Source organism: Lissotriton helveticus, chromosome 5_1 (genome assembly GCF_964261635.1).
Source record: "Lissotriton helveticus chromosome 5_1, aLisHel1.1, whole genome shotgun sequence".
NCBI lineage: Eukaryota > Metazoa > Chordata > Amphibia > Caudata > Salamandridae > Lissotriton > Lissotriton helveticus.
Genome location: NC_136065.1, coordinates 1,633,666,947 through 1,633,811,125, shown reverse-complemented (window position 1 = coordinate 1,633,811,125; position 144,179 = coordinate 1,633,666,947). Strand labels below are relative to the sequence as shown.

Below are 144,179 nucleotides of genomic sequence, written 5' to 3'. Positions count from 1 at the left end.
TATTCCACAGTACAGTAGCACTTATGGCAAGACTTCGGATTATTTCACGCTGCTGTAGAGGGCACTTGATTTGCGAGTAAGCTACACTGTGTACTTACAAGGGAGTGACTAGTCCCAATGCTGCTTCTCTCTGCCTCAGTTTGTGTGCACCTAATTGCCTTGGCATGCAAAGATTGTGTTTTGTTTCGTTAAAATACACTTTGCAGTTGCAAATGCACAGGATATTAGATTGGAAAATAGCACCTGTTATAGAGCCTGAAACACACAAATCAGTGCCTCTACGGCCATTAACAAGGTGCAATGTTATGTTTATAGTGAGGGCTATCTCTGTATTTCGTACATAATTGTATTGTTCCCTAGAGAAGGCCAAAGTTAGAACAGATAGACAGCAGCTCTGAAAGTTGATAAATAAGTGTGTGTGGGGGGGGAGGGGTACGTTGTATGCATAAATCATAAGGCAACCAAAAGCCTGCCCCGATTTGTTGCAGCAAAGCAAAACGTTTGTTTGCACTTTACATGCTATTGCGACAGAACTTCCACAAGCAGGAATCCTTCTATTTAGAAGGTCAAATACTGCTCTCCTTTGTGGCCCTAGTGCATTCTGGTTCGAAGTCAATCTTTTTACAGCATCGTTAAGCTCTGTATCAACAGACAAAGGCTTGTAAACAATATATTCTGGTGTGCAGGCTGCAGACGCCTTGAACTTTATTGTTGCAACTTGTTTACTTGATTTTATTTGTACTTTTCCTTACTCCTTTCGTTAACCCGTTGCAAGAGCGGGTATACTGTAATCCCCTCTACCAATACCAATCGCACTCCCCTGCACTCTGCCCTTCCCAGTACTCCTGCCCTTAGTTCTTTCTTTATCTCCCGTGCCTACTCCTTTCTTTATCTCGATGCACCATGGTCAACTGCATTTACATGCTGGTGTGGTTTCCAAACCCGCTGCTATTCAAGGCACACATAGCCACAGCACGTCCTTCAGGCTCCTGCCATTCTCATGGCATCCAGACCCATGTAGTTGGATCTCTCAATTCAGATATGGCCTTAATAACCCTTCTCCTCAATTTGAGTGCATTATTACCTATTTAGCTTAACCAATCATTTGATATTTTGCATTTTTCAAATAGCTGTTTCTTGAATGGAGACACAATGTGGTATATTTACAAAGAAGTGGTGGAGCGTGTCGTTAGACTCCTTGGCTTACCGACACGCTCCACCACTTCTGAAACAAAGTCTGCACCATATTTACAAGAATATGGTGCAGCCCTGCATTTCCCTCTGCGCTGGCGCTTACATTAGCTACCTAGCCCCAACGCAAGCATAGTGCAAGGGTGTCTGCGTGCAGGGGAAGATTGTTTATGTACAGGAAGGTCTCATTTTCTACACATAAACAATCTTTAGATGGCTTAATGCAGCACACGTGGAAGTTACAAAATGTCTTTGTTTTTAAAGATTCCTTATGTGCAGGAAGGGTCACCTTCCTGAACATAAACAATGCAAGGCATTTTGCTTTTTCTATGTGTGCTGCTCAAGACAGCACACATAGAAAAAACAAAAACAAGGAGAAATAAAGCATTTCTCCTTGTTTCGCCAAGTTGAGACCAGATTTTCCCTGGTCTCAATTTTGGGGTGGCCTCCTATTCACGCTTCCTTGTAAATAGGGGGCTGCGTCAAAATGGAACACCCACCGCAAAACCGCTGCCCACCTCTTTCATGCTAAGCATAGAGTGAAAGGCAGCGTTAAGCCATGTTACATGGCTTATCCCTGCCTTGTAAATAAAGCGAAGCCCCTATCGCCACGGGAATGTCGCAAAAAGTGACGGTTATGTGGCAATAAGGGCTTGTATTTATGCCCCAATGTTTCCCTTCTCTGCATCCCGGTGGAACAGCTACTGGCCCTTCGCTGCAGTGTAGCCCAGGGCAAAATACTTATAATGCCCTAAAGGTGAGCCCGATTGCATTGCAAATGCTTATTTTCTATGTGCATCAAAACAACAACAAAATTCTGTATCGTTGGCTATAAAAGAAACTGTCATTTCATGTGCAATGTGCCCCTCTAGTGGTCAAAAGTAGTAACTGCTTTCATAACATGTCAATTGAGATAAAATAAGCACTGGCCAAGCAAATCGGTCTGGTTTAATGCTCTGACATAACAAGCAGCATTTGTTCATGCCTTTGTTTGCAAGCGTTATGTCATTAAAGCCAGACCTAATAGTTCGATAATGTTTGTTTTTCGTTTCAAGCCTAGGCATAATTGTAAGTCGAATATTTTTTGTGTATCATTAATCATGTTGAAAACAAAACAGCTACCATTCTTCTGTCAAAACTACTGCTCACACTTACATAATATATTTCAACTTAAACAATGTTCGCTGTGTGGGTTTTCATCTTCGCTTGTAAACAGCAGGCTTCCAAGATATTTGCTGAATTTGACTGCTGTGTCCCTTACGCTTTAAAAACGACGATCACCTTTGACACAGACATTTGTTTTTTCCATTTGCAGCAAGAAGTCAATATGCGTTTTTAAAATGTATTTTATGGGGTGGAATTGTATTGTACTGTCATCGTAAAACTCGTTTTCAAAACATATCGCTCACTGTGAACCCTCTGAAGAGCACGTAGGTCATAGACACATAAAAAGAAGTAAACCTCAGTCGCTGGGTCTCTACTTTGCTAATGTATCGGCATTGTTAGAAAAAGTAATTTACGTTTATCGTTGGGTTAAGATTGAAAGCCACAGCAGCTGAGGATTGTCACCATCTCCTAGCTTAACATATCTTTTCCGCTGTTAAGTGAAACCACAAGGAAAACAACTTCGACGCTTAACAAAAACATATCTCCTTCAAAAAATAGCATGAGTTATCACAGTTTGTTTGGCAGCCCACTTGGAGTCATTTTCTATTTTTAGCTGAAAATCAGGGGGAACACAGAATCGAACTGAACGTATTCTGTAGAATATATAACTTTCCCGCTGATTCTCTATACATTTGCAACATGGCGACATCGTTCCCTATGGAGAAAACATTTTTGGGATGTCACACAGCAGGGGCGTAGGAGACACTACATTTCTGGGGGGGACAAGGGCAAACTTTTTGGACTTTCCAGTGACCCTATACAAATCACCCATTGTCTGAGAGCCATACGGTCCGTTAAACTAATACAATCGTATAGTTTTGTAGTGAAACATTGATAAAGGAAGGCATGTAGTCACAGTTTGCAAGTATGCTCTAATTGTTATTTACATTTACAAAGTAATTAGACAAAATGTGAAAAACATGTTTTTGAATCTTACATTTTCATGCACCAAGCAAACAAAGATGGGACGAAAAAAAAGAATAATAAACTGAATGCTCTTTGCGACATTCCTAAACCTCAAAATGCAATTGGATTAATATTGAAGTGTATTGGAGACAATGTACAAGCACACACAGCTGTAAGAGCAGAGAAATGTCCCTTTTGTTTGTGAAAGTAAAATAGTAATATGAAATCCAGCATCACCAATTAAGAGGATTTATCATTGCGATTCCAAAGATGTAAACATGGCACAGCTACTCCTTTCTAACCAGGAATTACAGCTTAAAAGAAAGTATTTAGGAATTGCCAGTGTTAATCTATGCGAGGAGTATGCCTCACAGTAGTGAAAAATTAATGTAGGTGTTTTTCACTACACAGGCATGCAAAACCTAACAGTACATGTCCTACCTTTTAGTAACATAGCACACTGCCCTATGGGCTACCAAGGGCCAACTTTAGGTGTGATGTATGTGTAATAAAAGAGAAGTTTAAGGCTTGGCAAGGAATTTTTAATACCAAGTCGACGTGGCAGTAAAACTGCACACACAGGCTCTTCAGTGGGAGACCTGAGACATTTTTAAAGAGCTACTTGTCTGTGTGGCACAATCAGTGCTCCAGGCCCACTAGTAACATTTAATTTACAGGCCCTGGGTTTATGGTATACCACTGTACAAGTAAATACAATTTGCCGGTTGTGTATACACCAATGTTACCATGTTTGGGGGAGAAGAACATGCAATATAGCATTGGTCAGTAGTGATAAATTACTCAGAGTCCTAAGGCCAACAAAAATAATCAGCATAAAAAGGAGGTAAGCAGGCAAAAAGTTTGGGGGAAGACCACCCTAAGGCTGGCAGGTCCAATAGTATTGTATAGGATTCTGTGTGTCTGTTTGAGTATTGAATTCAGTCGGATCCCTTTTGGAAAACTCTAGTTTAGCAGGGCACAAGAAGGAGAGCGAAAATGGTTTCTCAAACAGTGGAAGTTTATCACCTGCATTCCTGAGGCTGGAGAAAACCATAATGCATTGCAAAATATATAACAAAATACCAAAACTTTTGTTGTCTAATCTATGAGAAGCTTTATTGCAGATGTATGATATGAATGTAGAGCGCTCTGAAACCACATTATCTTGCACAACAGTATAAGAAGCCCCATGGGATACATTTGCAATAAGAATTATCCTTGTGTGGGATGCTAAAAAAAATTAGATGTAGTGTGTGTGGGAGATGCTTACCAATGTAAAAAAAAAACGTGCAGTGTGAGACGAGACACATATGTGATGCTCACAGAAGATAGGTATAGTGAGATATGCAGGATGAGGTGTGTGGCATAGCTCAGATATGAGTTGTTAGTTTAGTAATGATCACCAGAAACATAGTGTTTGTGTGTGAAGCTTACAAATGAATACAGTAGGTGGAATGTTACAAATGAGTAGTGCGTGGGATGCATCAAAGCACAAAAACTTTGTTAAATGGGAGGCTCACAAAAACTATAAAAAGGCTCAAAACTAGCAATTATACCTCATGCTAGGTTTATTCGAGCCAAAGAAATAAGCATTTAATTGAAACAATGATTGAAGGTGTGGAGATCTTGCTCAAGAATATGATGATTTATTTACAAATGACATTTGGAGAGTTGCGTATTAACAGTGAAGTAATCTTTAGGAAATAGTTATTTCTACCAAGAAAAAAGGTCAGATGGGCAGGATAACTTGGATAACGGGATATAGGTGGTGATGCTCCAGAAGATGAGTCAAGGGTGTCCAACACGTATGACTCTGCTTCTGAGTATGTCCTGGAGGAGTCTGAAGACCCCTTACTGGAGAACCCTAGTCCCTCAGGGAATAGTTCTATTGACACAGAGGGATGCCTTAGCGGTAGGACCCCTTTATTCCTCCTGGGAGGGTACGAGGAGGTCAGGGGAGGTCCAGGTCCTCCTAACTTAATTCTCCTTCCCCTGCCACTTCAAAATGGATCTCCATCTATAGCAAGAGGGAAGATTCTGTAGAAAGGGAATACTACCTGCTCAGAATCAAGAAGGAACTGTTCACTCAAGATAAGGAAATCCTAGGAGTACAAAGAGAGCTAGGAAAAATGTGGGATTAGAATCCCATGGTGGCAGCACTAGAGAACCTAGAGTTAGGGAACAGTCCTTTGACACTGGGAACTTGAGCAGGATAGTCCCTCCTTACCAGGAGGGTGATGACATCCATAAGTGGATTACTGCTTTAGAGAAGGCCTGTAAAGTTCAGAAGGTTCCTCAAGGGCAGTGGGCAGCTATACTATGGTTCTCCTTTGCTTACAAAGGTAGGGACAAACTCTAGACTGTAAAGGGAGAATATGCAGACAATTACAAAGTCTTGAAGACTGCCTTCATAGATGGGTTTGGATTAACCACTGAGCAATACAGGGTTAAGTTTAGGGACATACAGAAGGTACTCACTCAAGACTGGGTAGATTTTATAGATAGTTCTATTAAGGCTCTGTAAGGCTGCTTCAGGGAAGTAATGTGCATGATTATGAGGGACTGTACAATTTACTTGTCAGTGATCTTATCCGTAATAACTGTCAAAATCAACAACTGCTCACTGTGTTACTGGATTCAAACTAGCCTGGCTGATGAGGGGTAATGCCCTGAAACCGATCCCAGGATGCTTGTTTCCAGTACAGGGAGGACTAGCTCGGCAGTTTGGGCTGGGCTGGTCCCATGAGGCACAGAGACAAGGCTGATTATCATATGGCTGGGTCTAAACTGGGGTGGCATGGTGAGCAAAAGAATGATGGATTTAACCCAAATCTATTGACTGGGGGTGAATGTTTGATTTGCTCTGCATTCCGTCCATCATCTGTGTGTCTTTTAAAATCAGCACCTGCACCAGTACCTGGTGGACTCGGGTCTGACCTCTACCCAAGAAATGGGAAAGATGGCAGACATGTGGATCCGCACCAGGGTGAAACAATAGTCTCATGGTGGTCGTTATCAGAAGAGGCAAGGTGCTTCTAAGGCCCAGGTGAAAGGTGGGGTAAATCTAAAGAAACAAAAGAGTCTTCTGAAGGTTCCCACAAATCTTCCTCGGGGGGGGGGGGTAGTACCCATTCCTCTTACTCCTCTAACACAAAACCTTGGTGCTATTTGTGTAAGGAAAAAGGCCATAGGGCAAAGGATGCCAATTGCTCTAAGTCTAGCACCAATATGGCTACTACTACTCCTAAACCTTCGAGTGCCCCTAGTAATAACACTGGTAGTAGTAGAAGTGCCCCCAGAAGTTTAACTGAGTTAACCTTGGGTACTGAAGTGGGTTCTGGCCTAGTCAGAACACCCACTCTGGCTGTTTTAGTCTGTGATGGTGGCACTGAGCTCGCCATCCTTATTGTAAGTCCCACCAACTTGGGCAAATACAGACAACAGCCTTTCATCAATGGAAAGGACAGATCATTCCATGGCAGTTGTTAATCTCATCTGGGGATGGGTAACTGGCCCAAAGATAGTTGTGGTATCCTCAGACCTACCTGTGGATTGCCTACTGGGAAAAGATTGGGAAACGTTAGCCTGGTCTGACGGGGAGTAATTGACTCATGCAGAATTTATGAGAGTTTCAGTCTGTGTATTTGATGTCACTTGAGCTCAGGCCAAGACATTAGGCACTAGGGGAGCACAAGATCTTGAAAATAATGGACTAGCCTGCTCCCAAGAGAAGGAGCAGGAAGGGTAATTATTTATCCTCCTTTAAGTCTCGCAGTGATAATTAGCCTCATGAGGGGGATGGATCTCAGAACCTTGTCACAGAGGAGCTTAGCCCTGACAAGGCAGAGCTACTGGGGCAAGGGTCCTTCCAGGGAAGCCTTGAGTCTGGAGCAGAAGGCCTACCCCTCTTTTGAACAACTCAGACAGCAAGCTGCTGCTGAGGAAGCAGGGAATGTTAGTGGGTCCCACTCCAAACCATTCATTGTCCAGACAGATGCTTCAGAGATAGGGGTAGGTGCAGTATTGTCATAGCTCAATGCAGAGGGCCATGATCAACCAGTAACGTTTATAACCAGAAGGTTGACTACCCGGGTGAAGCGTTGGTCAGCTGTTGAGCAGGAGGCCTTTGCTGTGGTCTTGACCTTGAAGAAGTTGAGTCCATACCTCTTTGGCACTCACTTCATTGTTCAGACAAACCATAAGCCCCTTTTATGGCTTAAAAAGATGAAGGGTGAAAACCCTAAACTTTTGCGGTGGTCTATTTCTCTACAGGGGATTGACTTTTCAGTGGAACATAGACCTGGGAGTAACCATGCCAATGCAGATGGACTTTCCAGATATTTCTAGTTAAAAAAAGAAGACTCAACTCGGCAAGCTAATCTCATGTCCTTATGTTTGGTGGGGGCTTGTGTAGGTAAGTATGATCTGCTTCCATGGTTAACCCCAATTTTTGCCTGGTGTACGCGTGTTTTGACTGTAGTCTGCTGGGATCCTGCAGGACCACAGCAACTGTGCTCTCTCCCCTACATTGGCTCTGGTAAGTACTTTGGTAAATTCACAATTGACTATGGTGTACCCTGTAGGTTGCTAGTGTATGGTACCAAGGTACCCAGGGCATGGGTTCACCAGGGATCTCCTGTGGGCTGCAGCGTGCGCCACCTATGAGAGGCCACTTAAACTCCAGCTAAATGCCTGCCATTGCAGTCTGTCTGAGATGTTGCCTGCACCTCTCATGTCAGATATACATTTCTCTATATCTGAGGTCACTGCACTTAAGTCACCCCTATGGTAGGCAGGGTGCTTGGTTAAAAGTGTGAGGATGAGGATGAACAGGACACCAATACAAATCCCAGAGATGATTTTCAAGGCTTTGTAAGTGTGGTCAGCCATTTTAAGGTATATAGTGAACTTCAGTTATTACAAGGTATCTAACTATATACTGCTGCACTGAACCTGGTCATATTTGGAATCAAACATCTTGAAATCATACCCCAACACCGATTCTAGTGCTGGAAGTATGATCCCATGTATTGGGGGACTCCGAAGGGGACAGACTCCTGATAATAGCCTTTCAGGGTCTTCCAGCAAGCTTGTGCTGCTGTCGACCACAGACCTGATTCTGCCCTCCTGCTGCTGAGCTGAGCTTGAGCAGGTGAAGGTAGAACAATAGGTTTCCTGTCACAGAGCGGTGTGACCACCTCCTAGAAAGAACTTAGGGGCATATTAGCATGAACCTCGTTAAAATTATCGCAGTTTTAGCTGCAGGAAACTGCCGCTAAAATGGCAATAATGGGCTTGCTAATATGCATTATAGAATTCCAATAGAAGCCTAGGTTAGATGTCCTGCACATCTAACCTGGGCTTCTATCGGAATTCTATAACATATATTAGCAAGCCCATTATCGTCGTTTTAGCGGCAGTATCCTGCCGCTAAAACGGCGATAATTTTAACAAGGTTCTTGCTAATATGCCCCTTAGTGTATTGGGCTGGGATGGGGGTGCTCTCCAGCGCCACCAGACTACTTTGAAGGGCAGATTTGTGTCTTCGTTGCATACTCCGGCTTGAGCCAGTTCAGGAACCTTTGGTTCCCGCACTGGTGCGAAACTGTACAAAGGACAGGGGAGTATCCTCCTCTCTGTCCAGCCCCCCTTCTGGGAGGGACCACAAAGTTGTACCAACTCTTTCCCTAGGTGGGTCCTCAAATTCATCATGGATCAAGACTCACCTCTGAAACCAAAACACTCTTCAACGTCTGGACACTTGGACTTGTGCATCAAGGAAGACACTTGCTGCACCTGGTCTCCCTGTTCTTCAAGTCTTCTGCGTCTTCTGTGTCTGTGCTTCATCCAGGTTCTCCTGAAGACCTGTGGGCTTCAAGGACATCCAAAGTGATCTCTCTTGGATTGAAGACGTCACTTTCCTACATCTGCAGGCACCGCAATGAAGCTGACCGGTGGTACTACGGGCTACCCAAGGCCCAGAAACACAGGTGGTGGTTCTGCAGCTCCCTAGAGGCCTGACCTGTCTTCTCTGAAATTGTGAGGACAGTATCCCTTGTTAAAGCTGCTGGGACCAGACCCCTGTGCACCATGTTGACTTTCCGTTGCCAAGGCTTGTTGGCTCTGCACTCCAGAAATCTTCAGGTTTTAAGAGGCACCAGCTTCTAGCACCTCATCCCTCAAAAATCAGCATCCTCACTGCATCCTCTGCACTGTGGGTCTCCTTCTTTGGTGAGCTGCCTGAGGTCCTCTTGCGACTCCTGTGCCTTTGGCCTGTTGGTCCTCTTGAGGATCTTCCTTTGCTTCAGTGGGCTCTCCTGCTTGCACTGGCCTGCTCAGACTCTCCTACATTTGTTGAGTCCCTTGGACCTTGCTGGTCCCAATGTTTGCATCTTTTCGCTCACCAGCGCTAGTTGCGGCTACCAGGCTTTTTCCTGCTTCCACTGGACATCGACCACCTGAACAGTAAACATCTATTTGTACGCAGTCATTACACCGCGTACCAATACTACGCAAACGTTACAACGCATGCACTGTAACACCGCGTAGCCATTTCTATGCATGTATTACTTCGCATGTGCTGTAACAACGCTGTAACAACGCAAGCGTTATAATGCAAACTACATCGTTGTGAGGAAACTGAGACGTTTCCTCTTAACGACGTGCAGCGATCATCGCCCCTTTGACGACGCAGGATGGAGAACAGAGGACACAAGGAGAGAGAGGTAAGAGGGGCTGTTTTAAAGGGTTTAGAGTAGGGTGAAGGTTGTGCAGAGAGTAGTCTTTTAGGAATAATAGTAGTGTTATGTTTGAGGAGTAGTGTTTTAGGGTTTAGGGTAGTGTTTAGGGTAGAGTAGTGTTTTGGAGATGGGTAGTGTTTTAGGGTTTAGTGTAGTGTTGTGGTGTTTGTGTAGTGTAGGGTAGTGTTTTAGGGTTTAGGGTAGTGTTGGGGTGTCGTGCAGGGTAGTGTTGTAGTGTAGGGAGCGGACTGGGGGAAGGGTGAGGGTCGTGTCGTGCAGGGGACAGTGTTTTAGGGTTTAGGGTAGTGGTGTGGTGTTTGTGTAGTGTAGGGTAGTGTTTTAAGGTTTAGGGTAGTGTTGGGGGTCGTGCAAGGGAGTGTTTGGGTGGAGGGACAGGACTGTGGGGTTGGGGAGGGTTGTGCAGGGGGTAGTGTTTTAGGGTTAAGGGTAGTGTAGTGGTGTTTGAGTAATGTAGGGTAGTCCCTTAGGGATTAGGGTAGTGCCAAGTGGGTAGTGCAGGGAAGTGTTTGTGTGTAGGGGCAGGACTTGGGCACAGGGTAGGGTCATGCTGGGGGTAGTGTTTGAGGGATTAGAGTAGTGTTGTGAAGTTTGTGTTGTGTAGGGTAGGGTATTTGCATGAAGTATTTAGCCTAGTGTTGGGGTGTTTATTTTTATTTTCATTTAAACATTTTATTAAGTTTCTAAGTGTTTGGGTGTTTATAAAAAGAAAAAATGCGATGTTAAACCATGCGGTGTATTTCAATCCGATGTAATGGCACTTTTAATGCATTTGCACAGAAATGCAAAATAATGGTACCCGCAATTATAAATTGCGTAGTAACTGTACATGCAAACTAAAAACAACGTTGTTAAAGTATACTTTGTTTTGGTTCGCGTTGTATCGACATACATTCACCTGAACACCAAAACCTGATATGGGACAGCTCATGCTTGGCTCTTGGCCTTCCTCAGCGCTGCCTGGTCCTCACAGCTGCAGCAACAATGTCACCGTCTTCACTCTTCAACCTCCTGTCATCGGTGGGCCTTGTGCTTCCGTGCCTCCTGGTCACTTCTGAGTGGCATAGACTCTGTTGCCTCTAATTGCAGGTTCTCTTCTTCAAAAAATCAACTCTTGGATTCCACTGGACTCCTTCACAGGCCTCCCCAAAGGTATCATCTTCTGAGTCTTCCATTTTTGTCTAAGGCAGGTTCCAACGTCACATCACCCCCTATGCTTCCCTGGTGCAAGTAACCTGGTTCCCGGGGCATCTCCAACCTCCAGTCTTACAAAGGGTCTCTCCGGAGTCCTCTGGAAAGGGTCCTTCTACTTCAAAATTGCAACTGCAACTTCTCAGTTGACTTCCATTGGGCACGCAGCTGTGTTTCAACTTTGCGCTGCCACCGGGGGTTCCTGGGCACTTACCTTGGGTGGTTCCTTGTGTCCCTAGCAACTCTGAGACTTCTGATCCAAGTTCTGTTATGCTTTGTAGTTTGCATTCCACTTTCTTAGTTCATGGTTTGGTCTCCCCATGGAGACCAGTGTATATTTGTGCTACTTACCTGATTATTTTGAAGGATTCCTGTGTGTCATTGTAAGTGACATCACAGTGTGTGACATCGCACGTGACCTCGCAGGAAGTGATATCACACAAAATTACATCAGATTCTATGACCTCACATATGTTAAGCAGGTCTATCATGAGTACATGTGAGCGCATTACAGTATTTAAAAAATAAGATTTTGCGTCGGAGCTGAGTCAAAAAAAGTGATGCAACACTGGCGCAAGATCTAGGCCTCCACTTAGACATTTATTTATTCATACTCTGCCAGAAAGAAATCGACAACAAGGAGAAATGTGGCAGTAAATATGTTATGCTTAATTGGTTGCAAAAACTGCATTTTAAAATATCTTATGGGGCTAAGTGACCTGCTGCAGAGATTTTTATGTATCCAGTAAATCAGAGGAAATAATGGTAAAATAATTGTGGAGGTTAATGCACTTGCTGGAGAGACATGGATTTTGTCTAGTCCCAGTTTTGAATCAGAGTAGCATAAAGGGTTAATATGTCTCCCACAAAGCACATCATGTGAGACACAGATGACAGATTTTTATTTTATGTAGCTGGGTAAGGGGGTTACTGCATTTAACAAAGAGATCCTTTAAGTGCTTGCGTTTCATACATTGTAATCTTTCGAATATAGCACTGTAACCTATGAAGTAAAGCACACGTGACTCCTACACCTTGTAACCCTCACTATCATATGTAACACATCTTGTAAAATGACTTACACACACGTTTTATTGTCAAAGTATAATGTGTATGAGTGATGTAAAGCGCTCTGACACCCAGGATGGGGCTGAGTAGCGCTATAAAATAAATAAGACAATATAGTGGTATTTCAATTATTTGTGTAAGTATTAGGACAGACTAACACATCTATCACAACGTAACCCAAGATGTGTGCTTAGAGTACGACTAATGCCAATTTGTTCTCATGTTCCAGGGTGAGTTTCAACTGCTTAAAATAAACATTTAAGCAAAACAGTAGCCTTTGAGTGACTGAATTGCACAGGTACGGTCAGGTCGGGGCTTGGGAAGGGCAGGATGCAGACAGCAATAAACAAACTAATTCTCTCCCTTTGTCCTGAAGTGCAGACTGAAGGCAGCCAGTGTGGCGGGAACGAGGTGTGAAATTATTCCTGAAGCTTTGCAGCACACAAAAGGGAAAGTCACAGGTCAAGTACAGGGCCATTGGCACGTCAAAGCACTAGTGATTTTACGTGCCCAAGGCCCTGCAACTAATAGAAAGGAGAGGGGCAGTTCTTTCGTCCCCTCGTCCCCCCCCCCCACCCCTGTCCCCCGTGTCCCCCCCACTAGAAAATCTGGGGGGGATATGTCCCCCGCGTCCCCCACACTTCCTACGCCCATGTCACACCGGGCCGGACAAGCCGTACAGGGCATCGGGAGGCTGGAAGTGTAATGTAGGGAGAGAATATAGGTGAAGGGTAACAAGTTTACTGGGGCCCATATTATAGTACCTATATGGAATATAACAGAGCTCTTTCTTGCCGTCTATGGTCAGGTCCCTGACACACTGATAGTTACAATGGTCCAAATTCTAAATGTGTTTATCAGTGGCGGCCATCATGGCTCGTGAGTAGGGGGGCGGTCATGGCGGGAGTTGTGCGGGAGTTTGCACGATTATAGGAGAGAGCATAACAAAAGCGGTGGCCCGATGGGGGGGGGGATTTCGACAGACGATGATGAGGAAAATGTATTATTTATTTCATTTTTCCTTAACATCGTCTGTTGAACCCCCTTCCCCCCCCCTCCCCCACACCAGGCCCCACGGCTCTTACCTTCACGGACCGCGGCTGCCTGAGAGGCTGACCAAATAGTCACTGTGCACTTAGGAGTTGGCTAACCACTCCTCCCCTGCCCTGCTGTGAGTGCAGAGCAGCTCCGCCCACCCGCAAAGCAGCACAAAAAAAGTTATTATATTTTCATGTTTTTGTTTCTTGCACTGCTTGAAAGCAGGCGGGCGACGCTCCTTTATATTGTAAACAATATGTTACTGTTTTATGACAAAGTTTAAACAGGTTTTCACATGGAACTCATGTATGCAGATTACAGTAAAAAAGCTAAATGACTGTCAAGGCTAAATCAAGAGAAATCCAGCATGTCATTATTTCTTTCAAACAATGAAGTCCAATTTATTGTGTATAAAAATGCAGTTAAATAAACAGAATTAAAGCATCAGTGTAAACTGTGCATTACCCCAAGTGACATACCATAACCAAGAAAAAGTTGTGAAAACAGTGCATGTGGTACAGGTATATTGGTTTTCTCAGACAGCCACACACCTTCTTGGTCTTTGAAAGTACAGAAACACTAAGGAACGTTCACATAGTGTTCTAGAAAACAAATGGTCTTTCTGTAGAAGTGTCTACGGCGTTTCGACCCTATTTGTAGCATAAGGGGGTCTCTTCAGGACTGGGGATGACCTGGCGAACTGATATTGAAATGACAGGATTAGCGCTGAGATTAAATCTCAAGAGGCTGAATTGGGTCAGAAAGGAAAAAGGACTTTTAAGGAATGCCTCAAGGAAAGATGGCATAGTGATGGAAGATCTTGCAGGGTGGGGAGAAATGGTAGCTAAATGAATATATCTCCTGACCACCGTGGATGACGTTTGTGTGCGGGAAAATGCTCTATTGGGATCATTGCTAATGCACATTTCCTGTTTCCCGTTTGTCTTCATACTAATTACATACTAATTGCATGGTGTGGAAACTGAGTAGGGCAAAGTTGCTGGCATTATAAATATCAGGACGCTCTGTAAACGATGTACAGCAAACAATATCATAACTGTACAATTGAATGTTATTGATGGTTCCAAAAAAAAGAAGTTTAAAGACGTTTAGATAAAACACAAGACTGCCTCGCTTTTATGGTTTAAATCTTTTTTATTAATCAATTTGATTTTCGTAGCAAAATGACAAAGCACATGAGCTGATATAGCTCGTTTATAATGTGCATTACAAAATAAACTAATAACAATCTTCTGCCTTACTTTTAAAGGTAGTTGAAACTGGTTTTGTTAAAATAATAGACAAACACACATTTGGAATCCCATATGTAAGGTGTGGTGTACTTTGCACTTTAGCTTTATGGCCTGTGTGAACATATCTAGCACGACCCTGAGCTGCTCTTATACACCCATGGCTTATTTTTACATACAGGCTGTATTTTACAAGTCGTACAACCGCTGTCTTCGCCCTTTGCACATTTATGGCATGGGCCGGTGGTATCCCAGACGGTACTATCCCCTAAATGAAAGCGAGTCTCCATACTCGCCACACATTACTACCTTTCAATGATTGTTTAAAGATATGGTATGCTATACAGAACAGCAAGATTGCTTGCACTTTTATAAGTTTTGTATAATTTTACCGTGCTTGCAAAATGTGTTCCCACACAGGAAATTTGTTTGTTTTTTAAAGCATTTTTATCACTGTGTTTGTCTTTACTGTGATATTTTTATTTGTATCTCACTTATACTGATTTTAGGTAATTTCACAATAAACGTATCATTGTCATTGTCAAATAAGGTTCAATAGCCATTTAATCTATCAATCAATCAATCAATCAATCAATCAATCAATCAATTTCTTTATTTCGGCCAAAGAAATGTCCATCTAGGCACATACAAAACAATCACAGGGCATAATACATTTAAAACAGCATTCATATTCAAAGCAGAATAATTTAAAACCACCATTGATAAAATAAGACCCAATTCATATTAAAATGTATAAAGAGGGAAATTGCATAAGATTAAATAAAATTATATTAAAACATCATTGAATTACGAAGTTTAACAGCCGATTTTAAAAACGGGCCATCCTAACACATTATTTCCTGTGTATGTAAAGACTGTAAATAAATGCAGGCAGCTCTACAGTTTTTTTTATCTGTGCCTTCTGGATCGCTGGAATGAGTAGGCCCTTGGACAATTATTTATAAAATTTGCAGAAGACAACAAAGTGTAACAGGGTTTGATCAGTTTCATCACAAGGACAGCAGCTGATATTAGTGACGCCATAGCAACCAAGTGGGAAACACCGTTTCCATTGGCCGAGCCCAGACGAACTCTGGTAAGGAGTGATCTCTCCAAATACAAGTCAATCATGTTTGCATTTTTGCATAGCTTCTAATGCTAACCAAGATAGACATAGCCGGCTCCCTATCCCTGTCCTGCTTTGTCAGAAAGTTGTCTTTTAGCCGCAGCGTATCCTCCTTCTCAATGGAGATAGGGTTAGTGAAGAGGCCAGGACTTCCTAAGCTACAGAGATTTGCCTGGATATACTTAAGACATGGTATTGAAGATCGCATGGAGCATGCCAAGCAATCTTCAATTACATCTCTGCTGAAGGGGGTCTGAACATTACACCAGATGGAACACCAGAGTAAAAGAGGCGCCTATTTTATACGATCTTCCACCGGTGCTTAATTTGTAAAATATGAAGTGCAGGTGCTCAATATTTATTTAGTAGGCCACACTCACTTCCACGGCTCTGCCCACAACCTCGAGTGGCTCCACCCACTTCCTTCATTGGCTCCAGCCACATCCACAAGCCTAAACACATTGGAGCTACCTCCTCACTTCTTGAGGTCCGCAAGAAGCTGAAGACCTAGTTCTCCACATAAGCACCTCGAGGACCTGACACCTACACACCTGCCCAAGAACCTGGATACCCTCTAACATGACACACATGGCCAAAATCAGGAGCGCCCTGACACATGCTACTGGGTTTGATGGAAGAGGCAGCACTTGGAGAGAAAAATGCAAAGTATTCCGAGAGGTAACCGAGTAGGCTCCGCACCAGTCACGCGACCTCAAGAGAAGCAGGTTTGCATCCATTTCGTCATAAAATCACAAATCTGAGAGCACTTCTTCTGTGACTTAAAAATGTGAGAAATAACAGTGCTATGATCAGAAAACATATTTGCATAAGTGCACTTTGAATTCTCATTTGCATGCATGTGGCTTGTTAATTAAAAGCTCAATCAAGCTGAAAATAATCAGCTTTGAGTTCAGACAGAGCAGGTTTAGGAAAACAAGCCTTGGCATTTTGAAGACATCGGTTCGACTCTAAAGTTCAGGGAAGAAATGTTTGCTGGATGCTTCAAAGTTAAAAGGTCAATGCACAGGTTTGTAACAAACACTGACAAACCCCATAATAGGCCAAGCGCGTGCACTCATTTATGACCTACAGATAGTTAAATCCAAACCCATCAATTCTGAGAGTATATCGTTTTTATTGTAATATTCATTCTATTTGTATCACTCGGGTTTTCTTCGCCAGTGCCACTTAACAGCCAGCTTTCGGAACCACGGAGGTAGGGTCCACAGACTGAAACAAGATTCTAAACTGTGTAAATCATTGTTGTTCTTCTCTGCGCTGCATCTGATTATTGATATACAATCAGAACAATATAAAACAATCCAAACGTTAAATGAACAAATGAACAAAGGAAATCACGTCACCATTGTTCAATAAAAAAAAAGTGCTAAGTAAAAGAAGCAGCTGAACTGCAAAGAGGTTTTCTGGCTCCTTTGTGGGAAGGTCCGGCCCCATAAAAGAACCAGACAAAGTACAAGAGGCGTCAGAGGCACAGCCCTAGTCCAGGGTCCCTGGTTCTACGTTAGTGTCAGAGGGGCCAGACGCCAGTGTTGTGATGGCACCAATGCACGCCACTTGTGGCTGTTCATATTTTACAAATTAAGTTCTGCCGCCCACTGGGTCGGAAACACTGAACTAAGTGCTGCCAGTGCCACTGCATCAACATATCAAGAGAATAATTCAGACAGACTGACACATGACTCGGTACTAGGTTCGGGAGACGGACGACGTCAACGAGCTGCAGAAGACAGTACTGCAGAGTCTGTAGACGAGAAATTGTTGAACACAAGTTCAACAGTAACACTCTGTGCCACTGCCAAGTCCTGTAGCGAAGTAAATTGCTATCAAATCAATTACATGCAGCAATGCGTATAGACCCAGACCTGATAATTAGGTGCCGGCGCTAAGCACCAGAAAGCACCAACACAAATTAACCACTGTCATCCACATAGTCTAAACCAAACTCCTTGTGCAGCATAAAGTCATGACAACTAGGAGCAACCCCAATAATCTGAGGAGCAACCTATATTCATCACTCCGTAAGTTGACCGTTTGCAGCAAGCCCAGATCTCAACCCCATATGTTAAAACAGGAACACACCTGCACTTGTAAATTTCAACAAGCAGGTGAATGGGCTTATTCTCCAAATAAGCCAATAAATTAAAGATGGACCTAGAGGCATGTGAAAAACTGGTACTGCTATTAGCCACATGTGTAGACAAACTGAGATTTTTATCAAAGGTAACTCCTAGATAGGGAAAAGCGCATGCTCTTTCGATAAGTTTTACCTTAATGCTAAGGACCTATTTACAATGAGATTCAGAAAGCCTCCATACACAGGTCGGAGGCTTTCCGAGTCACACTGTGGGTTTTCACTTTCAACCACCGCATTACAATGCAGGCGGTCAAACCTGGCCGTGATGAACAGATTCTCCCATTTCTCCATGGGAGTTTGTGCTACGGCCGGTGTGAGAAGTTGGCCTGGCATATGCTGTCCACTATTCTAGAAGGCACCTTGCACCAGTCCAAACGACCCTTATTGATGGTAGGTTTAAAGACAACCTATATAGAAAGCTATCCTAGTGGTAGCTGTGGAGAGCAGCCTTCAGGCTAAGTCTTGAAGGAATGAAAAGCAGCTTGTTTTACCAGTCTATAATCTCATGAATGACCAAATGAAAGGAGGACCACACCAGGTATATATATAAAATACACGTATTCATTCTAAACACATCCCACTAGTCTCTTTATGAGGCTAGAGGCAAATGTACATTCACTAAACGTATTTAGCACACAGTAAATTCGCATAATATACGTTGAGCCCTATGGGCGTACCAAACCATATATTAAGAAAGAGGTATAAGAACCATGACTGACATAGATACAAGGCCTAGAGCCTTCAGAACCACTGGGGCCACCAGGAACCACCCGAGGTAGTGACACAGGGGACCCACAGGGGACGCGTGCAGTGTTTAAACACAGCCAAGAATCACCATTAGCTTCTACGGGGAAAGTTGCGGTTGGAAGTTTAAAGATTTAGGACACTTAGAAGAGGACTTGGAGCAAACGCCTTTAGAACTAGACACTTCTAGATTCAATACCCACGGGAGCACCGGAGTATTTGAGTTACCTCACCCATGGAAGCCGGGTGCATAGGTGTCATTTGGCGTCGGGTTTCGTCGTCAATTTCAACGGCGATTGCTGTAAAGTGCTCCTGGTGACCAAGTTGAAAGTGTCCAGGTGGATCCAAGCCTGGATCAAGGATGAGAAGAACCTGAAAGCAGAGGAGACAGAGTCTGGGTCACTAGCCAGAGACCAGGAAGGCGATGAGCAGATGCCCACCGATGTCGGGTGATTTCAGGTGAAGAAGGTGAAGCTTGACACTTCAGCCACGAGGACCAGGAGGTGTTGATGACAACCAGGTGCTGGATTCGAGCTGTCTTATAAAGGATGTTGAGTGCTGCTGTGTCGGTTTCCAGATTGAACCCAACAAGCCTTGGCAAAAGCAACCCACGCCGAAAGCAAAGATTGGCTTCAGTGCAGACTGCCAAGGTCTGAGGGACTCACCTCTTGGTGGGGCATCAGGGCACGTCTGGAGCAACCAGGAAAGCTCAAAGAAAAGATGATTTCCCTTCATGGGGACCCGCCATTTGTCGGACCAGGGATCACAAAGGAGCCTTGAGTGAAAATGCTAGAAGCGGGACCACAGAACACTCGTGGAGTGTAGGCCCACAATCCTCTATGTAGATGGTGCTTGGGGCTTGGACTACAAGTAGCCCAACACATAGCTTCGGGTAAGCTCGGGAAGTTGATACACTTGCAAATGTATACGGTGTCCAGGAGTTCCGGTTTCACGTCACTCGTGAGAGCTGCGGGTCTCAGCTTTGCTGGGATCTCATGTCGGCCTGTGAGAAGTCTGGAATTCTATATCCTGAGTCACAAATCCGTTGGGATCCAGTGGGAGCCTTGGAAACGCATACTGGCAAGATGGTTCTTTGTTGCCTGTTTGAACAGGGGAGTCACTCCTTGACCCCAAGGGAGATTCTTCCGTCTTCTAGTCGTGTAGAATGTCAAAGTTTGATGATATATGTTGCAGAGTTTTGTCCAGGTGTATTCTGAAGTCCTAAGGGCTGGGGTCCCATACTTATACTAAGAAAGGGGGTTTGGACATACCCTGGGGACCCACCTATGGGAGGGTCTGGGAAGAGGGGTGGTTACAGCCATTCCCTTTGTCCAGTTTCGTGCCAGAGCAGGGGCTGAGTGCCCCTGCAACCGGTTTGAACTGGGGTATGCACAGGGACACCAAGTGTGCCCTCAGCACTGTCTGAAAAGCATTCTCTGAATGCATCCACTTAACCCCAATACACTAAAGCCTGTCTGGGAGGTGGTTACACCTCCCTGTGACAGGAAACCTATTGTCCAGGCCTCTCCTGACAGAGTTTCGTCCAGCAGCAGGAGGGCAGACCCGTATCTGTGGCATCAATTTTGTGATGCCAGGGGTCTTTTAAACTATAACCGGTTAGACCAGTGTGTACATGTCTCTCCCTCTAGAAGGGTGGAATTCTACCCCCACCCCCAGGACTGGCGGGGAAGGGGGGGGGGGGGTAGTATTCCAAAATGTTTGACACCAAACACAACATGTTTCCATGCAGCTATTCCAAAGTTAGCATTTACCGTGAGGTTATAATGCACTTAAGAGTATATAGTCTGGCTGCATCACAGAACAGCCTCAGAGAATAGATTCCGAAAGCTGCAGAGGGGTCCTGCTCATGCATGGGCACCCTCTCACACAAAACCAAGCACTCTGCCTTCAGGATTGATAAGGCCTGCCATAGGAGTGACTGATAGGTTTATATGTGTCAGTGATTAAAGGCGGATAGAGGTAACTTATATCTTAGTAAGGGGTGCATGCACCACCTTACCCAGGCTGCAGTATCAGTCCTGGAGTGCCATTTTGTAAGGTTTCCCAGTGGTGGCATAATACATGCTTCAAGCCCCTGGTAGGCCTCTGGGGTACCTATGCCCTTAGTGCCTAAGGTACCATATACTAGGGACTCACAAGGGTAACCCAGTAACCAATCTGGAGTGTACCGAAAGTACATGCAAGCAATTTTGAGAGGAAGCAGTTAGGCTGGGGTCCTGGATAGCAGGGCCCCAGCCCAAACTAAAGTTGAAAAACAGTGAAACACCAGCAAAACGTGGGGGTAACCATAGTAAGCAGATCCTACTCTCCCACAGTGGGTTGATGGGGGCAGCACAGGCTCTCAGAGAGAAATGGGAGTATGCAACTGCACCATGTGCGGTCATATTGTAATATTGCGGTCGGGACTGCCGACCAGAGATCAGTCAGTCCGGATTCTGCAACGGTATCCCAACATCGTAATAAGGCCATAAGTGTTCAAGTCTACACATTCTTAGGGACGCAAATCATAACAAAAGTTTTGGATCTGTTAATTTCCAGGTTAAGGCACTCCATGAAGGCTACAGAGCCATCAGGGAGGGCCGGAAGACCATTAGGGGCTTGGGCTAACAAAAAATGTTGACATAAAGGAGAACAGACACCAGCGTATGCCTAATTATTTGGACATCAGCTCCTATGCCTTGCAGGACAGACTCTAACTTGTTAAAATACAGTAGAAAAAGAATTGATACCAGAACACAACCCTAGTGGACACCACGCTGTTGGGTACAGGGGTCTAAGCATTCACCATTATTCCAACATCTCACTGTGGTAGATAGATTAAAGTTCAGCACCCTCAGGAACTGTACTAGACCCTACTCTACTCTCATTGTGGTCATAAGATCCCATAGCTTGGAACTGTTCATGTGCTAGACAGATCCATAAAGGTCAGAAGAATGGAACCTCGCTTAAGCGGTTTCTGCTTGCTAATTATAAGGAGCAGGTTGAGACATTGTTCAATGGTAACCAGGCAGGGTCAGAAGGCATACTGAACCCCCAAAAGGACATTGTTATCATTAATCCAGAGTTCCAACGTATCCAAAATTATGCGTCCCACAATCTTCACAGAAGAATCTAAGAGGGAGATACGACGGTAGCAGACCAGACCCTTCCTGTTCTCTTTTTTAAAAATGGGTACAATGTTGGCAGAACTCCAAGGTTCTGAAAACCCGAACGCACAAGAAGAGTTAAAAATGTTTGTAAGCAGGGGTTGGGGGGGCAAAAATCAATATTCTTCTTGTACATGTCCCTTGGTACGCCATCAGGACCAGGGACTTTGCTGGCTGGGCTATGCAAGATAGCTGGTATGACTTCTCCAGGAGCAGCCCGTGCAGGTAAGCGTGGTGGGTGGTGGGGCCGGGTTGGGGGAGATTCGACAGATGACCACAAGAAAAAATTAAATAAATAACTAATTTTCCCTCATCGTCAGCTGTTGAAATACCACCCACCCAGCCTCACCGACTCCCTGCCTTTATCTGCATGGGCCGCTGCTGGACTTCTCCCAAGGAGAAGGAGATTTCAATGGGAATATCTGGTTGTTTGGAGTTAGCCCCTCTGTGTTCACTATCCTTACTGTCATATATGTGTCAAAAGCGGTTCACCGACTCCGCTGGAGCGATATTGCAGTTAAGAGCCTGCCTCGTGCATTTGCCATGGAATAGTTAGTGACCAAATATCAGAAGGACCTCTTGTCCTTAAGGGAACAAGCCCGGACCAACCTATCCCAGCGCTCTCTCCTCACCTCAGCTTTCTTCACAGGCAGAGCCTGTGTATATTTCTTCCAGCAATTAGCGAATTTCTCCCTGTCCTTTGGTGATGTCCTCAAAGCAAGATATCATTTCATACGGGTCAGCTTGCAAGCTTTGTCAAACCAAGGGACCACCCCCAGGTCATTGGACTTAGCCTTTTTTTGTGATGATCCTTTTTTATAGCAGATCCCAGGGACACAAAGGAATTGACTCCTACTTGTATGTCAGCTTCTAAGGAGAGGCGGTTTAAGATGCTGATCTGGTTCCCAAGCATAAGCTTGGCAAACAGCTGTGCGACATGAGCATGTCTTCAAGCCAATCTACTCAAATGATCCTTGGCCACTAACGGTGAGTTACACGCAAGAACCAAATTTTGCCTTTGGCAGGATGACTGGTTAAAAGGTAAAGGGGATTATGGTCACTACGTATGGTTGAGATTACCCCGCCATCTACAATTCTTGTGGACACATTTTGTGTAACAAAAACATAGGGGCAAATTCTAAAGTATGTACCGCCAAAGTCGCGATAAATTTATCACCCCATTCACAAGCTGGTGCTAACAGCCCATATCACCAGTTTACCTGCCATAGCAGCCACAAAACCATACCCACTGATGACCCCGGCAACTATCGCTTATGAGATGCAGAGTAGTCGATCCTGTGCAAAATGCCGCAACTAAACCACTCCACAACATTCTCAATGACCAGCCATATTGGCAATGTGAACCCAAAACAGGTGATAAAGCGCGTTAGCAGCAGGAAATTAACACCTGCTCTGACCTGGTGTAAAGTAGGAAGACAGCCTGCACCAGAAAAGGGTGCCCAGGTCAGAGCCACACCTGAAGAGCAACGGATGCCATGGTGCCATTGATCATGCAGCTGGGAGCCCCAACAGGGCCCCAAACCCCACCGCCACCACCCCCAGGACCCCCCTTCCCCAGGCATCCACCCCCCTGGGCAAGACATGTCACATCAACTTCACTAAATCATATACAAAATAATTTACCTGATGTTGCACAATCACAGCAGGTAACATGCATGTGTCGTCACAAAAATGAGCATCACACATTCACCTTTGAATTACCAATCAAAAAATGTATTTAAAAAAAAAATCAAAACAACAATTCTGAAGACTCATGGCGGGTCTCCTCGGGACAATCCGTGGGTCACAGCCTGGTGGACAAAATTCCAGATAAGAAGGTGTGTCATGCGCACATCAACGGACAGAGAGAGAGAGAGAGCGAAAGAGAGAGGGAGAAAGAGAGGGAGGGAGAGAGAGAGGGAGAAAGACAGAAAGAGAGAGAGAGAGAGGGCGAAAGACGGAAGAGAGGGAAAGACAGAGGGCGATAGACGGAAAGAGAGGGAGAGAGAGACAGTGAAAAGAGAGGGATAGGGAGAGAGAGTCCCAACACTGTGCACCAAGGCCTCACTGGGCACCTGCTGACACCGGTGTGTCTCCAACCACGTGCGGGTATGCACTGGAGTTCACCAGTACCCTCATCTGAAACAGAGTCCAGAGTTTTGAATGGCAGAGTACATACAATTGCACACGCCATCATATCTTGCCTGCCCCTCCGCACCCAGGCAGATGCACCCCAGTCCCTCCCGCTGCCCAACATGCATGCCCCCCTGCGCACCCAGGTCTCACTGCTCACCTTCTGCCACTGGTGTGTCTCCACGAGGGCCTACCACATGCTGGTGCAAGCCCCAAGACTGGGTCCCACGAACTTGGCACCCTTCATATCATGCAGCCCCGCTCCACGGGCCACCAGGTCTCACACTTGATTCTGGGTCTTAATTTCACTATGGCAGAGGACATATCATTGCACATGGCATCATCGCAGGCTACACACCCGCTCAGCCCTTTTAGGTGCCACTAACCCAGTGACACCTGAGGCCACGTGGCGGTAGTCCTGCACTGTCAGCTGGCTCAGGCCTACACTGCGTTCTAGCAGGGCTCACAACAATAGTCACCAGTCCGGACCGCCAGGATGGGGCATAATAGTAGGCTGCACACCCGCTCAGCACTTAAGGTGCCCCTTCCTCAGTGCACTGAAAGTCACTGTCTCGTGGGTGTGTGCCTGTGCCGGCCACAGTGTATCCGGTGCCACCAAGTCTGTGCCCCGAAAGTCATGGACCCTATATGATTGAGTATCATAGTGCGGACGCCATCGTGTCACCTCCGGGCCTGGAGAATGTGATGTTGCAGGGCCCTAGGCCCTCATGCTGAAATAATAACCACACGGATACACCCAGAGAGACAGTGGAAATGGTGTAGAGCACATGCGCCCGGCTCTTTTTATTGGCAGGGTCACATGTCCTGTGATGCGGGTGCTGGATGGATTGGTGTCACTACAACGCGGTTTTTTACAACGCATTCCGTTACATCGGAATTTTTACAACGCAGGATCCATTACATCGGATGCCATTACAACGCATGGCATTACATAGCAGATGCTATTACAACGCATGGCATTACATCGTAAGTATAGGTAAGTATACCTTTTTTAAAAAAATGTAATTAAGTTAATTTAATTAATTTAATTTAATTAATTTAATTAAAATACATTTTAAAATAGTAATTAATTTAATTTAATAAATTTAAATCTATTTATTTAATTTAATTTGAATAAAAATTGTAATTAATTTTAATTAATTAATATAATGAAATTAATTTAATTTAAATATTTTTAAAATTGTAATTAAATTAAATTAATTAAAATAATTTATTTAATTTAATTAATTTAATTAAAAAATGTAATTAATATAATATAATTAATTTAATTTAATAAATATATTTTAATTAATTTATAAATGGTAAATATAATTTAATTAGCCCTAAGCACAAACCCAACCTTGAACCCTAAAACACCCCTGTACCCCAAAACCCAAACCCAACCCTAAAACCTAAAAACACCCCTGTACCCCAAAACCCAAACCCTGCCCTGAAACCTAAAAACACCCCTGTACCCCAAAACCCAAACCCTACCCTGAAACCAAAAAACACCCCTGTACCCCAAAACCCAAACCCTACCCTGAAACCAAAAAACACCCCTGTACCCCAAAACCCAAACCCTGCCCTGAAACCTAAAAACACCCCTGTACCCCAAAACCCAAACCCTGCCCTGAAACCTAAAAACACCCCTGTACCCCAAAACCCAAACCCTGCCCTGAAACCTAAAAACACCCCTGTACCCCAAAACCCAAACCCTACCCTGAAACCTAAACACACCCCTGTACCCCAAAACCCAAACCCTACCCTGAAACCTAAAACCACCCCTGTACCCCAAAACCCAAACCCTACCCTGAAACCTAAAAACACCCCTGTACCCCAAAACCCAAACCCTGCCCTGAAACCTAAAAACACCCCTGTACCCCAAAACCCAAACCCTACCCTGAAACCTAAAAACACCCCTGTACCCCAAAACCCAAACCCTACCCTGAAACCTAAAAACACCCCTGTACACCTGTACTTATTTTAAAAATTACTTTAATTAATATAATAAATAATAAATTAATAATATTAAAAAACATAAATAAATATATTTAATTATAATTAATATTAATAAAATTAAAAAAAATTAAATACTTACCTATACTTACGATGTAATGCCATGCGTTGTAATAGCATCTGCTATGTAATGCCATGCGTTGTAATGGCATCCGATGTAATGGATCCTGCGTTGTAAAAGTTCCGTTGTAAAAGACTCCCGTTGTAAAAGTTGCGATGTAACGGTGCATCACCGTGCTGGATGGGTGTGGTGTAGGTGTAAACCAGCTGTGAGGGAGTGGCTGTGACATGCTGAGAACTAGACCTGTGAGCGTAAGCGGAGTTGGCTGGCCTGGTGTATGCCAGTCCAGCGTAAGGGTTTGAACAATGACCCGTGGGCTCTGGGCATGGTTCCTTACTGGGCTGGACAAGAAACTAACTAATGCGTGTGTCCCTGTTGTTGTGCCGGCGCCACCCTGACCACATTTGGCAATCTGTCACCCTGTGACCCAAGTACAATGACATGAGCAACATGGACGTAAGGGGGAATCAATGACCTTACATTCATCCATACTTCCACACCATGGACATGACACATCTGTGTGACTATGAATGCTTTATGCACATTCAGTGGAGTGTTGCAGCAGGAGCAGTACAGGGCCATGCAAACCCCACTTTACATTGTTGGCCCGTGGAGGGCCAGCCAGAGTACTTCAGGGAATGACTAATCCAAAGGAATAGGAACAGTTCAGTCCGCAGTCTGATTGCTACGTAATTGGCGATCAAACGGAATATGGCAGTCCATGTGGAGGTCCAAGGTGAGTGTCGTAGAGGGAACAGTGGAAGGTGATGATGCAAAGGGCAGAACCAAGCAGAAACCAGCCATATGGCGGAGATGAATGCTACTGTGTCCTTCGTACCAATAAGGCAGGTTCTTCCGTATCTTCGTCCAATGCTGTTTCATGTGTCTCAAGAGTGGGTGGTGGTGTTCTGTCTCCTGCATTGTGTGGCACTGACACTTCAGGGGGTAGAGATGTGGATGTAGTGGTAGCAGCAGCATGCATAAGCACCAGTACTTGTGGCAGCAATGCTATGAGGATGGTCTTGAGGTCATTGAGGAACCCAGCTACCTCTCGCTGGTGTGCAGCCATGGCAGCCACTCTTTCCACCTGCGCCTGCTCAATGGTCTCCATTAACCTCCGCATGCGTCCCAACTCACGGGTGACATCCCTGGAGCCACTCTGACTGGACGGTTGTTCTAGTCTCTGAGTCAGGGCTCTAGCGATGTCAGCCATGGATCGTTGGAGAGCATGGAGCGGAGTGTGGGTGTCCATTAGGGACTGTGAGTGGTCCCTTATGGGACTTAGACATCCACATACAGCATCTAGTTTGTCTGCCATGTGGTCGAACCCCACCCGCACCTGTTCAGCCAGATTCTCCTGGCACTCCAACACACAGGAGTTGGAAGGACATGCGTTCTTTGTGGGGGTCCTGGGTGGCAGCCGTGGTGGTGGGTGCTGCCTGCTGTGTGGTCTGTGCAGGGGCTAGGGTCTCCTCGTAGCAGAGTGGGCAGACCTGCTCCTGAAGGTAGACTGTGGAGGCTCTCCACAAACTGTTGGAGGGCATCGGAGTCGAAGGTGTGGTTGTCCTCTTTGTCATCAGAGAAGAGAGGTTAGGGCTGCTCTGCAGGAGGTGTTGGACTTCCCTCTGCAATGTGAAGGGGAGATGCAGTTTAACATTGTGTTCACATGTATGTTGTCGCATTGTACATGTTTACATACAGACTGCATGACATGGTATATTGTGAATGTTTGGGAGGAGCTGACTATTTGATGACGGACAGTGGACATTTCGACAACATCACGGATGTGTTTATACCTGATTTGAATTGAATTGAAGGGGCATTTGTAGAGCGCGTGGCTACCCGGAGGCCTCCCAGCGATAGGCGAAGCTACTCAGTTAGTGTACAGAACAGGAGGGAGTATTACGGGAAGAGGAGGGTTTTCAGCTGTTTCCTGAAGATGCTGTGACTGGGTTTGTTTCGGAGATGAAGGGGAAGGGCATTCCACAGTCTGCCAGCGTTCAGGGAGAACAGTCTGCCGCCACTCCTGGCTCGCTTGATTTTTAGTGTAGCGAGGAGGTGGAGGCCATCCAAGCGCAAATTCCTCTTGGCCTTGTAAGGGTGGATTATGGCTAAGATCAGGGGCTGCGCTTTGCTCTGAAGAGATTTATGAACGATGCAGAGTGACTTGAAGCTGATTCTCTCTTTCACAGGGAGCTCCTGCCATCTTTGATGACCTGGAACGTACGGCCTTCCAGGAAGGAGCGCAACCAACTCAGAGTGGTGCTGGCGATACACAGCTTGCCCAAACGGTGAATCAAAACTTGGTGATTCACCGTATCGAAGGCTGCGCTTAGGTCTAGGAGAATGGTGGCAGCCGCTCCTCCTGCATCTAGAGGTTTCTGGCTTTCCTCCACAACCGCCAGCAAAGCAGTCTCCGTGCTCTGTCCGAGGCGGAAGCCTGTCTGTGAAGGATGTAAAAGGTTGGCGGTTTTCCAGAAATTCGGAGAGAATATGATTCACATATTACATTATCCACTCACATTTGCCTTCAATGCCAAATGTGATTTCACACACATGCAGCACCAGTTGTGTCCTCTGTTCTGTTGTGAATGCATTGCGGTTTGTACCACATCATTGTCAATGTTGATGTACTCCGCATATTATGTGTGTGTGCTGCATTTTGGGGGAGTCGCACCTGCAGCTCTGATTTTGCTGCCCCTTCTCCCTTACATGCGGTGTGCCTTTGACTTCTGTGCTTCTACGGTGCTGGGATTTTGCATACTTGGGTACATTGGTCTCTTGGTGGGAGTTTGGGGTCCCCCAGTCCCCCCAGTCCCTGGTCGTTACTCACCCTGGTGCTGTTGTGTCCGGTCATGTTGAGCAGTGTCCGGCCCCCCAACCCCTGTCACCGTCTCCCCACAGATGACTGTGGACAACATTTCCTCCATATCGTCCAGCTCCTCCAGTGGCACTGGACTCCCACCTCTAATCTGCATTGCTGCCTTCTGGTTGTTTGCGAGTTTCTGCTTGGTTTTGCGTGTCACATCATTCCAGAGCTTCTTGACCTCTTCCATTGTCCTCTGACAACATCACAGTCTAAGGACTCATGGGTATTACACAGGTTATGACTGACAAGCATGGGAAGGATCATGGCACCCCTAACGTCTCGATTTGTACAGGGATGTTGGCATCATGGTGTTTCAAGGAGTTGGAACTCAGAGAGGCATGAGGTATACCTCAGCTTTTCATTAAAATAAATATCCTGCAACCAACACATTAAACTTTTACCTTTACATAGAGGGCTAGAACACAAAGAAGCTATACAGGGAATGAGTGCAGAGTAATTCTTGTTATTCCTGACAGAACAATCATCATTATAAAAATCAAAACGAAGAGCTCATAATTTGATGATCATTTTAGGTGAAATGCCTGAAAAAGTCTGCTTCCTGTGTTGATGCATGTTATAGAGCAGTCAAGGGTGACCCTAAACCTGAACTGGCTCGTCCTGATGCTGACGGCAGGGCATAATGGGCAAAGCCTACAAATCCATCACAAATGTGGCCCATGTCTCATGCAGTAAGACAATATTGAGCTGCTGGACCAGATGGAACCAAACCATCTTGGCATTAAGCGCCTGCAATATTCTAAAGCTGTGGGTGCCAACATCAACTTTGTCTGGAAGATTGGTGCCATTGGAGAAACCCAGTATGGGTGCAGAAATACGCTTATTAATGAGAAAATCTGTCTGGGGACCCTCTAGACCCTGAAGAATACTTATAGGGAGGAGTACATCTAACTTATTCACACTAAGTACAGAATCCTGGATCAATCTACTGTGACTGGAGAGTGGGTCGAAGCAATTAGAAATGGAAATCTCTGAATGTTGTAACACGTTTGTTAGGCCACCCAAATTAGTCCTCCTAGGGGCCAGGTCGGTGTAGAAGAAAGAGAGGACAATGACGCAGTCTGTGTCAAAGCACTTGGGTCGTGATCCCACCCACCCAACTCTACGCACCATTAAGATGTCACCAGAACAACAGACAGAAAATTTGTGCTAGAGTCTAGCCAGTGAATGACCTTATTTTTTTGTTAGATGGTAGATTCAACAGACCCAGGTGCTGCCAATGGAGGTACATTAGCCAAAATTGTTTACATATGGACATGACACAGGTGCAATATGGACCCCCCTCCCAAGCTTCCCGCACCCTAGCCTTCGGTTCCAGTGTCTGGGTCCTGCCTAGTAAAGCAGTATTCCCAACCCTACAAGCGCTGCACTCTCAGGTCACAGGCCAGCAGGGACTACCATTGGTAGGAACACTACCACCTGCCGTGTGGTTGACAGGGCAGCCAGAGCAAGCAGTATTACAGAGCTTTGTTCAGTCTAGCTTCAACAGACGACAATCGTATGAAGATGTAGTCAAGTTTGGCACTTAGAAGGGCATCACGCTAATCCCTAAGTAACTTGACCAGGTCATCCACAGAGTTCAGGCCCTGCCATAGGGCAACCCCAGTTTGTATCTCAGAGCTGTTCCCATAGGGTTTCGCCTTAGATTTGACAGACTTCCTCCTGCGCTTAATCACTGGGCTCGAGCATGGGGACTAGGAGGAATACTGTGCAGAATTAGTTAGTGGGGCAGGCTCAGGCAAGGCACCTGAGAGGAAGTCACAACTGCCATATTGGGATTCACCGGTTCAGCCTGCAAGAGGCACAGTGAAGGGTGGCCTAGAGGTAGGGTAGAGTTTACAAGTTGGCAGGAAAGACTATCCTTAGTCAGGGAGAGGCGGCGCTCCGCAAGTTCAGTCTCCTCAGAAATGACTCCCACCACTTGTGCTTGGAACCCATCAATGGTTGAGGCTCTTGGAGCAGCATTTTGGAGGTGGGAGGGGTTTCTTTGAAGCGGCCTTTCTTTTACCCATGGTACATGCAGGCAAAATGTGGAATGCAGCCAAGCCCCGTAGAGAGGGCAAAGGGGGGTGACCCAGCCCAGCTGCTGTCAGGTGAAGACGGGCGAAGACGGGCCCATTCTTGGCCTGGTTTTGGCCTTGGCATATGCCTGGGCATGTCATGTGCTGCGGGCAGGAAAACAGAATTTGCAGCGCCTGATCGGCTCAAAGCAGCAGCCCCATCTCCTCTGGGGCACTCAAGCACTCCTGCAATGAAAAGCGCCATTCATACAAAATAGGAAACAGTGTTGCTAAACATTATATAAAAAACTGTGCAAAGTAAAAACAAGGGGAATAACCTTAAGTATTTATACTACGATGGAACCAAAAGCCCTTTGGAAGGGACTAAAGACTGTTAATCTGCATTTTAGAAAGAACTTAGAGTGAGAAAATTCATCAGAACACCAATAAGAATGACTAAAAAAGCATGCCGTGCACAACCTTTGAAGTGGTAAAGAATGAGACTATCATAAGGAGGATGGAATAACACTTTGCTTCAGAGCACCTGAGCATAAAAAAGTATGAAGATCCATTTATGTCCCAGGGACGGGCAGATGACAAATAAAAGGCTCAACACACATCAACCACACTCGGGGTGCCAAAATTGGCGGTCAAACCCGCAATAACGATGCGACCGCACATGGTGCGGTCGCACACTCTCATTTCCCTAGGGGAGATAGTGCAGTGGTCAGAAACCGGCCATAGGACAAGCTCCTATTGAGAAATAGGAGCCACTGTAAATCCCTGCACTGTGTGGCAGGCACCTCAGATTTACAGGGGGGCACCATTGGTGCCCCCTCGCTCCCAAACAGAGGCATCAGATAGAGGGGGCCCTGCTAGGGGCCCCCAAAGTTGTTTCCAACAGACTTTCCATGTTAGAAAGCCCAACATGGTAAGCCTGTTGGAAACCAACATCATAATTGCGATGGCTGAAACGCCATCCGTAAAGATTATGTTTGGTTTCCAACTGGCTGACGGGCTCCTTCAGCCCGTCGGAAGCCAGCCGGAATGACCTGCTGGTTTGAATTCCAACCGCTGTAATCATAATATGGCGGGAAACATCCTTTACAACGTAACTTTTACCAAGCAGAGCCTTTACGACGCAACTTTTACAACGCAAACCATTACAACGCATTGCGCTGGGGGGCGCTCTAGGATAGGGAATGTGTTTAATGTACTATCCAACACCTTCCCTACTATCCACAGGGACTGGAGTTGGAATAGTAAATTAAACAATTCACTATCCAGCGCCTAAAAGCACTATGCGTTGTAATGGTATGCGTTGTAAAAACAGCGTTGTAAAAGCATGCGATGTAAAAGCATACGTTGTAATGTCATACATCCTAATATGGCAGTCGGCATTCAAATCAAGGATGTTCGGTTGGAATATATATGTGTGTGTGTCTCTGTATTACTTATAAGTAGGGCTCCCGGTTTTACGGTATTTATTTTTTTGCCATTTCCGTCTGTATTTAGACATATTTATTTTTTGGGCAATTTATCTGTATTTATTCACATTTATTTTTGCCACAAGCAGAAGACGACGCTGCAACTAGTATTTTTCCACATTTATTTAAATTGACAATGCACACATGCACTCGGTCGTTATTAGTCAACTCAATACATTCATCTGAAAACTTTGCCATTTGCAGAATGTCCCAAATACGCTTAAAAGTGCTAGCACAAGCCATTTGTCTCAGAGCCTTTCAGTTTCTGTCATCGGCACAGAATGCTACATCCTCTCCTCCACTGAACATTAAACACCATACTGCCATACTGAGAGAAACTCACACTGCCTTCAGCTACAACCCAATTGTGCCCCGCAATAAACACCTGGAAGCAACTCAATTCAAACTATGCACTAGACAAGAGTAATTTGCTGCCTGAAAAAAGTAACAACATTCTGGAAAAAACAAACACTCATAGGGAATACAACTTAAAGCTTTTACACTCAATATTCAGAAAGCTAATGACATGAAAAGAAAAGTAGCGCTTCACTGACGAACTTTGTAACATGGCGTTAATGTGTTTGGTTGTGAATAAAACCAGTCTGCCCACTTTGCTACTACACTGTCTTGTTTTATTTAGTGATGTATTTACAAGAAAAATGTTTCCTCTTTTTTTGGATCCATTTCACTGGGGAATGAATGACGTAAAGGAGAGGAAAGAACAGTCATGTTTTCTGCAAGTGAGGAGCAGCGTGACAGAAAGAGAGGGAATAAAAGGAAGAAAGAGGGGGGCAGTAGAAGTGGACACTGTCCTTGTCTTGTCCATGCAAGAAGGAAGAGACAGCAATGGTTATGGGCTATGCAGTCAGGTCACAAACTCTGCAAACCCTCCAGTCAGTGGCGTAGCAAGGCTTTGCTGTGTTTGTCGGCGGACTGTTCTTGCAGCCACACATACCCAGTGTACTGCTCTGCAGTCCGCCACAAACTCTACAATCACTACGCTGACATAGCTAAGCTGTGCTGCCCCACGTCAGGGGGGTTGGGGGGAGGGAGCTGGCATCCGATTCCTGCTTTTTCCGCCCCTAAACTGCATATGCCACTAACTCCAGCTCCCTTCCCCCCAGCACTTACCTATGTTTTGAAATGGCTGGCCAGAGCGCCATTGAGGGGCAGAGCGGAGCCCCGGACATAGCTGATGCAGCAAACTAAAGGCAGACAGGAGCTCAAAAAGACCCCTCATTGGAAGAAATGTTGTGTTACTGTAGGCAGCCACAGTCCTAGAATCAGGAAGAGGGCATGGCGAGGCTACTCTGCTGGAGCATGGTAGTGCGACAGAATGTGCTAGTATTTTCCCGTTTTTACATATAAATACAGACAAAGGAAAACTTGTTTTTGGTCTGTATTTATATGTAAAAATCTGTTTAAACGGAAAACCGGGAGCCCTACTTATAAGCAAATGTGAAATACACATTAAATAAATGCACATATTAACTGCTTTGGATTCTGTCATATATATGCACAATAGAGACTGACATATGGAAAACAGTTAAAAATAAAATTTTAAAAACTCAAACAGCACTGCTGATCCTGCACTTCAGATATAATTAGTTGTAGATATATTCCCCTCCTGGAATGTTTTACATTTTAATGCATGCCCCCAATTTCCTGTAGGATCCTTCAGGGCTACACCATAAGTTTCTACAGAACTGGAACGTCTGCTTAGGAGTTTGGCCTTTTGGCATGTAAAACCAGGACTAGAGTAAACTGGAGCAAGACAGGCACCTATGAGCAAAGAACCTGAAAGATCAAACAAGCAAAGTTCAAAAATACTTATATTACGCAAAATAGGAAATACCTGACAGGGTAAGAAAGATACATAACCAATCCTCCCCTGCACACAGACACCCTTACACTCTGGTGAAGGGGTGCCTGCGATCAAAGTTGTTAAACTTAGTGCCATCGCAGGGGGAAACGCAAGGATGCATCACATTCTTGTGTAAATGTGGTCCAGCCTTGCGTTTCCGAAGTGGCGGAGCGTGTGGTAAAGCCCAGGAGGCTGACGACACGCTCCGCCACTTCATTGTACATATACCCCTGGGTCCCTTAAAGGGAGTGTTAGTCACTGAAAATAAGTGATTAATTAAACCGCAAGTCGAAATATGGCCATGGCACCCGTACTAAAATAAGTGTGGGACTAACTAGCAAAAGCAGTGTGTAATGTTGTCACAGGAAGAGAAGTGACAGGAAGGGATGGACTTGTCTGCCCATTGGATTCGTTGAAGTTTGTTGTTTAGGTGTTTTGTGGGTCTGATGTAGAGTCTGTGTGTGTAGTCGGGGTGTCACAGTACAAGAGGTGTTGTGGTGTATACTACATGGGAAAACCCAGGTAAGTAAATATCCTCCAAGGTTGCTTTCAAATTGGAAGCAAAAAGATTCCTCATGAATAAGTTCTTACCTTAACCCGATGGACCCTAACCGCTCTGTAAATACTACAGCATTGGTTAATAATTCTGTTTGTTACAATTGTATTCGACCCCCTTACATCATTATGTATCATCACTCCCTTGATATAATTTTATCATTGACTAGCCCACTCTATGTTAACCCTGAATTAGATAGGATCTCTTATGTTTGCACAATATGATTGTATGCATATTAGTTTCACCATGTTAGTCTTGTTGTGATCTTTTTCCTTCCTCTCCCTCTAACTGTAAAGCGTTCTGATATCCTTCGGGATCAATTTTGCGCTACATAAAACTTAATAAATAAATAAAAATAAATAAATATGGGCAGCCGTGATGAGTGGAATTTGATCCCATCTAGAATATGGTGAACATCCAATGGGTTTTGAAACTACAATGTCCAACCAGAAATTAATTGCCATCTTGAATAATCACCAATACCCTCATTATGAGTGTCCTATTCATTCTGATGCAGCTGGTAGCATGAGTTAGAAGTTTTAAGGGAACACCGCATGGCAGGGCTTTTCACCTGCTACCATTGGACGAAATATCTGTGTAAAATAACGAGGACTATATATGCTGAACTTTGCACGTCAAGTCTGATTCCCACAAGTTATTTCCGAAATGCAGAGATTTCCTAATCCCTAGAATTTCCAAGACCCTCTGTAATGGTAATTCAGGAGTGCATGAGAGTTTCTAATAGCCATTCTTAATGAGGACTATAGTGCTTCCTACAGCTGACAAAGACACCAGGAACTGCAAGTGTGAATTTATAAAATACACTTCTTTGGCCCTGCTGAAAAAACTGTGAGATGAAAGTCAAAGCTGTCCTGTTCGAGTACCTCGACTAAGTAGATGAGTAATTCACCAATCAGGATGGTAAATGTGAAGGTGAATGGGTGTTAGAATCCTCAGTATGCAAAGGATCTGGTGATGGCCCTTTTAGTGCCAATCTGCAAAAACAGGTAATTGACATTTTTAGATATGTAGGCATCAGAAAGAGCAATGCCAGGGTCTGGTACAGTATGAGTCTATGAAGACAACCTCTGGCCACCACCACGAAACTAAACCAAAGGCAGATCCAAACAGAGAAATAAACAAGCCTGTTTTTGATCAGCTTTGAAAGTTCTTTATGAGTCTAAAGCCCTATCACCACCCCAGTAAATCTGCTGGCCTAAGTGCATAGGCACTGAACGTATGGGGTGCCGAGGGTGCTGCAGCGCCCCGAAAAAAACATGCTGGAGTTCAGAAGGTGAAAAGGTGAATATTCAATAAGGATGCCGTTACATTTTGGGGCTTATTTACAAGAAACCGACACAACTTTATTGAAACGTCAGTTTCCCTGCGCCTGCGTGCGAAATGCCTTGCACTACCATGGATGCGCTGTGTTTACAATACGGCGCACCATGGCACACGGATTGACAGATGCGTCAGAAATTCTGACGTATCTAGCAGCACAAACGTCATGCATTGCTGGAGTTGTGTCGCAAGCACGACACAACTCCAGCAATACATGGGAGGCCTATTCCTAATACACTGTATCACTCCATAAGCCTGCTCCAAGCAGGCATAGGGATTTGACGCAGTGGAATCCTAGAATTGGCGAAGTGAAATCTTGTAGATTTCACAGCATCACTTCTAGGAGGCTTTCACGCGTGGGAACTCCCACCCTGTCTACATTATACCCGACACAGGTCTAATGTGACGCAGTGCTTTACAAGGTGACGCATCTCACTAGATGCGTCACGTTGTAAATGGGCCGCAATGTGGTGCATTCTGTACGCCACCTCTGCGTCACAAAATGTGACACAACAGCAGCGCAAAAGTGTCGCAAGGGGCTTGTAAATCTGCCCCTTTGTTTTTATCTTGTCACACTTCTTGTGTGTTCATAGACTGAGGTCAATTGTTGGGCTATGTCTTTTGACAAATTGCTGCTTATTCTTTTAACATATAGATTGGTGTTTACTTTTATTGCTATGACTGCACAGTTAGAGGATTTGTAAAGTGAACTATCTCACAATCTGGCTGAGGCATAGTGTGAAATGAAATGCTGTAGGATGTCAGTTTTTTTCTTACGTGAACTTTGTAAATATTTGAAAACATATCAACCATTAGGAAAGGACAAATGAAGCACATTTTTCTTCTGTAATTCTTAAGTGAGATGGAAACAAAGATTTTAACAGCAGCAAAACAATTCAAGACACTTTACTTGGTGATGTGCAAATGACAAATATTTGCTGAATCCTGGTTTCCACACATTATTGTTTGCATGCTATATAGTTTTATCGGTAAAAGAATGCCAGTACGAATTGTTTTGCCATTCAGTGGCAAATATGCTGTGTGTAAATGGCAAAGTTCTGTCATACGACGCTTTAGTGATATATGGAGCATCGCCTACATACCACACCCATACCACTTTCCTGCTGAATGGGCGTGACTCATTTGCTACACTTGTTCTTTGTGGGATGCTTGGATTTTTCACACACCCTATGACTTCAGTGATTTAACATTGATGGCAACACCCCCACTCTGAAAATTGTTCCACCAGCCCTGTTCAAGTGCTAACCTCATCCTTTAGTCTCATTTTAAGCCCTGACTTATACCGCTGTATACATGGTAGAATATATGATTCAGAGGGATTAAACTTGGATTTCCTATCTATCTGCTCCTGGGCGGTTCATGGTTTACTACTAATGCCTGTTTCAAAGGGCCCATCCCTAGACCTTTTTCTGCCCTTGCCCAGCATGTTCACTATCATTCTCAAAGGTCAGGAAACACATTGATGTCCTTCCTGTAGATGAATTTGCATTTTGAAACTCCTGCCACACACTGCATCCTGTTAGAGGTATCTGCATCTGGTATTACTCTTCAAACTGGGAAGTGATGATTTCCCAATCTCAAGGGAAGATTTCCCTTAGCAATGTCTGTTGAAAGACTGCTTCTGGACTAATGCCTATCATAAGACAATAATGCACGAGTGTAACTAATCCTTTATTGTACTCGGGTGACATTTCACTGCATATACGCATCTCACCTTGTTTTGACATGGCAATGTAAAGTAATTACTGGATCTGTAGAGCGCTGCTTGTCACCTGTGAGGGTTTCCAGCCCTGGCGATATGGAGGTAGAGATAGAACTATAATCCAGTAGAGTAGGAGCAGCGCTTCAAGTCACCAGGGGTCCCACCCTGCCAAAACTGCGGGCTCCCGCCACATTTAGAAGTGGATAAACCACTGACTGCCAATTGAGACCTCCATCGGATCTGCCAGCAGGCAGTCAATGGCCACAAGGCTGCTAATGTTGCATCAGGAAGACCAGCCTTTTGGGTAGTACTTCAATTGCAAATATTCTCTGCATAAGCTCGGTGTGAGGCATAGCGGACCCAAGTAAGTAAAGCAGGCTTTGAGACCCCCCCACCTGGTGGTAGCAAACTTGTTGCCCACTGTATGTCAGGGCCATTGCATTTTTCATTCTCAGATGTAAAGACAGAAAGAAGGCTCAGTGGAAACTATACTGAGTTGAATTTGATCCCACCTAGAAAAGTGCCACACTGCCATGATCAGTACAAGGTAAAGTCGTCTACAAGGGATTTATTTGACCACTATCATTCACATTACTTGTTGAAACCTTAATCAGTGACATTGTCGTACATGAACTATCTCGCAGGTGTCCACAGAACAACACTTATGAATCTCTTAAAGCAAAAGTAACACACGGGAAAGCCTATTTATATGAAAAAATATATATTCTGTATTTAATTACGGGATTACAAATACATTAAAGGGGATACATCAAGTCTTGAATCTAATGCAAAATGTCATGAAAGAGTGTATAAATGAATTCAACAAAACAATTCATAACATAACAACCACTCTATTAATCAGGTGAGAGCAACTAAAAAGCATAGATCATTATTGCTCTTCCAGACATGAATTTCTTAGGAGATGGTGTGCAGGTCGACGTTTGGGTCTTTGTAGCTGTAGTCTCTAAGACCATCATCAGGAAAAATGTTTTATTGCAAAAAGGGTGCCCCAGGGTTATTGGGGTGAGTGGATCTACGGGGTTGTGAAGGAAGAATTGTCACAAAATCTCTTCTTGACTTGGAACTGATCTCAACCAATAAGACCTCAATATCCGGACAGCAGTTCCTGGATAGAGTCCAGAAAAATGAAGGACGTCTCTTCAATGTACGCTTGTTCAAGACGCAACCAACCAACTCGGCCAATAACAGTCCCTGGAATGGAGCACACTGTGGAATGGAGCACACTGCCATGATGGCATGGTGAAAATCCACTGGGCTTTCGGACTACAAAGTCCATCCAGCAATTAATTGCTGTCTTGAATAACTATTAGAACATTGGAATGTTGGGAGCTCCATTGAAAACACTGGAGTGCTCCGGGCTTATAATGGCTGGTATAAGCCTGGAGCTCCAACATTCCAATATTTCTTTGTTCACAGCTCTGGCTGTGAACAAAGGCTTCAGGGAGCCTGAGGGGATTCCAATCCCCTCACGCTTCCAAAAGGTTTGTTTTTTTGTTAGAAAATTCTGTCCTCTAGTGACAGAATGTTCTAATAGCCTTATAGCCCTTCGTAGATGGGCTATACTGCTATTAAAGTCCCTCTCCCTTGTTAAAGGCCCTCGCCTTCGGCTCGGTGCCTTTAACGCTGGAGAGGGCCTTTAATAGCCGGTATAGCCCTCTACGGCGGGCTATAAGGCTATAATAAATGGGCTACAAAATGCAGAGCAGTCCAAAACAAAACGGTGGCCTCCTTGGAATTCAGCTTTAGTATATGTGCTGCCGAAGCTTTACAAAAAGGGCGTCCGCTGCACCAGCGGCGGCACTTTTGTCTAAGAGACTCCTGCTTACACAGGAGGGATCTCTTGAAGGGGACCCACACACCTCTAAATGAGACCCTTTGCCTTCAGCCTAAATACCAAGTCATTGCATTACTCCTAGCAATGACGTAATGTTTCCCTCAAAATGTCTGACTACCGCCCACAACTTGTTCATTTGTGGTGGGAACGTGCTGTGTTACATTTGGGTTGAGACTAAACCACAAGAATGATTTAAACTAGTTGCATATGTGCATATGTGCAAGCCTCAATCTTTGAGTGTTCAGTTTTAATAGTGCATTATGTACAGTTTTTCTCAGGTTTATTGTAAATCCTGCTTTTACAGTTTGCTCACCACAAAAGTGCCTATTCTCTTTATATGTGACAGGTTTTGTCACCAGAGTAACCACTAAACCACTCCACAAGACATATACGTTATACCATCTAAATGGACTCCCTCTCTACCTGATGACCCTCTCCACCAACATCCGAGGTATCTCCTGAGCTCCCAAGAGGCAAACTCAAACAAACACAGAATCACCCCATAGCTGCTGTGAAGGGTTGCACAGGTACAGTTCTGACACCAGTCCTCAGCGTTGGTAACACCTCACTCACACAAGACTCCCACAAGATTCTCCCTCATATCTGTTGTGAACAGTATCACAGGTAAAGTTCTAACTCCACTCCTCAGCATTGGTAACACCTCACTCCCACAAGACCACCCAAGACTCACCCACATATCTGTTGTGAACAGTATCACAGGTACAGTTCTGACACCAGTCCTCAGCATTGGTAACACCTCACTCACACAAGACTCCCACAAGACTCACCCTCATATCTGTTGTGAACAGTATCACAGGTAAAGTTCTAACTCCACTCCTCAGCATTGGTAACACCTCACTCCCACAAGACCACCCAAGACTCACCCCATTTATATGTTGTGAACAGTATCATAGGTAAAGTACTAACTCCACTCCTCAGCATGGGTAACACCTCACTCCTACACGACCACCCAAGACTCCCCCAATACTCACCCCCATATCTGATGTGAACAGTTTCACAGGTAAAGTTCTGACACTATTCCTCAGCATGGGAACTACCTCACTCACACAAGGTATCTTCTGGACTCTCACAAGACCATACAGATTCTGCAACTCTTGAAGAAAACCTACAGCGACTAGATGACCTCTCAGAGAGCTGGATGTCCTTCAAGGAGACTACAATAACCCGGTATTTGTAAAGCGCAAACTAATCACCCCTAAGGGTCCCAAGGTGCCTGGGGCCATCGGGGAGATTAAGCGAGCTACTGCCCAGAGTCACATGGTGCTGGGCTGAGTTGTCGCTGGTTTCGGGGATCAAGTCATGAACCAGTACTCCGGAGTCAGCCGCTATGGCCACTGCGCCACACCTCTCCCTAGAAACAGAAGTAAATTACTACTCTGTTGCAGCATTACTCATCTGGATTAAAGCGAAAATGCAGCCCTGAGACAAATTCATATAAATAGTGGATTATGCCCTACAAATCATTGACAACGTCCTGCTCAACCTCTCTCTGTTCTTGATACCATCAACTATCAAGCTCTGCTTGACGCTCTCCTCCAGAGTGGGTTTTTAAAGACATCCTATCATGGTTCGCACCAGTCTTCTGGCATTCCCCAAAGCTCAAGCCACCTACCAGTGAACCTCAGTTTCTAGATAAAACTCCTTCGAGTCCCACCGGTCCATAGTGGTATCAAAATACGTCAATATGAAAGACCTGCGCACTTAGCTCTACCTGAAGGGTTTCTCTGGACAAGACATTGACTACCTGAAGGATCTGTTTATGATTTATCCTGGATTGTGGCCTAAGACGTTCACCTCTGCCTTTGCTACCGAAGCACAATATGTTTTGTTTTCCATAATTTGTGATAGCTTTTTTGCTTCAAGATGTGTTATATGATTGCATACAAGGTAAGTATATGTGAGTTATTATTACTAATGCCTTTATGTAGGAATAATAGGTGCAGGCCAATATTATGTTTTTGACATGGATTGCGTTGAAAGTAGGAACATTTATTCAATTTTGTTCACTAGTGCACTCGTCTGTAAATCCCCCAGGTTTTACCATTAGGCAGGGTGAACAATCTATCGCGGTGGGACACTCTGACGGACTGACAAGTTATTTAGCCAGTGGACTTGAATTCCTAAAAACAAAAGGGCTTTTACTTCTTCCTTGAGACAGAAAGGACTGCAGAGATCTGAGTACATTTAAATGACTCAGCAGCAAATAGAATGTTAGGTTCTGCTAGTTCCTCGATATGATGTTAGGCATTTTCTTGTTTTCATTTCTAATACTTGCCTGTGGTAATGCATTGCTGATGATTGTCATGAATGGTACAGGCGCATTACACTCTAGAATAATACACATCCCTGAGTAATTCTTGATTTTCCCAGAATTAAATGGGGAGCTGTTAGGATCTCTGGCTTCTCTGGCGCAGGCTAGATACTGAATTGTCCCCATGATTGAGTCCCCACAGCTGGACCAGTGAGGCATGTGTCTGCTGACCCCCACTCTACGGGCTCCTAGGGTATCTGCCCGGGTCTGAGGCCTAGGACGCATCTACCCAGCTCAGCCTCTACCCAGCTCGGCCTCTACCCACTGAGTTAGCACCCATTGTTAAACGTTCAGAAACCAGTGCACACTAAAACAGTGAAACCGCTGCCTAGTGTCCCCAGCCAAAAAGTACCTTAAGAAAGCTTGAACAAGAATTGATAAGTGCATTTCTCTTTGTGTTAGAATCTAGATATTATTCTGTCTGCAGCAATTATTTTATGAGGAATGTAATGTCCAACCGATCTCCCCCTTCCCAATGTAGGAAAGGTATGTTAAGGGTGGGCGGTGGGCGTTTACTGAGCGAGTGCATAATAGTAAAATGAGGTACAAGTACATACCACTTGAAACCTAGCGTTACTAGCTGGACATTTGGGATCACAAATAAATCCCCATCTGGATTCCGGCTGCAAGAAGGATAATCAAAGTGCTCCTCCTGCATTTTCACCATTCTATTGGGTGAAATAGAGTAGTTTTCCCCGTACTTTTGTTCCTCTGTCTTGCCCGCATCTCTGCGGTCAGTGTGTGCACCTCACTGGCTGGATAAAGATCACCACCCCGCCAGCGTAAGAGAAACCGGAGGACACAACACAGAAGAAGGACTGAGAGGCACAGCGAGGGAGGTGAAGTAGAGAGTTTAAGGAAAGTAGAGGTATATGAGGTAGACAAATAGGTAAGGAAGAGGAAAGGTAACGAGAAAAAAGTGAGGTAGACCGAAAGACGCAAATAGAGTAGAAAGAGGAAGGTAGGCAGGGGAAGAGAAGTAGAGACATCTGTTAGGTTGTAGTGTGAGGTATAGTGCTAGAGAGAGCTAGAAATAGGGAGAGGGAGCAGAGAGAGAGGGCGGGGTGAGTGTCCAACAAGTGGTGAGGTAGAGAAAGTGGTAAGACAGAGAGGAGCTTTGCAGACTTTGCAGATAGGTGAGGTAGTAAGAGATGCCAGGTAGGCTCTGGTGAAGTAGAGAGATGGACAAAATGAAAAGATGATCATAATGGCACGTCAGTTAAATAGTAATGAGGAAGGAAGAAAGGGTAAACAGAGCGATGTGCCACAGAGAGAAAAGAAGTGAAGTAAAAAGACAGAGTTGAAACAGAGAAACAAAGTTGATAGGTGGCCAGAAAGGTGCAGAGGAATAGGGGACGTAACCAGAGGCAGAAACAGAGAGGAAAGGTAGAGTGAATTAAACTAAAGAAGGAGGTGCAAAGAAACATGATAGAGAGAAGGTAATGTTAGGTAGAAAAAATAGATTGAAGTAGAGAAAAAGACATTGAGAAAGCAGTAAGGTATTGGTGACCTGGAGAGGAGAGAGGTAGAACGAGGGAGGCTGGAGAGGTGAGACGGTGAATGAGTGGTTAGGTAAACTGGGAGGATCAGAGGTGAGACGGAGGAATGGGGTAGAAAGGGATGAGGTAGTGATGTGAGGTGGAGGCATGAAACAGATAGGTATAATAAAGAGTAGGCTCCGAGAGAGGTTGATAGAGAGATTAGAGAGAGGTAGAGAGGGGTTTCATAGAGAGAGGTAGAGATGGGTGAGGTAAAGAGAAATGGAGAGAGAGAAAAGGGGTGAAGAGATGAGGTTGAAAGGAGGAAATATACAGGATTGGTGGTGGAGCTATACAGGGAGCTCGGACAGAAACAGCAGTGAGGAGCAGAGAGATGGCTGAGATAAAAAGAGAGGGATGAGGTAGAGAGCCTTGGTAGAGGTAGAGAAGTAGAGGTAGACCCAGAGAGTGATAGAGAGAGAGAGAGATAAGGTCTTGGGAGAAAATGGTGGATACTGAAAAGGAGGTAAGGTAGACATAGATGAATTAGAGATATACCAGAGAAAGCAAGAAGAGGTAAATACGTACAGATGAATAGATAAAAAGAGAGGAGGGAAAAGAGAAGTGAGGAAGAATAGTGAGCTGAAGAAAGGAAACAGACACGAGAAATAAATATTATTTTTTAACTTAATGCCACCAACTGCCTGAAATTGTGAGGATTTTTTATGCACGCTTTCTTACAGTGGGGTTTCTCAATCACTTTAGCAGGATGCACCTTGAAAGGTGGAGGACCATGGAAATGAACCAGTGGGTAAAACAGCCCTGTAGTGCTTGAACAAAGACTAGGGAACCCCAAATTAAGTACTGCGTAAGAAGATAACCAAAAAGAGAATGGCCCTAATAATCACACCTCCTTATAAAGTTCAAAAGTGAAAGGAGAGGTAGTGAAAGGGTGGCCCTAGTAACTTTCATTCGCAAAACAGCTCAAGAGTAGGGGTGGGCAGAATGTTTCCTTCCGCCCGCAGAATTTACAGAATTTGGTGACTGTGTTACTCTAGTAACGTGGCGTTCCAGCCGAATTCTTGCCAACTGCCACGTGGTAGAACTTTTTTCCCATGAGACTCCAGAACTGCAAGCGCACGCGAGATTTGGCATCTCCTAGCACCATTTTCTAATACAGGTGGTTGCGCTCAGAGGGCTACTTCTAAAGTAGATTTGCTACCACTCAAGTACATTTTCTACTCGAGTGGCAGCAAAATCAACTCAAATGGTTGGGTGCTCCTGCACACAGTATAGTGCAGTCTGCAGTGATTTTTCAGCCCTACTCGTCCTACTGGCACTAAATTGCAGCGCAACATGTGTATTTCCGCGAGTTGGCGGAACTCTGTGGAATCTCCCAGTTTTTATGTAACACCAAAGAATCCGCAAATTCCGCCCACTCCAGCTCTAGACAAATAAATGAGAGGCAATGAAGGGATGGTCCTAGTAATTAAACATCCTCGCACAGCTAGAGTGTGAATGTACAGGCAAAGACAGGGAGACACCACTATCTCTTGTTGTGCAGGTGGAGAGTGAAAGGTTAGGTCGACGAAGGATACTCCACTAAACCCTCCCCAGTATACAGCTCGAAACTGAAAGGCTGGACACTAGGGAAAGTGATCACTCTATGCAATCTCCCAGATACACAGCTGAGGGGTGAGAACATGGGCAGATCTCCTCTGTGTGCTCTGGGTACACGCCCCAAAGCAGAAGGGCGGGAAGCGGAGCATTTAACGCATTTGGATAATGTTAATGAGCTAACTGACCCACAGTGCACCGCCCAGGGCGTGAAAGGAGGAGGAGGATTGACACAGCACCGGTGTCCTCAGCAGCAGGACAGCTCTGCAGGGAGGAGGCTTCCTTACCAGAACAGAACCGGACGTTGCTGCAGCAGGGAGAGTGTAATCTGTGTTGCACTTGGATTGCATCAGCTTCCTGCAGATTCATGCAGCTCAGGTCCTTCTGTGACCAAGCCTTCTTTTGCAATCCTGCAAACTGTCTTCGTGATTTCGTTTTTTTGGGATGTTCCATTTTGTGCGCAGACGTGATGCAAACGGTGCCTCCAGGCCTGAAGCTTAGAAGGCAGTTTCATGGACGGTCTAGTTGATATGATGCCACAGGCTTTGTCACGTCCACCTCTGCTCCTTTTGGACGAATCCAGACATAATTCCTATTGGAGAGCCAGCGCAAGGCCCTACATACAAACCGGGATGAGGGTCCTCACACGGTTTGGGAATCTGGGCCTCGTGCTTGTTTTCTGGGATGCTTCATATTTTTCCTCAAGTAAACATAACAGGCTGCGAGTTCAATTGAGATCCTCTCCGTTTTTTTGCAGTGCTGTTCCACAGCAGAGCTCTGGAAGGCTCTCTGCATGCCCCCTGCCCAAGGGCCGTTGTCTACTACCCCCTTATCCCAGGAGATGGGGTGGGGGCAAAGGCCGGACACCAGTATCATCCAGGGAAAAAATATTCCAACAAGCCCCACACTGCAGGAGGGTGTTGGGGATTTGTTATCGATTATGTTGGATAAGACATGATGACGAGCTATATCTCTGTTGATAAATGTCTCTGTATTTTGTTTTTTATCATTTAAAAGATTGAGTTGAATAAACACCAAAACAATTATTCTCTAAGGCTCCGCCCAGGCCCGTCTATTCTCCATTCCATCCTATGCTTTTACGCCACAGTGGTATCCCGTGAATGTCTCAACTCCCTCTGGCGTACCACACATCGCCATCCCCCCAGGGGCACGGCGAGAACGCTGCTGCTACCCATGGTGATTCCTAAGTGAAGTCCATGCCTAACTCATTTCTATGCTATTGCGTCTCTCACCCAACCCCATCCAACAGCATTGGCAAAAAGCATTGGCAAAGCCAATAGGTCTTGAACGGTAAAGCCCAAAAGCGGAAACCAATTGGCTTTCCCAATGCTTGTTAACACTAGCCATCGGTTCTAAATGACCCCATATTAAGGACCCAATTTAAGGCCTCTCCAAGCAAAGAAAGGCATCATGTAGAAAAATACAGTACTCAAGGCAGAGCCTCAGGCCATGCCCATGAGAGAGGGAGATTAGTGTTCATGTTAGGTGTGTTTACCCCGGCCTTGAAGATGTGCGGTTTCACATCATTGTGCCTTTAGCGGTGAGAGTGATGGTGAGAGCTCTGAGTCTCACTCCACATACCACCGAGGGAGCGATAGAGAGCTGAATATTAAACAAACCGTGCCTCAATCCCAAAAGATTGAGGTGGGTTGAGGGTTCGTGAGGATGAATGTGTTTGTGATTAAAGATTAATGGAACCAGAAAGACTCACAGAAAGGAGTTTCAAATTTACTCCTGTCTACATCCTCCCACAACAGGAGTACAATTCAGACTACCATGGAATTAGCAAAGGACCCCCCGACTCAGTTTAGGAGACTGCAAGTTGAGTAGAGGCGAAATTAATTATAGACTAATATCTGTTCACATATGTTACCGTTACGCATGTACACGAGTATGTAGTGAAAATTTACAAAAGCCTATCTATAACTCAACAGTGCAACTGCACTTTAAAAACGTTTTCTTTTTTCTCTCTGGGTGAAATATTTCTCGCCATGTTGAACCCACTTCCTGTGCAGTCTCCACAATTTCTGGGGCTATTGCCTTCCAATTCCAACCGTACATAGGCATTTACTGCTCCTCCCGACAGGAGAAAATCTTTGGCCACGTCCATTGTGGGAATCTGCTTTGCCAAAGAGGGAATTTGTGGGCACTCACCATTATTCCCAGTCATCCCAGGAACATCACCTTCCTTCCCCAGTGGGCATGAGAGTGTTGAATCCTGGGTGCAAATTCTTATTTTGTGAACATAAAATGTCTACTTAACACTTACAAAACAAGGCAGTTGGACAGTTATGATAAATTTAGGGGTGTACTAATGGCTCAGTGAGGAATTCATTATTTTTAGGTGTGACAGGGGTTGAATTTTGCAATACCGTGAGAGTGAGGGGCATTGATGTAGTGGTGCTTAACTTCACCTATGGTCACTGTCAGTACAGGTAATGCAATAGTGTGTCTCTTTTGTCGCGCTCCAATAAATACAAAGAAACACCAAACAAACCGCGCAGTATGTCCCACGTGAGAGGAAAATCAGCCCAATTCGGAAAACTTCACACTATGGGGGCGGGGGGTAGAGTGCACCAAAAATGTTCACATAAGTAAAATAGTGGATACTTTTTTAAACATCATCATTAAAAGTGTTCCCCTCCACTATGGATGAAGGCAGGGCAAACATTATAAAATGGACTGCTGCGCCTTTATTGTTGTGCATCTCATTACGGACTGCATTGCTCTTCATGTTAAGAACGCCACATTATATATAGCGCCTTGGTGTGAGGCACTGGAATCTGTGAGCTTATTTTTAAAAGGAAATTATCTGTCTGCAGCGGCTATTACGTCTTACATGGCTGTGACGTGCGGATTCATGCATGGGCATAGGAAGTGTGGGGATCGCAGGGGACATATCACCCCCAGATTTTGGAGGGGGGGGACCCGGGGACAAGGGTGAGGGAATGAGAAGACAAAATCATTTCTTGTCTCCCTTCTTTAATTCACAGAGCCTTTAGCGTGCAAACGTGCTACCTTTAATGGCCCTGCAGGCAGAGCCAGCCATTGCTAAGATTTCGTCCTGGACGAGAGACATTTGGCGCCCTTGCTGATGGTAGTGAATTGAACGAGGTAGCAGAGGGTTCCTTTTGTGTTCAGTGGTCAGTACCTGGATGAGAAGGGACTCGCCCTTAGCACAAACATCCTGGAGCTCACCTAAATCACATTTAGCTTAGCTGCCAATGCAAATGGTTGGTTTGATGGCAGGGTGAAGGTAGGGTAAGGAAGGGGGCTAAAGGAGTGTTAAAAACATCACCCACCATATGATAATGAAGTACTAAAACCACTTTAAATTGGCAAATCAGACAGAAACAAACAGGCAGGGATAAGGACAAGGCTGGAGCAATGTGAGAAGGGCCCTGCTGTTGGCATAACCTTAATGCATATAGCTTCACAGTGGGATCCCCAGGCTGCCCTCCAATGTAGAGAGCCGCGGGGGTCCCGGGTGGGACCGGGACCCCAAAAAGACAAAAGGAGGAGCCAGGGGCCTGGGTAGGACAGGGCCCCTGAAGATCAGCAAGAGCAGCCGGTGGTGTGCTCCCCGAGCCACAGGCTCTTACCTGGGGGTCCGGGTGGGACCGGGTCACCCAACCAGGCTCGAACGTGGCAGAAGACCACCGGCACCACCAGCGAGGCACTCCGTGAAAGCCGCTCATCTAATATGCAGGCCAGAAACACGGAGCGCCCCATAATGCCTTGCAAGGCATGGGGAAGTCTTCGTTTGGACGTTTTAGGGGCCCCCAGAGGAGAGGGGCCACCACCAAGTGCTGGGAAGGTGCAGGGGGAGCTGCAGGAGCAACGCAGTCTCCCACAGCACGAAAAAAGAAAGTCCCCCCCTAAGTTTCTAGGGGACCTAAAAGAATAATCCCCCCAAAGGGCTCAGCACAGGCTTTAACACCTCTGGGGCAGAAACTTTTGTTCTACAGCTGGGGGTGTACTGAGAAGTGTTTCAAGGAGTGAAAAGCTGAGCTGGGGATGTCTAGAAAAGGGCATCACCTGGAAGTGAAGAGGTGTAATTGCACCAGAAATGCATTTACTATGGTTATTTCTTTTAGAGGGATTGAAGGTCACATGTGTAATGTGAAGTACCTTTTGAAGGTGATGTCATAAGCAAAGTGGGGTTATGTTGCCAGACCTTCTTGCTAGGGTGTCTGGCTGTATATGCATAATCCTGTGATTTCATCTGTGCCGCCTTTAGGGGCTATACTTGCAATGCATTGGAGTGATCCAGAAATGTGACGAGTACTGTCATTCTAAAGTGATGCTTTAACATGTATTCTTGCTGCTGCGCTTAGGTGAAGATCCCAGACTGCTAGCCCTTAAGATGTAGTGGTGTATACTTCATGGCCAGTAGGCAATGATCAGTCAGGGTTGTGTGTCACCAAGGCAGTGTTACCTATTTTAAATGCTTGTTGAGATACTGGGGGGGAGGGTCGCCACTGGGATGGTGCCAGTGCGCAGGGTCCTCGCTCCAGGTTATGTTCAACTAACTGCATTGGGGGCAAGATGATGTGTATACATGGGAGTGGTGGTACTAGCCCCCACCCCCCTTCAGGAGGGGTGGAGATGTAATGCCATGTCACAAAGTCATTCCAACTGCTTATGTATATTTGTGCATAGTATTGAGTAGTGTGGGTGTTTAATAAATGTACTCTTACTTTTATAAAGCAAAGTACAGACTGGACAATCAATTATTGAGTGTTATTTCTGCGCACCTGCAAATGGAGAATACTAGCCCACACCACCTCCCTTGAGTAAGCCGTAGAATGCTCTGCAACACTACCCTCTGAGAGTAAGGCGTTGCCCTAGGGTGTTTGGTTCATAGTGAAGGACAAAAGAGACATGTTATTTGTGCTGGCCTCACAGATGCTGCCTCGTTTTACAATACTGTCTGATACTGCCCCTCCTTAGCCCTACCCTACGTGCCGCCTTGAAGACCCAAGCCTGAAGGCAGTAGTAAGATTTGAAGAAGTAAATTAAGGAGATTTGGGAAAATACAGTATTTGCCTAGGTGCTTCACCACTCTTTCGGCGAACATCCTTAAGTCTCACACACATGCATACACACACATAAGAGCTCGCAAGGTTGTCCATGTCCCCCCAGAAATTCTGTGTCTCCTACACCCCTGGATTCATGACCTCTTAAGGAACACTTCTTGAAGGGCAGACTGTGAAAATAAGTCATTTGATTTGCCTCTACTGTCCTGGCTGCACCTAACCTGCTTCTTTCCTTTAAGTCTCAACCCTATCCCCAGGCATGTTTAATGTCACAGGCCTACAGTATTCAAAGTGGCCCAGCCAAAGAACCATGATGCACAAAATACAAATCTTTATGCCTTTACAGTGACATATTTTCTGCTATGGCTTTGGTAGTGTGGCAAAAACACCTCGTGGTTTTCTCTTCTTGTCTATGGCTTGATAGAAGCAGCAACACCGGCTTTGGTTGGTGATCACTTTATGACAAATCTAAACTGTTTCTAGACAAAACTCTGATCTCTCTCTCTAGCAGAAACATTAATCACTAGAGTTATCTTGACATTTTTTTTCTGTTCTAGAGCTGGACACAATTCTAGAGCTCACACCATTTGCGCCCCCTTAACCCATCCTTGACAAACGGGGTCAGGGCTTAATTTGAGCAGCTGATTGTAGGTGGGGTACACTGCCACTCATTTTTGGGGACTGGCACTTTTTTCTCAACAGACTTAGATCCAGAGCAAGAAAAAGCAAAACACAAAGTGGAAAAAGGTCGAGGAACAGTAAAACGTGAAAACAGTAACAAAGCAAGAAATCGAAGATTGGAAAGAACCTACAAGAGAGAGAGCGCAGAGAAGGGGTGTCTGGGAGTGGTTTAAAGAGGCATCAGGAGGAATCAAGACTCCACAACAGTGAGTTTCCACACCCCAACCTTCGAAACCACGGGCCAGGGTAACTTTTCACACTCCCTGTACTCCAGTAAGATTGTAACATAGTTACAAAATGTTCTCACCTTGTAGAGAAAGAAAGTAAACACCTATCTCCATGTTAATAGAATAAGTCCAGTGGCAAAGTGAGCAAGGGACTCACGTCTGAGCATACCCTGCCACAATTATGGCGGCCAAAGCGGTACATTAGGGGGTGGTGATGGACGGAGCATCTGAACCAATCAAACACTCACATGGGCTGGACTGTTCCCATGAGGCACAGGGTCAGACTGATTTGCATATAGCCATGTCTGAACTGGGGTGGCAGAGTGGGCTAAAGAACGGTGATGGATCAAACCCAGATCTTTTGACTGGGTGTGAGTGTTTGATTATTTCTGATGCTCCGTCCATCACCACCCCCTTTTGTACCACTTTGGCTGCCATAAGTGTGGCAGGGAATGCTTAGACGTGAGTCCCTTGCTCACTTTGCCACTGGATTCAAGCAAGCCGGGCTGAAGACGGCTGGAATGCCAGAAACCGGTCCTTGGAAGCTTGTTTCCGGTTCAGGGAAGGCATGGCTTGACAGTTCGGGCTGGACTGTTCCCATGAGGCACAGGGTCAGACTGATTTGCATATAGCCATGTCTGAACTGGGGTGGCAGAGTGGGCTAAAGAACGGTGATGGATCAAACCCAGATCTGGGTGTGAGTGTTTGAATGGTTCTGATGCTCCGTCCATCACCACCCCCTTTTGTACCATACAGATAATACTGGGCATATAACAAGGAATAGATTCCTTATGAAACAAGCCGTACTGGCTTCTGAAGTGAGTGGTACAACAGTGACCTGGGGGCATGCCAGGAATCTGACTGAAGAACCCGGCGCACTGCTACAAACACACTTGTAAGACCCACCAAACAAAGTAGGCAGGAAGCAGCACTACAAAGCGGAATGGCAGGAGAGGTGCTAACGGTGACCCAAGAAATAGAGAGGGCGACAAAGAGTAACTGCGAGGGCTGCCAACCAGATGTAAGATAAACATCCTTTCACCCAGTGGAAAGAATCGCGGACGAGCAGCACACACACTTTGACCCTGATGACATAACAGGGTTGTCTAATTTTCATGTATTTAACCCCTGAATAGGCGCTTATTTGCTGTTGAGGTACTATTAGGGGGGCAAACTTTTAGAAGGGCAGAAGGTAATAAAAGGAATTTTAGAACCTTTATGAGCACTGAGGCCAATGCAAGCAAGGGTGGTGCAGGAGTACAAATAAGGAGTAGCAGCTGCCAGCCTCACTACTCATAAAAGACATCTGTGCCTATCACTAAACAGAACTCTAAATATTTTCTAATCCTTACACAACTACATACCAGAACCGAATGCTAAATCTAGACATTACCCAATCCCTGATCCTAACAGTAACCCTGACCTACACTCTCAGCTTACCTCAAACAAGAACATTAGCCCCAGTGATGTTCCATACCCTACCCCTAATCGTGTCTTTAATACCAAGCCTAATTCTGGGCATCCTCCTCAGCCTGAACCAACCATAACTGACACCTTGTTAATGTTATGTTAATGTTATGGGGAATTTATAAAGCGCACGGCTATTCCAAGGAGTGTCCCGACGCTGAAAAGGTCCCCCTTGAAAGAGAGATGGCATGCATTCTAGTCCTAACAGGTATACATTTACTGACCTAAGACCAGGTCTTAAGTTGGCGTCTGAAACTTAGAAGCTCCTGTTCTTGTCTGAGGGCGAGAGGTAGAGAGTTCCATAGTTTTCCCACTACCACCTGGAAGGATCGGCCCCCCTTCCTAGTCTGAAAGAATTTAGGCACCAGTAGCAAGTGTTGTATTCTTCACTGGAAGCCAGTGTAGAGCTTTTAAATGAATCGTTATATGGGTCCTAGGCCCTACCAGAAAGATAGCTCTGGCGGCCGCATGCTGAACAACCTGTAGGCGGCCCAATAATTAATTAGGGATTCCCAAGTGTAAAGCATTTGCATAATCCAACCTGGACATAATCAGGGCTTGGACCACAGTTTTCCTATGGGACACGGAAAGCAGAGGTAGAAAGTTTCTCATCATTCTTAGGATTCTAAAGCACATGCCAGCCACACATTGCACCTTCGACTTCATGGAGAGATCTGAGTCAAGCATGACTCCCAGATTTTTAACAGTGGTAACTGGGCAGGCAGGAGGCGTTGATTCTGGTGCCACCAATTCCGCCATTCATCACCTGGGGTATGTTCGAAGAAAATAATTTCAGTTTTTGCGGAGTTACATGACAATTGATTTTTTTGAAACCAGTCAAACACTTTAGTCAGGCATAGATGGATTGAGTTTTCATTAAACGGCTCATCCTTCTCATACGTGAACAACAGTTGGGAGTCGTCAGCATAAGTTATACCTTTTGCCCCATATTGTTCTGCAAGGGGTTCCAATGATGCCATATAAATATTAATTGGAGGAATATACGCAGAAAAAGAGGGAGACCACACAGTTTGTTGACGACTTTCCAAAAAAGAAGAGAACCACCTGAGAACCGTGCCCCCGATACCACATTCACTCAGTCTCTATAGGAGTCGTCCATGGGGCACGGTATCAAAAGATGCCTTGCCTCCTCTATCAAAGGTGGCTTTGATAGTTTCAGTAACCTCCAGTAAGGCCATTTCAGTGCTATAATTAGCTCTAAAACCCGATTGAATGGGATGAAGAGCATTGGAGGTCTCAATAAAATCAGTGATGACCACATTCACATACTTTTCCAGTGCCTTGGCAAAAACAGGGAGCAGTGTTATGGGCCTGTAAATGCTTACCACTGTAGGGTCGGCTGAGGGTTTCTTCAGAAGAGGGAGAATTTTGCCCTGTTTCCACCTCACTGGGACCTTGCCTTCTGATGGGGACAGATTCAGGACTTGATTCACAGCAGGATTCAAAACCTCGGCTACAAATGCCACTATTTTCACAGGACATGGATCTGATTGCGACCCGGATTTAAGCGCCTTCATAATGGCAGGTGTAGTATCCAGAGTCACAGGGGGGAAATCCAAAAGTATTTCTTCCCTAGAATGTCCTTTCGGGTCTGACACAACATCCTGACTCATACAGGTAGGTTTGACAAATGAGTCTTAATTGGACTTAATTTTATCGAACAAGAATTTTGCAACCTGATTCGTCCATTCAAGAGTGGGAGGGAAAGGGCTCTGAGTGACATTGGGGGAAGCAAAATCTTTCACAATTTTAAACAATTCTCGACGTCTGTTTCTGGCTTGATCAATTTTACTAGCCAGAAATCTTTTTTTCTTGTCCCGGACTTTTGCGTAATGCTCTTTGAGTGCCTATTTATTTGTGTTTTTACTTATAGGATCAAAACTTTTTCTCCATAAGCATTCAAGGCATTTACACGCCCTTTTACTTTTTCTTAAAGCCTCCGTAAACCAGGGAGCCGAAGTTTTTCCCAGTACGGAGATACGCATTTTAGGTAGGGCAAGATGTAGTGCCCAGTTCTAGAGCCAGCTTTCCGGAGCATGCATCCCCTCTTCTGAGGAGCCCCTCTCAAGAATAGGATGGCGGTTCAGTATTTCCGCCAGAGAGTCGGGCATTATCTGCTTAAAAGATCTATATTCTTTTGCTTGTTGTATACTATGAGACTGCGTCCTACTCAGATCCTTTTTAAGCCTAAAAGTGAGCATAAAGTGGTCTGACCAAACAATAGGGAGGGGGTTATCTAAAACAATGTTACAGGTTGAAAGGATCTGGTCCAGAATGTGGCCCTTTTCATGAGTGGGAGACATCACGTACGGAGCCAAGCTGAAGATATCCAAAGATTCATACAGCTTCTTGGTCTCAGGGTCTTCCTTTTGATCTAGATGTATGTTAAAGTCCCCGAGAACCAGGCATTGACTAAATCTATTTACAATGGGTGCTATGGCATTACCAATGGACTCCAAAAAGCTTTCAGTTGGCCCTGGCGGTCGATATATGATCACCCCTGCTACTGACTGGTTGGCTGAGACCTCTAAATGAAAACCTAAAGTCTCAGCCCCCTCCAGGTCAGTGATAGATATAGATGAGCAGGGGAGAGAGTTCTTATGAATAATCGCTACTCCTCCGCCTCTATTTCCCAGTCTATCTTTCCTGATTATCGTATAATCAGGGGGTCTAGCACTAGCAAGAGTAGGATTAGATCCCTCATGGAGCTAGGTTTCTGTAATAAACAGAACATCCGGCTTAGCTTCAGAGAGGAGATCATAGAGTTGTAATTCATGTTTCTTGATGGATCTGGCGTTAATCAGGGTGGCTGTAAGATATTCCCCAGTCTCATCATTTAGGGAGGTTTGTGAGTGATGTATGAGGTCATATTCCCTAAAAGCACATCCAGTTCTTATTTTAGGGACTGCCTTCTATTTACAGGGGCGACAAAGCAGAGGTACAAAATCAGCCGAGAGCTTATTGTGAATATGGCACTTTGTCTGTCTGCCAATCGTTAAAAGACTGTCCCGACTATATTTTACAGTGCCAGAGCTCATACCTCCTTTTTTTCCAGAGGATCGGGCAGCATTTTCGGCACCGGCCACCTCCGGGCGCAGACGGGCTTGCCTCAGGCGTGCCTTCAGTGCGTCAGTGGCGCACTCGTTGCGTGCTAGCGCAGTGTTACTTGTTGAACTCTCCAGTGAGCCACTAGTCCGCTCACCAGGTGGACAAATGGCGGCTCAGGAGTGTCGGCAATCAGTCACACCACAGTTCGAATTCCGTCTGGCCCCAAGTGCAAGGTCTCAATTCAATTCCCCACAGAATAGAGGTAAAACACTTCTCAACACAACACAATTTTACAGACACAGTATAAAAACGAATTAAATTTAAAAGAATTATGTTAAATAAATGCTAAGAGCAAGGAGCAGAGAAAGCAGCGTCTGCTCTTGTCAAGGGTCGAGCGCGCTAGCGCAACGTCCCTTTTTGAACTCTCCAGTGAGCCACTAGACCGCTCACCAGGTGGAAAAATGGCAGCTCGGGGGTGTCGGCAAACAGTCACACCCCGGTTTGAATCCCGCCTGCCCCCAAGTGCAATGTCTCAATTCAGTTCCCCACAGAATAGAGGTAAAACACTTCTCAACACAACACAATTTTACAGACACAGTATAAAAACGAATTCAATTTAAAAGAATTATGAGCAAAAAATGCTAAAAGCAAGGGGCAGATAAAGCAGCGTCTGCTCTTGTCAATCCTAACCTTGCCCCTGACCTTCCCTGCAGCCTTACCCTTGACGTTGACCCAAACTCTGAGATCTAACCATAAACTGAACACACATTTAACCCCAATGTTATGCATGCGTGTATTTATTTATACATGTATTATTTTAATTATTTGTTTTGTAGATTTCTGGTTTGTGACCCGATTTACTTGGTAGCATTTAGTTGAAGTTGCAACAAAGTTGTTTTTAGTGATGAGTTAGCAATGTGTTTCTTTTTCGGTGAAATACGTATTTTGGTTACTGATGGGACCAAGCCCTTTAGACAATCCTGGGGAGTCCTGGATAGCCCTGACCTTTGTCAGCAGTGTGGAACCGCAGTTCTACACTTTGTTTTCTGACTTTCTAAAACCCAAACCGCACATCCTGTATTTCAAATGGCCAAAACTGAAAGTTCCTCTAAACCTATTTGTTGTTCCGGTTAAAACTATTTGACAAACATGTGCCATGACAGCAGGGAGTCCCTGGACGGAAGTTTGCCTGCCTCTTGCTACATACTTAGCGGACTCAGCAGAGGCAGGGAAATTCCCCTCAGTTCTGCAAAGTAAATTTTTTTAATAATCCGAATTTCAGCAAATGAATAAAATCCACTGGTAGAAAGCACTTTTTAAAATACAAACGGCCAGATTTACAAATATTCTTCATAAGGTTTGTGTTACTTTTATAACACAGACTCAATGAAAAATCTTTTTTCCGGATTTTCAAACCAACGCAAATTGGTATTTGCGTTGGTTTGTAAGGAAAAGTAATGCAGACCTTCTTTTGCGTCACTCTGAGTCAAGGGGACGTTCCATGGGTGGTACATGGGCTTTTCTATATCACCTCCCATGGTTTTTAATGCAAAACCCTGAGGCATATTTACAATATTCCAGCATAGGGCAACGCCACAAGCGTTCTACCTGTGCAGCCCTAGGTCAAAAGAAAAGGGCAGGAATGCAACATATCTACAAAGGTATATTCCTGTTCTTTATGCTAGCGCCAGCGCACAAACTGCAGCTGAGCGTCAATGCAGGCACCCTTGAACTGTGCGTAAGGGTGTCTGTGTTCTTGGCATGATTGTTTTTGTGTAGTAGGGGTCAAAGAAGGCCTTTTCCTCATTCTGTGTGTGCTACAGAATACAGCACACGTTGAAAGAGAAAAAAATTAGGAGAATTGTAAGCATTTCTCCTAGTTACGCCTGCTTTGGGAAGGTGCTCATTTGTCGCTTCTCCAGATTTACGCTATGTTATATATCTGGGGCAGCGTCAAAAACCATGGGTGTTGCATGGGAACACCCAAAGAAACACCCATGGAACGCCCCTTCCACGCAGATTTACTCCATTTTTGCAAGGACATGAAAAACCTTGTAAATATGGACTAGCAAACTGAGCCTCCGGGGCCTCACAAAGTGACACTCTGGCAGTGTAAAAGTGTTGCGGGGGAATTGCAAATATGCCCCCCTATCGACTAATAACAGTAAACAGTAAGTGCCAGAAATTACCGCCACTTGAAAGCAGGTGTTAAAAGGAAAAAGCTTTTATTTCTTCTAATTTCCCCACTATGAATGTGTGTTGCACTGTAGAGCACCCGCCTAAAGTGGGAAGAGTTTTAAAGTTCTAGGAATTGTATTTTGAACTGGAAGGGCATCCTTCCAGTACAAAACCAATGCCAGGCTCACGCAGACACCTTTTCACTATGGCATAACGGTGTGTGCGTGGTCCTGGCTGCCTGAGTGTGCGCTGCTTCTAGGGAGAGGGCGGAGAGTGTATATCTCTGTAGAAATGGCGCGTTACTGCTCTCTCGCTGTCACGCACAGCAGTGCAGCAACTCTGGGTGCTACACTGCGTTCAGTGACACTTTTGTAAATCTGGGCCCTAATTTAGTATGAAACTGATATTTCAAGAGTCCCTAATTAATCCAGAGGAGCGTATTTGTAAATTCTCATGCCACTCAACTGGCATGAGAGACATATGGTTAATATTACAATGCCTGGAAGGCCTTGTGCTCTGTTTTAAAACATATCTGGTAGCTTTAACACACTTATAAGGAGGGACACTGGAATGATGTAATGTTGCGGCTGCAGCATTTTCTGCATAATTACGGATTTGCCACATTTGCCACATAAACTACCATCTGCTGCATAAACTGCAGATTTTCAAAAAATATTTGTGGCTCAAATGGATCAAAAGTCCTAAAAAAATGCAGTGACACTCATTGCTTCTCAAAGGTTGAATGGTCACCTTTTTATTGATTATTGCTGTATTTGGGTGTTAAATTGGTATAATATGAAGTGAACGTTTTACCCAGGCAGAGTTAGTATAATCAATCAATCACGGCATTTGTATAGCGCGCTACTCACCCGGAAGGGTCTCAAGGCGCTGGGGGAGAGGGGGACGTTACTGCTCGAACAGCCAGGTCTTGAGCTGCTTCCTGAAGGAGAGATGGTCTTGGGTCAGTCGAAGGTGGATGGGGAGGGAGTTCCAGGTCTTGGCTGCCAGGTAGGAGAAGGATCTTCCTCCGGTGGTGGCTCTGCGGATGCGTGGTACGGTGGCGAGGGCGTGGCTGGTCGATCGTAGCTGGCGGGTGGGCGTGTAGAAGGTCAGGCAGTCGTTGAGGTACTTGGGGCCCAGGTCGTGGAGAGCCTTGTGTGCGTGGGTGAGGAGTCTGAACGTGATTCTCTTGCTGACGGGGAGCCAGTGCAGGTCTTTCAGGTATCCGGTGATGTGGCTGTGTCGGGGGATGTCAAGGATGAGTCGTGCGGAGGCGTTCTGGATGCGCTGGAGTCTCTTATGAAGTTTGGCTGTGGTCCCGGCGTAGAGGGTGTTCCCGTACTCCAGTCGGCTGGTGACGAGTGCCTGGGTGACGGTCTTCCTGGTTTCGGTGGGGATCCATCTGAAGATCTTTCGGAGCATGCGCAGGGTGTTGGTGCAAGATGAGGAGACGTCGTTGACTTGTCTGGTCATCGAGAGCGAGGAGTCCAGGATGAAGCCCAGGTTGCGTGTGTGGTCCGTTGGTTTGGGAGTGGTGCCCAGGGCGGGGGGCCACCAGGAGTCGTCCCAGGCGGAGGGGGCTGACCCCAGGATGAGGACTTCCGTCTTGTCTGAGTTCAGTTTCAGACGGCTGTTCTTCATCCACTCGGCGACGTCTTTCATACCTCCGTGTAGACTGGCTCTGGCGGTGGTGGGGTCGTTGGTGAGGGAGAGGATCAGTTGGGTGTCGTCGGCGTAGGAGATGATGTTGAGGTTGTGTTGTCGTGCGATGGCTGCGAGAGGGCTCATGTAGACGTTGAAGAGGGTTGGGCTGAGTGATGATCCCTGTGGTACGCCGCAGATGACTTCGGTGGCCTCGGATCCGAACGGGGGGAGGTGGACTCTCTGGGTTCTTCCGGCGAGGAACGAGATGATCCACTCCAGTGCCTTCTCTTGGATTCTGATGTTGCTGAGGCGCTGCACTAGGGTGCGGTGGCAGACAGTGTCGAACGCTGCGGAGAGGTCCAGGAGGATGAGGGCCGCTGTTTCCCCCTTGTCGATCAGGGATCTGATATCGTCGGTGGCTGCGATCAGGGCGGTCTCGGTGCTGTGGTCGGCCCGGAACCCGGACTACGAGGGGTCGAGAGATCCGTTCGTCTCGAGGAAGGCGGCAAGCTGTCTGTTGACGGTCTTCTCGATGACTTTGGCCGGGAAGGGGAGGAGCGAGATGGGGCGGAAGTTCTTGAGGTCGGTGGGGTCCGCTGTTGGTTTCTTCAGGAGGGCCCTGAGCTCGGCGTGCTTCCAGCTCTCTGGGAAGGTGGTGGTGTGGAAGGAGGTGTTGATGATGTCCCGGAGATGGGGTGCAATGATGGCGTTGGCCTTGTTGAAGACGTGGTGGGGGCAGGGGTCGGTTGGGGATCCGGAGTGGATGGTGTTCATTGTGCGGGTGGTGTCTTCGGTGCTGATCGGGGTCCAGTTGCAGAGGTTGGTGGTGGCGGGCGTTGGTTCGGTGATAGGGTGAGTGGTCTGTGCGTCGAAGCTGTTGTGTATGTCGGCGATCTTGCGGTGGAAGAACGAGGTGAGTGAGTTGCAGAGGTCTTGCGATGGAGTGATGTCATTGTTTCCGGCGCTGGGGTTGGAGAACTCTTTGACGATGCTGAAGAGTTCCTTGCTGTCGTGGGCGTTGTTGTCCAGTCGTTCTTTGAGTGCTGTCTTCTTGGTGGCGCGGATCAGCTGGTGGTGTTAGCGGATGGCGTGCTTGAGGGCGGTCCTGTTGTCTGAGGTCTGGTCGAGCCGCCAGGCTTTCTCGAGGGTGCGGCAGTTCTTCTTGGAGTCCTTGAGTTCGTCGGTGAACCAGGGGGTTTTCTTGCTGCCGGGTCTGCTGGGAGGGTTCTTTAGTGGTGCGAGGTCATTGGCGCAGGCGGTCAGCCACTGTGTGAGGTTGCTGGCTGCTTCGGCGGGGTCCGTTGTGCTGGTGGGAGGGTTCTGGCTGAGGGAGGCGGTGAGCTGTTCGGCGGTGATCTTACTCCAGCTCCGGCGAGGAGCCTGTTTCGGGTGGTGGTGGGTCGTGGCTCTTCTGAAGCTGAAGTGGATGCAGCTGTGATCAGTCCAGTGGAGTCCGGTGGAGTGGCTGAAGGAGATGTGCTTGCTGGAGGAGAAGACGGGGTCAAGCGTGTGGCCGGCGTAGTGGGTAGGGGTGTTCACCAGTTGCTTGAGTCCGAGGTTGGCGAGGTTCTCCAGCAGGGTGGTGGTGTTGCTGTCGTTGTTGTTCTCAAGGTGGAAGTTGAGGTCCCCTAGGAGGATGTAGTCAGCGGAGGGGAGTGCGTGCGGGCTGATGAAGTCTGCGATGTCTTCGCTGAATTGTGTGCGTGGTCCCGGGGGTCTGTAGATGAGGGTGCCTCTGAGGGTCGTCTTGGGGTCGGTGTGTATCTGGAAGTGAAGGTGTTCGGCGGTGGTGAAGTTTTCGTCGGAGTTGGTCGAGATGCGGATGGTGTTCTTGTGTACGATAGAGAGGCATCCTCCCGTCTGGTTGACGCGGCCCCTCCGGGTGATCTTGTATCCGTCCGGGATGGCGATGGCGATGTCAGGCGCTGAGGAGGCGTTCATCCAGGTTTCCGTGAGGAAGGCGACGTCTGGTGCTGTTGTGTCGAGCAGGTTCCAGAGTTCGACGGCGTGTCTGTGGACGGAGTGGGTGTTGAGCAGGATGCACTTGAGGTGGTTGTTGCCTGGGCTCGGCTGTGCAGGAGCGGTGCAGGTCTGTAAGGCAGGTAAACTTGCAGGTTTGGCAGGTGAAGGGTCCGTGGGTGCGTCTCGGGGTGGCACCGTAGCAGGCGGGGTTCCGGCCAGCGTTGAGTGCGTTGAGGGTGGTTGGCTCGTACGTCTGGCGTGTAGGCTGGCGAACGCGGGGTCCAGGGGTCCTGGGGCTGGGTGCGGTCCAGGCGCGGACGGGCGCAGACGGGCTTGCCTTTGGCATGCTTTCGCCGCACAATCGCGCGCCCGCTGCGCATCAACGATGCGCGTGGGATTGGGCGTCATAAGTAAGGAGCCGGGAGGGCGGGTCAGCTGGGTGGCGGCAGCGGGGCGGCGAATGGGCGGCAGGGGGCGGGGCCGCAGGGAGGCAGCGGCGGGAAAGTAGGTGCGAGCGGCCGGCTCAGCGTTGGCTGGGTCGCTCAGGAAAGGCAGTCGGCGTCAGCAGGAGCAGGAGGGGGCGACCAGGCCTAGGACAGGCACAGTGGTCACTCCAGAAGGCTGTCCGCGGTCCCCCTAAGTAAGGAGCCGGGAGGGCGGGTCAGCTGGGTGGCGGGAGCGGGGCGGCGAATGGGCGGCGGGGGGGCGGGGCCGCAGGGAGGCAGCGCCGGGAAAGTAGGTGCGAGCGGCCGGCTCAGCGGTGGCTGGGTCGCTCAGGAAAGGCAGTTGGCGTCAGCGGGAGCAGGAGGGGGCGACCAGGCCTAGGACACAGTACGTGTAAAAATTTCAAAATAATAAAGCAGTACAATTGCAAAATGTGCTGCTTTACGCCACAGAATTTGCCTTTTTTTGCTGCATAATTTGGTGTACATATTGTGGTTATCCGCTGCCACATAATTCCAATGGCCCTGCTTTTAAAAGAGGTGTAATAGTTACAGCTGCTGCTTTACATGGTGCACAACTCTAGCAAGCCAGGGTGCTGCCTGGCAGTGGGCCAAGGGAGCAACAGTTTACGTTGTATTTCCATCTTTCGAAACATTAAGCATTGCCTCATGACAGACAGTCTCAGAGCACTGTATGAGTGGCCCGGGTGGCCCATTCTAAGCTCCATGCTGTGGTGCATTTTGTCAAGGGTGGGCACTAGGCTGCCAAAAGCATTCCCTAGGGGTTGGCAACTATTCATCAGTTGTGGCGCTGTTCGGTTTGGCGGACATGGCTAGTACATTAAATTAATCACAAATGCCAAACCCTAATAATGCTTTTCAAAGACCTGTCCCAGCAGAGGGGCCTGAATGTAGTACTTACCTGGCCGGAGGAGCTGCAGCAGGTGCATCCTGCCCGCGATGTTGCTTTGAAATGCTCTGTGAGGGACAGAACAACGGGCAGATTTACAATAACTGGCGCATCCCTGCATATCAGCAGGGATGCGCCAGTTATTTAACGTCACAGCAGACACCTCTTACGGCGCACCATGGTGCAAGAACAGACAGATGCGTGACGCATCTGATGCCATAAAGGTGATGCAGTGCTGGAGTTGTGTCACAAGCGCGACGCAACTCCAGCACTGCTCGGGGGCGCCCTATACTAGCTGTGCTGCGTCACTCCTTACACCTGCTTCAAGCAGGCGTAAGGTTTTGATGCAGAGGGTCGGGAACACCCACAAGAAAGCTGAAACAGGTTTCATGTGGCGCAGGGCTTTACAACGTGACGCATCTCCCTAGACGCATCACATTGTAAATACAAAGCATCATGGCGCTGGCTTTGCGCTGCCGCTGCGTCACAAAAGTGACGTACAGGGCTTGTAAATCTGCCCCAATGTATTTACTATAATGCGGCTAGAGGCAGTTGAGGTTAAGGTAAATTCATTGCCTGGCCCCTCACAGCGACTGCGCTTCTGTATGTTTCCGCTCACAGAGCAGTGCACCATCCCCAGTCCCACTAAACATATTTGTCACAATTCCTGCATTTCGCTTTCCTCGTGGGATTTTCGCACACTTCACCACCGTCCGGCGCCATGTGGAAGAAATCAGCTCTGCGTGCAAGCATTTGAGGCAGTGCTTACATGATGGATGTCTGGAAGCGTTTTACATCGCCTCGCTGGGGTCCGATAGGATCTTGAATAAATGTGGTAATTCGAAGCCAGTGTTTTCCTTCTGTCCTATCCCCATATTGGGCGAGGGATCTCTCTATCCATTTATCCTCCTCACGTTGTTGCCACGCCGATCCTTTTCGCAATGGTCTTTACACAATACAGATAAAAGTGTTTTCGCTCTCGCCCATTCCTTGGTCGCTCGCAATACCCCAGCTTTCGCCAAGTCTGCTAGGGTCATGGGTTCTAGTTGCCTGCACTAACCCGCGGTGCACCATGCTTTTTTAATTTCCAGAAAAGTCCTTCGTTTCTGGTTCTCGCGCGGCCTCCAGGCAATTGATTTATTGCTCCACCATTTATTTTTGAAGACATATTTGTAAAGGGGTTCCCCGCCCACATAGGCACCTCTCAATGTTCATCCTTTGGTTTTGACCCTGGTTTGTCTAGTTTCAATCCTTGGAAAGGAGTGGGGGGGGGGGGGGGGGGTGGATCCCCAGGCAGGCCTATCAGAGGCAGGTCCCTCATCTTGTGAGGAGCTTCCCCTGTGCATAGTACATAGCACCTTCCACCCTGTACCCAGCACCGCTCACAGCTGTATTACTTACTGAGTTTTACTGCCAGGCAGTGAATTTCTAAATCCGGGAAACCCAACCCTGTTTTTCCAAGCTTCTTGAGACTTTCCCTCTCACAACTTTAGAGGGCGCAGACAGATTTTGGTTGACCTCAACTCTATTATAAATGGAAGCCATGTCTCTTTCCACTGGGAAGCCTGGAGGGGCAGATGAGTACACGCCCATGATGCTGCCCTTGAAAGCGCCCAGCCATGCCTGTTATTAGATAGCTAGCAAAAAAAAACTTCCGCCCAGACTCGAATCTGCTTGAGAAATACACACTGGGGCTACTGGGGACACTGAAAAATAGCCTGAAATTCTGCATGAAGCTGCCATCGTCTGCTAGGGACAGGACACGCTGGGTAAAACTATACTCTTCTGGAAATCTGTCTGTTTTCAGGGGGATCCCAACACATCCAAAGTCCTCTCTATAGAATTAGCTAGAACTGGTAGGGCGCTTACTTTGGAGGATTTCTATGCATGTATTTATGTGATGAGCATACGACTTTGGTATAAAGTATAAAGTGCTGTACATGATGAGGGTATGCAGTAGACAGTGCAGAAGGATGTGGCAAGGGGCAGAAGGGATACATTACCAAGCGTGGAAAGGTGCTGTGTGAGGTATGAAGGGAGGGTCAGGCTGCAAGGGGAGTGGCAGATCTGTGATTGTGAAAGAGGGGTGCAAGTAAGAAGAACTCTGGTATCCGGATTATCCCCACAAGGCGGGAACACATCTTTTCTCCCCTCTAGCATATTCCATTTCTCCCACCACGCATGCCAGTTCCATAACTATTGAAATTGGGATTTGTGACAAGGGACAACTTTGCTTCATAACAGCTTGCAACAAACAATTCTCTGGTTTCGTTGTCCCAGTTTCAGTTCTAGCCACAATTATTAGAGTAAATACACTAGCGAGTCAGATATGGGTCACAATTCAGCCATTTATACACCTGGAAAATGTACTTCTCAGTCCTTAGTGAAGAAATAGCATGTTCTATGCTATCTTCACTGCAATGCCGCTGGCAGGAGGACTCACCGCACTAGGAGTTAGCAGTCCAGCTGCCAGATGACAAGACTTCCTGAGCGGGAACCAGGGGACAGGAAGTGAAGAGTAGAAGGCAAAGGATCAAGAGGAGAGACAGAGATGAACCTAGCTTCATACGAGTAGGCACATTTCTGTAAGTAAGTGAGGGCTGCTCAATACTGAAGGAGATACCCTACATTGCCTTTGCAATCTTCTTGCAGGCGCAGTGCCCCATTTTGTACTTGGAGCAGAGTAGAACAGTCATGAACTTCTTTGAGTGCCTCAGGTTATTGCTAGGGTATTTGGACAAAACATCTAGTTTAAATATCAGGATAAGGAAATATTGGGAGAAAAAAATTTGTGTTACAAAATTATTGTGATGCAGAAATATTGTTTTCATGAATATTGATTTTTTCATGTGGGTGATATTATTGCCAGGAATAACGTTGTTGTTCATATCATTTTCAATAATATAGTTCATGTACTAATTTTATGTGTAATTATTGTTTGCATACTTGTTAATATTTTTAAATATAATTTGTAATTGTAAATGCTTAATATTTTTTTCTTTAATTGCTAATAGTAATTTTCAATGACGGAGCAGGTTGCTAGGTTTGTAGGGGTATAAGGTGGGAAGTTAATTAAGTAACATTAATTACTTACCATTTGATTATGAATTGATTAGTAATTATTTAATTGTTTATTAATTATGTAAATTGGGTAATCATTTTATTTTTAGTTATATATTAGGTGCAGTACTGCTGGGTTTTTAGGGGTATAGGGTATGCAGGTAAATTAAGAGATAATTAATTAACAATTAATTATCATTAAATTATTAATTATTTAATTGATTATTAATTATGTAAATGTTGTAATAACTTAATATATTAGTCATATTTTAGGTGTGGGCTGTTTGGTTAGTAGGGATATACTGTGGGAAGGTGATTAAGTAATAATTCATTTACAAATAACTATTAATTGTTAATTAATTAGTTAATTGACTTTCAATTGTGTTATACTTATTTATTTTATTATATTTTAAGTGCGGGCAGTTATTTTGTAGGGGTATAGTGTGGGAAGTTAATTAAGTAATACGCTGGCAGGAGGACTCACTGCACCAGGAGTTAGCAGTCCAGCTGCCAGATGACAAGTCTTCCTGAGCGGGTTACCAGGGGACAGGAAGTAAAGAGTAGAAGGCAAAGGATGACGAGGAGAGACAGAGATGAACCTAGATTCAACTGAAAATTAATTTTTAAATTGTTTAATCATGCAAGTTTTTTAATAGTTTTTTTAATTTTTTTATATATATACATTTTTTGGTTTAATTAATAATGTTTATATTAAGAAATCTATAATTGTTCTAAATTAATAGGATTATTTAAATAAGTAATGTGTTTGAAGTGAAGTATTTTCCCTACTGTTGCACAAACAGGAGTGGGAATAGTAAATGTAATCCCTCCGAAGTCTGTCGATTTCCCTACTGCTCCACAGACTGGAGTGGGAATAGTAAATATTACACCTCTGAAGTTCAACGCTTTCCCTACTGCTGCACAGACTAGAGTGGGAATAGAAAATCCTAGCCCTCGGAAGTGCAATGCTTTACCTACTGTTGCATAGATTTGCATGCGAATAGCAAATCTTACCCCTCCGAAGTCCAACGCTTTACCTACTGTTGCATAGATTTGATTGCGAATAGCAAATCTTACCCCTCCGAAGTCCAATACTTTTCCTACTGTTGCACAGATTGGAGTGGGAATAGTACATTTAATTCCTCTGAAGTCCAATGCTTTCCCTAAAGTTGCACAGACTGGAGTGAGAATAGTAAATCTTACTGGGGTGGGCGGAACTCGCGGAGTTTCACTCCACCGAGTTGCATGAAAACTCTGCGAGATTCTGGAAACGGGTGGAAATCAGTACATTGCATTGCTTGCTCTGACGTTTAGCACCTGGAACTCCCCTACGTTGCATGCCAAAGGGCTCTACTGTTTGTGTTGCTTTTTCAGCCGCTCATGTATATTTTTTACTCGAGCAGCAGCTTTCTCACCACCTGTGGTTGTGACCGCCCACATTGAGAACATTTTTACTAAGTGCCCTCCTAGCACTCAGAAATAAAACTAGGGGGATACCAATTCTAGCTCAAGCTTGCCAACTTACTGTTGGTGAGTTGCACATGAAACAAAAACTCCGCCACATGGCAGTTGGCGGAGTTTTCCAGGAACTCCGTTTAACAAGCATAACATGGAGTGGCCAAAACTACACCAACTCCGATGGCTGAGCAGAATTTACTGTCCACCTTTAAATCTTACCCCTCTGAAGCCCAATGCTTTCCCTACTGCTGCACAGAGTGGAGACAGAATAGTAAATATAACCCCTTCAAAGTGCAACGCTTTTTCTACTGCTGCATTGACTGGAGTGGGAATAGTAACTCTTACCAACGCTTTCCCTACTGTTGCATAGACTGGAGTTGGAATAGTAAATCCTACCCCTCAAAAGTCCAATACATTCCCTACCATTGCACAGACTTGAGTAGGACTAGTAAATATATCCCCTTGCATAAGTTTGTGGTTTGCATAAACTGGAGTGGAAATAGTATATCTATTATTCTCAGACTTCAATACTTTCCTTAATATAGTTTGAATATATCTATTATTATTATTTGCTTATTTTTTAAATGTTATATTATTTGGCTATATCTATAAATTCATATTTTTTTAATAAAATTATATTACTTTTAGTAAATACCGTCTGTGGATTTTACAGTTTTTTTATATTTAATTAATGTGGTATTTTATTTACTGTTTCGCAGTTTATTTGTTAATATGTTTTATGTTTCATTTAATGTATATATATATATTCATTGAAAAAACCTATGGTTACAGGGATGTTATAGTTAGCAAATAGATAAAAAAAAATCTTAGATATTCACAGATAAAATTAAAGGGTACAGGGACGATATAGTTTGGTTCGGATTTTAAACACACTTTTAATACAAACATATGCTATTGCAATTTCTATAAGAATATCACTGCCTCTGTGTGAGTGGCTGTGTTAGTGACTGTGTGAGTGCTATAAGTGTGTGTGAGTGGTTATGTGGGTGTGTAAGTAGGTGTAGGAGTGGCTGTGTGGGTATGTGAGTGGTTGGTGGGTCTGTGAGTGAGTATGTGAGTGGCTCTAAAGGTCTGTGAGTAGTTGTGTGCGAGTGGGTGAGTGAGTGAGTAGGTGTGTGGGGCATTGAGTCAGTGTATGTGTTTTTTTAATTGGGGTCTGGATCTGAAGATCCGTAGTGGATTTGCAAATACTCGCATGCTTTAAAAAAACAATTCTGACAATTTCTTGCCCATGAGTGGTTCCTCATAGTCCCTCCATTCGTTCAATCACTTTTAAATTGTATTTCCCCCTCTGGGAATCGGGTCATAATGCTCAAAATGAGGCCAGCCAATTAAGGCATTGTTGTTGACGTGTGGATCCACGCATCCACCGTGGATCTGCCACATTGGATCCGCATCTCTAGATATGCATACATATTTTTACTTTAATAACTCCAAAACTACTGAACAAATGTATACCAAATTACAAAAAATACTCTCTTGGGACTAAGGGGGTTATTAGGATGGCAGACGGACTGGAGTCCGTCCGCCATCCTGTTGTAAACCAGGACCGCCGCCATAAATGCGGCGGTCACGCACACACAAATCAGGATGCGACCGTCACCATGGCGGTCGCATCTTGCATATTCAACATTGTGGCGGGTGCTGCTGACAGAAAGACAGCCGTTATAGTTACCTGAGCTAACGATAACTTACGCCTCCTGCAATACACTGCTTATACCTCACATATTACATTACTCATGACAAGGTTAGTGACATCACTGATGAAATCTCAAATGACATCACTGATTACATCATCCAGCGAGTGTGAGTATTTCATAAAATGTTTCTGTTCCTGAAAGTTATATATGACGCTACTGCATACGTTAAAGTACTATTCTTTCTGTACTACTAATGAGTGTTAGTCTTTCTAGCATATATCATCTGATCTATAATGCCATATTTAAAGTTTTTTTTTTAATGTCATTTCGCTAACTATAACAACCCTGAATCCTTTGGTTTTTAGTGAATTTCACAGTTTAAAAAATATATAAATTGTACTTCAATTTGACCCATAAATTCGATTTATTAATATACATTTTCAGAAGATTATAAATACATTTTATTCACACATTCATTTTTATTATATATTTTAAAACTGAAATGTATAAAAAAGGTAAGGCAACCTATGTTTTTAACACATTTTTTTATTGCTTTTCCGAAAAAGCCTTTCAAACAGCCCCATGGGCATCATAGAGAAATAGCTTGGAATGGGACATATATTACAATTATATACATCAGTAAAAGGTAAGGCAACCTATGTAGTCTTTACATAAATGCAATCTATTCCGAACCAAAAGCACACATTCGGTACTTGAACAACAACACTTTTAATACAAACATATGCTATTGCAATTTCTATAAGAATATCACTGCCTCTGTGTGAGTGGCTGTGTTAGTGACTGTGTGAGTGCTATAAGTGTGTGTGAGTGGTTATGTGGGTGTGTAAGTAGGTGTAGGAGTGGCTGTGTGGGTATGTGAGTGGTTGGTGGGTCTGTGAGTGAGTATGTGAGTGGCTCTAAAGGTCTGTGAGTAGTTGTGTGCGAGTGGGTGAGTGAGTGAGTAGGTGTGTGGGGCATTGAGTCAGTGTATGTGTTTTTTTAATTGGGGTCTGGATCTGAAGATCCGTAGTGGATTTGCAAATACTCGCATGCTTTAAAAAAACAATTCTGACAATTTCTTGCCCATGAGTGGTTCCTCATAGTCCCTCCATTCGTTCAATCACTTTTAAATTGTATTTCCCCCTCTGGGAATCGGGTCATAATGCTCAAAATGAGGCCAGCCAATTAAGGCATTGTTGTTGACGTGTGGATCCACGCATCCACCGTGGATCTGCCACATTGGATCCGCATCTCTAGATATGCATACATATTTTTACTTTAATAACTCCAAAACTACTGAACAAATGTATACCAAATTACAAAAAGTACTCTCTTGGGACTAAGGGGGTTATTAGGATGGCAGACGGACTGGAGTCCGTCCGCCATCCTGTTGTAAACCAGGACCGCCGCCATAAATGCGGCGGTCACGCACACACAAATCAGGATGCGACCGTCACCATGGCGGTCGCATCTTGCATATTCAACATTGTGGCGGGTGCTGCTGACAGCAGCACCCGCCGCGATATCAAAAATGCAGGTTCTGCATTTTAGTGCTCTACGTGGCAGGCACCACACGGTGCCTGTCACTTGGTGCACTGAAATGTAGGGGGGTACAATGGCTACCCCTGTGTACATATACTCCCCCCAACGGGCCCCCAAACAGAACCTCCACCAGCCTTTTCATGACTGTATTGCCATCATGGAAAGTCTGGCTCAAAGGCTGCATCATGATATGATGGATGGTGCCTGCTAGGCACGTCACCATTTTATGCCTGCATGCCGCTCCGCCAGGCAATCGGTCTGATTAACTGTGGCTGGGCTGTGACGGACGGTCTTTCCGTCCGCCACAGTCGCAGTGAGGATCCGCCTGCTATCATAATCTGTGTACCACTTGTCACCATAAGTTGGCAGGGTATGCTCAGACGTGAGTCCCTTGCTCACTTTGCCACTGGATTCAAGCAAGCCGGGCTGAAGACGGCTGAAATGCCAGAAACCGGTCCTCGGAAGCTTGTTTCCGGTCCAGTGAAGGCATGTCTTGGCAGTTCGGGCTGGACTGTTCTCATGAGGCACAGGGTCAGACTGATTTGCATATGGCCATGTCTGAACTAGGGTGGCAGAGTGGGCTAAAGAACGGTGATGGATTAAACCCAGATTTGTTGACTGGGTGTGAGTGTTTGATTGGTTCAGATGCTCTGTCCATCACCACACCCTTTTGTACCACTTTGTCACCATAAGTTGGCAGGGTATGCTCAGACGTGAGTCCCTTGCTCACTTTGCCACTGGATTCAAGCAAGCCGGGCTGAAGACGGCTGAAATGCCAGAAACCGGTCCTCAGAAGCTTGTTTCCGGTCCAGGGAAGGCATGTCTTGGCAGTTTGGGCTGGACTGTTCCCATGAGGCACAGGGTCAGACTGATTTGCATATGACCATGTCTGAACTAGGGTGGCAGAGTGGGCTAAAGAACGGTGATGGATTAAACCCAGATTTGTTGACTGGGTGTGAGTGTTTGATTGGTTCAGATGCTCTGTCCATCACCACACCCTTTTGTACCACTTGTCACCATAAGTTGGCAGGGTATGCTCAGACGTGAGTCCCTTGCTCACTTTGCCACTGGATTCAAGCAAGCCGGGCTGAAGACGGCTGAAATGCCAGAAACCGGTCCTCAGAAGCTTGTTTCCGGTCGAGGGAAGGCATGTCTTGGCAGTTCGGGCTGGACTGTTCTCATGAGGCACAGGGTCAGACTGATTTGCATATGGCCATGTCTGAACTAGGGTGGCAGAGTGGGCTAAAGAACGGTGATGGATTAAACCCAGATTTGTTGACTGGGTGTGAGTGTTTGATTTGTTCAGATGCTCTGTCCATCACCACACCCTTTTGTACCACTTTGTCACCATAAGTTGGCAGGGTATGCTCAGACGTGAGTCCCTTGCTCACTTTGCCACTGGATTCAAGCAAGCCGGGCTGAAGACGGCTGAAATGCCAGAAACCGGTCCTCGGAAGCTTGTTTCCGGTCCAGTGAAAGCATGTATTGGCAGTTCGGGCTGGACTGTTCTCATGAGGCACAGGGTCAGACTGATTTGCATATGGCCATGTCTGAACTAGGGTGGTAGAGTGGGCTAAAGAACGGTGATGGATTAAACCCAGATTTGTTGACTGGGTGTGAGTGTTTGATTGGTTCAGATGCTCTGTCCATCACCACACACTTTTGTACCACTTTGTCACCATAAGTTGGCAGGGTATGCTCAGACGTGAGTCCCTTGCTCACTTTGCCACTGGATTCAAGCAAGCCGGGCTGAAGACGGCTGAAATGCCAGAAACCGGTCCTCGGAAGCTTGTTTCCGGTCCAGGGAAGGCATGTCTTGGCAGTTTGGGCTGGACTGTTCCCATGAGGCACAGGGTCAGACTGATTTGCATATGGCCATGTCTGAACTAGGGTGGCAGAGTGGGCTAAAGAACGGTGATGGATTAAACCCAGATTTGTTGACTGGGTGTGAGTGTTTGATTGGTTCAGATGCTCGGTCCATCACCACTCCCTTTTGTACCACTTGTCACCATAAGTTGGCAGGGTATGCTCAGACGTGAGTCCCTCGCTCACTTTGCCACTGGATTCAAGCAAGCCGGGCTGAAGACGGCTGAAATGCCAGAAACCGGTCCTCGGAAGCTTGTTTCCGGTCCAGGGAAGGCATGTCTTGGCAGTTCGGGCTGGACTGTTCTCATGAGGCACAGGGTCAGACTGATTTGCATATGGCCATGTCTGAACTAGGGTGGCAGAGTGGGCTAAAGAACGGTGATGGATTAAACCCAGATTTGTTGACTGGGTGTGAGTGTTTGATTGGTTCAGATGCTCTGTCTATCACCACCCCCTTTTGTACCCCTTTGTCACCATAAATTGGCAGGGTATGCTCAGACGTGAGTCCCTTGCTCACTTTGCCACTGGATTCAAGCAAGCCGGGCTGAAGACGGCTGAAATGCCGGAAACCGGTCCTCGGAAGCTTGTTTCCGGTCCAGGGAAGGCATGTCTTGGCAGTTTGGGCTGGACTGTTCCCATGAGGCACAGGGTCAGACTGATTTGCATATGGCCATGTCTGAACTAGGGTGGCAGAGTGGACTAAAGAACGGTGATGGATTAAACCCAGATTTGTTGACTGGGTGTGAGTGTTTGATTGGTTCAGATGCTCTGTCCATCACCACACCCTTTTGTACCACTTTGTCACCATAAGTTGGCAGGGTATGCTCAGATGTGAGTCCCTTGCTCACTTTGCCACTGAATTCAAGCAAGCCGGGCTGAAGACGGCTGAATTGCCAGAAACCTGCCCTCGGAAGCTTGTTTCCGGTCCAGGGAAGGCATGGCTTGGCAGTTCGGGCTGGACTGTTCCCATGAGGCACAGAGTCAGACTGATTTGCACATGGCCATGTCTGAACTGGGATGACAGAGTGGGCTAAAGAACGGTGATGGATTAAACCCAGATCTGTTGACTGGGTGAGAGTGTTTGATTGGTTCAGATGCTCTGTCTATCACCACCCCCTTTTGTACCACTTTGTCACCATAAGTTGGCAGGGTATGCTCAGACGTGAGTCCCTTGCTCACTTTGCCACTGGATTCAAGCAAGCCGGGCTGAAGACGGCTGAAATGCCAGAAACCGGTCCTCGGAAGCTTGTTTCCGGTCCAGGGAAGGCATGGCTTGGCAGTTCGGGCTGGACTGTTCCCATGAGGCACAGGGTCAGACTGATTTGCATATGGCCATTTCTGAACTGAGGTGGCAGAGTGGGCTAAAGAACGGTGATGAATTAAACCCAGATCTGTTGACTGGGTGTGAGTATTTGATTGGTTCAGATGCTCTGTCCATCACCACCCCCTTTTGTACCACGTGCTGCCATCATAATCTGGCAGGAGGTCACTCTATGGTTGGTGACGGACAGATCACCTTCGCGCGGCTGGCGGTGGCGATCCGTACGTCATCATATGAGCCTCTAAGATCAAGCTTTCTGCCAAATTTGGTGTGATTCTTGCCCACCCCTCCCCTCGACCTCCCCTTTTCTCAGCTCCTTCTTGACAGATCATCATGAAGCTTTCCAGACAGCAGTTAAAGTGAATGGCAAACTAGTTTTACAATTTTGTGACTATTTGTTAAACAGTGCCATAGGTATTATCAAAACAAAAAATGCTCTTTCTATGGAAACTAGGTGCTAACTATAACTATCTACCTGCGACTACCAGTAGAGAATAATTGTCGCTTCTTATCACTCACTCACTTCTTCCCTCACTGCTCATAATAATCACTCACTGCTGAGGTTACGTCATAACCACTTTCCACATTCGTCAGTTGTTGCAACCGCTCCTTGCATTCATCGTGTTATAATCATCACTCAGTCCTTCCGGTTCGTTATACTCACTTCGGACACCCGATATTACATCACTCAAAGCTCCCACTTCGTGTAGCATTCATGCGTTGTTGCAATCTTATGCTTTAATCCCTCACAGTGTACATCACGTTCTAATCACTCACTGGTTCCCTCACGCTACAGTCCCCCGCTTCTGCCAGTGCGATATAACGGGCCCATGACTCCTGGCCTGGACTGTGCCACCCCTGGGCTTCTGCTGCCCATATTAGGCCTGCCCGGCTGGCATCGGTCCAGCGCCTCACGCGAGGGCTTCCCTCCGCGCGCCTCACCCTGCGCTGCAAGGCACTTCCTCCTGCGCGAGAACAGCACGCTTAGGAATCAGACGAGGGGACGGAGATCAGAAGAGAGGACTTCCCTGGAATCTAACCCCAGGAAGATTTCACCGAGGACGACGTATTTCACGGATTTGGGTAAGAGATCCCCCTCCTCAACCCTGAGGGACTTGTGCGTTTCGTGGAGCAACGTAACTTCTAGCCGCAAACTGCACAGTTGACCCTATGTTTAACTGTAGGCACTGGGGGAGATGTGTACTGCTGCCATGAGCGTGGTATCGGAGATGCTGCAGTGCTGCGGTGCATGCTTAGAGATGTGCGGGCGCTCCTGGGATATAAGGGCGCCTGCAGTTTAGGGCTGAAGTGTTTTCGCATCGAGGTGCCCGGTTTACAGAGCTTGAAAAGCGGAGGGAGGCTGCAGGTTAAGGAGAATGACCCGTCTCTGGAGCAAAAGGCGCCGCAAGTTAGGTGGAGGGGCATTTTTTTTTAATTATTATTATTTGTGCAATTTTATATAGCGCGAACTTTACCCGAAGGTGTCAGAGCGCTTTACATAAGCTCCAGTTGAAAACATAAGGACTAAGGGTTACATGCGTAAAAAAAAATCGCACATTTTTGCTTTACATAAGAACCAGTTGAAAACATTCGGATTTAGGATTACATGCGTTACAAAAAAGGTACAAACAGGAAAAATTGCAAATGTACAAGAGATAAAGTCACACAAGGAGGAGATACAAATGGATATACTCTAGGCATATACTAGTGATATCTTTATCTACATAGGGAGGGGATACACATGGATATACTCTAAGAGTCACATAGGAATGGTAGAGAGCACAGCGGACTACTGCATATACTAGTGATTAGAGTTATCTCTATATACATAGGGATGGGGTAAGACTGGATATACTCTAAGAGTCACATAGGAATGGTAGAGAGCAAAGCGGACTACTGCATATTCTAGTGATCAGATTTATCTCTATATACAATGCATATACATGCATTGGCGTCCGTCGATAGGCGGCGCTAAAAGGGATGGAAAAAAAGAAGTGGTGTTTGTAATTCATACTGAGGTGCACAGGTAGAGCTGTGTGTGAGTGCCAGGTCTGAAATGGCAGAGATGGTGCCGGTAAGATTGGGGTCCACCGATACTACACTACTGGAACTGCAAAGGGTACTGTAAGTCAAGATTGCATTGACGGAGTTCTCCGGCTCTCAGTACTTTCATAACAGGTTGAATGAGGTACATTGATAATGTTGTGTGGTCCCGTGTAGTGCCAGGTCAGTAATGCTCTAGGGCAGACCAAGGGCTTTAAGTGGGATGAAAAAACTGATGTGTCCCTCAAAGGGGCGTGGCCAATGTAATTAAGGGTGTGGCTTAAAAACACAAGCTAAAAATCTGTGCTTAACATAGTATGCTGCCCGACTTGTATTTTGCTGTTTCTGTCATTGCATCCAGATATATGATACAACAAGTAACATCCAGGGGCTATCCCTGTGGAATGACTCCTGGTGGCCAGTCAGTGCAGGAGAATGCCCAAGCCCTGTTTCTAAAGTCAGAAACCTGGGTGTGATCTTTGACAGTCAGCTTAATTTCACTGCTCAGGTAAATAGTCTTACCTCTTGCTGTTTTTTCTTTAAAAAAACGCTGAGAAAAATATTTCCTTTTATCGCCCTGGAATTGCGAAAGACAGTAGTGGTGGCTTTACTACTATCAAAACTAGAATAATGCAACGGCCTGCTGCTGGGGATTAATAAAACCCAGATGAGTAGGCTGCAGTCATTGCAGAATGCCGCTGCGAGGCTACTGCTAGGTATACCTAGAGGACAACCAACCTCTGCTGGCATTAGACAGACCCCCCCAGGATATTGCGGCATAGAGTTGCAAATTTTGCGGCACAAAATTGGAAATTTTGCGGCACAAAAATTGAAATTTTGCGGCATTATTGCGGCACTTAATTTTACTCTTAATCATTACTTTTCAGCCTTAAGTCAATGTAAACTGATTTAACAGAGTATTTACCTTTGAAATAGGTATGTATAAAGTATCTGAGAGTGCTTTTTAAACATAATGATTCAGACATTTACCTTCATTTTGTGTCACACCCATACTTGTTGAGTATCACACATTGTACCTATGGCAGTTTGAAACTACCAGTGGAATAAAAAAAGTTAGGAACACCACCTATGGAGGATCTGATCACGATCATGCTTAAAATCCTCTTCTGGGGGAGAACTTATGTTTGCACCCAAAATGCAATTATAAATTAGGGACTAATCGCATTCAACTCAGGAGTCTGTGTCTGTAATTTGCATCAGGATAAGAATGGTATAGACTGCAAGAGCAGATTTCTCAAAAATGACACTTAGCACACCCACTAATTGTTATAATCTTGTACAAACTGTATGCTAATCCACAATCTTGAAAATGCTAAATTTAATTTGAAGCAAACTGCACACTCACTAATATGTGCACGCCGAGATAACTCAAATTAACAGGTGTACAACATGGTCAGCGACTAGCTGCCGCCTCCCCCCCAGACTGGCACCCAACACCCAGAAACGTGGACACGAGACGTTTTTACTTTTGGAAGGCGGGCGCTAGTCGCCCGGCCGTATTTATTAAAGTATGAAATTAAAAAAGTGTTTTAATTGCATGATCAACCATTTATACAAAAATCAGCAGGACATTATATACAGAATTATTGTCAACAAGTTTGAGAGCCTGACCTTAACAAAACTCTAATACATGTTGTTTCCTAACCGAGTCTAAAAACATCCTCGTCTTGATTTTTGTACATTTCTGGCCATATGGCAAGGTCACTACCGGTGTCAGGTCCTACAAGCTGCGCCTCCCCCTGAGACGTGCGCATGCGCAGTGTTACCCCGGGAATTGCCCGGTCTACGCCCTGAACTCCATTTACCCACTAAAGGAGGGCCCTTACTCTGCGCCGGTGGCGTCATGAGTCCACGCGCGCGGGATGGCTACCAGCCTAAGGAAAGCGTGAACTACTCCTACCCGCGCTCCTTTGCTTTGCAGCATCCATTACCTTGCCCCTGGAGTGAGTATTACGGGCCGTTGGCGGGTGGGGGTGTTCGCGTAGGCTTGTTGGGGGGGTGTGCGTGTCGTACTTGTGCGTGCGAGTGAGTATTACGGGCCGTTGGCGGGTGGGGGTGTTCGCGTAGGCACACCGTAATGCGGGGGAGCGTCCAGGAACAAGGGGGCTCCTGGGCGCTCCCCGCCTCTTTATTCCCGAGGGGCCAGGCGGGGGGGGGCACGCCCCCCCGGCCCGCCCCTCCTGTAGCCCGCCCCCCCTGACCCGGACCTTCTACCTTGCATCCGGGTCAGGGAGGCCGCCGGCCAATCGGTGGTGAGTCGCGCCCCCAGGGCCCGCCCCCACCACCGAGAGACACCCTGGAGTGAGGGGGGGCGACGGTCGCCGCGCCGCCATGCGTGCGGGGGGGCCGAGGGCCCCCCCTTTTCATTTGCATCTGCATTTTGCGGGTCCATCAGGAATCAGGCCCTTAATCTGCTGCCTGGTGCTAGAGCTGTGGTACTGGAGCAATGGTACACAATACCACCCAGATAGATATGAGCAAAAATAGAGAGAGGCAACAAGTTTTAAAGAATGAATGCCAACTTGCTCCAGCATCAAGATGTCAAAGGGAACTTAAACGATCATAAAAATGCCCAGTGATCCTAAAAAGGAAAACGCAATATAAATGTTTATTAAAACAATATACCAACTGGAAGACAGAAAAGCTCCTTTTGCGGTGGGATACTCTGCTTATTTTACGGCTGTGGGCAATAGAAATAAAATATTGTATGTGCTGGTTTGTACAGTGCAGATACACAACCTGTTGGTGTGTGCTAAGAGAAAAGGGGCAGATCACAAAAAACGAGTCTGGCTCTATTCCAAGTCCTTGAGTTAAAGCAGTGCTTGGTGCGAGCACCTTTTACCACCGCATAAGCAAAGAAGATTTGTGGGGGTAGCAATGTGTGGATAGAATATTTTCACATTTTGTATTGCATTTTCATGTGGTGGTCATGTGTTTGCTCGTTTTATGTGTTGTTGTGGTTTTATGCTGTAACAAATTGGACCGATAGGGCAGATGGCCAGGGAAATACAAAGAAAGTTGACCCCCCTCCTCCCCCGCCCTAAAAAAAAGACCCAAAATACAAGCACCGACGATTCGAGGCCTCCTCCCTGCCCCCGCCACCTCCCATTCACATTCTCACTGCCTGGGTTTGCTGATGAACACGTGCGCACTGACCCTTTTATTTAAAGGTCTCAAACTCTTCGGCACCCAAGACATGCCTGAGAAACACCTGGACAGGGAAGACGTGTTTTTCGTACCCACGCTGCCCCTTCTTTCACCTCAGCTTCCCTTTGGGCCCTTCTTTTTGTATTCTAACAACATCCTTATACATCACAAACTCATGCTCAAAGTACGTGTACTTTAGTTGTTATTGGCTGTAATGTTTCAGGGAGCTGCTATTAAGGCTGTACTGCCGCACGTAATGACGTGTGTGCTTACTGCCAATAGGAACTCCCCGTGTTTTGCTATCTGCTAAGAGAGCATTTTTCGCGGCCATAATGGGAAATATTGCGGTCATTGCTCTCCTTAGCCGATTTCGCGGTAATTTCGTGAATCGCAAAATCGCGAAATGCTGGAGGGTCTGATTAGAGCACTCTATTGGCTTCCCATGCAACAATGGGTTGAATTCAAGGCGTTATGCCTAGTCCATAAAGCACTCTGTGGAGGAGGAGCCAGCGACATTCAGAAAATGTTCAAGCTCTATTCTCCGGAACATGAGTTAAGATCCAATAACAGGGGTCTTCTCCACACTGATAGGATTAGGAGAGTGAGATGGGGTGGTAGAACCTTTTCTCACTGTGCAGCAAAGCTTTGGAACAAAATGCCCACAGACGTGCGACTTCAGTCAAGCAGACAATCCTTCAGGAAAGACCTGAAGACCTGGCTGTTTGCCTCAACATAGTTTCTTTAATGCTGGACGCACCATTTATACTTACATCAGCACCAAGACGCTTCGGCATTCGAGCGCTTTATAAACATAAACAAAACAAATCCCAAAAAAATCACACCTACAAGTTAGGACTATTGGCGTTGTCAATGGTTGTTAGCTGCATAAGATAATTAAGCAGTAATTCTGGCTTGTTGTATTTAATATTATAAAGCTTCCACCTAAAGCCGTGGTGTCACCACGACAATGTTGCTGCTCCTGAGTTTCAAAAAGGGAAGGGAAATCCGGAGAGAAAACTACTCTCTTTAAAGGATTTCCGTTCTCCTACAACGCTCACCTGGCATGAGTTATGCCGTAACTTCTCCACTAGTGAGAAGTGAGAAGTGTGAGCAGCGCACATCGATGTTCCTGCTGCCACTGCAGTCCGGACAAAAATGGACGGCCTGTGCCAGGGCACAAAACAGAGCCTGATAGAGACCCATTTCGAGGCCTCCCTGAAAAAACTGCTGGTGCTCAGACCCTATGAGACCCGGCCCAGTTAAAGCCCTGGGCGGACTCGAGATGCTTTAGCAGATATACGCATGGTGCCTGGCACTGAAAAAGAAGGCAGTCTGCAGATTGGAATCGAGGTGCATTGGTAGATTTCTGTTGAGTGCTAACAAACAGAAGGTACTGCGGGCCAGGACTGAGGTGCATTGACAGATTTTTGAGTGGGTTGAGTGATTCACAAGTGGAAGGTGCTGTGGGTCAGGACTGAGGTGCATTGGTAGATTGCTGTTGAGTGCTAACAAGCAGAAGGTACTGCGGGCCTGGACTGAGGTGCATTGACAGATTTTTGAGTGGGTTGAGTGATTCACAAGTGGAAGGTGCTGTGGGTCAGGACTGAGGTGCATTGGTAGATTGCTGTTGAGTGCGGGACAAGTAAGAGGGGCTGCAGGTCAGGACTGAGGTGCATTGGCAGATTTTTTGAGCACTCAACAAGCAGAAGGTGCTGTGGGTCATTACTTAGGTGCACTGGATGAGTCGGTCCAGTACTGAAACAGCAGAGGGCACTTTAGACTGTAACAGAGGTGCATAAGCAGATTTGAGTGTAATGCCCAACACTGACACAGCAGGGAGTACCCAACATTGTCAGAGGCATGCTCATTTATACTGGCACATGATGAGCACTTCACCACACAGATCATGTGCTGTGGAAGGACTCTGCACGGTCCCCCATAGTGGAACAGCAGGTGGTGCGGCAGGCCTGGCTGACAGTTAAGGCACATTGGCAGAGTTATTTACACGACCTAGAATGTGAAGCTCAGGTGGTATTAAACCTCATGCTTGAGGTGCATCTGCAGAGCTGGGTCCCGTTCCCAGTACTTGGACAAGAGTAGCTGTAGTAGGCAAGAGCCAATGTGCATCAGCAGAGTCTTGTGTGGACCTCAGTCCAAGGCTAGCTTGAGGAATGAGATAACTTAGGGCTTGAGCAGCAGAGTACATGTAGGCCAAGAATGATGTGCACTGATAGCTACCTAGGGCTTACTACTAGAACATATAGTGCCCGAGGCTAAGGTGGAGGAGTTTTGGCAGAGCAGTGTTCCAGCCTCACCATTGATGAAACCCAGGATGCAGTGCATCAGGATTACAGTGGATTTCCAAGCTACAGCTGACACTGAGCTAATGTTCCATCTTACCAGAGCCTCCGGCTCCCCCACTGCCCTCCAGACGTGTCTGTGCCGCGTCAAGACCTGGACTGACTACAACTGGCTGAAAATAAACGCAGGAAACACTGAAGTTCTTGCCATCGGTAAAGGTCCTCTCTTTTGGGCATCCTCATTTTGGCCTGGCTCTCTTGGCTCTGTTCCAGGATCCAATACTTGCACAAAAAGCCTTGGAATGATTCTGGACTGAGGTGAATGAGGTGACTGCAGTGGCATCCTGCTGCACATTTTGGACTAGTCGGCCTAGGCCCACCATGCTTGTGCATTCCTTAGAGAGTAGTAAATCCGTAAGTGCATTAGGCATGGGTGCCAGACTTGACTACTGTAATTCCCTACACTGCAGGATCTCTAAACTTCTGACCAGTGATTACAAGGAATTCAAGAGGAAGCTGCCAGGCAGCTGTCATGCTTCTCCCCAGGCCAGCACTGCTGGCCCAAATTCATTGGCTTCCCATGTGTAGGAAAGTGCCCTTTTTAGGTCTTGCCTAGCATTGCAGTGCTCATGTGCTGCTTGCTCTGCGAGGCTTCTTATAATCGGGATATATCAGAAGTGGAGCTTAAGCCCCGCCCATCAATCTGATTGGGCTGCATCATTGTTTATGCTAAACGCTGGCTTCCGATTGAAAATGAGGCTTCTTGGTTACCGCCCTGTCTCCTTCTCGAAAAGCCCACCCGGACTCGATTGTTTACTTGCGGCCTTAGACGGTCTTCTTAAATTACTGGGTAAGCACTTTAAAAAAAATTATTTACAATGTGACAGCTAGTTTAACATTGCGGTAGCCTCAGCTGTAAGTATTGTTTTTTTTCTTTTTGTAACTTGCGATAGAGTAGTGTCTGATTTCACCACGTTTTCTTATTATTTTGTCATACACTGCTCGCTCAATAAGGTATACTATATTACAGTTAATCTTTAAGCTCTACACGCTCTCCGCCCATATTGGTCATTTGCTTATCTTATTCCCGATCGTATATAATAGCTTCTAATTCCTACATTCACTTGTTAGTCCATCCTTAGTACTGCATTATATTACTTTGTAACATACTACGAGAAATGCCCCTTTTACTTCTATTATTACACAAAATAAATTATAACACAAGAAATACTATTTTCGATAATGCCATTCCCCCATTACACCAACAACACCAAAGCACAGGCACACATTGGCATTATAAATAATAATGCCTTTTATTTATGTTTACAAAACCTGCAAACGGTACGTAAACGTTGCTTGCAGGTTTTATAAACGCATAAATAAAAGGCAGTATCGTTTACAATTCCAATAAATCAAACTCTCGCAAATGCGAGACCTATAACACTGTAAGTGCTTGTTGACATTGTCACCCCCTACTTTATGCCTGATAGTTGATGTGATTTCGACTGGAAGTGCGCTGTGTTCCTGCTAACCAGGGCCCCAGTGCCAGATCTCTTTCACAAAACTGTGCAATTGTTTTTACCAATTTACAATACCTTTAGCATCATCTGTAAGTCCTTAGTAAATGGTACCCCTGGTACCTAGGACCTGAGCAGGGGCGTTGTGAACCCCCGCTTTACCAGCTACAGCGTGAGTAGGTTTTTTATAAGTCTCTTCTGTCTGCAACTTGGAAGACAAAGGCTCCTAATTACCCAAAAAATATGGGTTGATAGTAAAGGGAAAGAAGGATGAAAGCTTAAAAGGAAGGAAGAGTGAAAGGCTGCATGACGGGGTGAAATGATGGGTGGGTGGATGAAAGGATGTGTGGATGTGAGAAAAGATGAGTAGGAAAAAAAGGATGAAAGGATGAATGTGCGGGTGAAAGCACAGGGAAGAGTGGACGGTTGAAAGGATGTGTAGTGAGTGGAAGGATGGGTTAAAAGGTGGATGGGTAAAAGGATGCATATGTGGATGAAAGGATGGATGAAAGGATGCGTGACTGGGTGAAAGGACGGGTGAATGAGTGTGAGGATTTGTGAGTGGGAGAAAGGATGGATGAAAGAATGTGTGTGTGGGTTAAAGGGTGGATGTGTGAAATGGATGGGTAAAAGGATGGGTGAAAGGATGCATGGGCAGGTGAAAGACTGGGTTAAAGGGTGGATGGGCTAAGGAATGAGTGGGTGAGTGAAAGGATAAAAGGATGGATGGGTGAAAGGATGTGTGAGTGAAGGGATGTGTGGTTGAAAGGATGCATGAAAGGATGCATGACCAATGAAATGATGTGTGGATGAGTGAATGGGTGAAAAGATGTGTGGGTGGGTGAATGGGTGAAAGGATGCATGGGTGGATGAAAGGATGAGTAAAAGGGTGGATGGGTTAAGGGGTGATTGAAAGGATAGGTGAAAGGGTGGATGGACGAAAGGATGCATGGGTGGATGAAATAATGTGTGGATGGGTAAAAAGATATGTGGGTGGATGAATGGACATAAAGATGTGTGGGTGATTGAAAGGATGCATGGGTGGGTAAATTAAATGATGCATGGGTAGGTAAATGAAAGGATATGTGGATTGGTGACAAGATGGGTGAAAGTATGGGCGAAAGGGTGGATGCACGAAAGGGTGGGTGGATGGAATGGTGAAAGACTGAAGGATGGATGAAAGAATGAATGGATGACAAGTTTTAAAGGTGAAATGGTGGATATCAGTGGGTAGAAGGAAGGGTGAAACGAAGCATTGATAGATGTTTACTTTATAGAGACAAGGGAGGTCTAATGGGGAGGGTGGTGCCCACTTGCTTCACTTTATTGGTTCCATCAGAGCTTTGGTTCAAAGTTGGGGAATTTAAATTTTCTGGCTACTCCTGTGGGCCTGAGGCACTAAAGAGAGTCCCCAAGGGCCGCAGCAAGAATTGTGCCACCCTAAAGGACCCCTCACCAAGCTCATGCAAACTGCCACTGCAGGCTGTGTGTCTTGGGGCAGAAAAAAGTGAATTTCGGTTAAACACCTCTGTATAGCAGCCGTGTTCCGCGCAGGTAAGAGCAGAGCGATGGGGCTGGGTGTGGGGGGATTTCCATGGACGATGACGAGGTAAAATGAATTATTTATTTAATTTTCTCCCATCATCGTCTGTCGAAATCCCCCACCACCGGGCCCCACCGCTCCTACCTGCACGGGCCTCGGCTGCTGCATAGTTCATCAATGTCTGCATGGAGGAGCAGCTAAATTATTAAAAAAACAATATTTGTAAATATACTCCAATGTGGTAATTGTGATTTTTCTCTCCATCTCTCCTTGTTCAACACTCTTTCATAAAATCCATCTATGGTGGTACATGTTTTTCTAATACTACATAGCGCCTTTGGAATTCTCTGCCTTCAGAAATGAAACCCACACTCATTGCAGACAGCAATTAAAAACTATCCAGGACCATTGGCATCGCAGGCCATTATTCAACTGTCTCTAAAGTCAAAACGACCTAATGGGAATGGCCCCTAAGTTCTTGAGTTCCCACAGTCTTGAACAGCTGGCCACTCTCTATTCCCTTAGGTCTCAGGGCCTATATAGCAAGGTTGAAGTGCTATTCAGGCAAAGAAAACACCCATCCACTTCTTCAGGCTATAAATAACCGAGGGCACCAAGCCATGCTCCTTTACTGGGGTAAAGAGGGTGTACAGTCCACAGTGGAAAGGCCCTACAAGACAACAAGTCTAACTTTGCCTCATTAGAACCAAAGACCTTGGGGCAGCTGATCTCTCTGCATCCTCAGGGCACAAGGCCAAGACTGGGCAACCAATAACTTACTATTTCTCCTGATTTAAAGACCCACATGGCAGCCAAAAACTGTGCTGTCTCAAATCCCTTAGGGCAGTAGGCTAGCTTCTGCTCCTTAGGGATCTCAAGGGCTATAAACCTTTCTCTGATCACTTAGGGCAGTTCGGGCAGCAGGTTAAACAAAATGGGCAGCTAGCCAGAATTGGTGCTATAGAATTCTTGTGCCACTGAATGTGGTATTTAGATATAATCCTACTACAGAAACTCACAAAGACACCTGAGTGGCTTTATAGCACCATTTCAGCACAAAATGAAAAGTGTTTGTCAACTAGATGTCAGCTGCTTTCATATGTCTCTCTATATGGTTTCTACATGTGAAGATTTCTTTCTGGCTTTTTATGAAACATGATATTGTGTCAGGATATTGGCCCTTTAAAGGTTGTGGGATTTGATCTGGATACCCTCTTGAATTAATGTGGCTCTTTCTGCTGTCATAAACACCCACCACACATTAGAGACCAGATAGAAGTAAAACCAAGGGTGGAGGAAGATCTAACTACCCTTTCAGCCACTCTCACTCAATATATGCCATTTTATTAGCAAAAATAATTTTGGATGAAATAATTAATTCTGCATTAAACCCCTTATCAATTGAGGCTTTGACCGCCCCAGTGCTGATCCCTTTATTTGATGTTTGAAGCACTTCGTGCTTAAGTATTCATAACAATTGTTCCTCAAATTATACATAGTACAAATTTGTGCCCTTTCTCCACATACTTGGGATTCTAAAGATGCCCAGAATTTGTGGCTTAAACTGGAAGGGACAGAGAAAATGGCTAAAATATAGGAAACGTTTTTTGTTTTGGAAGATAAGAAAAAAGTGCTGTGGAAGAAAGCAATTTTTTTCTAAAGGTTTGCTGTGCTAAGATCACCATCTTCCCAAATTTCAGGAACAAGCAGAACAGAAAAAATATTTTACCACAGTTTTTGCATTTGTGGTAGCCCATTTTTCCTTTTTTTTTGTGGTGAAAACCTACTTTCAGTTTGTGGTAGAAACAGAAAAGGAACCCATGGGTAAACCCAGAAAGCTGTACATTTCTGAAAACTAGACAACATTCAAAACTCAGCAAGAGGTCATTTGTTTAAATTGCAGTTTTTTCCCAAAGAAACTAATTGTTGAAATAAAAAATAATGATAAAAATAAGAAATATAGAAATAGTAGTCATATTTTTAATCTGCAACTTTTTGGACAGATTACTGATGTACTAAAAGAATACACCGGTACGCCTGCCAGACACTTCTGTCCTTTCCTGTCTGGCATAGATGATCACCGTTTTCTTGAGAGGTGCATTCTGGCATGTATTCCAATTTGTCAGATTACATTATATGTTCTGTACTAATTTCAGCCTTGAAAAAGTCTGTACCAGACAAAACATGTGTTGGCTGTCTGGTTTATGCACTCATTTGGAAAACTGAGACGAAGAGAAATACATTTATTAATCATTTATTCTACAAGAAACTTGCTATTGCTTGTATTGACTGCTTTTATAGTGCTCTGATGTCGCATTGTAAACTGGGGTGAAACTGTACTTCGTTGCACACTTCTCCTTTAATGTGTAGTTCAGTTAAGCACCCCAGACTTTCAGTAAGCAGTATAAACCTACTCTATGAATGCCCAGTCATACAGTGAGGCCTACCCCAGGTCAGCACCAATTATTGAAGAGTCCCTCCTGCAACAAGCTACTTGTGCATAGATACCAAGTGGTGCACAAATGTAGTCTCACATGTGCACATGTGTATGTTTACGTGTAACCACCCCAAAGCCTCTTATCCTAGCTGCACAGCAGTTGTCTTATCTTAAAAGGCAGACACTGGTGGTTAGCACTCTCGGTCCATTTCCATAAAATTTACAGTGAGAGAAACTCACTTGGTGAGACTTGCTCAAAGTAAAATGTCGAAAAACCTGGTATCCAAAAGTGAGAAATTCAGGGGGATTAAATGGTCAGAAACCATTTGTTAACCTGGGTATTGAGTTCCAATCTTACATGTCACATCTTTTTTTGTGTGTCAGTGTCCACAGCTGAAATGTTCCAGTGTCAGAAGAACATGATACAGGGCAAATGTTCTCTGCGCCCTTTACCAGGGTTCATTAGCTCAGGGGCTTCATTTAATGAGCATAGTATAGCTGCTACTTCCCCCACAACACAAATATTGAAAGCTCTCGGCTAACCATGTCTTCTCTTGCTGTAACCCTCACCCTTCCCCTGTGGCATCAGTGTCCAAAAGGGATCTGTACCCAAATCATTTTGCTCTGGATCTTTAGTGAACTTGTTTAGGCAATCCCTCTGTGACTCTCCTGTCTGAATTGAACCTTATTGTAGAAGACATACTCATCCACACCGTCTGTTCTATGACATGTTGGAACAAGTATATAAACATACTGTTAATGCTAACATTTCCAATGATAGGATATTACCCATCAAATTAATGATGTACATGACGTTTATGCTTGCTTTTTAAGTTATCAGTAGACATGTCATCAAAATAGTCACTACTAAAAACATGATGTGAAAGGCCTGATCATACATAATTAAATACTGGATAAAGAATGATGTAAAGGCAGAGATTTTGCCCTCAAGTTTCTATGTTGATGAGGAGCTGCAGCAAGTAACACGTCATCAATGTGCTATACTCGATCAAGGCCTACAGTCACATTATTATAGAACATGGTTACCCATCTCTTATCTCAATGCAGCCTGCCGAAATGCATATTTTCTACACCAGCATTTTATATTAAAACCCCTGTGCTGAGTGTGTATAGGATGTTCATCAAGTAAACTACATATGATACATGAAAACATGTGCAGATTAGATATGCACATCATGTATATCTGAACATGTAATTTCCACTATAGTAGATTTATGTTTCTGCTTTTCTGTTTAAGCATTCAGAAACAGATATATATTCCTAGTTGAATTTCTCAGTTTTGGTTGCATGAACCAGGCCCAGAATATTGCATTGGTGTAGTGAAATGGGCAGGACAAATGTTAAATGGCCCCATACATAGGGAAAAAGATACCACCTTGGAAGTTTGTTTCACCCCGAAAATAATTTAGTGAGTGGGTACTTTAAACATGGAACCCACTTGGCAAACTTTCAGTACTGCAAAGGGAGCTGGAGTCTAAATAAGGCCCTAAGTCATTCTTAAAAACAGCTACCTGTGGGTATTTGCTTTTTAGTAGGGTCCTACATAACCTTTCAGGAGTCAAATATATTTTTTGAAAAATGCCTATCAAAAGTTTGGGGAAGATTTACACAAAAATGACACAAAACATTTGTTATGAGATTGAATGTTCTGGTGCAAATCCTGATTTGTGTTGGAAAGTACCTTTACAGTAACACAAAGTAGTACTTTATTAGCACCCATGGATTTTGACGCCAAGCCTTCCATTCTAAAAATCATAGACAGGACTTTGCACCAAAAATTAATATCTCCCCAAGACAGGCATAAAGTTTGAGAAAAGTTTTCTTTACTCAAAGCCCTTGAACTTTGCATGTGCCTTGCACTGTATAGCACTCATACACAGAGGGAAACGTTTTAAACTAACCGTTAGTATTTGGTACTCAGCCAAAAACAGACCCAAAAAACCTTTTGACCTCATCAAAAACCCACACTGCTCTCCCCAAACCATCAAGCCTGAGGATTCATCAAAGAAAGCAGCAGAATTTGCTATAGTCTTTGATGAAAAGGTCAAATCACTGGTGGATCAGGTCACCCACCCCACCCCCATTGAGGAGCGAAAATCCTTAGTCACTTGGCAGAACTTTGCCGCCATCTCAGAAGATGACCTCCCCAAATGCATCCTGGAAACCAAACCCTCCAACCATTCTTCTGACCCCTTCCCTAGTGTCATCACCATTGATTTCTACACCCATACTCTTACTGGACCAGGCTAGTTAATCTCTTCCACAGTCAAGGCTCCCTCCATGCTGCCCTCAAAATAGGACGGTTTACCCCTCTTCTAGAACAACCCTCCACAGATGCAAATGACCTCACCAACTTCCGCCCCATTCCAACCTCCCTTTTCTATCGGAAATCACAGAAAAATGTGTTGCGAAACAACTTTCCCTACATATGATTGACAATAATCTCCTTGACATGTTCCAGTCTGGCTTCATTTAAAATTGCAGCACTGAAACAGCACTCCTGTAAGTAGCTGATGATGCGCTGCATATACTCGAATCTGGGGAATCATGCCTTCTGATTCTTCTTGACCTCTCTGCTGCCTTTGACACTGTTAATCAAAACACCCTCCTTAACACTCTTCAACAGAGAATGGGCGTGGAAGGCACAGTGCTTAAATGGTTTGCCTCATTCCTCTCGGATAGATCCCAAATGCAAGATAGCGAACAGTCTTTCGTCTCCATTGGCGGTAGGTCAAGGCGTCACTCAAGGTTCTATCCTTGCACCAACTTTGTTTAATCTCTATCTGGAACCATTAGGGAACTTCCTAAGTAAATCTAAGATCCACCACCATCTCAATGCGGATGACACCCAAATCTACCTCAAGATGTCTTTCGCACACGTCCTGTCACTACTCGACTCTACTCTCTACTCCATTCACAACTGGATGTTAGTTCACCAACTCATTCTCAATCCCTCCAAAACAGAATTCTTCCACCTATCTACCTGTCTCTCTCCTCCTGTTCAATCCTGGAGGGATCAGCTGAATTTACTCAACAACAAACCCATCATTGTCAACAGCGCTTGACAAAAGACTCAACCTAATCTCCCACATCAACTCCATTGCTAAGAACGCACATTACCAGCTGCGCCTTCTGTGGGGGTTTAGTCGGTTCTTCCTGGAGAAAGACCTGAAAACCTTGGTCCAATCGCTAGTTCTCTCTAGACTGGATTACTGCAATTCTCTTTTGACTGGCCCACCCAAATCTCACCTCTCCCCTCTCAAATCCGTCCTGCATTCAGCAGCTTGCTTTATTTCAGGGTTGAAACGAAGTGACCACATCACTCCTATCCCGTCTTCTCTTCAATGGCTTCCCATCGAGGCAAGATCCATTTACAAAACTGCCTGCATCCCCCACAAAGCCTTGCACACTTCCTCCCCTCGTTACCTGGCGAATATATTGAAAATGTCTAGAGGCCTGAGACCTTCTCAGAATGCGGAAAAGTTTCTGCTTGAGCCCTCCTCCTTCAAAAGGGAAAGATCAATGTCTCAATCGTTCTCAGGTAATGCAGTGAGAATTTGGATCTTGTTCCTCCATTGCTCCGTGCCACCACCTCTATCTTCAAAGCTGACCTCAAATCTCTTCTCTTCCAAAGACACTTTCAGAACTAATACCTTCATTCTAAGACCCCTCTAGGAAGTTCATTCATTATTGTAAATGTGTACATTCCCCACCCTTGCTTGCTGTGTTTGATATTGTGTTCTTGCCTTTTATGGTATTATCCTACCTCTTCTAGTCTCCTGTTTATTTTGGTAACATGAGGAGTGCCACGAGATCCGTAACAAACGTGGTGTCAGCGAGGAGACTACCACACTGCTGTCACACTGCTAGCACGCTCTACCTGACATCTGCAGTGCCTTAATGTGAGGTGCCCACCCGACAACAACATCCCACCATGCCTCCGGATTGAACTCCTCTGCCCCAGCTCCTCATGGACAAAGAGGCTGTGACTTGCGGACTTCCTTTCTCCCCCCCCCCCCCCCCCCGGACTTGCTGGCTATAGCAGCCCTCTTCCTGGACTCTCGGACTTGGACCTTTGTGCTCCTCGCCATTTTCCATTTTCTTTTATGAATCGCTTCTTCTTCTACCTTTCTCCTCCGCCATTTTAGCATTCTCTGACCTCCCCCTCTCTCGTAGAGACCTTTTTATTGTCTCTCCTGTTGCCTCTGACACACTCCTCGCTGTCTTACTCGTTACTATCTGCTTTCCTCTCTCGTTTGTCTCACTTTCCTGCCCTTCTCTGTCCCTCCCTTGGTGCTGTGACTGCATCCCCCCTTCCGACCCCACTTAATGGAACTCTGCTTTGCTGTAAATGGAGATCACTCTAATCACTATTATATGCAGTAGACCTATGTACTCTCTACCATTCCTATGTGACTCTTAGAGTAGATCCGGTCATATCCCTTCCCTATGTATATAGAGATAACTCTAATCACTAGTATATGCAGTAGACCGGTTTACTATCTACCATTCCTATGTGACTCTTAGAGTATATCCATTCATATCCCTTCCCTATGTATATAGAGATAACTCTAATCACTAGTATATGTAGTAGACGTTTGTACTCTCTACCATTCCTATGTGACTCTTAGAGTATATCCATTCATTTCCCTTCACTGTGTATATAGAGATAACTCTAATCACTAGTTTATGCAGTAGACCTTTGTACTCTACTATTCCTATGTGACTCTTAGAGTATATCCATTCATATCCCTTCGCTATGTATATAGAGATAACTCTAATCACTAGTATATGTAGTAGATCTTTGTACTCTCTACCATTCCTATGTGACTCTTAGAGTATATCCATTTGTATCCCTTCCCTATGTATATAGAGATAACTCTAATCACTAGTATATGCAGTAGACCTTTGTACTCTCTACCATCCCTATGTGATGCTTAGAGTATATCCATTCATATCCCTTCCCTATGTATATAGAAATAACTATAATCACCAGTCTCTTCTTTGTGTGACTTTACATCTTGTACATTTGCAATTTGTTTCTGTGTGTATCTTTTATGTAACGCATGTAATCCTAAATCCTTATGTTTTGCAACTGGTTCTTATGTAAAGCGCTCTGACACCTTCGGGTAAAGTTTGCGTTATATAAAATCGCATTAAATTAAAAAAAAAAAATTATATTTTGTAACATTTCTCTCATGTAACGTAACTGGTTCTATTGTACAGCGCTCTGACAGCTTCGGGTAAAGTCCGCGCTAAATAAAAATGCATTAAATAAATCAATAAATAAACCGAAAGGCTACCCTTTCAGTACAAACCCTATGCTTGATATAACATTCACTCCCCTACACCATGATGGAGGAGCATCTGTGATGGAAGAGCATCTGTGTTGGTGCAAGGCCGCAAAAAGTGCAGCAGAGCAGAAGGACAGATAAGGAGCACCATATCTTCCGAGATATGGTGCTCTTATGCTCTGTGCATTTCAAGTAACGTTAAATGTTTCTGCTTTGTATTGGGCAAAAGCGTGGTCAATCTGACCCTATATGTCTGCTTTCATGCAGCAGCAAACCTCATTGTAGAAAAGAGCCTTGAGGGGTTGTGGCTGAGCCCACAAAATGGCAGAATCTTAGTTTCATCGCTCCCCACCTGAATCTGACAATCCCAGCCGTATCAGCTTGGGCAGCCCGCATTGGCCTGTGCAGGACCTGCTCCGACAGTATAGGAGAAAGTTGGCGCCTTTTCTGGAAAGAGAAGACAGGACACCTGAGGTTGCATCATGGTCAGAGAGTGGCAGTGGCCGCCACAATGTCTCTCAAGATTGTGGCAGTGGGGTGAGCCACTCAAGGCTGTGGGAGCACTGTTTTCCCACAGCAGGCCCACTGAGAGCAGTGCATAGTGAGTGAGGGGGCCAGGACTCATGGATGGCTTCGGCTGCCACACTGAGAGAACACAAAAAGACCCTGAGGAGATGGCAGAGGGAATACCGACAAAAAGGCTGCGCGCTTCGAAAGATTGACAGAAGGGATCCTGGGAACAACCATAGGCAGGATGGCCCATGTGGCACCTCGCACAGTGTAATACAGCACTCGGTGACACCGGGCCCCCATCAGGAAATCAGATTGCAGGCAGACACTGCCACAATCTGCAGGGGTCCTTGAAATTAATCCCACTTCAGCAGAGCAATACAGCTTATGGCATCCCAGCAGCAGCGTCTCTATGATAGGATGCGGGACATTGAGGGCATTCCCTCTTACCCCTTGACAGCACATGAACCAGCTTCACATCATACCTTCCACGACCCCAGAAACCCAACCTGATGGGGTAGCATCTCCTGGTTTATGCACATATGGCAATACTCACCCTCTGCAGAGGCAACGTACTCAGGGGCCAGGGCAAGGAGCAGTGAGCAGTACGAGGGGTCATGATTGACTTTTGCCTCACCCAGTATCATAGCAGCTCAAAGTTACATGAAACAGCTCCAGCCTGAGGTCCTAGGACCCACTGCTCGGCTACCTGGCGATGCTCAATCCTGACACTGAACTATATAAGTATGGTCTTTGATTCGAATTGGTTATCCGCGGTAGCAGGACCTGTGCAGTTGGGACCCTAAATCCCACTGCCTGCTTGCAGCAGTAGTCCCTTTGCACCAGAGGTCATGATGGTGTGGTGACACAATAAGGACTCTAACATTATTGTCAAGATGCATTTTGCCTCCTGCATTGCTGCACCTAATTAAACAGTGCTACAGTTGTAGGTGGCGAAATTCCCATCAGCAAGGTGGGAAGGGGGAGGAGGATAGGGGGACACCTCCTGTAAAAAAAAGAAACCAGTAATCACTGAAGAGCAAAGTCTAGAGTGAGGAGGTGTTTGCCCCTCAGTAAAATGTCCACAAATCGATTAATCCCTTCTAACAGAATGGCAGCCTGGAGGAGCTTAGATTGGCAGAAGCTGATATATGTTTTCTTCAGAAGTGTCACCTTCTGACACACCAGTTGTTCCCACTTCAATATCCTAACCCATCCAAAAGAGCTGGTGTAACAATTCCCATTAGTGCTAGAGGTTCTTTTATCGACCAAAATACCAAGGCTGACAAGCAAGGGAGATGGTTGATGGTCAATGGATTATGGAAAGGGTAAACTGATCTTCCTAGCAGCTACATATGCCCCCAATTCAGAACAGGAAAAATATACACAGTGTACCCTTCGAATCATCACCTTTTTGGCCACATGGCCCCCGAAAGTTGGAGAATACTTTACTGCGGGTATGAGAGTGACTAAGGATAGATCCCAGTAATGTCCCAGGGAGAACCTAGAACAATCAGTCATGAGAAGACCGTGGTTAAATTAAATTTGGGTATGATTGACATGTAGCACACTCAGCAGCTCCTAGCAATAGAATATGCCTACAACTCCGCAGCGTGCACCATCTATTGCAGGGCTGGCCTTGTGTTGCTTGATGGGAATATGGAGAACGCTCTAGAAGAAGCTGACAGACTCCCCCCCCCAACGCTCTCAGGACATAGTCCAGTAAGTTTTAACCCTAAAATGGCAGCGGGAGGAGGAAAGGATCACAGGGAATACTTGGTACCTGAAAAACTCTACTGAAAGATCCTGTAGTACAGTAGTCAAGAGAAACCATCCAATCCAGAAAGACACTGGAGAGCTAGAAACGAAGATGGTTAGGGGAACCCTCATCCAGGAGGCAGTGAGACTTAGACTAATACCATAACTATCAAGAGCAGTAATTCTTAGATATTTCACTGCTTCGGACCTCCACTTAATCATTCATGGAACCAGGTGACCCTTACAGATTCATTAATGGATTCCGGAAACCCCCACGTAGTCAATACTTGAAGATGCGGACCCCGACCTAAGCATTTTTGATGATTTGAAGCACACAAAAAATACATACAATATACAGAAAGAAAAATTCATCAAACAAATACATATATGATTAAATCACTTTTGTAATTCACAAACAAATATAATAAAAACAATATTTCAATCTTAATAGGAAGGTTGGAGCTTTCCAATTTTCAATTGAGGCCACTATTCAGCCATACTATATTCTGTTTGATGCACTTCCATTGCTTCCACGAATCAATCTGAGATTGCTACCTTTTAGCCTTGAATTTGAGATTCCTTTACATTTACAGACCGTTTTAAAATGTTCATTTGAACATTTTGTTTTTTCTTTTATACACACTTTAGTTATCAGTTACTATTTTATAATTAGCCGTAACGGACCCCTGAGTAGGCTACGCGGACCACCAAAGGTCTATGGAGCACAGCTTAAGAACCACTGATCTAGAACCACCCTGGTAGAAAAGTTGAAAGAATGAGAGAACTGATATAATAAATACGCCCACTCAGAAGACCTGAAGAAAGGCGATCACCATATAAGGTCTGTTTTTCACTCAATAGTTAGACACAAAGCGGGGGCGTGGCTTGCGCGCCGCTTCTACATGGCGGGTTGCGCTTGAGCTCCGTAGCGAGTTCGGCCCGTGGAGCGATTTTCTCCGCTTCTGGCTGCCCTTCTTAGCGGAAAAGGCACACCTCACCAGCGGAACATGGGGAGAGTTGCTTGAAACTCTTTTCCTGTCATTTGGCTCACCGGTTCCATGGATTCCGCCGCTCTCTTCACCAGCGCTCGCATTCCTGAGGAGCGGCCGCCATCTTCCCGCTTTGACGTTCCTGTCATTTTACCTCAGAGGCACCGCCATGGATACAATTTTGCAGTTTTGAAGTGCCGCCTGGCTTCCTAATGCGTTCCTTTCATGAGGCTTATTACTGGTAACATTTATATCGTTTTTTCAGTATTTCATTGCTGCTTGGCTGGTTTTTGAAGCTGCTGACGTGCTGCTTATTTCTCAGCGCACTTCTGTCATACAAAGTGCTGATATTTTTTCCTGCTATTTTACTATTGTGTTTTCCTGCTCTGTGCATTCCCTCGCTGCTAACTTCTCCTGGCACACGTTGGTGTGGGCGCCTATTTCGTATTCTCTGTGACATTCTGCGCAATTCCTGTGTACCGTTTTTTTCTTCTCAAGTGGTATTCTTGCAGTATTTCACCTCACAATTGCAAATATGAATCGGTCTACGACCGCCAAAGACTTAAAAGATGTGGGCTCGTCGTTGAAAAGACTCAAGTCACTCTCTCCGTCGCCCGAGTCTCCTCAGGCAGACACTGCTTCCACGTTGGATACCATTTTGGCGCGCCTTAATGAGGTACATGATATTGCGCAGTCAACTAAAACTAACACAGACTTGCTACAAGTGGAGGTCTCTGCTATCAGAAATGACTTTAAAGCCCTTTCTCTTCGTGTGTCAGCCACAGAATCACGATTTAGTTCAGCTGAGGATGGTATGCACAAGCAGTCCAGATCTCTCACCCACTTGGAGCGCTCAATGGCGGCATTGCGCAGAGATCTCACTGAGCAGGAGGACCGTAATCGTAGATCTAATCTGCGTATTTTTGGTGTTCCGGAGGATTCGGAGAAGGCTGCTTCTTCTATGATAGAGTTTTTATCTCAGTGGATCCCGGACACTTTACAAATCTCCTTCCACAGAGAGTTTGAGATTGAAAGAGCACACCGTGTTCCAACGTTTCGACCTAAGGCAGCGACCCAGCCAAGAGCGATTATTTTTAAGCCTCTACGCCATCAGCACACTGAGTTGATTCTCTCTCATATGCGGAAAGTTAAACAAGTCAGCTGGGAAGGCCATCGCATCTCCATATCACAAGACTTTGCCAGAGACACAGTTATAAGGAGGAAAGGCTTCCTAAATCTGCGGAAACGTCTGTCTGAACTGGGAATTCCTTTTTCTTTTGCTGGTCCTTCAAAATTTCGCATCATTCATAAAGGTCGCACTAGAATCTTCGATGAACCGGCGGACTTGGCTACGTTCCTGGACAACCAGTTGGAGATAGAGATGGAAATCCAAAGAGCAACTTCGCAGTCTCCTGGGTCTTCGGGAACTTGAACTGTTTTTTATGTGTTTCTGATTGTTTCTCTCTGATAGCCTGCTTCTGATCTTTCTCCAGTTGGTTTCTTAGCCGGTCTTTCCTTCATGCTTTGTTTGTGCTCAATCTGCTCTTCTTTTTCTTCATGATGTTCTCGATTTTCTCTCTTCTTGATATGTCTCTTTTTCTATGTGACCACTTTTTGGCTCTCTAATGTTTTCTTATCTTGTATTGTATTCCTATCCACATTCTAGTTTTGTTGGTTCTTGCTTTCGTCCTTCTCGGTCCCTCCTTTCCACTTCTCTAACATTTCTTTCCTTCTTCTAGTACGTGTTTTTTTTTTCTCTCTTTCTTTTTATCTCTCCTTTTTCCTCTTTTTTTTTTTCTTCTTATGCTACATTAAAGTCCTACTTTTTTCCCTTATGTATCTGACGTTTTTACTCTTATCCTATACAGTTATGCCTCTTTCTCATTTATGCTGTGCTTTTTGTTCACATGAGTGTATTTTAAGCCTTGTATTTATCTAATTGCTCGGATGTATCTTCTATATTTACAGTGATCTTCCTTCTCCTACTACTCTTATTCTTTACACATATTTATTCTGCTAAGATATTAGTATATTGTATATTGTATTTGATATAGTTCTCTTCAGTATTAAGATTGAAATTTATCTCTCTGGTTCCTCTCCTTCTATTCTTTCTCTCTCTACTCGTTTCCGATACTGTCTTTTGCTAGTCTCTTTTTCATACATCTCTTTTTTCTTTCCTCATTCAACTCCATAGTAATCTAATATGTTGTTAGATTTTGCGCTTTTGTTAGGTAGTTAGCTTTTATGATTAGTGTTTTATTCACGTCAAGGTTTATACTATTCTGGCTTTTTCTCCTATGAGTTTTTGGTTGATATTCATTATATTGCTGTGACATACCTTAGCTAGCTCTTTTGCTAGCTGGTTCTTTTACCTACTATTGCAATGTGGAACTTTTTCATTATCAATTTTATTCGTTACATTGTGACGCTGTATTTCCGATAGTATTTGTTCCTTATTAACTGCTCTGTTTTTTTGTTGCTATCAGCTGCTCTATTTTAGTACTGGGATACTGTTTTTACCCAATATTGCTCCTTGTTCGGGTCCTTTGCTCGCTTTTTCCACGTTCTCCCTTGCATGATGTGGGTCTTTTTTAGACCTTCCCCTCTCCATCTTTTCTCTCTTCTTTCTATTCTCTTCTCATCTTTTCTTCCTCTTTGTTTCTCCTGGTCCTCCCACAGGCCCGCTCCCACTGTCTATCGTTTGTTTCATGGTTGGTCCCTTGTCTTTATGTCGTATTTTCTCTTCCTGATATCGATGTCGTCCTCTGTTTACCCTTCTCTTGTTTCATGCCTGGCTTAAATGTGTTATCCCTTAATGTTAAGGGGTTGAACCATCCGGTGAAGAGGTCGAAAATTTTGGACTATTGTAAGTCTCTCTCTGCAGATTTGGTTCTTTTTCAGATTGGGTTTCAGATGTTTCTTGTTCTGATGCCTCCGGCAAACGGAATGGGGTTGTTACTTTGATCTCGAAGACCTCTGGTTTATCCATAATTTCTTCTAATCATGATTCTGAGGGTCGGTGGTTGTTGTCTAAATTGTCGGATGGTCAACATGATTTATATGTTATGAATATCTATGCTCCGAATGTGGATGATCCCGCTTTTTGGAAAGCCATTACCAACACCTTGAATAACACCCCTCATGCTGGTAACCTCATTGTTGGTGGCGATTTTAATTTACCAATGGATCCTCTCTTAGATAGGAACTCTTCATTTCAGTTTCGGCCTCCAAAATCCCATAAACAAATGCTTAACATGTGTTCCATCTCTCATCTTCAGGATATCTGGCGCCTTCATAATCCCACTGGCAGTGATTTTTCTTTCTTCTCTTCGCCACACTCTTCCTTCTCTCGTATTGATTATCTCCTAGTTCATTCTTCTCTTCTCTCATCTTCTTCCGCTCCGCTCATACACCCTATTGTGGTCTCTGATCATGCCGCGGTAAGTTTTACGCTTTCATCTTTCGCCCCTAAGCCACGTTCTCGTTCCTGGAGATTAAATACTGAAGTCCTATATGATTCTTCCCAGGTTGCTGAATTTTCTACAGCAATAGACACTTTTTTCCGTGAAAATGAAGGTTCTGTCTCTTCTCCGATCGTTTTATGGGACTCTTTTAAATGTACGTTCAGGGGACAGGTTATTAAATGTATGTCCAAGCGTAACTCATCGATTAAAAATGAACTTACAGATTTATCCTCTCAAATCAAAACTCTTGAGGCCTCCTTCCGACATACTAAGAATCCGTCTTGCTTACAACAATTAAAATTCTTGAAGTACAAATATAATACAATTGTTACTAAAAGGGCTCATATTGGTGTCCAAGCTCAAAAGTCTAAAAAACTGCTATTAAAGAATAGGGCTGGGAAACTTCTAGCTGCCACGTTAAAATTTCAAGATAATTCCTTTAAGTCCTCACAAATCTCTTCTATTACGGACCACACCGGATCTAAAAAATTCCAAACTGAAGAAATACTTGAAGTCTTTCGCGACTTCTATAATAAGTTGTATACTCCTTCCAATCAATCCTCTTTTGCCCAATGTCAAGATTTTCTAAAATCAATTCCGATTCAGTCAGTCTCTGAGGAAGATCGCTCTATTCTCAATGACCCTATCTCGTCTGAAGAAATAGTGAATGCTATTAAGGCCACACGTTCTGGTAAAGCCCCTGGCCCTGATGGTTATCCCATATTATTTTATAAAACATTTCTTCCCTCGCTTGTCCCTAAGTTACAAACGGTCTTTAATTCTTTTGTTCAGAATGGTTCGGTTTCTGGTTCGGCTGCTGAAGCCACCATTGTGGTGATCCCAAAAGAGGGGAAAGATCATTCGGATCCTAAAAACTTTCGTCCTATTTCCCTCCTAAACATGGAAGCAAAGATTTTTGCTAAAATCCTAGCTAAACGATTAGAATCCTTTATTCCCCATCTGGTACATCCTTCCCAAACGGGATTTGTAAAAGGCCGTCTGGCAAGGGATAATATACGCACTTTCTGTCACATTATCGGTGCTGCCAAGCGATCGCATCTCCCTGCTGCGGCCTTGGCCCTTGATGCGGAAAAGGCCTTCGACAAGGTGTCTTGGCCATTCCTTCGAGCTGTTTTATGCGCTCATAACCTCGGAGACTCTTTCATTAATATGGTAATGTCCCTATATTCCCAACCTAAAGCTAATATTAGAGTTAATGGTGCTACATCTTCGTTTTTTAATCTTCGTCAAGGCACGAGACAGGGGTGTCCCTTGTCCCCTCTCTTATTTTTATTATCTATTGATCCCCTTCTTCGAATGATTGACTTACACCCTGATGTAAAAGGTTTTTCTTTTGGCCCTCATTGTCTTAAAACTGCCGCTTACGCGGACGATGTTCTAATTTTCTCGGATGATATCGCCTTGGCCATCCCTGCTATCTCTGACACCATCTCCTTATTTTCAAAGGTCTCGGGGTACACCCTCAACAAAGATAAGACGGAGATGTTCCCTTTAAATGCCTATTGTTTTCCTGCCCATATGGGTTTGGCTGGTTTTAAATGGCAATCTAAACATCTCAAATATCTGGGAATTTATTTCTGCTCCACTCTTCAGGCCACTGTGGCTTATAATGAGTCCCAGACTCTCCTCAAGGTCCGTAGTCTGTTAGATACATGGTCTCCAAAACACATCTCATGGTGGGGTCGCCTACAAACTTTGAAAATGATGATCACGCCGATCATTAATTTTGTTTCCTCCATGCTCCCGCTTAAATTGTCTGTTTCCTTCTTTCGGGAAATTGATGCTATAACATCTAAATTCCTATGGAATGGCAAACGAGCTCGTTTAGCATATAAGTATTTGCGTCGACCCTGTGATATGGGAGGTTGTAATTTTCCTGATTGGGAGAAGTACCAAACAGCTTTCTTGGCCTCTCAAGGAGCGTTGTGGTTTGCTCTTCCATCTCGGCATGTTCCCTCGTGGTTGCTCGTGGAACAAGATTTGGCGGCACCGTTACCTCTTGCTTCTTTGTGTACTACATCGTCTTTGCATATTCTATTTTCACGGTCTATTATTCTTGATACAATTGCTGCGGTCAAGAAATTAGATAGAAAGATGGCCATTCCTCTACATAAAACTAGATGGTCTTCTATTTGGAGGAACTCCAAAATTAAACTAAATATTTCTCCCACCCTCATGACATATTGGGCAGCAAAAGGTATCTCGCTTGTTCAGCATCTGTATAGTGCCTCCGGGGACCCCTTACCGTTCTCTTCCTTGGCGCACACACACTCTTTGACAAATCTTGATTTTTATACCTTTCTTAAAATTAAGGTTGCCGTTTCTAAAGCTCGTCTGCACCCCTCTTCCTCCACCATTTCGATGTTCCACATCTGGATCAAATCTGGGCATGTTGCCTCTAAAATCTATAAATTTTTGTCTGCTACCTCGCTTCCTGATCAGACGATTGTCCAACAAAAATGGTTACGGCACTTTGACCATAATATCACGGACCATATCTCTTCCGAAGCTTGGCAATCCATTGGTAAATTGTCTCTTCGTAATAAAATAGCTCCCTCCCTTATGCAATCCAAGTTTTTCTCGATCAATCTCCTCCACTGGACGCCTGTACGTCTTCACTCGCTCAATCTTAAAGAGGATGATCTATGCTGGAGCTGCGGTTTGGAGGCTGGGGATTTCCCCCATATGTTTTATCATTGCTCCTTACTTAAACCTTTTTGGGATCTCATCCAAGAACACTTATCTCTTATTTTTAACATTGAGCTTCATCTCTCCTTTCCCTTAGTTTTATTAGGTCCCTTGGCTGCTCCTACCCCTCTTCCTTTGGACCCTTTGGAAGTGCAGCTACTAGATCTTCTTTTGACTGTTGCGGTTAAAATCGTTCTTATGGAATGGAAATCCTTTTCGTCTGTATCTTACCATACGTGGTGGGCATGGGTATCCTTTTTACGTAGTGCCCACACCTCGGTCGATTTAGCACACCTTACACCTTCCATTTCTAAGGGGGTATGGACTGCTTTGGATGAATATATGGAACTTTCCTCGAAGGGGTTAATCCCCCAATTCCCTGTTGCTCTGTCTGTCTAATTATTCTCTGTCCTTGGCTCTAGATTGGGTTAGTCCTGTGGGAATCCTTCTTTTTCTTTTTTCTGCTTTCCTGTCCTCTCTTCCCTTTCATCTCTTTTGCTACTATTTTCTTTGCCTTTCTATTTCTCTTTCTTTTCTTCTGTTCCCTCCCTTGTTCCCATTCCTCAATCAGATGGTGATACGGTCTGTTTTTTGTCCACGGACGCCCTTTATTGGATCAGACCCTTTATTTTTCATCAATTTCATTTGTATCTTATTCGCACATATTGTTCTCATTTATCAAGTTGGGCTCCGATAGACATTTTTTCAGCTTGTGACTGATTGTATCACTCATATTGTATCTGGTTTTTACTATTTGTATAATTTTCTTTCTCAATAAAACATTCTTGAAATCAAAAAAAATAGTTAGACACAAAGCAAATTATATACTTTTGAGACTGGGAGTTCGCATTCATGAAGGGGAGACCAAGCCAGGCACAGAAATTCATGGCATACTAATTTTTGGACAAAATATCGATTTGTATATAGCGGGAGACAGAAATCTCGGAAATAAAATAGCAAGATACAAAAATATTGTGTTGCAAGAATATCATTGCAAAAAATTTTCTTTTAGTTTGGTAATATTTTTTTTACAGAATATCATTGTTTTTAATATTGTTATTAGTAATATAGTTGTAAAAAATTGTTTACAAATTATTTTAATTAGTTTTAGTTCATATATGAAATTTATGTTGCTATTGTTTATATAATTGTTATTGAGGGTTTTAAATAAAGTTTATAATTTTAAAAGATTTTTTCAAATGTAATTGTTCATAGCAATGTATAGTGTTGCAGTGAGTTGTTGGGTTTGAAGGGGGATAGGGTGGGAAGTTAATTAAGTAATAATTCAATATTAATTAATAATTTTAATAAAATATGTGATTGATATATTTATGTAAAATTCCATAATACTGATTTATTTTAGTTGTATTTTAGGTGCAGGTTGCCAGGATTGTAGGGATAGAGGGTGGGGAGTAAATTAATTAATAATTATCATCTGTTAATTATCATTTTAGAAATATTTATTTAATGTATTTATTAATTATGTAAATTGCATAATACTTATATATTTTATTACATTTCAACTGTGGGTTGCTAGGTTTGTAGTGGCATAAGGTGGGGACTCATTAAGTCATAATTACTTAACAATTAATTCATAATTGTTAATTAATTATTAAATTGATTATATATGATGTAAATTGTATAATACTTATATATTTTAGTTATACTTTAGGGCGTATTGCTAGGTTTGTAGGGGTATAAGATGGGAAGTTAATTAAGTAATGATGAATTAACAGTGAAATGTTAATTAATTATTTCATTTATTATCAATAATGCAATTTGTGCTATACTTATTTATTTTAGTTTTATTTTAGATGTAGGCTGCTAGGTTTGTAGTTGTTTAGGGTTGGAAGTTAATTAAGTAATAATTAAATATCAGTTTATTTAGTTATAATACAATATTTAATTGATTACTACTTGTTTTTTAATGTAGATCCATTCCATTTCAAATCTTTATTTCGATCATAAAAGATCATAAAAGATATACACAATATACAATAATCATTAAAACGCCAATAAAAAACCCGATAAGAACAGTAAATGAATATGCTAATACAATACAAGTCTAAAATGGATGAGCCCAAATGCAAGGGAGGAGAAAGAAGTGTTCACAATGTTGTGGTGCCCTTGATTATTCGAGTGCGTGCCAGCCACATTGCAGTCAGCAATTTTGCCATAGCAAACACTGATGGCGGAGATAAATCCGACTTTAATACTCTAAAGGCCGGAACATATGTTCTAAAGCCCAAGTTTTTTAGATGAGGGACCAACCAATGTCTCCTAATTCTGGTATAGGCTCCACAGAACAGGACCACATGTAAGTCATTCTCCAATTTATAAGCACATGCCGGACACGCCCCTGTATCCGATCCACCCACCCAGGCCTTTGTGAAGGACCTTAGAGGGAGAGACCCATACCTCCATTGCAGGAAGAGCTTCCTTGTAAGCACCGGAGTTATGCCATCCAGGACACATTCATGGCTATACGAGTCTTTAATTTTGATGAAGAGATCTGTTAAGGACCCCTCCCGAGTGGTATCCAGTGTTTTTTGAAGCATGTAATTATAAAACAGACTGGACAGTGCTTTTCTGGGCATCCTCGTGCACGCGCTTTCGGGATCCGACCATAGGTCAGGCACTCCAAGAGTCTCACACATTCTCCTTATGTACTTTAGCCAGGGAATTTTGGTGGCATTAGGTAGCTTGAGAAATTCCTGCAGCTCTGATCTGTAGATAGTGAGATCCTGGCTGCTCCAGAGACGGCGCCAGTAGATCAGAGGTTTGAGGCCCAGTTCTTCCGTGATAGGTCTCAAACCCAGGTCTAGTCTCAATGGGAGAAGTGGAGTACTTGGGGGGAGAGCCACCAACTGTCTGATGAATTTATTTTCTATGGTTTGAATGGTGTGTGTCGAAGTGTGGCCCCACAACTCAGCTCCGTAGGTAATTCCCCCCCGAGCCTGGGCTTTATAAATCTGGATGGCAGGTGCCAACGGGCGGAGTGGGGATTTGCTAGCAATTCTCGTGATACCTCCCGCCCTCTGCGATAGTTTCATACTGGCTTTTGTTTGGGGGTCGACCATGTTAAATTTTGATTTAGAGTTATCCCAAGATATTCTATTGTATGTACCCTTTCCAAGCATGCTGAGCCCAGGCGGGGGTTTGAGCGATTACTGGCCTTTGGGTTGAGGATCATAAATTTAGTCTTTGCAGAATTGATTTCAAGCCCCCTTTCTGTGCAAAAACCTAGAAATCCATCCAGCACTCGCTGTAGCCCCATTGGTGATTTGGACAGCAGCAGGATGTCATTCGTAAACATGATTGCGGGCACCCTGCTGCCGTTCAATTTTGGTGCATCGATGTTACTAATCCTCCTCAGGTGTTCTATCACCCCGTTCACAAAGAGGCAAAACAGGGTCGGGGCTAGCACACAACCCTGCCTCACCCCTCTGCGAACGGGGAACCTGTCAGTCAGCTTACCACCTTTCCCGCACCTGACTCGTGCATAGTTATCTTTGTGGAGTCTGGTTAGGATTACAAGGATGTCTCCCGGGACGCCCCACTCGGCCATTACCTCCCACAGTTTTGCCCTCGGAACCAGATCATGTCCAAAGTTAAACACATAATTCATTCCCAAGTGGGTAAGAGTGGAAAAACTGCAGTCTTGTGCTCCGCTTTGTTGCTGCCATCGTGAAAAGGCGAGCACCCTCCTGCACGGATGCTAGCCTTGCTTCCTTCCTCTTATTTCTGTGTCTTTATTTTCTTATTCCTTTGGGTAGCTTCCGGCGCACACCGTCCCTGCCTCGGGCAGGCGGCTCATCGTGCCTCACTGGCTGTGCGGGGATCAGGGCTTCTGGCGGCTCTCCATCAGCTTTGCAGCGGTGGAGCTTCAGTGCTTGATGGCCGTCCTGGAAACAAACAGCCCTGCGGGGCTTTTCACACTCTCTTATTCTCCCTCTCCCGCCGCGGCAGCCACACACTGTTCATTGAGCTGCGCGCGCGGGGAAAGGGGGGTCGCTGGTGGCAAAGCGCGGGTGGGCTCCGCTTCATTATTGGCAGTGCCCGGCAGCTCCCCACACGCTGCGCGCTCATTCACCATGAGAATCGCTCACCCGGCCGCCACTGTTTCACGGCTCTCACGCTGCACGGCGGGGGAGGTTAGTGCGGGCTCAGACCGGGTGCAGCGAGGTAGGCTCTCGCTGGCCTGGAAGTACTATGGGGCACTTACAGGCAGCCTCCATAACCTCGGTTCCTGCTACAGCGGGTGGGCTCCGCTTGCTTCACTCATGGCCCAGCAGCTGTTCTCACGCTGCGGGCCCATTCATCCCGCCGCCGTACTTAACACACGCGGCAGGGGGACGCTGCAGGCAGGCCGTGGGTGGGCTCTGCTGGTCCTGCTTTACTATGTGTTTATATCCAGTCACATCGCGCCCGACCAGGCGCCATAGCCATGCGGGTGGGCACCGCTTAACGAATGGCAGTCACAAGGGGGTCGCTCCTCAGCTGGGGTCAGTCGCGGCCGACGCGGGTGGGCTCCGGTCGGTCCGTGGTGTCTTCCGGTGGGGTCATCTGGTTGCGGCCATCATGAGTGGGCACCGCGTCAGTCTCCACGCGGTGGGGCTAAATTGCGGCCGACGCGGGTGGGCTCCGGTCGGTCCGCTGTGTCTTTGTGCCTTCTCCTCAGCACGGCAGCAATTGGCGGGGTGGGGTCACCTTCGGCCGACGGGCCTGTTCGACCACGCGGGTAGGCTCCGCGTTGGTCTCCTTGCCTTCTCAGGGCACCGCCATGGCAGGGCGGACCACGGCAGGCTGGAGAGGTGCGGGCTGGGCTCCCGGTCACCTTTTCCTTTCCCTCCAGGCCCGGGGCTCTTCACACGCCCCGCGGGCCTCTCGGTGGCCTGCTCCTTTCTCAGGGGGTGTGCCTTTGCTGCAGGCAGCTCCCTTTCCCCTTTTCATCGAATTTTCTTTTAGCTGGCACGCGTGGGCACAGCTACACCTTCGTCGCCATTGTAGAGTCTTGTGGGCCCTAGGCCCTCATGCTCGCAATCACTGACACAGACACACAGGCTGTATGGTGCAACTGGCCCAGAGCACGTGCGCTCTGCCACTTTTATTAAGCCTGTGTCACCTGACCAGTGACATCAGTGGTGGGTGGGTGCTTAGTGTAGATACATACTCAGCACTAGAATGCTCACTGGCTCTGATTCCTTACATGAAGTATTCATGTATTTGAAATCGATTGCCAGCGACTAGTTCTGGTCTGGCGCAGGCTGGCTGTTGGCAGGATATGTTTCAATAATTGTCCTGCCTGTGCCCCCATGAATTGCTGCTAAGCAACCCAGCAACAGAACACCTGTCTAACCTAGGAAGTGTGACAGGATGTTCAATTTCCTGCCTGTGCCCTGACCCCAGGAATGTGTTGCAGCAGTTCACTGCCGCCCGGCAACAGAGCAAACATGTGCTGAGTCAATGACCGGAGAGGTGCTGAAGGACTTTAAAAGGCCCACGGGCACGGCTCTCTCATAACAGCAGAGCCGCCCGTTTAACTAAGCACCTGAGAGCTCCTCTCACCGCGTCCGTCATGTCTGAGACCGCCTAGGTCTCATCTCTACAGCAACAGAGTCAAGAGTCTGCAACCGGCTGAGCCGGTGTGACGCAGTGACTCTGACAGACGATCTAGGTTAATAAAGGAAGCACTGGGCTAGTGCCCTTCCATTTCTGGTGCTTTGCAGTAGTTTCACCATTTCAGAGTTTCTCATTGCACAAATGGGTGTAATTTCTATTTTTTATATGTTTCCCTGGTCTGCATTGCTTGATTTTGCTCGCTAGAAAGTGACGCTGAGCAGAGCAGCACAAGCTCCACTCAGACTATCGCCAGGGAAGCCCTCTGCCTGACAGACACACTCCCCCAGGCACTTGTGAACCAGAAACCTGGGTGAGTCACCCACCAACTCTCTCTGACTGCACAGAAATTCACTCTGACCGCTGCAGGCATATGCTTTAACGATAGTAGGCCGTAATTCCAATTAGTTTACATCAAAGTAAGGCTGAGGCATATTTTTCTTCATTTATATTTCAGACGTTTGAAACCCAGGAAAATGTCATGGGTTTAGGTTAACTTGCTCCATCCACAAAGAGCAAATGAATCCAATGAAATAATTTGAGATGGATTGTGTGTGACAATGTCTAACTCCTTTCAGCTGTAAAACCCAAGCAATCAGTATCCCCTGATCGATTGTGCTGCTCTGATGGCCCACACTAAAGCCAGTCTTCAAATAAATATCTGGTGCAATCTTTGAAGGTCATAAGGCAATAAATTGGCTTTAGCTCTGACAGCTGGAGAAGCCAATGCAGCCTAGATCTCACAACAGAACAGAAACAAGGAAAGAATAGGGGAAATGCGCTATTTTACATTATAAAATATCAATTAGTTAATTCAGTCCCTGCAGCTATATTGTATGCAATCAGAGAGAAATAGAATTCTGTCCTGGCGTAGGCGGAATAGTGACTTCTGTATTACAGTGCTATGAAGTCCCAGCCTGTAACTGAAACCACTGCAAATATGCAGGTTATTGTTTTAAAATTGTATTGCACACAGTATACAAGAGGAGTTGCACTGTAAAGTCATCCATTTTAGGGGATTTGCTGCTCAAAGAACATTTTTAAAGATTCTCGTTGCTCAAAAGTGTATAATTTCTGGTATTTCTCTTTCCATGCACTCTTTGCTTGGTTTTATTCGCAAGAAAGTATCACACAAAGGGTCACAGATTTGACAGTTGGATGTCACTCGTAAGTGTACTGAAACCATGGCAACCAGTCTGAAAATGTGACAGCTAAGGCCTCTAAGTAAATTTCGGCGTCTGAGCTGAGCTTCATTGCAGTCACTGTCTGCACAGAGTTGAGTTCAGCGTCAGTGAGGCTGGCTCAAGCTCTGTGCTGTGGTCTCTCTCAGATCCTAGTGCCCTTCCATTTCTGGCACTTTGCAGCAGTTTTAGGATCTTCTTACAGTTTCTTGTTGTTAAAATGGGTGTAATTTCTGATATTTATATGTTTTCCTTATCCTCATTGCTTGATTTTTCTCACGAGAAAGTGTCACGCATAATCATTGAATGTGACTCATAATTACCCAGAAAATATTAAAATGTCACGCATAAGCAATATGAAACCTTGGCAGCTATGAGTGACTTTATGTACTGTCCGCAAGTGTTGCTGTGAAGACTAACCTTATACACACTGCAAGTCTGGCAATGAGCCTCGCTCTCAACGGCAGTCTGGTTGCAAGCTTTTAAACAAATACAAAGGTATTGTTTATAGTTATAATAAAAGTTAACATCAATGTGAGACTGTCCTCAGAAGCTTTTAGTCAGAGGAAGTCACGCTTCACTTTACTGTGTGCATACACAGATGCACATTTAACCACGCTGACTTGATACATTCTGAAAAGAACTGATGATGTCGAAGTTTCCTTGAAAGCATGAGGTGCAGCTCAGAGCTCGTGTCTTAGTTTACGTAAACATTAATCTGCCAGTCCTAATGAGAACAGATATGCACATTGAATGAGCATTGCTACCTGTTGGAGCGAAGCCAGCGATGAACAAATTACAGCAAATTTAAGAACAGACAACTTTTCCTGAAGTCTTTTGCTGTAGGCTGGCCAAAGCAATACTGCTTAATTTCTATTATCGCAAAGAATAATGGATTAAACTGAGAACTTTGTGACTGGGGGTGAATGTTCGCATTATTCAGCATTCCGTCCATCATTTGTTCCTTTTGCTTTTGGCGCCCTAAGTGGGAAGGGTATGCCCAGACGTGGGTCTCGTGCTCACTGCACCACTGGATTCAAGCTAGCCTGACTGATGAGGGGTGATGCCCGAAACCGGTCCCAGGATGCTTGTTTGTGGTCCAGAAAGGACCTGGCTTGGTAGTTCTGGCTGGACTGTTCACATGAGGAACAGGGTCAAGACTGATTTGCATATGGCTGGGTCCAAACTGGGGTGGCGTGGTGAGCAAATGAACGATGGATTAAACCCAAAGCTTTGTGACTGAGGGTGCATGTTTGCATTGTTCAGCATTCGTCCAACATGTGTTCCTTCTGCTAATTCCTATTATCAGCGTATATCAAAGGTTGTGTTTCTATCTAATCGTATTTCAGTGTTAGACTCAATATATAAAATAGCCGCAATGTGTTTAGTTTGACATACCATAAGTGAGAACCTCTGTGGAACAGGCTCCACTTTTCCTCTTGATAAATAGTGCCTTTCCTAAATCCTTTTGTGTATTTTTTTGGAACTTTGTTATCAGCTATGTCAGGCTTATCTTGTAGTGAAACCTCTGTTGTTCAATTGTAGATGAATGCAATATTCTTTTTGGATCCTAAAACTGTCTTAAATCTTGACTTTGGATGGAAAGCTAATCACAAGAGAGAAGAATGTCCCTCTACAGGCATGTTCCAGCGGATACTGGGCCCTTTTTCATTTACTGATTTCTTTATGTGACTAAACTCTTCAACCCTCACTTGATCCTACGATGGATCTTGTTTTGTGCCAATGAGGGGTTGGATATAGGAGATCTAATACCCGGATATCCAATGAGGATCACGAATTGGCTAACCTACTTACGTACTAAAAGTTAGATTTATGTATATGACTCTCAAAACCAGACTAAACATGTAGAGTATTACCACCGCAAGTCCGAACCTTCTGAGGAAATTAAGTTGAACTAAAATCATGCAAACCAATATTTCTGCTAGGGTAATACAAAACAATAACATTAGTATCTGATGTTCGGAGATTTCTCTGAGCTGATCTCTCCTTGGCATCAATAAAGCCATTTAGAATGCATGATCAACTCAAATAAACAAGTTATGATAATTTATAGACTCAGGTTTCTAGTTAAAGTTTAGTTAATCCAACTTTTCAAATAAAGGGCATCAAATTATTAGTAAACATTTATCGCCTAAAGAGTACAGGGTAATTTAGTTAGCTTGGGCTTGCCATTAAGTGTCAAAGGATTCAAGAACGTTTAGCCAGATCATGAGCCACAATAGTTCATGGGTACTGTCCCATCAGGGAAGAGTCAAAGTATTGCACACACAGTGTATGCGTCCCTCCAATGGAAAGGAGCAAGCAAAGCCTTCGAAGGGATGAGCATGAACAAAGTCAGCAAAACTGTTCCCAACACAAAGATGCAGGAAAAGCCATCCATCCATCAAATCAATGTATAATTTGCTGGTGTATGATTGGTGGGTGAAACCTCCCTGGTCACCACATCATTTCAGACCACTCAGTCCATTGGTCAGTTCATACAGGATGATCTTCATGAGACATAAAGGAAGAAACATTTTAAAGAAATAGGTGGTACTGATCATGTAATTTGTAAGGTCATCCGGCACATGTAAACCTTCAAACAAAGATCCTTAAGCAGCAGGCACATGAGTGAGTTCAAGAGGATAGTTTCCGATTGCAGATGCTCCCAAAGTGTCAACTTTGTTGCAAGCAGTCCTTTTAAGTGAGTGATAACTCTTTCTAGGAAGCAACAGTTTTGTTCACATTGTAAGTTTGGAAAAGCTTCTCATGGGTATAAGGCAATGCTGAATAGTAAAAACAGGCCTTGAAGAAAGTCATTGCATGAAGTTACAAGATATAAAGTAATGGAATATACTTTTCATAAAGGTAAATCAATATTCTAATAGACCATTTCAACTTATAAGCATTCAAAGATTTTAATAATCAGTTTGCTAAGATTGCATGTAACTATGTCGTTTTACTGCAATTTCAAAGTACTAACGTGTACAATTATTTCCAATCATAGAATATTTCAGGTGTTCTGTATGAGCTTATATATGAAGATTATTATCTGAAGGTTTCATGATATTTACACTCAATATGACTGTGTAGTACAATTTTTACTTTTCTCATTTGGTGCACAATTTCACATATGCAGAATATGGAATTTCCAAGGAAACCTTCTATATCACATGTAAAGTTATCTAAATTACATAAGATTTCATTAATTGTTGACACAATTTACTATTTCTATGAGGATGGTTAGAATTGTATAACCTATGAATACATAACTTTAATATTTCTATTATACGTTGAAATAATTATGTTAAAGTTGATTAATAAAACATAAACGTATTATTCAAATGAATATGATTTCATTTACTCTACAATTATTTGCATACTTTTACGATACAGAAACTTAGTTCTCGCACATTTATTTTTCATGTCTCTTAAACATAACGTTGGCACTCGCTTATTCATGTGTTACTTGAAATGTCTTGAAATCAGTTTATGTGTCACGATAAGATTCATACAGCTTTTCAGCTGCATCAGGCACAAGAATGATATCAGAGCTCTAAAGAGGTCTGAAGCATTGAGTACGAGCCTCTTAGCCAATGGCTTTCTATGTTGCATTTAGTCAGTCCTCTGTTTGTCCCTCTCACTGAACATAGCCTCTTTGCCATTTCTCGGATCGGCTGGCTTTTGTACTTTCAACTGCTGACTTTTAGAAAACATTGTTTTTCTTTTAGCTTAAGCACTCCATGTGAGTGCATGTGTTTTCGAGTTATCTCCCTCAAGTGCTTCTCTCCTCTCACTCTTGTTCGTGTTGCTCTCTCTCACCCATGTGCTTCTCTTCCACCACCCATGCTCATGTGCTCGCTCTTATCAGTGGTCTTCTCTGCCTTCCTGCTCTCTGTATTCCTATGTCTTTGTTGTCCTGTGTTGTCCAGCATCGGTAAAAACAATTGGCAAAGTCAATAGGTTCCAGATGTGAGACTTAATGGCTTTGCCAATGCTTGTCTCTCTCTTGTGTGGGGAAACTTCTGATGAGTAAAAATAAGTGCCAGTGTCCAATAATGAGTGCCAGTGCCCCTCACCGATAACCCCCCCACTCAAATTAAGCACTGCTCGCTGGTGAATTCTGGGTTGATCAAAAGGAAATGGGCCTTCTGTCATGCTGCCGGGCAATATTGCTTTACATACATTTGGAAAAAACAAGTAAGTGATAGGTGGAATGTTTGAATTAATGTCTGCCATCATAATGTCTAGAGCCGCATTTCAGTCCATCATTTTCTAGCCCCTTCTGTCACTCCACCCAGAGAGCAGCCATATGCAAACCAGGCCGGCTTCCTCCAGTAGGAAGCAACAGCCGAAGCTGAGGGCCGGGTCTCTGTATGGGAACGCGTGCAACCTCGGACTCTTCAGGGCCCTGTTGGGCCTCACCAGTGACCAATGCAGAAGCTGGCATGGGCGGCTGCTTTACATCTAGAAGAGGGACCCGGCATGGCAATTGGTGCTTCAGAGAAGGGAGTAAGCAGAAACTGACCTGGCAATGTCTATTTATGCATTCGGCAGATTGGTGAAATTAACCACCCGTGGTGCTACATATACTGATGGAAATGTGGAAGGCGCCTTGGCAATGGCACTTTATGTACAGCGTGGTAACTGTACTTTACATAGTAGGGGCCAGAGTAAAGGGGCGCTGTGGCGTGCTCTTGGCGTACTGGGCCGACAATCCATTCTACTCATACTGGGGCCAGCTGCACAATGCATTCATTGCAGTACCTGTAACATACCCAACAACTCCCTGAGCCTGCAAGAGCACAGTGATAGGTAACCTCTGCCAGTCCCAGCACTGAGAGCACCTGCTCCCTCTGGCTCAGATGAGCTGAAGAGTGCCTTCCAGGGCGAGCAGCCTCCAGCACAGTGGCCAGCCCATGAGCCCTGCACTCTACAAATCCACCCATTCATTCATTCATTCATTCATGGGCCACTCAACTTCCCCGGCCTGTTTCTGCATCCCGACAATACTCCAGCCGCATTCCAGGGTGGTGGCAGTCTGAGCATCATACTGCCTGCAGCACCCTTGAAGATTTGAGCAGCACTATAAGAGAACTCAACACAACCCAAAATGTTTTAGTGACACTGATGTAGTGTATGCTCCCTGGCACTATCTCAGAGTGTTGGCAGGAATGTGGCAGATACAGTCCGTTCTGATGCCATGTTATTGAGTGACTGGGAAGCATCAGCTGGCCCACGGACAGTGGCAGACATGATCTCCTGGCATGGGATGTAAGGTCTGTGTGACCCCCTTGGCACAGGACAGTCTGTGTACATGGGATCCAGTGATGCACACTGCATCGGGCACTAAAGCTTCTCTTGTAACTCGCTGCTGTGCGCACAGCATCAGCACCAGGCACAGACCATTCTATAGGAATGTTCATGATTTACTGCTGCAGAGAGATATTGCTCTTGGGGACAGCGGAAAATTGAAAGAGTTCATTAGTAGCCAGTGACCCCTACCCAGTTAAAGGCAGATTAATTGAGCATTTGCACTTTAAAATGAACATGTTGGGTTGGCGCAGTTTGTCTCCGCGTGCCCCCAACTCCCTGGCAGCTTATGGTGCTTGCTGTACCTGCTGGTTGGCTGCAAAGTATTCGATTCCCGGAGTGAAGCAGGGTAGCCTGGGAGGAGGGAAGACGAGTGACTGAGCCATGCTATACTTCCCTGTGTGGGCTTGTGAGGGGGCACTGGCAGGGGAACGGAGGAAACACATAGTCCACTTTGAGGACATTTTCTATTTTTGAGGTGGTTGTTACAATGGGGACGGTCAGAACCTACAGCCCTACTCTTGGCCTGCTATGCATACGTCCCAAGGGCCTCTGAGCGCAAACATGGCCCACTGATGCTCTTGAGTGCAGATGTTTTCTTCCCTGTGGTTGGATGCTTTACATTCCTGAATTGAATGTCATACTCTTTATTCGGCAAATTAATCACCATAAAAGAAATACAGTACATATTACATTTATCAATTCTCCATAAAATTATTAAAACACTAAAAGAGGATGCACAGCAGACTCAATTTACTACCAACGCATTCAGCATTAGACCGTTAAGACCCCCGGACGCAGTTTCAATAATCTGGAGCGCGTCAACCACACACTACCCAAGAATTTTGCAACCCCACAAATCATGATGGAAGATGAACTGTCCGTAGAGAGAACACGAAGTGCCTGATTGTGGCACCTCAACCCAAGTTCCCTGCAGACTGGTTTCAACCAAAGTTTCCGAGCTCCTTTATAAGCTGGGCAAGCAAAAAACAAATGGGCCACAGACTCCTTTGGTGCCACACAACCTGGGCATACACGCTGGGGGGCACCAGGGTTTGACCACCTCGCCGTGAACTCATGCACTGGAAGCGTTCCATATCGCAGTTTTAGGTATAACGCACGATCTAGGGGTTTAGTTATCAGATCGAGGAAGGGCTCCCATTTCCTCACACACTTAAATAACAAGAATTGATCCGTGAGTGGGCCCCCATCCGCAGCCCTCAGCGCATTATTCTGGACCCAGTCCCAATATAGCTTTTTAATCACTTCCTTGGGCGGTGGCAATTGTGACTCCCATGCATCCCTTAACCCCAGGTTAAGAACCAGGTCTTTCAGTTTATTCAGCCATACTATTTTTTTGCCCGTGTCCAGTAGCAGAAGATCATCAAGCCCTTCAGCGTATTTTGCAAGCTCGGCAGTTCTTCTCAAACGAGTCCAAAAGAGCAACGGGCGAAGCCTTACCAAGTCCTTTAATGCTCTTCTACCCAGATCTAGTCTCAGGGGGATCAATGGGGTGGAAGTAGGGAGAGCCACCACCTTCCTTAGGAAATTATTTTCCGCTGTCGATAAATCAGACACATTTTCGAACCCCCAGAGTTCAGAGCCATATAATGCCGCAGGGAGAATCTGGCCCTCGTAAATAGCCATAGCAGGAGAGACAGGCTTGCTGCTTGATTCACGGAGCTCCCTCAAAGTCACCCCGGATACTCTTTGGTGACTGAGTAGCATTTTGGCCAAATGATTCTTCCAGGACATACGACTGTTTATCCGGACACCAAGGTAATCAAAGGATTCAACCAACTCCAAAGGAACACCATTAAGTAGAAGATTATTTTTGAATCTCTTGGAGGGGGAGAATGCCATCAATTTAGTTTTTGACGTGTTAATGGTTAAGCCTCGGTTGGTACAGAAGGAGCTAAACCGGTTCAAGAGTTTTTGCAGGCCCACAGGGGATTTGGAGATTAATAAGGTATCGTCGGCGAAGAGTAGGGTGGGGATTTTTTCCCCCGCCAGGGATGGGGCATCCGCCTCCTCTCCCTTCAGATGGTCCACCACTCCATTCACAAATAGGGAGAAAAGTGTCGGAGCCATAACGCATCCCTGGCGTACTCCTCTCCTCACAGGGACCCTATCTGTTAACTGTCCCTGGGATCCCCATCTAACCCTCGCCTAGTTCCCCTCGTGGAGCCTTACGATTAGTTTAAGGAGTCCACTGGGAAAACCCATCTCCCCTAGGATTTTCCATAATTTTGCACGAGGGACCAGGTCGAAAGCTGTTTTGAGATCTATGAAGGCCATATATAAACTACCTTTCATGATGGTCACTGCCTTCCAATAGATAGCAAAAAAGCGAAAGACCTGGTCCATCGTCCCTACCTTACTTCTAAAGCCCGCTTGTAAGTGGGAAAGAATACTGGCCTCCTCCATCCAATCTCCTACTCTAGAGATGATGACCCTGCCAACCACTTTCTGGATTATGTCTATCAAACTGATAGGTCTGTAGTTAGCAGGGTCCTCTCTAGCCCCCTTCTTGAACACGGTTACCACCTCTGCCCCTTTCCAGGAATCTGGCACCTGGTGACCCCTAGTGATCAGATTCATTATTATGGCTATTAATTTAGCCCAAGCCTGTGGCTCAACCATCAACAAATCTCCAGGAATCCCATCCTGTCCGGCTGCTTTCTTAGGGGTTAGGTGTCTGATCGCCGCCACTACCTCTGAGGTCGTAAATGGGAGGTCGTCCACCCCTGAGGTATCCCCCTCACCCAAGCTAACCGTCCCAGGGCTAGTTGTTTCCTCAGAGCCTCCATACAGGGATGAGAAATGATCAAACCATTGCTGACTAGTTATGTGTGCAGCCAATGGTTGTGATTTCCTCTGTCTAGATCTATTAATCAAATCCCAAAAGAGGTTCGGGTTCCTACTGCTCACAGCATTGGATAGGTCCTGCCAATGCTGTTCCTCCCACTCACGTTTGGCCAGTGATAATGCTTTCAGGTAATCCTTCCTGGCCGCTCTAACCAGCAAGGAATCCCCCGAAATCAGGGCTTTTGTCAGTTGTCTCCTCTTACCCTTACACTGGTCAGTATACCAGGGTTTAGTAAGAGTGGGGGGTACAATAGTGGCCCTATTGCACTTCGCTTTCGCGGTGAAAAATTGACCAACATGGTCTAGTGTGGCCTTGTAGGCAGAATCAAGAGAGGGATAAGGGAGCCTACTAATCGGGTCTTCACCAATCCAGCCCTCCAGGTCTAAAGTCAAGCGCTCCACCAAGGATTTGATGGCCCCTAGATCGTCCTCCCTGAGTTTAACCTTATCCCATTTCAATCTGCGAAAATTATTATATGGAATAACCTCCTTAGATATTTTTGAGGTGACTTTCGCCCTCCTGTCTTTTAGGGTAGCCCAGTTAAATTTACAGCACAAAGGATTATGGTCGCTATCCTGACTTGGGTGGACCTCCATGTCAATAAGGTCCGCCCAGAAACAGACATCCATTAGGATGTAGTCAATTCGGGACGGCCCAGTAAGTCTATTGAAGGTCATTGCCCCTACCTGATCAGATGTGGTCCTACCGTTAAGGGCTCTTAGCTTGTGATCCCTAGTCAGCGCAGTGATTTGAATTGCCCTAGCTGACCATTTCCTAATCGGGGGCAGGGATAATGATGGGATGGACCATTTTGAATCCTCCTCTTCGATGCCGAAGGGATCATCTCCGAGGAGCGGTTCAAACGTGCAATTAAAATCACCCCCCACGATGATCTTTGCTGAAGACGGGCAGTTTGCTAAGGCGGAGTCCAGAGCTGTTAAAGTCAGGGAGGCAGGCTCCCCAGGGGCCCCTCTAGCATAAACGTTAAAAAGGTCAAGCCTACTACCCTCCACCCCTCCTCTACAGGAAAGATGGAGGATATCGTTACACTCCAGGGTATGGCGTGTGACCACCCAATCCAGTTCTATTTTGATCCATACCATAAGGCCCCCCGCTGGTCTACCCTTACCCTTACTTACTGCTGGAAGAAAGTGAGTGGTATACCCCGCTTTATATAGCGGATTTAGGCTCCAGGTTTCCTGAAACAGGCAAACATCGAACCTCTCAATAAACACGTGCCACTCTGGTATTTCTAACTTCCTTTTTAACCCCGCAATGTTCCAGGAAAGGAGACTTATTACTCGACTTCCTTTTGGCACTAAGGTGTGTCCCTCTCCAGTCCCACCCTCGTTGTCCACCATGGTCATACAGCACCCCCCCTCCGATACCAGGGGGATAGTGGTCATAGGACAACCATCCACGCCAGTCAGGGGGCTAGCGAACATAGAAGCCTCAATAATGTTATTAATAATCACAGTTTGGACTGGGGGTGGCCCGACCTTCTCCATATCTACACTACCACAGGCACGACGTGAGGTCTCCCCCTCACGAAGTTCACTTGACTCCTCCCCGGGCGCTGAACTTCAATCACAGTCTTCCAGCCCCGAGAGCTGCGAAAACCGATTATATGTTTCCAGCGGGGTAAAGGGTCTAAAACGGCTCAGCCTGCTGTCGTGGTTACTCATATGTCTATAAGGGACCCTAGACCACGGAAGGAGCTGATCAGGCATCGAGGGAAAATGTTGTCCCTGCTGGGGGTAGTTGTTAATAGGAGGCAGGGTAAAAGAAGGCCTATAAGATAGAGATGTATTTGGATGTTTAAAAAGGGTAGCCTCTGTCCTGGGATAGAAATATGCTAAGGCTCGAGGGGTGATACGGGATTCGCCATTTCCTTGTGGCCAGTTTAAAATATAATCAACAGCCCGAGGATCTCTAAAGTTCACCACCACTATGTCCTATTGGGCGCTATCGGCCTGTATGTTCTCAACCAATGAATAATTTTGTTCTTAAGGTCAACGTATCCCTCCTTCTTATTTTCCGCTATCTGGGGGACCCCTATCAAGACCACCACATAGGGCGCTGCTTCTGGGGGAATTTCTACATGTGGGACCTTTTTGTGTGGTATCTTGTTATTCCGACCTACCCCTTGGATGTTCTGATTGCCGCTTATCGTAGCCTTTACGGTTGGTTTGTTGGGGGCGGCGCCTAAATCGGTTCCTGGTGGCTTAGGTTGAATTGGGGGCTGTGCTTTTTGGGTGGAAAAATCAACTATGCCCTGGGGCTGTAGGGTTCATTCCTGAATTAAAGATCTACACCCTAATAATTACTTTCTGTGCATTCATTTCCTTCAGAGCGAACTGCTAGAAAAGGTCTTGGGTGATACCTATGTCCCTGTATCTAACACACGGTGAAGTAGTGTGTGTGATCACCTTTTTACCTCGGTGTAAGGTAAAATAATCAGGGTCATTTTATGAAATCTATAGGAGAATTTTTCTGTAATTCAGTAAAAGTAGAATAGCTGAGGTAATGAACTGTAATCAAATAATTATAGTACTCTACTTTACTCCAGAGTAAGCCTCCATGTAACAGAACAAAGGCAAAGTCAGTGGATTAATCTCCTTCCATTATCTAATAGATCACAAATTGTGAGAGTAATCACTTCCTGTTATCTAATGCAGAGTGAAGCAACGGGAAGCAATACAAGTTTTCACCTGTAGTCCATTTAAAGTGCATAATAGTAATGGCACTCTCTTGTTATTATATAATGTAGGTTAAATAATCAAAGGAATGACCTTCTGTAATTCTAGCAACAGAAGTAAGTCAAGAGATCAAACTAACTTTCTGTAATTCATTAAAGGATGAAACAATTAGTAATTTATCTTGTGATCTCATGAATTGTGAAATGATCATGTAGGTGTCTGCAATATAACGCAGGTAAAATTAATTGAAGTGCTAATTTTTAATCCAATGGAAAGTAAAGTCGTTAGATCAATTGTGTATTTTACCGCAGGGCACAATAATCAGTGAATTTATCTGTCGCCTTAATCTAGTATAGAATAAACGAATTAAATAAATATTATTCTTTCATCTAAACACAGGCTGAAATGATCAGTTCGTTTTCCTCTGCATTGTGATGGAACATAGGAGAATATGTGTTACATTATTCCATAATCTACTACCCCTCGAGGTAGATAGAATACTTTCCTGCATTAAAATGCGAGGCAAGGCCACCTTAAATGACGAGAACTCATTTGCAGTGCTTCGTTTGTTAAAAGAACTGAGCGTAGGTGCCAAAAAATGTTCATGAAAGCTAATTGCACATGACTGTAATTCTTAAAGGTCGCACAGATTAGATATTTATTATATGAACTGAAGGTGTGAAATGAGCTGTGTCTGCTTAGTTCACCATCAGGGATATCACCAGCCTTTTCTACCTAATTGCTCCAGGTGTGGGTAGAAGACGCGCAGGTGGCGACACACTAGCTGTGCCTTTGATTAAAAGAGCTGGGGGCTCTTCTCACCTTGGAGCAGGAGGGGGTGCGTCTGTAAGAACGTGCGTCAGGGAGGGCCATTCCGCCTCCCAGCCCCTCTTGTAACATACTGCAAGCTGCGAGCCCGGAAGCCAGTGGGGACAAGTCTCATTCTCACGCGAGGTCTTGAAACTTCGAAGCAGTGATGTGAATGAATAGTAAATGTCCAACTTTTTAGAAATCACAAATATTCCAAGTGTCAGCTTTCCAGCGATACTATAGGAACGTCACGTGACATCTGTTAGTTCCCTCGTATGGACTTATGACCACCGTAGTTATAACGTGCATTAGGCAAAGACAGCCCGATGTGCCAATGGTCGTGTTTTTAGGTTTCGCTGGAGGGCGGAGCTCTTAGCTCCGCCTCCAGAGAAATCTCTTGATTTCCAGTAAGGAGAATGGAATACGCCCCCCTGTCCCATTGGCTAGCTCCATAAATGGAGGCTAGCCATTGGAACAGAGATCTGCCCGTCAAGGCCGGACCAGATTCGGGGGCGTTCCCGAGATTTTTTCCCAGGGCGGAGTTACGTTTTTTCCCGTTCCCTCCCCTTTCACTGATGCGATGTCCATTTCCGCCCCCCCTCGCTGTCCTGTGCACGTTTCCCGCCGTCCGTGTCCGCTCCCGCCCCCTCCCGCCGTCCGTGTCCTCTCCCGCCCCCTCCCGCCGTCCGTGTCCACTCCCGCCCCCTCCCGCCGTCCGTGTCCACTCCCGATTGATTGTTATCTAGAGCCGGTGCCCACCCGGCATTTGCCCGTAAAAATCAGCCCCCGCCTGCCTACCTAAGGAGAAGGGCCGCTGCGCTGCCCGCAGCGACCCGGAAGTGGTTGGCCGGCCGGCCAATCCCATCGCGGCCGGCCGGAAGTGCCCGCCCCCGCAGCCCGGGGGGAAGAAAGAAGAAGCATGGCAGCCGGTTTGCAGGGCTCCCGTGATGCGAGGGAGCCCTGCTGCATCTAGGAGAGCCCAGGAGGAGAGGAACCCCGCCCGCGGCCCCAAAGCGACCGCCGGAGGAGTGCTGCAGGGAGCAAGGCTCCCGTGTGAGGAGGAGAGCCCCGCCAGAAGACAGTCGGTGAGTGCGGGTGCGTTTTCATTGAAGAAGGAAAGAGAAGAATTTTCAGAATAAGTAACTCTATAACAGGTTGGAACGGGAACCAGAACCAAGATTGCATCATAATTATGGGAAATAGGTCCATGTCAATGATCAGACTGGCACATCTCAATCCAGTTTTTAACTATTTTGTAGAATACGATGTAATGTGGGGAAGGAATTCACTTCTTATGGAGTTGAATGTAAAGGGATCGCAGTGGCAGTTTATGTTCCACATGTCTCTAGGAGAACTGGTATATTTTTGATATCAGATTCAATCTGTGTCACAGGAATCTTAGTGGATATTGAGATACTTGCATATAAACACCCTTGCACAAATTATTTCTTGTTTGGCTTCCATTTACATTGTAATATCGAGAGTTTATGAACTTTTACCAGAACACTTTTCTTAATTTCTTACAGCAGAATAAAACCAATGTATTGACAGTAAGGTTTGAAAATGTATTATTTGGGAAATCATATTGCGAAAGGTGACTGAGTAATACAAAATAAGATCAGATAATACCAGCAAGCATCATAATAGTAATTTAAATGCATGGTATGTCTAATTTACTTCCCATTAAAACAGTGATCAATGTTTTATTTTCTTAAACAAGTATGCAAGTATACGACCCAGTGTAGACAGACAGCAATAAAAAAACAGAAACGATCTCTATTTTAACCAAATCAACCCAGAAAATTAACATCCAAGAGAGTCTTTCACATCCCTTAAAGTACCACCTCCTGTTTTCTATTTTAAGATCAACTGTCCAGAGGCTACATTTCAGTATCGAGTTGTAGAATTTGACCTGTACCTGAATATTTCAAGAATTCTTTAGCCTTTTGTTCTTTTGCTACTAAAGCAAACAATGCTTCGTTTGTGTAATAAAATGGTTTTATGCCTGCTGGACCTATTTAATAGTTATATCTAATAGTCCATTACTACGGCCGTGAAAAAAATTCCAGAAACAGGAGGAAGCCCAAATAGGTGTGTCTAGATGACAAGAGGGTATCCCACAAAAGGAGCAGCTCAATGAACCAACCTGTAGTTGGGACCAATGCAGTTGGAAAAAAAAATGCTAAAAGTGGTATCGTTTGTGTCCAGTGAAGCAAGTGGGTCACCAAAGGTTGCTGTCCAAAAACATATGAAATATAATATGAAGCTGATGTGTGGCTTTCTTGGTAAAACACAATTCTCTTACAAACATTTTAAAAACTCCCTCAAATAGTTGAAAAACAATCAAATATACACCCCTTAAAGCAAATGTAACTCAAAATGTTTAGATTATGGACAGAACACTAAGGGCGAATACGAGCCCGTCAGTCCTGCGGAACTTGCAGTAGGGTGGCCGGTACTGCCACATTATAAGTGCAGCGGTCCCATTGCCACAGGACCACTGCACCTATAATCCGGTGGCACAGAGGTGTGGGGCAGCAATATGATGGTGGTGCTGTTGTGAACCTCCAAGAATGTTACGACTTTCCAAACCTCCACACTTTTCATGGCGGTGAGCCGGCCATGAAAAGTGTGGCACTGTCAGGAAAGTAAGGGTGCCCCCCAGTTTCTGCATGGCATGGATTGCACAGCGCATGCCGTGAAGGAACAGTCTTTGGCGCTCCCTCGGTGCTGAAGTTCCAAGGCTCACACATGAGCCTTAGAACTGTACCGCAGCAGGACCACCAAAGCACTGTTGACCAGACCACAAGGAAACTCATAATCTGGCAGGTGGTGTGTGGACGCCTTCGGCAGTGTGGGAGCGGGATGCTGGCGTGGCAGCCCACTCCTACACCACCAAAATCGTAATTGAGCCCTAAATTTGATGTCTCATCAATGGCAATTAGGAGATGGCTTGCACTTCCCAACATATGTTCTCCAGAAATGCCTCAACACGAATATGTAGTTGCTTTAGATGATCTATATGCCTCTGTTTCCAATGGATGAAGGCTAATATCTCTTGGAGCTGTTAGGCATTATCAAATTGCTTCAGCAATTTAACATTTGATAGAGAAGTTAGGTCAAACATGGCTCAATGACTAGCCTGAAAATGAACTACTGCCTCTAAGCATTAAGTAGGGGACAAGTGTGATGTATCCGTACGATGCCTGAAACGTGCTTTAGAATTAGGAATATGGCAGCAAACTAGAACAAGCATTTACAATGCAACGGTTTCGCCTTTGGAAAAGTTAGAGCTATTAGCAATGTAAAAGACAATGCCATTTATTTATCTGTTTTCAAAACCAACACATAAATACAAATTTTGTCATTTACAATGCCAATAGCTCAAACTTTTCCAAAGGCGAAACCTTTGCATTGTAAATGCTTGTTTTAATTCTTTTCTCTTTGGGGGAAAGACATCTTTTCATGTGGAGAAACCCTTTACCAAACACCTCAGTGAAGTTTGGGCATGTTCTGTTTCCCTTCCCATTCTGAAAACGGAGTTACTCCAGCCCTTGGCAGAGTGTATCTCTGCCAGTTTCCAGAGTGGGCAAGGGTCAGAGCGGGACTTTCAATTCCGCAAACTCATGATTTTGTGGGTATTCATCAAGTCTCAAATCAAACCATGCCATGAACTTCCCACCATTTGTATGGTGACTATAGCATATGGTCATGGCGTCACATGTGAAGTAGTAAAACCACGTTTTCCACAGTACTCTGGGCATTTTACTCCTGCTGACGAGTGCTTAAGTGCTTGTGCTCTCCCTTTTAAACATGGTACAGTTGGTATAAACCCAATTTTCACATGTAAATTACTTATGTCCCTTAGATATGGAACTATATATATGTACTAAATGCTACAAGTGGGCTGCAGCGCTCATTGTGCCTTCTACTAAAGTAGCCCTGATTAACCTGTCTCAGGTCTGCCATTGCAGCCTGTGTGTGCAGTTTTTTAAACAGCTATTTCGACCTGCAAAAATAAACATTTAGCCAAGCCCAAACCTTCCTTTTTAATACTTATAAGTCACCCCTAGCATAGCCTGTAGATGCCCAAAGGGCAGAGTGCATGGTATTTAAAAATAGGACATGTATATTTCAAGTTACACATGTTGTGTCAGTGAAAAGCCTCCAAAGTTGTTTTTCACTGTGGCAAGGCTGATTGTCCAATAGAAAAGCATTGGGTTACAATTATAACACCTTATAATGCATAACTACAGTTTGGGATTAGCTAGAAAAATGATTCAAAGACTCACTGTAAAAAGATTGTAATATCTAACCTAATGGTAAAGTCGGGTTTAAAATTACTATTGTGAAAATGCCTCTTTTGAAAAGTTGCCATTTACCTGCATAAGCCAATTGAGCTTTCCTGCCAGTTTCCAGGATCACTCATCTGTTAATTGCTCTCCCGTGGTGAAATGTGTATTGCTCGCACACAGTGGACAAGGGACCAAGGTTGAAGAGGCGTGGGTCTTTCTGATAGGAAGGCTGGGGATGAGCTATGACACTGCCCGATTGTACTTCAAAACGTAGTCTGGGGGTGGTATGTCTACCCTGGCACTAGCACATGCAGCTCACACCTGTGTCTGGCCTCCTTTTGTTTCACTGGCCAGACTGCAGCCAAACTCAAGAGAAGAACTCACTAGAACCAGTTTTAGAGTTAGACAAATGGGTGCCCCAACCCTCAGGCTGGCACTGGGCATAAAGGTGGTATCCCAGAATCCAAAATCAAAACACTCCTGGTACTGTTCGGATCAGAAGAAAGAATGCCCTGCTGTCTAAGAATCCAGACGGGAAACTGAACCTGCTTGCCTTGAACGCAGGACTCCATAAGTGATGCAATAGTCAGTTGGCTGACCTATGTGAGCTACAGGGGCACAATAAGCATCAATAGGCCTTCCTGCTCTCCAGCTAGCCAGACCCAATTGGACCTGAACTGATCCTCCCTGTCCTGGCCTCTGTAAAAGAGATTGCTGCCCTCCAAGTGTTGTCCTCAGGGTTCTGGACCCTTGGCTGCAGTCAGAGTGCACCTGTTCCTGCCTAACTAAAGAATCCACCTTATTTGACACACAGCAAAGTCAAGTGATGCAGAGCCCAGCAGAACCACTGCACACAGCTTGTCCACAAAAGCTTAATGGGATTCGATGCAGGGCTGCGCATCTCCAGACTAAAAGACTCACCAGACCCAACACAGAAAAACGCAGAGTGACACAGAGCCATGCAGCTCGTCAGAGAAGGCTTCACCTGATTCATGCTGAGCAACCCAGAGTCCAGCAGAATGGTGCATCTCCTGACTATAAACCCCACCGGATGCCGTTAATGTAGAGCGACACTGAGCAACACAGAGGTAAAGCTTCCAGCAGGATGTACCAGGTTCTATATCTAGCCTGTCTTCCATCGTGATCGGCCTGAACTTGTGACTTTGTTCCTGTCCGGCATGACCAGATACCCTCGGTTGATGCTATTTTATCCATGACTTTAGAAACTCATAACTCTGGTTCTACTGAATTGAGTTTGTTGTTTTGGTGTCATTAGATATATTGAAATGTACTCTATTTTTCTACATTGGTGTGGGATTTTTCTTCTGTTGTGTTTTTACTTTATTACTATTTTACTACTGCATACATACTTTACACATTGCCTCTAGATTAAGCCTGACTGCTTTTGTGCCAAGCTACCAGTGGGTTAAGCTCAGGTTTCTTTAGTGACTTCTGTGGTTCACCCTGACAAGGACTGTGATTATTATTTGAGGGGGGTTCGCACTTCCTTCAGCCAGTAATCCAATTTTGTACAGGCCTCTTGGCTCCCCTAGTTTACTAAAGTAAATAGACACTATGATTTTCTTTGCATTTTGAACACATGAGCAAACGTTAGTAAATTTGAGATATAGGGGGATATGTACAAGGAAGTGGCAGAGAAAGGCGTTAGCCTTCCTGGCTAAATGCCTCTCTCCGCTACTAATAAAATGCAAGGCTGCACCATATGTACAAGAATGTGGTGTAGCCTAGCGATTCCCCGCGATGGCGCTAAATTTAGCAACTTAGCGCCAACGCAGGCACCCTTGCACCATAGTACAAGGGTGTTTGCGTGCAGGGGAGGATTGTTTAGGTGTAGGAAGGTGTCCCTTCCTGCATATAAACAATCCTAAAATGCCATTCTGTCACTGTCATGTGTGCTGCTTCGTGCACCACACATGAAAGTCACAAAATGAAATTTTTTTAAAGGATTGTTTACGTGTACGAAGGGACACCTTCCCACACATAAACAATCAATGGCATTTTACCTTTTCCATGCGTGCTGCACAAGGCAGCACACATGCAAAAAAAAAAACGAGAAGAAATAATGCATTTCTTCTCATTGCGGCAACTTAAGTCCAGGTTTTACTGATCTTAATTTTGGTGCTGCCTCCTATGTACGCTACCCTTGTACATAGGAGGCAGCGCCAAAAACTATGGGTGTTGCGGTTGAACACCCACACGCAACACCCATTGCCCACCACTTTCACGCTAACCATAGCGTGCAAGGGGGCCTTATTTACAAGGCAGCGTTAAGCCACGTTATGTGGCTTTACGCTGCCTTGTAAATAAGGTGCATCTCCTATCGCCACCACACCGTTAAAGTGACGTTGTGGTGGTGATAGGGGCTTGTACATATGCCCCATAGTGTCTCACAGTGGTTGGCTGTAAAGTGAATGTAGGAAGTGATATAACTGCTTGAACCACCAGTTGAGACAATTGTAGAGTAATTGTACAAATGTGAATGGACATTCAAAGATGTTGCTGGCCATAGTTCCAAGAACTGATTTACAATTGCTTGACTCTGTTCTACTATGATCCTTATAAATATGAGCCTGTGTCTCGTTCATGATACAGAATATTAAAATGAAGTTTACAAAACACAGGGCAACACAATCAGCATTGTAAAGTAATTTCCTTCTTTAATTCAATGCTTGGTAAAGTAATTATAGCCACCATGTTCTATGATCTAAATCAGGGAAATGCATGGTAAAAGTTGAAAGTAATTTACTTTGTTAGCATTAAAACTTAAGGGAATCAAAGTAATCACTTCTTCAATCAAATTCAGGAAAAGGTAATCATAAGTAACTACACTGAGTAATCCAGTGCATTGGTTTCCCATAATTGGCTTAGCTGACTTGTCATTGAAGATGGCATAGAAAATGCACAAGTGGCATGGAAGTTAAATGCCGTATTTGGGCTGCAGTATGCATTTAGACTACCCAGGTACAGAGGATACACCTATATGGCTCCAGAGAGCACCACTGTGTTCTGGCTGAACTACATTTGAAAAGCCCTTCAGTAACCTATGTCAAAAATGTCCCTCTGCCACATAGAAAAAGCAACTTTTATAGATTAGCTAAGTCATCCTTAGCGTGTGCTTCAGACGCCCACATGGCTGTGTGCTTATATCTAATAGTGGGACATACTAGATAGTAGGGAAAACACAGTTACAAAAATCTGATGGTCATTCTGCAGGTAACACTACATTTTACATGAACAGACCCATTTATAAAAAAAAAAGCCTGGTTATTGTTCTTTGTCTTGCAAAAATGATAGAACGGTATAAATCAAAGGTGTTTTCCAGTGATTATTAAAAATCGAATTCAAAGGTAGTACACTTCAATAACTTTAGTGAAAACATAGCATTATGAAAATGTACTTTGTGTCCAGGAGTAAACTGGTTAGACTCTAAGCCCTGCTCCAGCGGCTGAATACACACCACTAGCAAGCTGTTAATGACACTCCTCCTTGTAAACAAATTCTTACTCTCTGGCAGCAGGGAGACTGGAAGCACAAACAACACCTTCCACAGCTCTTCCTTTGAAATAGAGATCCCAAATGTGGGTGCCAGGAGGTGAAATCATACTGAAAGCCTCCCTGGGCTCTGGCTATGCTAGCAGCGGAAGGAAAACCAGTTCTAACCCTGGACGAAGGGTGGAGCCTTATCTCTTGGCAGAGCGACAAGGAGAGGGAAAAAGCTTCTGCAGCTGGGGAAGGCTTGGGGTTCTTTGTATAAGCAACTCTGGGAAGGTATAACTAAGAAACAAAGTGCTGCAAAAGGAGGAGAGGATTCTCTGGAAGATTACTCAGAATTTGGTGCAGGGAATTTTCCAGTTTCCGGCAAGTGCACAGGATTACACTGGCACCTTACCACACCTTCAAAACATGTTTTTACCTCAGAAGGCACCATCTTAAAAATAAGAAAAGTGTTGGAAGGATTCCTGACTCCTGCTGGTACCCATGGACGGCAACTGTTCACCAAGGTTCACGTGGTTTGCCTCCTGTTGAGGCTAGAGGGATATAAAATGCAGAAGGACTCATGACTGTGGATAGAGAGAGACCTGGAGCCTGGAAGCCTGCTCTGTGACGGCGGGGCTGTACAAGGACTAGGATGAACTTTTCAAGCTGTAAGAAAATATTGGAAGTTAGTGATTTTTTCCACCTTTGCAGGGCTGTGTGTCACAAGGTACTGAGGTTTCCTCATTGGGGTGCTCATCCTCTAGGTGCAAGATAGTTAGTTTCTTGCTGCTTGGAAATTCTTGTTGTGGAGAAAAAAGTTTCACCTGGACCTCAAAGGGCAGGTATTAGGCCTCATGGAACCCTGCACTGAATTTAGCAGCAAGAAAGACTTTCTCCATTTAAATATGTCAGGAAAGACCGCATAATATATTTTTACAAGGTGGATCTAGGAGAGAGTTAATTAAGTTCAGTTCAGTCACTTTCTTGGAGCATTACAGAGACTTGTAAACATAAAGTTAACCCCTCAGACTGTCAGCATATTATTCCGCTAAATAGCAGCAAAACAGGACTATGTTCAACAGAATATCGTTAGACATCTCAAATATAGTGCGAGTGCATTGCTACTTTCGTCAGTATTAACCTGTGAAGCAATCACCACAATTGCACTAAATTAGCAACAGGAAAAAAACGTTCTCATTCAAAATATCACATGAAAGACCACGGGGCATATTATCAAGCAACAGTGTTAAAATTATTGCGCTTTAGCGGCAGAAAACTGCCGCTAAAGTGGCGATAATGGGCTTGATAATATGCCTTTGAGAATTCCCGTAGAAGCCCATGTTCTGGTGTGAACTTGGGCTTCTATGGGAATTCACAAGGGCGTATTATCAAGCCCATTATCGCCGATTTAGCGGCAGTTTTCTGCCGCTAAAGCGGCGATAATTTTAATGCCGTTCCTTGATAATATGCCCCCATATGATTTGTTTTTACAACATGTATCGAGGACAGAGTTAATTAAGTTCAAATTGATCGCCCTCAGTAGCAAGCTCTCGGACAATCAACATATTATTGCACTAAATAGCAGCAAGGAAAGGTACTTTCTCCAGTGGGATATCTCAGAAAAAAAACACGTCGTAAGTGTGTAGAACAATTAGACTAGGGGGGAGTTGATTAAGGTCATGACAATTTCTTCCTTGCAGCGTTGTAAAAACTTGAGGGCTCGCTGCTTATGATCCAAAGATGTCCTGAGAAGTGTTCAAATATTATGTTCATCTGTGCCTTTAGGTTCAAGTATAGCTTTAGGAGTATGGACAAGATTTCCTGAGCTCATACGCTTGACTTCCAAGTGTTATTGATATAAGATGATGCTGCCACAATGTGTTTTTTGTCTGATCTCATAAAGACTGCTACAGCTTTGTTACACTTCCTGGTGTTATATTTAAGAAACAGCAGACATAAATAGTATTTTCGAATGCTTAACGTTCCATAACATGCAAGAGAAAGCAAATAATTGTTTCTGGACCTGCCAAAGAGCATCGATACAGAGCTGCTGCATCCGCACCAGACTTTAAGGACCCTCTTTTGATTGTCGAAGCAACCGACAGTGTCCAATCAGAATGTTAGATAAAGATTTCTCTTTTCCACTGTTTCTTCCAAGAAAGATTAAAACCTCGATCTTGTGTGAATGCTATAAAACGTTTTTGAAATAAACCTTTATTTGATGTGCATGCAGCCAATAAGACTTTATTACCACATCGAAATTGGCCTTGGTAATATTTTCTGGATGGAGCAAGAGGTTTTTCCTGACCAATATTTATAAAGAACATTTGATATATGAGCAAACCAGGGTAGAAAGCAATAGCTTAGATTCTTCATAATGTCAGCTAGTGTTAGTCTATATTAAGCAACTGCCTCTTTGGACCAAATGTAGATACAATACTTTCCCGGTACTGGGACAATATGGTTCTTGTTCTTTGATGCCCAAGCCTTCCCTTACCCAAATGAGGTAACCATCGTAGAACGTTGTTCTAGGTAATTTAAATGGATGATGTTTTTCTATCCCCCCAAATCTCTGAGCCATATATACTGGCAGCCCTGGCTTTCATTTTATATGCCAGCATAGATGAACCAATCGAAGAGTTTATATCTGAGAAAAGGTACCCCCTATATGTACTTGGTAGGCCTAGGAGTAAGGGGGATGAAAACCTAATGAACCTAAAAGAACTCCTACACGACCTGTATTTCTTCTATGTGGGCCTGCTAAAGCTCCATGGGCTAACCATTAATCGGTTCATTGAGTCATAGGCATATAACCACTGTTGTATATCTTTATTTTATTTAAAAAACTTTTTTATTTATTCCACCAATGGTAATTTCTTTGATCATTTCATTATACAAAATTACACAGCTAAAAAACATGCAATGAGACCACAACACATGCATAAATTCTAACATGAGAGTCTTACACATAGTAACACATGAAATAGCTGTCTTGAACAGAATCTGAAAGACAATAATATAAATGTGATAAGAAACATGAAACATTTATAGAAAAGAGAACTACCCCCTAAAGCACACCTGACCAATCTCACCTCAAGCACACAACACACTAACATGCTAACCTCTCATACTTGACCTCTCCAACTAATAACATACTATTAGATTAGGGGGTCTCTAGTTGGCAGAGGTACCTTTGACCAAATAGGGACCCTTGCGTCTAGTCAGGGTAACGGGCTAAACTCCTAAAATAACCCCTGCTCAACCCCTTGGTAGCTTGGCACGAGCAGGCCTGCTTATCTCAGAGGCAGTGTGTAAAGCATTTATGAACACATACAGTAATACAGTGCCAACACTACAATTGGACACCACACACGTTGTATTATGAAAATAATTATTTTTCCACAATACTGTACTCTAAAATAGACTTTAAAATGGTAGGAAATAGCTCAGTTCTCTCAAGTTGTAAATGCAACACTTTACTCTCTATGTACCTTGGATGCGTAGCGCAGAACAAACAAAAGGGTCGCAGGGAAGGTGATGCATCAGTTCCTTACACTCAGGGGAGTGGATGCGTTGGTTTCTTACTGCTCTCCGGTACAATGCGATAGGATGGCGCCTCGATGCGATACTCTTCACCAGTGTGATGCGACAAAATGGCGACTTGGTTACGATGCATCAACGTTAATGCGATGCGTGCACGCCCGACGACTGTGCGGTGACTCAAAGATCTTTGGAGCCACAACAGGCTCTGCAACACGCTTCTCCGGTGATGCGACGGTGACCTCTGCTGTGGCAGCACGCTTCTTCAATGCTTCGCCGATGCGATGATGACAGCGGCGGCTCGATTCTTCGGCGATGAGACGACAGCTGCTGTGGCAGCGACACGCTTCTCGTCGTTGCGTCGTGATTCCAGCTCCCAGTGACACGCAGTCTCTCAGAAGGCCCAGCACAACAGCAAGCACTTCAATTCCCAGCAAGGGAATTCAGGGGGGAGCTGGTTGGTGAAGTCTTGTATCCCCGAGACTTCAGGCAGGTGGCAAGCTCAAGTTCAAGCCCTTGGAGATTCTTCTTCAAGTTGATGAAAAGCACACTCAGTCCTCTACTCCTTCCTTTGGCAATGAAGCAACCATTGCAGGAAGATTGGGAAATGCAGTGTAGCAGTGCGAACAGGGAGTATCACACAACGATTTACCAGTAAATGCCTTCTGGAGGAGCATGTATGCATCACTGTGTATTGTAATTCCACTTCTGTAACACATTGTTGATATACACAGTGTTCTTATTGTGTTGCTTTGTATATGTCTGGATAATGTCTCAGATACTCCTGAACTGTTATGCAGTATAAGAAAAGACCAACAAAGATATTTAAACAAAAAAGAAATGAAGCAACCACTTCAGGCCAACCCCCAAACACTCAACACAGGGGTAGTCTCCTCCTTTAGCTTCCTGGTTCTTCTCCTCAGCAAAGGTTATACTTGATTCCCAGAAGTGATCTTAAGTTCTGGGGTCTGGGTCCCCCCTTTTACACACCAAAATCCTTTTTCTCTGTCTGTGCCTAGTCCAAACCAGTTCTGAGCAGTCCTGGAGCACTTTGTTTACAGGACTCCTTCTCTTCCTTTGACACTGTAGGCCAGGGACACAAGACCAGGCATTTGGAGCCAGCATTGTGGAAGGCAGGCAGAGCCCTATTCAGGCCCCAGGTGCTCCCCTCTCACGACTCTACATTCAGATGTGTCTATTTAGCCCTGTGCAGACTCGCACTGTCTCCTGGAATCCCCAAGCCACTGTCACTCAAAAACCAGACAAGGAATACCCAACCTAGCAGAGGGAGGTTTGGATAGATAGTCAAGAAAATACCTACTTTCTAAAAGTGGTATTTTCAAAAACTGAATGTTAGAACCAACTTCACTAAAAGATGTATATTATCATTCTGAGTTCAGGCATACGCAACTCGTATGTCTACCTAGTTCCCTGAGTCAGTTAGGATTATAAGATTTCATAATCAAACTGCCTATTTTGGCCTATGGGGAACAGGTAGCCTTGCAATAGTGAATAACGAAAATGGCTGTAATTCACTATCAGGACATGCCACACACATCAGGGCATGTCCTACCTTTTACCTACAATGCACCCTGCCCTTGGGCCTACCTTAGGGGTGACTAATATGGGGAAAAGGGAAGGTTTGGGGACTGGCAAGTAGGTGCACTTGCCAAGTCAACATGGCAGTACCAGACTGCACACAGGCTCTGCCATGGCAGGCCTGAGACACACTTTACAAGCTGCTTCGGTGGTTGGCACAATCAGTGCTGCATGCCCACCAGCAGCATTTCATTTACAAGCCCTGGGCACATGCAGTGCACTGTACTCGGGTCTGACAAATAAACCAAACAAGCCAATCATGGAGTCACTAATCCATACATCTATTTACCATAGGGAACAGTTGCACTGTGGCACTGGATAGCAGTGGCACAGTGCCCAAAAGCATCTAAAACCAGCAAACAAATACGAGGCAACAGCATAAAATGGAAGGGAGACCCACACCAATGGTGCCAGGTCTAACACGTGTCCCCTCCAGCTGAAATGTGGGGAGAACTACCCAACCTCTTGGGAGTTCTCATCACTAAGGCGGAAAAATCTGGACAGACCATCAGCATTGGCTGTCTGTACCAGGGTGGTGTTCCACCGTGAAGTCCATCCCCTGTAGGGAACTGGACCACCTCAACAGCTTTGGATTCTCATCCCCCATCTGCATCAACCATCTGAGGGGCCTGTGGTTTGTCTGAATCCGGAAGTGAGTCACAAACAAGTATGGTCTCAACTTCTTCAGTGCCCAGACCACAGCAAATGCATCACGCTCAATCGCACTCCACCTCTGTTCCCGTGGAAATAACCTCCTACTGATAAAGAGGTTGGCCTAGGCCCTCCTCATTCATCTGTGACAGAACAGCCCCCACACCATGCTCTGAAGCGTCTGTTTGAACAATAAACTCTTTTGAGAAGTTGGGTGCCAGGAGCAAGGGCGCCATGCACCTGGCAGTCTTCAGGGCATCAAAAGCTCTCTGACAGTTGTCAGTTCAAATCACTTTCTTTGGCTGCTTCTTGGAGGTCAGATCTGTCAAGGGTGCAACAATGCTGCCATACCCCTTGACAAACCTCCTGTAATACCAAGTGAGTCCTAAAAAGGTTCTCACTTCTATCTGGGTTTTGGGGGGTTCCCAAGCCAAGATGGTCTCAAACTTGGGCTGTAGGGGCACCACCTGCCCGTCCCTAACCTGGTGTCTCAAGTACACCACGGAACCCTGCCCGATCTGGCACTTATTCACCTTGATCGCGAGGCCTGATCTCCGCAGTGCCATCAACACTTCCCAGAGGTGACGCAGATGTTCTTCCCAACTGGCGCTGAACATTACAATGTCATCCAGGTAGGTGGCACTGAGCTCGTCCAGTCCAGCCAACACCTGGTTGACCAACCTCTGAAAGGTGGCAGGGGCATTCTTCATCCCAAAGGGCATAACCCCGAATTGGTAGTGCCCATCTGGTGTGGAGAATGCTGACCTCTCTCTTGCCCCATCAGTCAAGGTGATCTGCCAGTATCCAGACGTTAAGTCAAACGATCAAGGAGCTCATCAGCTCTGGGGATGGGGTGCGTGTCCGTCCTGGTGACTGAATTGAGCCCTCTTTAGTCCACACAGAAACGCTGACACCTGGTGCGGCAGCCTTTGGGACCAAGACCACTGGGCCGGCCCAAGGACTGTCAGAGGACTCAATCACCCCCAATGCCAGCATCTTGGAGATCTCCTCCTTGATGCAAGCTCTCACCCTGTCAGTCACCCTATAAGTTTTGTGCTTGACAGGAGGACTGTCCCCAGTGTCTACATCATGGATGCACCAATCAGGGACACTGGGAATCAGGGAGAACAGGTCAGAAAACTGTCCCAGCAACTGGTTACAGTCATTCTGTTGCTCAGGGGTCAGGGTGGAAGAGAGGTTCACACCATCCACTGACCCATCTCACTCTGTTGCAGACAGGAGGTCGGGAAGAGGCTCAGTCTCCTCCTCTATTCCAGCATCTGTCGCTAGGAGCATGCCCACTTCAGACCTTTCTAAGTAGGGCTTCAGGCAGTTAACATGTAGGAGCATACTCTCTAAGTATGCTGGGAACAAATTACGTTTTTTACTTTCCCCTACTTTTTACTAAAAATAACTTTTTCAAAATGTACACTTTCCATGCCAAAGCATGGCCTTCTAAGTACGCTTACAGTAGTTCATCTTGTGTGATCGAACTCATTTGGAACTATGATTTGAGGAACTTTACTACAAGTGTCATTCTTTCACAAAGAACATTTATTTCCTCGTTTTTAAACTGTTTTAAATTGAACTTTAACATTTTTAGAAACATTTTAAATGACTGCTTGATAATTTTATGCACTGACACCGTTATAAATGTGTATCTCAAATGTGTATTATCATTGTTAAGTAAAAGGTGGAGTGGGTGCTATATTTCATATCAGAACCCTGATATAGGTCTTGGGAACATCGTACACTTTCCCTACATCATCTCCCCATCGTTTCATATGAACGAGGCTTATAAGGTCATAACTTCAAATAAGGACAGACTGCCTTGTATGGTCATAACACCTTCTAAGGACTATAGCCTTTTATGGACTAAACCTTTCACCTAGTTCCATGCTGAGTGTGGGTTTTTCCCAATCGATATTGCTAAGACGTCATCCTTAGCACATATGAATCATTTATGAGTACACTCTACAGGAGGTCCACTTCACCTTTCCCATCGACGCACAAGGTTTAATCCCCAACATCATCCTCATACTGAACAATGGGGAAGATACGCACATAGACTGTATAAATACAGCACCTCTGTCAGTAGTTAGGAGGGAACCGAGACTTCAAGGCCGACACACTGACCAGAAATGCTGCGGCTCTAGCATGCCATCACTCCAGCTGACAGTGGTCTGACGATCCCTTGCGGATGTCCAACTCAAGTCCAGGATGATGTCCCACACTCTCACTCTTCAGGTATGGGGGCTCGACTTAATCCTAGTGGGATTCTTGGCACTTAGACTTAGGTTCTTAGACTTAGGGTCTTTTGCACCTACTCACATGCTAGGTACACTTAGGTACATCTAGACAGGCATCTTAGGAGGTACGCACTTTATTTTGTAAATGCATTTCATATTCATGTATGCGTTCATGACTATTGCAAAAAGGCAGAACAATACTATTTCTTCTTATTCACTGTACTGCTGGTTCTATATTTCTGCTACTGTGTTACAGTTGTAGCAGCGCACTTATTTTAAATGAGAAGAACTACGGTACAATAAATTCTTATTGTAAACATGCTCAACTGTTTCTTCTGTGTATCTCTCTTAGAGCAAAACAAGCAAACGAGTGACTGGGTGAAAAGTAGTATATTGTTTCCACGTGTCTGAGGTTATTATGTTCTGAAGTGCAAAAACAAATCTTTCTGATAACCGGAGATTCTAGTAGCAATGCGAGCTAGCTAATGTATAAACATAGGCTGACATATTTGGTGGGGGTGTACAGACTCAGTTTGCCACCAAGCCCACAGCATATGTTATCCGTAAACAGCGTAGGTCCTGCATGAAAGGGTACTATCGGAACTACACTACAGCATGACACCTAAATGGGTGTGTGAGGGCCCCACTTCCCAAATTGGGAGACACTCCTCTACTGAGTAAGGGTGTTAACCAACCTAGCCTCTGTATTCTTTCCCTACCCTTCAGGAACTGCATACTTCTTCGGTGCTATAGCGCTTTATAAATTGTCTCATTCATTCATTCATTCTATTCCACTCTGCGCAATTCTACTCTACGCCACTCCACTCTAGGCTGCTGCAATCTAACCTGTGCCACTCAACGCCACACAATCCAATGCACTCTACAACACTTTACTCAAAACCAATGCACTCTATGCCACTGCACTTTACACCAATCAACTCTGCACCACTGCACTCTACACCCCTATAATCTACTCTGCAACACTCTACACCACTGCACTCACACCAATGCACTCTATGCCAATGTACTCTCTACTTCTACTATGTGCCATTGTACTCTACCCTGCAACACCCCACTCCACTTCACTCTACCCTGCTCCAATCCACTCTATGCCACTTTAATCCACTGTCTACCACTCCACACGATGCCACTCCACTCTACTCTGAAACAATCCACTCTAAGCCACTCTACTCTGAAACAATCTGCTCTATGCTACTACACTTTAGGTCACTCTACTCCAATCTATGCCACCCCATTCTTTGCCACAGCAATCTATGCCACCCCACTCTATGCTGTCACTCTACACCACTCTACTCTACTCTTAATCACTCAACTCTACTTCGCACCACTCTACTCTATGCCACTGTGCTCTATGCCAGTGTACCCTGCACCACTGCTCTCTGTACCACTGTACTCTGCACCACTGTACTCTGCCGCACTGTACTCTACGCAAATGCACTGTAAGCCAATGTACGCTGTACCACTGAACTCTATGCCACTGTGCTCTATGTCAATGTACTCTGCACCACTGCTCTCTGCACCACTGTACTCTGCACCACTGTACTCTGCCGCACTGTACTCTACGCAAATGCACTGTAAGCCAATGTACGCTGTACCACTGAACTCTATGCCATTGCACTCTACATCCCTGCACTCTATGACACTGCATTCTACAAAACTACTCTGCAAGACTGCACTCTATACCACTGAATTCAATGACAATCTACTCTGCATCACTACACCCTATTTCACTGCACTCTACTGTACATCACCCTACTCTATGCGACTGACCTCTGCGCTAGTCTACATCTCTAAACTCTACCCTGCATCACTCCACTCTATCCTGCACCACTCCACTCTACCTGCACTACTTCACTCTACGCCACTGCACTCTACCCCACTGTGCTCTATGCCACTCTACAGCAATCTGCGCCACTCCACTCTACGCCATTGAACTCTATGTCACTGTAATCTACTCTGGGGCACTACACTCTACGTCAATGTACTCTATGCCAAGGCAGCCTACACCACTTTACTCAAAACAAATGCCCTCTATGCCACTGCACTCTATGCCAATCTACTCTGCTCCACTTTACATCGCTCCACTCCACACCACACCACTCTCTATTACCCCACTAACTTTTAGCCATACCAAACAGCAGCCACACTGGTGTAAAACAAGGCTAAAGAATATTGGCAAAGCCAATAGCTCCTGCATAGATGAGGCCTATTAGCTTTGTCAATGCTTGTTGTATCTAGTGAGCGTTTGTAGCTATTCTCCAAATACATATAATGTATTCAGCTCCTCTTTGTAATCTGACAAAACACACTTGAAGGAAAGTACGTGGTCCTTACCCCGAGACACCTTACAAAAGAAATGCCTAACTTTGTCAAGTCGCATTGTAAATTTACAAGTGCAAAAATCACCACACTTACTTTTAATAATCTGCCTGCAAATTAAAATAACCAGAAACTGTATTTTTGCCTTCTTCCTCCATTTTTACTGACCTAGTTTTTTCTGGCCTTACAATTGCAAAAGTGCTTGTGCTCTCTCCACTAAATATGGTAGAATTGGCTTATACCCAATTGGCATATTTAATTTACTTGAAAATCCATAGTAAAGTGGCACTATCTGTGCCCAGAGCCTGTAAATCAAATGCTACTAGTGGGCCTCAGCACTGATTGTGCCATCCACTTATGTAGCACTGTAAGCATGTCTCAGGCCTCCCATTACAGCCTGAGTATTGTCAGTTTTAAACTGCATTTTGCCCTGGCAAAATAAACCTTTTGCCAGGACCAAATCTTCTTTTTGAATGCATATAAGCCACCTCTCGGGCAGGCCCTGTACAGCACAGCTCAGAGGTGAGGGTGTAATGTATTTAAAAAACAGGACATGTATTTTTATTTTTAACATGTCCTGGTAGTGAAAAACTGTATTTCCACCAGTGCAAGTTCTACCTCTCCCATAGGACAACATTGGAATTAACGTATTGCATTTTATAGGTATCATTTTTAATTGAGAACAGGTAACCCCTTCATGTTTGGTGTGTCTGTAATCACAATTCCCCAAAAATCCTAACTTATGGTAAAGTTGGATTTTCAATTGCAGTTCTGAAAATGCCAATTTTAGTAGGTTGACATTTTCTTGCCTTAGCCATTTGGTACCTGCAGACTGTCTCTGAGTCACATGACTGGCTGTAGATGACAGTTGGGTTTGTTTATTCCTCCTAGACAACCACACAGAGTTTAGGTGTGACTGGTTGGGTCACAGCTGGCAGAATGGGAGGGAGGATCTGGGCTCAACCCCACTTATACTTTAAAAAAAATGCATTGGTAGTATGCATGGGATGATCAATGTACAGACATCATATTAAAAGCATCAATGCGGTATGTTGTTGCCCATTTGTAAACAGTAGCTTGGCCTGTACCAAACTCATGGAGCGCAACCATTAGGAGGCGCCACAAAGGAATTAAATTTACAATGTAACCTAGGCCATATTGCTGTACAGTTTTCTAAGGACCCTTACTATACCACAATCATAATAGTCTATTTGCAATTGTGCCCTGTAATTACATTACTACTTTTTTGGTTTACATTTTTCCGAAACCGAAACAAAACAAAAACCCCCAACACATTCTATTGCTATTTGACAGCTCCTAGCGGAATGGGCGGCCCAACCCCACTTATACTTGAATAGGCTTTGTCCTGTCTTCACACAAAGGGCTGCATGCCCCCAGTGGTTGGTCTGGAGCCAGGGGCAGGAAAGCAGGGCATCTGTGCGCTTCCAAGGCATGACTCTCAAAGCTTCTCCCCCACTTCAAAGGAACAACTGGGTATGAACACTGGGCCTCAGACACCAATTCTTCAGTACACTTCTGGAACTGTGTACACTCTGCAAGGAAGAAGGACTGCTGCGCTGCTACAAGAACTGCCACTCTGCTGAATTGCTGCTCTGAAGGTACTGCTGCCCTGTAGTGCTGACCTGCTGCCCTCTTGCCTGGGGAAGGAGAACTGGACCTGCAACTTCATCTTGAACCCAGGGTACCAGAGTGACTCCAAGGGCAAGTCTGCTGACCTCCTGATCTGAGCCTCAGGGACATAAAGGGCTCCTCAACATCCTGAACCACCAGCCCCTGGACCTAGCTGCAGTAAGTTCCTGACCTCCAAGTGGTGCCCCTCAGGTCCCAGACCCTTGGTGTGCCTCAGTGTGTTATAATCGAGCTTTTGGACTCTTTGTGACCGTGAGCAAGCTCGCTCCTACTTAGACTGTACCAGTTGCACCTAGAATCAACACAAAGCTCTGTCAGCTCAACTCTTCACACTACAGCATCGACAGCTTGCAGGGGACAATTTAATGTGTGGTTTGTTTGTGCCTTACCGTGACAAGGATTGTGGTTGTTGCTTGACCAGGGCTCATGCCCCAGTCAACCAAGAACAATATGTCCTTACAATGTGCTTTGCTGCACTCAAGAACCTTTCTTCTTTTTATTAAAAGTTGAGATCGGAGTTGACAGAAATAGCAGCTCATTTGTTAATCTCATTAAGACTACAGACTGGAAGTGATTGAAGTCAATGCCCCTCCATGAAATTATAAGGGCAGGAGCATACGAAAGAAATAAGCAACAGCGAGGGAGGGTGATGGATAAGGGTATCAAGCAATGGTGCGTGATTGGAGGAATGGGATGCAGAAAAAACAAGTACCTCAAACTGAGCGAGAACAGTGGAAGGACACATATAAATAAAGGTATCACTCAGTACTTGGTCCATGCACTCTGTCAAAGGGACAACATGAAGAAGATAGTGAACCGGATGCGATGCCTCGATGCAGTGACCAATCAGAAGAAATTAAATGAGAGTGATCATGAAGCAAACAAATAGTAAGTAATGGGAGTGGGGGCTCAAAAGGCCTTTTTTGAGTGTTTATTTAAGATACAACAGATTGTTGCCAAGCGACAGCACACATGCGTTGCCTGCAGGCTCGACCTAAAAAGGTCAATAAATGTTTCACAAGTTGTAAGAACAGCTTGATACTTTTTGTTTCTGCAAAACAGCTTCAATCTCGCTGTCCCTGCATACAAAACACAGCAGGCTGCCACATGCATGATGTGAGCTCTTCAAATTAGGAAGTATGGTGCCAGCACCACGGTAGCTGTGAAGGTGTGTTTTATGCCCCTGCCTTGGTCTTTAAAGCGGTAGCAAGCGGTGGACTAATTTGTTGGTAGAAGGAATGATTCAAAATGGTAGTTTACCATTTAATCAGTAGACCTGGCAAGTGTTTCATTCCTCAAATTTGCACTAGGAGCCAGAAAGTGTCCAATAATTGAAACGAGATATCAATTGTAAATTGATGATGACAATCAAATTTTATGAAATGTCAATGTTAATGAAATCGCCTTTGATGACTGTTTTTCTCATTTTATCATCTCTAAATTTGGCCAATTATTTTAGTTATGTGTCATTTACTTGTTAACAAGCAAAGCTTTTATATATGTAATTTGGAAAATGTCTTTTAACATGTTCAGTCGTCTTGTGCCTAGTCTTAATCATGATTGTCTTTTTAAAAAATGTGTGAAGAGAATGTAATAGCACAAATGTAAAAAGCGATTGCCTTTAGGCATTATCATTGATAGAGGTATTTTTTTTTCCTCCATTAGAAAGACCTTCCATCAAGATGTCCATCCCGTTTGGTAACGAGACTGTCCTTAATGCCACTCACACACAAGCCCAACCACCAAGCTCGTCTCCGACATTGGGCATCATCATCCTCTCAATTGCGACAGCTGTGGGCATCCCCGGGAACGTCTTCATCATCTGGACCATTCTGGCACGCATGACCAAGCGCAGCGTTACCTGTGTACTTATCCTCCACCTGGCGGTGGCTGACACAGCAGTACTGTTCACAGCACCACTCTTTATTAACCTGCTGGCAACAGGTGCTTGGACCTTCGGGGCTGCCATATGCAAGATTTGCCACTACATTTGCTGCCTCAGCATGTATGCCAGCATCTTCCTGATCTCTTTCATGAGTTTGGACCGCTTTCTGGTCATCTACAAGCCCATACTGTCTCAGAAGGTGAGGACTAAGCCAGTAGTGATGGCGATCCTACTAGTCATCTGGCTCATGGCCTTCCTGTTTGCCATACCCATGCCCTTCTATCGGGTGGTCACCTTCTACTATAACCGCACTGTCTGTGTTCCATTCCACATCAGCCCCAGGCATGTTGTCTTCCAATATTTGTTTGAGACCTTGTTTGGCTTCCTCCTCCCCTTTACCATCATCCTTGGGAGTTACAACTATATTGGGCTTCGCTTGAGGAGCGCCCGCTTTCAGCACAAGAAGAAGACAGCATGCCTCATCGCCTTGATTGTACTTGCGTTTGCAGTGTTCTGGCTGCCCTACCATGTAGTGAATGTTATTCAGGTGCTAGGCAACCTGCTGCCTGATTCCAGTGCTGCGAGCCTGAAGTCAGCCGCTGCTAGGGCTCGGCCCAACGTTACAGCCCTGGCGTTCCTAAGCAGCAGCGTAAACCCCATTCTGTACGCCTTTGTAGGAGGCTCTTTCATTAAGACAGCAGGTGTGGGCTTCTTGGCCAAACTCCTCGAAGGAACCTCATCTGAAGTCTCTGGCACTAACAAGGATGCTCATGCACTTCCTGGCCATGGAAAAAGGAGTGACCCCCAGGAGCTGGACCGAATGAACACAGATACTGACACTCATAGCAAAACTTTCTCTTCTGGCCCGGCAGAATGAAACTAAATAAGAGTTCCACTGCGACTCTGCGAAAAGTAGGCATATTCGAGGATTATCAAAACATTCCACTAGCTGTCAAACATTTGGCCAGAAAAACAATAGAACTACCTCCAATTCATTGTGCAAGCAATCTGCAAAATATTCTCTGAAGACATGCATGATGAAAGCACCATTAGGGGCTTTGACAGAAAGAGGTCTATATCTTCATACACAAATCCATTCAAAATACAATTTAGTGGCCTAAGTAGCGCCAGTGCCTTCCTGTTCAAATCACAGAAAGTGTCTGACAAGTTTTTAAAGTACTTAATCGGGTGCTCAGAAAAAGGGAGGAGCAGCCGCATAAATGCTCCCCAAGTTGGAATTAGGAAATACCCTAATTTTTAACTGCAATTGTGAGCACTTCCAAGGTATCACCAGAGAGTCATCAGTCCATCACACCAATTCTTCTTTTATTCCTAGCTTTTTCCCTCACAGTAATTCTAGCTGCCCTGTACTGTGTACCCCATACTACTTTATGATATGAACCACCAGCGCTTGATTCTTCACTGCACACCTTATAGGTGAATTTACTAACTTTTCTTTTGCTTCTGATTCTGAATAAGCCCTGAGGCAGTCATTGGAATACCTCCCATGAAGGAACACACCTTGGCTGTCTAGAACATTCTCTGCAAGAAAAATTTAGGAATAAAAAAAGAATTAGCATGAAAAACTATGATGACTCTCTGGTGAAAAAAAACTATGTGCATCTCATTCCACAAGCAACCAGAGTATTCTGTATTTGTAAATTGAGGACTAATGACTGGGGTTTAGTGGTGAAGTTCAAACTTATAGCATGTAAGCATGGGTCAAGCGTAAAAGAAGCATCAGCGTTTTGGAAGGCAGCCATAGCTTTAAAAAATGTCTTTAGACAATTTCTTTTCATCTAACTTCATACTTCTGCCCCATTCTATAAAGTTTACATATCTATTACACACAGAAATTAAAAAAGAGAGAAGAAAAGACAGATTGGCCTAACAGACCTGGCACAGCAATGCTCTAAATTTCCGGTGAATGTGCAATGACTGAAATAGTCTAACCTATTACCCAATGCTGGATGCTGTGGTGGGCGGAAACAAATGTGAATGTCAATTTTACATAATCCTATGTATCTATGCATCTATATAATCAAATATTTTTATTTATGCATATTTGGAATACATCAGGCTACTGAGACAGTTAACGCTGCCTCTAGGACAGACCTAAAATATGGGAAGAAATATATTTAGGATATTTCATCCTGGAAGAGAAGACCTAATCTGGCTTTCCCTCCTCTGATTTGACATCAATGATGCACGCCTTCCGTAGCTGCGTTGCCGTTAGAGTTGGCATTCTACAATGAAGAAACAGTGATGAAGAAATCCACGGGTAAGGAAATAAAATGAAGAATTTTTATTTCTTCATTGTTAAGTAGCGAGCATGGTCTAATTATGGGCTGGATGTCAAAGCATCTCAACAAAAAAGGGGGAGATAAGAGGAAAGTCTCAGAAGTGCTCCTCTTCTTACTGATATGCACCAAAAGCAAAGGAGGCCATCTGTGTTAGATGAACTAATCCTCAAGACGATAAAGAAAACGCTTGGTTTACTTATATAACCCTCACCAACCAGGGTTACCCCTTGGTGGCATGCTTCATCATCAGGTTTATCCTGTCCCA

The 144,179-nt window shown here is 45.0% G+C and overlaps 1 protein-coding gene across 1 annotated transcript; it reads left to right on the top strand.

Moving 5' to 3' along the window:
* Positions 1-74,475: 74,475 nt before the first annotated feature.
* On the top strand, positions 74,476-142,880 carry LOC144755667 (leukotriene B4 receptor 1-like). The gene is made up of 2 exons (XM_078644836.1): positions 74,476-74,743; positions 141,392-142,880. Exons 1-2 carry the CDS (start codon positions 74,491-74,493, stop codon positions 142,486-142,488), a joined length of 1,350 nt encoding a protein of 449 aa, XP_078500962.1. The 5' UTR covers positions 74,476-74,490; the 3' UTR covers positions 142,489-142,880.
* Positions 142,881-144,179: the final 1,299 nt, after the last annotated feature.

Bases quoted from the DNA above. Each gene is read 5' to 3' on its own strand.
- LOC144755667 (XM_078644836.1), top strand. From the start codon at position 74,491: ATGACTCCTGGCCTGGACTGTGCCACCCCTGGGCTTCTGCTGCCCATA. The intron at 74,744-141,391 runs GTAAGAGATCCC...TTCCTCCATTAG, and splicing joins GACGTATTTCACGGATTTGG to AAAGACCTTCCATCAAGATG.